The following is a 136,107-nucleotide window of genomic DNA, read 5'->3' on the forward strand; positions in this document are numbered from 1 at the left end:
TCTTAGTGCTCTACTACATGGGTTTTGCCTTTTGACTCTTGACATACTAATTTAACTATTTCAAATAACATACACATATTACAAAACCTAAATAACTAAACCCATAAGTCTTCAATGTATCTCTTGAATCGAAGCATTCTTTTAAGTCTTCAACATTTTTTTCATGCATCATCATCAAGTCTTCCATACTTCTACATAAGTCATCATCATCATCAAAACTCCTTTTTGGAGGAAGATGTTCATCTTCTTCTTTTTGTCAACATACTCCAAACTAAATATGTGGCCTACTTGTTGTGATATAGAGCAAAGACCCAATCAACCCTCTATATTTGGTTGAATCCACTGGTTGGCCAGCCTCATTTGCATCCATAAGACAATTTGTTGCAATTGGAGTGGCAGCTTCCTTGCAATCCTCCATTTTGAACTTTTTCAACAAGTCAAAATAGTATTTTGATTAATTTAAAAATGTTCCATGCTTGAGTTGCTTGACTTGCAGCCCTAGAAAGTAGGTAAGCTCACCCATCATGGACATCTCAAATTCTTCCTGCATAGCTGCAACAAACTCTTCACACAATGTGTTGTTATTTGAACCAAAGATGATATCATCAACATACACTTGAACAAGCACAACATCATTATCATATTTTCTAATGAAGAGTGTTTTATCCACTACACCTCTAGCATAACCTTTTGATAAGAGAAAATTCTTAGCCTTTCATACCATTGTCTTGGTGCTTGTTTCAAACCATATAAGGCCTTTTTCAATTTGAAAACATGGTTAGGATAGAGATGGTCCTCAAATCCAAAAGGTTGTGATACATACACTTCTTCATTTAGGAAACCATTTAAGAATGCACTTTTCACATCCATTTGATGCAATTTGAAGTTACACATGCAAGCATATGCTAAGAGTAATCTCACAACTTCTAGCATAGCTACAGGTGCATAAGTTTCATCAAATTCAATGCCTTCTTCTTGATTATAACCTTTAGCAACTAGTCTAGCTTTGTTTCTTACAATATTACCATTTTCATCCATTTGGTTTCTAAAAACCCATTTGGTTCCAATCATATTCATATCATTAGTTTTAGGCACTAGAAACCACACATCATTTCTTGTGAATTGATTGAGTTCATCTTGCATAGCAACAATCCAATTACTATCATTCAAAGCATCATTCACATTCTTAGGTTCAATTTAAGATACAAAAGCAACATGTCCACAAAATACAATCCTATGTTTAGTAGAAAATCCCTGTTTGATATCACCTATGATGTTGTCCTTTGATAAACCTCTAGGCTGGATCCAATCCTTGGGCAATTTGTTGTCTGCAGCTTTTTCAGTCGATTGTTTTTCCTTTTCAGCCGACTAATTTCCTGCGGTAATGAGCTTTTTTGCAGTAGAAATTTGCTTCTGCAGTAGATCTTCCTCATCTGCATTCTTTGCCACTTGATCTTGCAACTTTGGGTTAGTTTCATCAAATACAGCAGGCATAAACTCTTCAATAGTCATCAATCTCTTATTATGGACTTTATATGCATGACTTTGTGTAGCATAGCCTAGAAAAACACCTTCATCCGTTTTTGCATCAAATTTGCCAAGACTTTCTTTGCCATTATTTAAGATGAAGCACTTACATCCAAATACTTTTAGGTGACTTAAAACAGGCTTCCTCCCTTTGAAAAGCTCATAGGGGGTTTTCTTCAAAATTGCCCTAATCAACACTCTATTTAAAACATAGCAAGCAGTGTTGACTGCATCAAACCAAAAGTACTTAGGTAGTGAGTTTTCATTCAACATAGTTCTAGCTAGTTCCTCAAGTGACTTATTTTTCCTTTCAACAACACCATTTTGTTTTGGGGTTCTTGGTGCAGAAAAATTATGGTTAATGCCATGCTTTTCACAAAAGTGTTCAAACTTTTAATTTTGGAATTCCCCACCATGGTCACTTCGAATAGACACTATCTTGGAACTCTTTTCATTTTCAAGCATCTTGGCAAGTCTTTTGAAAGCGTGAAAAGTGTCATTTTTGGCAGCTAAGAACAAAGTCCATGTGTACCTAGAGAAATAATCAACAATGACTAATGCATAAACATTGCCATTGTACCGCACCTAGTCGGCCTAGACGAAAGACGGTGGACGCTTATCACCCTTTACTGACATAACTATATCGACAAAGGCTGGGGGACTGGTGTACCGCACCTAGTCGGCCTAAGCCGAATAATAGCAAGCACCATGTACATGCTAAGGTACCGGACTAAACCACTAAAAAGCAACATTGATAAAACAATCCGAAAACAACAATGGTGGCCTAAGCCGTTAAAGTGTAACCAGCTTAGGCCGACAACTCTATAAAAACAACCAAGGACTTAGCAAGAAACAGAACGCTCCAATAAAAGTCCCTGGTCCCCAATAATCAAACTAAGGGCTTGGGCTAAGGCTTAGGCGCACCTACGGCCCAAGCAAGGGCCCAGCCCATGACGTGGCCAGACATAATTAATGATCTATAAATATGCATGGACCCCACGAATTAAAGGTACGCATTCATTACTTCCCTAATCACCTGATTTGAATTTCTGAGAGATTTCGCTGACTTGAGCTTCGAAGTCCCTTCTGCAGGTAACCCCTCTCGGGTCCAAGAAGACATATGTCAACCGGGAAGAGGCCCACTGAGGAGATGGCGGACTATATGGGTAAGGTGATACTTGTGCCTAACTTATCTTATTTGTTCTCTGTAGGAACAATTGGCGCCCACCGTGGGACGAGATAGTACTTTACCACCCGCTTTCTCCGAAAATGGTTTCTACTCGCATCAGAGCAGGAGTTAACAAGCAAGTTGCAGCTGGCCCCTCAGGACCTGCTAACATCACTTTGGATCTGGCCGCCATCCTAAACGGTCAGGCCAAGATGCAACAGGAGCTGGCTGACTTGAAGAAGCGTAGTGCTGATGAGATGGAAGCACTACAACCGGAAAATTCTCGCCTAAGGCGAAATATCGAAGTCGATCCCACTCAAAAGGGAAAGGCCAAGGAAACATTTGAAGTTGTAGGGTCCCCGGCTTTCCAGCATACTGAAGAGGAAAGCAAGTACAATCCTACCCCCCACACCTTCACCACGACCCAACAAACTCCCATCCTCTCAGCCCATCCTACTCACTTCCACTCCACCCTCCTCACTGTGGCTCCCACTCCCGCCGCCACCCTCCTCACCACTCATGTCCCCTACAACATGCCCACCACCCTACATACTACTCATATCCCACCCTACAACCCTCACAACCTCCCTACTACCCTCATCCCGCCTCACAACTTCACCTCCACTTTTCCCACCCTCGTCCACCATCCCATACCTTCTCACCCGCTTTCGTCCCACCTACCCAGACATCGTCACCCTTTCACCGACTTCATCGCCAACACCCGCCTTCTCACCCAGTGGGAACCCTTCACACTAGAGCGTTACACTAGTGAAACCGACCCCGACGAACACCTCAAAGTCTACATCACCCACGTCGCACTTTACACTTCCCATGACGCAGTCTTTTACAAAGCCTTTCCTACCACCCTCAAAGGCCCCTCCCTCGAATGGTTCACGACCCTCCCACCATACTCGATCGACAGCTTCGACACCCTCTCACACATGTTTACCACTCACTTCGCTGGCAGCCGCCCGCACCAAACTACTACAATATCACTCCTCGGCGTCAAGCAAGAACAAGGCGAAACGCTTCTGGCATTTATCGATCACTTCAGCAAGGCTGCCCTTCGCACCTCACACCTCAATCAAGAGATGATACTCTAGTGCATGGCCATCACCCTTCAACCTGGCCCCTTCGCCAACAACGTCTACCTCCACCCACCTACCTCTATGCAATAGTTGAAGTTGTGTGCCGCCGATTACGTCCGTATGGAGGAAATGAAAACCCTCCATACAAAATTTTGCAATAATTACGCACCCTCTACCACCAACCCCACCCCACAACCCCCCCGTCCTAATCCGAGACCACGAAAACCCCAACAACCCCGCTTCACCAGATACGTTCCCCTAAATGTTCCCAGATCTCGCTTCCTTGAAGAGGCCTTACAGGCCGACCTCATCCCACCACCACGCAAGACGACCACTCCCCCCAACGCAGACATGACTAAATACTGCCGCTATCACTGCAACCATAGACATACTACAAAGGACTGTAAAGCACTCCAGGATAAAATCGAAGAACTGGTGTGTGCTGGCCACTTTCGCCACTTTGTCCGCAGAGAAGACCAGTCTGCTCGATCCCATCATCCTCCTCGTCCCGCCCACCGACGCCCCCGCCCCCGCCCCCCCCCCCCCCCCCCCCCCCCCCCCGTGACTCCCGCCACGATAAACGCCCAAACCAACCCACAAACCATGACCCCCAACTGGCTCGCACTGACGTTACCCCTGCCGACCCTCCCCTACGCGACACTATCAACACCATCTCCGGTGGTTTCGCTAGTGGAGGCTCTACCTCTTCCGCCAGAAAGAGACACCTCTGCATTATCAATCAATCAACCACATTACCCATTCCCATCACAGACGCCGCATGCCTCCCATAACCTTCACGGACGATGACTTCCACGACCTCGATCACTAGCTAGATGACCCTATGGTCATCACCGTTGAAATAGAACATTATGCAGTCAAAAAAGTCCTCGTTGACCAAGGCAGCTCAATTAAAATCCTTTACTGGGCAACATACTAGAAACTTCAACTCCCAGACACCGCTATGGTCCCATACGATGAACCAATTTATGGCTTTTCTGGGGAAAAAGTTTCCACTCGCGGCTACATTGACCTCCATACCGTCTTCCGTGACAGAGCCCAAACCAAGACCATTCTTATTCGCTTCCTCATCGTTGATGCGCCTACATCCTATAATGTCCTCCTAGGCGGCCCTTCACTCAACACCCTTGGCGCTGTTGCCTCCACACCTGATCTGGCCATGAAGTTCCCGTCCCCATCGGGCGACATCCTTACCATTCATGGGGATCAACGCCTTGCACGCAAATGCTACACGGCCAGCTTACACCCACAGCTCCCCATCCTGCAAACTAATCACATAAGGCGACCACCCGGCTCTGAGATCGCTTTGTTTGGTGACGATTTAGACCCTAGAGTGGGCCGGGATGTCCTCCTTAAACCTGTTGAAGAAACCACTCCCCTGGAGCTCCCTAATGGCCACACCATCAAACTCGGTACTAGGCTCGAATTTGAATAGCGACATCATAACACCCACCATTTTCCACAACTCGGACCTATTCGCTTGGTCAACTCCTAACTTACCTGGAGTTGACCCATAAGTTATCCATTTACAAGGAGGTCTGGTATGTCTCCCAGAAAAAATGCAAACTTGGCGAGGAGTGACGCCTAGCGGCCAAGGCCGAGCCGATAAATTGCTGAGCGCAGGGTTTATCGAAGAAGCCCACTATACCACTTGGCTCTCTAACGTGGTCCTGGTCAAGAAAGCTAATGGCAAATGGTGAATGTGTGTTGATTATACCGATCTTAACAAAGCCTGTCCTAGAGATGCCTACCCATTACCCAATATTGACCGACTCGTCGACGACGCCGCCGGTAACAAGGTCCTTAGCTTTCTTGACGCATATACAACCAAATTCCCATTGCCGCATCCAACATGAACAAAACCACTTTCATCATAGACGACGCCAATTACTTCTACAAAGTCATGTTGTTCAGTCTTAAAAGCGCAGGAGCAACCTACCAACGACTGATGGATAAAGTCTTCAGCCACTTAATGGGCAAATGTGTCGAAGTGTACGTTGACGACATGGTTTTCAAATCCCCCAGCCATCACCAGCACGCTTAGGACTTATCAGTAGTCTTCTCTGCATTAAGGCAATACAACCTCTGCCTCATTCTCGATAAATATCTTTTCGGTGTCAACCATGGCAAGTTCCTTGGATTCATGCTGACCCAGCGCGGCATAGAGGCTAACCCTGAAAAGTGCAACGCGATCATTGAGATGTGAAGCCCAACCAGCATCAAAGAAGTGCAACGCCTCATAGGTTGCCTCACAGCCATTTCCCGTTTCCTTCCCAAACTAGCCAAACAAACCCAACCCATTATACAACTGCTCAAAAAATCTGCCAAGTTCACGTGGAACGATGATTGTGAACAAATTTTCCAAAAGTTAAAAGCCACCCTCACTCACCACCTATCCTCCACAAATCGGAAACTCATCAACCCCTATTGGTCTACATCACCGCCACAGATCACACCGTCAACGCCGCGCTGGTTCAAGATATAGGCGACACCCAGCACCCTGTTTACTTCGTTAGCAGAACCTTGCAAGACCCCGAAACCATATACCAGATGGTGGAAAAATTGGCCCTATCCCTGGTACACACAACCCGCCGCTTACGCCCATACTTCCAAAATCACAACATCATCGTCAAAATTGATTACCCAATACAAAAAATACTGCAGAAACCAGACCTTGCGGGACGAATGTCGTCCAGGGTTGTTGAGTCGTCCGAGTTCAACATCCGTTACGAACCTCACGGCCCCATCAAAGCTCAATGCTTTCTAGACTTTGTCAACGATCTCCAACAAACACCCGCGAAGGACCAATGGACGCTTTATGTTGATGGTTCTTCGAATCCAAAGGGGGCAGGTGTCGGCATTGTGTTAGAAGGGCCCAATGATATCCTCATCGAAAAATCCCTCCACTTTGCCTTCAGGACATCCAACAACCAAGCCGAATACGAAGCCATCCTCTCCGGCTTATCCCTGACCCGCGAGGTTGGTGTCAAGTAGTTAACATGCAAAACCGATTCCAAGCTTATTGTAGGCCATCTAAACGACGAGTTTCAGATCAAAGACCCCACCCTTCTACAATATTACCATCTGGTCCAAACAGTCGTCCAGTCCGCCTTCAACCAAGTCCGCATCCAACAGATTCCTAGATCCGAAAACATCAGAGCCGACATATTATCCAAACTAGCCAGCACCAAGTTAAAAAGTCGCCACCGATCACTATTGCAACAAATGTTGTATGCTCCTTCCATCACAAATACTTGCCATAACCTAACCCAACACCAAGCATACAAGTGGACCATTCCTTACATCCAATACCTCCAAACTAGTAACCCCCCACCGAACGTTGACAGAACTTGGATAACTAAAGCTGCTAGGTATACGATGATAGGTGATGACTTGTACAAACGCGGATACAGCCAACCACTTCTCAAGTGCGTCACTGCAGAACAAGCCCAATACATCATTAAAGAATTACACAAAGGCATATGTGGCTATCATTCCGACGCACGCACCATGACTACCAGAATCCTTCGCGTTGGTTACTTCTAGCCGACTATGGAAGCAGATTGCAAAGACTTCGTCAAAAAATGCAAACCATGCCAGAAACATGGCAACCTCATTCACCAAAAACAAGAACAACTTCATTCTATATTATCCACGTGGCCCTTTGCAAAATGGGGAATGGACATCCTCGGCCCCTTCTCCCCCGACAAAGGCCAAGTAAAATTCTTGATAGTAGTCATCGATTACTTTACTAAATGGATAGAGGTCAAACCACTAGTCACCATTACAGCCCAGCAAGTCCAGCAATTTATTTGGAAGGATATTATATGTCGATATGGTGTCCCACATACCATCATCACCGACAATGGCCGACAGTTTATAGATAAAGAACTCGCTAAATTCTACACCGGTCTAGGCATCAAACACGTAACCAGCTCTGTTGAACACCCACAGACCAACGGACAGGCCGAGGCGGCAAACAAGGTCATACTAGTGCTACTACGCAAGCGGTTAGACAACGCCAAAGGCCGATGGCCAAAAGAACTAGTAGAAGTTGATGGACGTCCTTGGTGTAGGAGAGGAAGGAGATCCATGGAAGACACCAAAAAGAAGATGAAATGCAGTGGAAATGAAGATAAAAGCAAGAAGAGCTCTAGGCAATGGAGGTTTTTGGTGAAGATGAAGAGTAGAAGTGAAGCTATGGTATGGAAGGTGGCTAGAGGAGATGAAGGAGAAGGTTAGCCATGTGTGCTCTCAAAATAATAGAAGAGTGGAGTGATCTCAACACAAACATTCTATTAGAAATTTCAAGAGTTAAAATGTACAAATGGTCTACTTTTGGCTTTTATATGTAAGCCTAAAAGCTAGAGTAATTCTTGGCCCTTAGATTAAGCTTGGAGGAGAAGCTTTAATCATCACCCTTGGATGGTGGCTTGGAGAAGGAGGCATCTTCCTAGCCTTTGGATGAAGGCTTGGAAAAGAAGACACTCTCTTAGCCCTTGGATGAAGGAGGCACATGGGTGGAGTGTGGACTTGGCTCCATGGGATGCATGATCCATGAGGTGTAGGAAGGAATGTTGACTTCCACTTAGTCTACCTTTGACCTTTGGTAGCTCATGGCCAAATCTCCTATTGGGCTTAGTCAAGCCCAATTTTATCAATTCAACTACACATTGTTTGACTTATTATTCTAGAAAAACAAGACCTAAACAATGGCCCAATTTAAATCTATACTACTTCCTTCATGCATCATCTCATATTTTAGAGATTTCTTTAGCCCATGTGAATAATGTAAAAAGCCCATGATTAACTTGATCATCTTGTGAGAGGCCCATGTGAATCTTTTTCATCATGCTTCTAGTGATTGGGCCTTGATGTGGGCTTGGGCTTGTTGATGCACTTGAGCTTGGGCTTGTTGGGGTCACATCATCCCCTCCCCCTTGAAGAGGATTTGCCCTCAAATCTTGGTGGTCACCCTCTTCATCAAAAATACCTACAAAAGGAACCAAATCAGTAATGTTGAAAGTAGGATGCACACCATATTCCGGAGGAAGATCCAATTGATAAGCATTATTATTGATCTTCTTAATGATTTGGAATGGACCATCACCTCGGGGACTAAGTTTGGATTTTCTTATATTGGGAAATCTTTCCTTCCTTAAGTGCAACCAAACTAAATCTCCTTCATTAAAAGACCGAACTCTCTTGCCCTTGTTTTTAGAATGAGTAATCTTTTCAACTTGGGCTTGAATTTGGTGTTTAACCTTCTCATGAAAATCTTTTATGAACTTGGACTTAGAAACCCCTTCTTTATGAACAAAATCAAAAGAAGTTGGAAGAGGTAATAAGTCCAATGGTGTGAGAGGGTTAAAACCATAAACTACCTCAAAGGGTGAGAGTTTGGTGGTGCTATGGACCACTCTATTGTAAGCAAATTCAATGTGGGGAAGATACTCATCCCAAGATTTATGATTCCCCTTAAGCAAAACCCTAAGCAATGTGGAAAGGGATCTATTGACTACCTCGGTTTGCCCATCAGTTTGTGGGTGACAAGAGGTAGAGAAAGAAAGTTTTGTTCCTAGCCTAGACCACAAGGTCCTCCAAAAATGGCTTAGGAATTTAGCATCCCTATCAGACACAATTGTTTTGGGTAAACCATGGAGGCGAACCACTTCTCTAAAGAACAACCTTGCTATGTTGCTAGCATCATCTACTTTGTGGCATGGTATAAAATGTGCCATTTTAGAAAAACGGTCCACTACCACAAATATAGAGTCAACACCCCTAGAAGTCCTTGGAAGCCCTAGGATAAAATCCATACTTATATCCTCCCAAGGGGTGGAAGCGACAGGCAAAGGAGTATACATCCCTGCAGGCATTACGCTAGACTTAGCATGCAAACAATTCAAACAACTAGCGCAATAGTTTTGTATTTCCCTTTTCATATGGGGCCAAAAGAATTTCTCTTTAAGCATGGCCAAAGTTTTGGCGACCCCAAAATGACCCATAAGTCCCCCCTCATGCATTTCTTTGATCAAAAGTTTTCTATGAGAACCTAGAGGAATACATAGGCGGCCTTCTTTGAAAAGATATCCATTTGAGAGATAAAAGCCGCCTTGGGACTTAGTGAGACAATCATGATAAATGGTAGCAAAGAAGGGATCATGAATATACAATTCACATATGTTGTCAAATCCAAGAATTTGGGACCCAAGCTTGGCTAAGAGAGTATATCTCCTTGATAGTGCATCGGCCACCATATTAGCTTTCCCTTTCTTGTACTTGATAACATAAGGGAATTGTTCCAAGTACTCAACCCACTTTGCATGCCTTTTATTCAATTTGTGTTGGCTCTTCAAATACTTGAGAGTTTCATGATCACTATGGATAATAAACTCTTTTGTCACAAGATAATGTTCCCAAGTATGAAGAGCTCGCACAAGAGCATATAGCTCTTTGTCATAGGTGGGATAGTTACGAGAAGGACCATTTAGTTTTTCACTAAAACAGGCAATTGGATGGCCTTCTTGTAACAAAACCGCACCTATTCCCACCCCAGAAGCATCACATTCTAGCTCAAAAGTTTTCTCAAAATTTGGAAGAGCAAGAATGGGAGCTTGGGTGAGCCTAGTCTTGATATCATTAAAAGCCTTTTGTTGTCTTTCACCCCACTCAAAAGAAATGTCTTTCTTAACAAGTTCATTGAGGGGTGAAGCAATGGTAGAGAAGTTGGGGACAAATCTTCTATAAAAACTTGCTAATCCATGAAAACTTCTAATGTTCCCAACATTCTTTGGCACATGCCATTCTTGGATGGCCTTGATTTTTGCGGGGTCAACATGCACCCCACTCTTATTGACCACAAATCCCAAAAAGATGACACTCTCTACACAGAAAGTGCACTTGTCAATGTTAGCATAGAGTTGGTGGTCTCGGAGAAGAGATAACACAACTCTAACATGACCCACATGAAGTTTAGAGCTTGTACTATACACCAAGATGTCATCAAAATAGACAACAACAAACTTGCCTATACAATCTCGCAAGACATGATTCATTAGGTGCATGAATGTACTAGGAGCATTGGTTAGACCAAAGGGCATGACTAACCATTCATATAGACCAAATTTTGTTTTGAAAGCAGTTTTCCACTCATCACCTTTTTGAATACGAATTTGGTGATAACCACTTTTGAGGTCTATTTTTGAAAATATTTGTGCTCCATGTAATTCATCCAACATATCATCTAGTCTTGGGATTGGATGCCTATATTTTATGGTGATGTTGTTGATAGCTCTACAATCACAGCACATACGCCACTTTCCATCTTTCTTGGGCACCAACAACACAGGCACAGCACAAGGACTTAAACTTTTTTGAACCCATCCCTTGTTTAGCAACTCATTCACTTGAGTTTCTATCTCCTTGGTCTCAATTGGGTTTGTCCTATAGGCAGGTCTATTAGGAAGACTTGCCCCTGGGACAAAATCAATTTGGTGCTCAATCCCTCTAAAAGGTGGAAGACCATGAGGGCCATCCTTTGGAAAAATATCTTCAAATTCATGAAGGAGAGCACGAATGGAAGGAGGTAGATCCTTAAGAGAAGGATGTTCAAGACAAGTAAGGATTGCTTGACAAAGTAAGAGGAAGGGAGGTTGCTCATTATGAAGAGTATGCAAAAGAGTTTTATGAGTTAAAAGAACTTCATGAGCAACATCCTTAGAAGAAGAAACTTCCTCTACCTTTGTCTTGTCCTTAGAATCATTAGAAGCATTAGAGTTCTTGGAACTCTCTTCCTCTCTCCTAACTCGCATTTGAACTTGATCACTAGCAACTTGGCTAGGAGTAAGGGGATGCAACACAAAAGTTTTTGAATGATGTTGGAGGGTGATCTCATTGGTGTGGCCATTGTGTAAGGTTTTATGATCAAATTGCCAAGGCCTCCCCAAGAGAATATGGCAAGCTTCCATTGGTATTACATCACATAAAACTTTATCTTTCAATTTCCCAATGGAGAACTTGACTTTTACTTGATGTTCAACTTTGAGATCCCCATCTTCATTAAGCCAATGAAGTTTGTAAGGTTTGGGATGGGGTAACAAAGTCAAATTCAACTTCTCAACCAATCTTGTGCTACAACAATTGCAACAAGACCCACTATCAATGATCAAAGAACAAGTGTTTTTCAAAACCTCACATCTTGTGTGGAAAATATTTTCTCTTTGATCATTGAGAGGAATGTTAGGTTGGTTATTGAGAAGCCTCCTAATCATCAAAAGTTTCCCTTCATTCTGATATGAATGTTCTTGAGAATCACTAGAATGAGAAGTGTCGGAGTCACTTGAAGATGACTCCTCTTGGCTAGTGTAGAGGTCTTTGCCTTTAAGCACAATGGTGCGTTTGGTAGGGCATTGAGCGGCCACATGACCTCTACCTAGACACTTGAAACATTTAATGTCACTACCTCTTTTGTTGGTGGAGGATTCACCCTTGTCACTTACCTTTGTAAGGCTCTTATGAGTGGACTCTTTTTCTTTTGAAAAATCTTTCTTTTGAAAATCACTTTTAGAAAAAGAGGGAGAATCCTTGCGAGAAGGACGTCTCAAAAGTTGTTGCTCCACCTTGATGCTCATTTGAACAAGATCATTAAAATTGCGGTAGGGGAGCAACTCAACTTTATCTCTTATGTTGTAATTGAGTCCACTTAAGAACCTAGCAATGGTAAGTTCCTCTTCTTCTTCAATTCTGGCTCTCATGATGTAGAGCTCCATCTTTTGTCTATACTCTTCTATAGACATAGATCTTTGTTGGAGCCTTTGGAGCTTGTCCAAGAGCTCTCTTTTGTAGTAGGAGGGAACATGGCGGGCATGAAGGGCTTCCTTAAGATCATTCCAATACTCAATATCATGTAGCCCTTTTCTCCTTCTTTGGAGGACTAAGGAAGTCCACCAATTAAGAGCATGCCCTTGAAAGCTAAGAGTAGCTAGAGACACACGCCTCTCTTCCTCCACAACATGACTCTCAAACAATTGTTCTACTTTGGCAACCCAATCAAGAAAAACCTCAACATTATCCTTTCCATAGAAATGAGGCAAATCAATTTTGACTTCCTTTGGGTGAGGAGGTATGCGCCTTTGCCTTCTTACACGAGGCGATTGTCTAAGGTTAATGCGCTCATCTTCCTCCTCTTCAAAATCATACTCATGCCTTGAAGGGGCACGAGAAGGCCTAGGAGAGGCACGGGTATTGTGGTTGGGAGGGGTAAGTTGATTGGCAATTAATTGAAGATTGGCTTGTATGGAAGCCATTTGAATTTTAAGGTCCCTAACCTCTTGAGAGAGATTATTTAGGACTCTAGGATCAACCTCAACCTCCTCATCACCACTTGTGTGGAGGTTGTTTTCATCATGTTGTTGATGTTGGGTACTAGCACGAGTAGCCCTTCTAGTGCTCATGGTGATTGAAAGAACTTAGAACTTTAACAAAATAGTGAAAGAAGAAACCAAGCACAAGTAGATCTCTAGGTTAGGCGAGGTGAGTCTAAAAGACTTCTTAAGTACCAAGGCCAATCCTTGCCAAGATGTACTTGCAAAAGGTTTCAAAGATCACACAATTGTTTAAGGCTAAGTAAATAGAATCACTTGAGACACTAAGCACTAACAAACACAAACAAGACTCAAAGAAAAGAAAAGACTAACACTAAAAACGGACCCCTAAATGGCAAAAATTTTAGAGACTTTGGTCTCACAAATTTAAACCACTAAGCGTCTAACTATGCGGCCTAAAAGCAAGGTGAGAAAGCACTTAGAACTTTCAACACACTCACTTACTAAAATGTTGCACTAGAATATGAAAAAGGTTCTACTTATTAGATGGGATTGAACACCTTTGGTTCCCCAAGACACCTAAGTAGGCCATGGATACAATGAAATTTGAAATCATTTTTGGTTCACTAATTTGGTACTCAAAATGAAGCAACCTCAAGCCACTTAATATCTCAAATTTTGATGCTCAAAAGATGCAATTTCACAATCAAGGAGGCTTCAAAATGGTACCAAATAAGATGTGCCAAAAAGAAGTACAAAGTACAAAGAAATAAAGCCAAAAATAAGAAACAATGCAACTCCAAATGTGCTGCCAAAGTGCTGCCAATTTGCACAAAATCAAGAGCCAAGAGCTTGGCTTGTAGCCTTCTTTTGATTTGAACAAAGACCACCACCAAGTAAGGCACTTGTAAGCACCTTAAGCCACCAAAATGAAGTGCAAAACAGCAACTATAGCCTTGGTTTTAAGGCCAAAACAGCCATCAAACCTGCACCAAAATAACAAAACAGCAAGAAAACTATACCAAGCAATGGAGTTAGCACACACTCTCTCAAATGAATAGGTCCCAAAACTCTCAATAGGTGAGGAAAAGGATAAGCACACAAGCTAAAATTCTACTTCAATATCCACCACCTAAGATGCTACCAAATCATAGAAACCATTCTAAACTTCATAGCATCATCAATCACAACCAATAACCAAGAGTCAAGTATATGAACCCAAACAAAGGAGAAAGCAAGAAAAGCTAATTAGAAATGTTAAACCAAAAGAGAATTGGAATGAAACATGACTAGAAGGAGATTCAAGAAGTGACAAGCAAGAAATTAAAGGCTGGAAAGAAAGGCAAGCACCACAAAAAGGAACCTAGAAATGCACTAGAATAGATGAAAAAAACTGAAAATAGTGAAGAAAAAGTGCTCAAAAACAGCCACTGTACTCATTGCAATTTTGTGCCAAATTGAGGGAATAAATTCCACTTCTATTGAAGGCAAACTCAAGCCAATATAGAGTACACAATCAAGGAATCAATTAGAATAACAAAGAGCACTTAAAAGCACCACAAATCGCACAAAACAGCAGTAAAACATAAAATTCCCGAGACCACTGCGCCAGAAAACGTGAAAATTTTCCTCAACTTCGCCGATTTTTCATTTTTTTTGTACTCAACATTTTTGAATGATTCTTTTTTTGTATGTTTCGTCTGGATGTTAGCTAAATGAGGAAAAATTCAGATTAAAATTTGGACCAGGCAGTGAGTCATGAAAAATCTCAAACAGTAGGTGTGCGTGCAGTGAAATCTGGAAAAACAGACTGGAGCAGAATTGCTCACGGAAATTGTAAGATGTTCTATGAAAATTCAAGATGAATGAACTTGATTATGATCTAAAATCAAGTATGAATCATAGAAGAACATCTTAAACACTCAAAAGCACAATCCAATCGGTGAAATGGACAAAAAACAGTGAGACCATTGCCTTACACATCCACAAGCATCACTTGAAGTTCATAGCTCATTTTGTGTGATGTAGGACTTGGTTCTCATCAAGCAAGTGCAGAATTCAGCCATATGAACGAAAATTAAGATGAATTAAAGTGCTAAAACATGACTTAAGACAAAACACAATATAAGGAACTGAAAATTGAAAGATGCACCAATTAAAATGAAGAAAAACAGCAAGGAGAAAAGAACAAGTGCTGGAAAACGAAAATGGAACCTAAAAACAGATTTGCACCAATGAAGCAAGGAGTACTACAAGATGAATCAATGGAGATTCATGTAGCCGCAATGTCAAACGGTGGAGACCATAAAAAACATGAAAAAAACAGCAGCAAAAGTGAAGAAAACAGTGGAGAAGAGAGACAAAACGGAAATTGAAACAAGAGACAAGTATGGACCAAGAACCTTACCCAAACCAAGAGGATGGATGCACCAAAGGCTTGGATGACTCTAGATACCAATTGATGGACGTCCTTGGTGTAGGAGAGGAAGGAGATCCATGGAAGACACCAAAAAGAAGATGAAATGCAGCGGAAATGAAGATAAAAGCAAGAAGAGCTCTAGGCAATGGAGGTTTTTGGTGAAGATGAAGAGTAGAAGTGAAGCTATGGTATGGAAGGTGGCTAGAGGAGATGAAGGAGAAGGTTAGCCATGTGTGCTCTCAAAATAATAGAAGAGTGGAGTGATCTCAACACAAACATTCTATTAGAAATTTCAAGAGTTAAAATGTACAAATGGTCTACTTTTGGCTTTTATATGTGAGCCTAAAAGCTAGAGTAATTCTTGGCCCTTAGATTAAGCTTGGAGGAGAAGCTTTAATCATCACCCTTGGATGGTGGCTTGGAGAAGGAGGCATCTTCCTAGCCTTTGGATGAAGGCTTGGAAAAGAAGACACTCTCTTAGCCCTTGGATGAAGGAGGCACATGGGTGGAGTGTGGACTTGGCTCCATGGGATGCATGATCCATGAGGTGTAGGAAGGAATGTTGACTTCCACTTAGTCTACCTTTGACCTTTGGTAGCTCATGGCCAAATCTCCTATTGGGCTTAGTCAAGCCCAATTTTATCAATTCAACTACACATTGTTTGACTTATTATTCTAGAAAAACAAGACCTAAACAATGGCCCAATTTAAATCTATACTACTTCCTTCATGCATCATCTCATATTTTAGAGATTTCTTTAGCCCATGTGAATAATGTAAAAAGCCCATGATTAACTTGATCATCTTGTAAGAGGCCCATGTGAATCTTTCTCATCATGCTTCTAGTGATTGGGCCTTGATGTGGGCTTGGGCTTGTTGATGCACTTGAGCTTGGGCTTGTTGGGGTCACATCAGAAGTGTTGTGGGCCTACAGGTGTACCCCTCAATCAGCAACAAACGAGTCTCCATTCAGCCTAGTATACGGCACAAACGCCATGATACCTGTTGAAATTGGCGAACCATCCCTACGCCGGAAACTATATGACTCAACCCAAAATCATCAAAACATGACCACCCACCTGGACCTCCTGCCCGAGCTAAGAGAGAAAGCTCAAATACGCAACTTAGCTGCCAAACAAAGAGCGGCTAGAAAGTATAACGCGAACCTATGCCCAAGATCGTTCGCAAAAGGAGACTTAGTTTGTAGAATGGCCAGTAGTGCAAGAAAGAAGGATGGCAAGTTCTCCGCGAATTGGGAAGGCCCGTACCAAACACATGGAATGTATCCCATCTAAAGTTTTACTTTAGTTAAAGACATGCTTTGTACTAAACACTTGTATCCCTGGGTGTACTCTTTTTCCTCACCTGGTCTTTTTCCCTAAGGAGGGTTTTAACAACCAAGAGGGGGGTGAATTGGTATTAACAAATTTTGCCCAATTCTAGCACTTTTGAAATTGTTTTGGTAATAACCTTTGCTTTTGAATCAATTGAAATAGTATGGTTTGATGCTTAATGTATGGAGCATTTATACTTTGACAAGATAAAGAGAGAAAGAGATAAAGCACACATAATTTTTATACTAGTTCGATTCTTAAGAATCTACATCCAGTTCATCTAGCAAACCACAGCTAGATATATTCACTATATCACAAGAATTTCAAGATTTACAAATACACTTGATAAATCTAAATTCTAAGATAAAGGAACACAAACGCAAGGCATCCACACACTTGCACAACCACACAACAGCAAGGCTATCACACACACTTGCTTTAGACAGAAAACAACAAAAACAAACAGTTTCAAACTATATCAAAACACAAGAACAAAACCTACAAAATGGATTGAGTACACCTTTTCCAAGACTGAAATTTCTTCTTCTTGCCAAGTCAAAATTGAATGTGTCTTGATAGAATTCTTCAAGAAGACCTTCCAAGATAGCTCCAAGAACCTGTTTCACACTTCTCTTTCTTTCTTTTGATTCAACAAGTTATTCTTGAGAAAGTGCAGAATCTGTTTTTATATAACAGCTGCAATCAGGCACAAACCTAGTCGACTACATTAGTTGGCTAGTCGACTATCGGGAAGTGCAGAAACTGTTTTTATATAACAGCTGCTATCAGGCACGAACCTAGTCGACTACATTAGTTGGCTAGTCGACTATCGGGATAGCAAATTAACATTTTTAGATTATCACACACATGTCATGTTAACCATTATCATGCTATTATGGACATCATCAAAAACATTTCAAATACACTTAATCAGCAACAGGTTTTGGCCGGGGAGGTTTTAACGAGGCACCCCAGATTTTATGAATAAACAAAGGGTTCCCAAACTTCACGATTATTCCTCACTTCGCTTCTCGCGCACGTGTAAGTTCCCCACCCTTACCAAAAGTAAGCGGCCTGGGTCGAACACCCCTAATATTAATTCGCTTAAGTTCCCCACCCTTACCACAAGTAAGCGGCCTGGGTCGAACACCCCTAATATTAATTCGCTTAAGTTCCCCACCCTTACCACAAGTAAGCGGCCTGGGTCGAACACCCCTAACATTAATTCGATTAAGTTCCCCACCCTTACCACAAGTAAGCGGCCTGGGTCGAAAACCCCTAATATTAATTAGTTTAAGTTCCCCATCCTTACCACAAGTAAGCGGCCTAGGTCGAACACCCTTAATATTAATTCGCTTAAGTTCCCCACCCTTACCATAAGTAAGCGGCCTGGGTCGAACACCCCTAATATTAATTCGCTTAAGTTCCCCACCCTTACCACAAGTAAGCGGCCTGGGTCGAACACCCCTAACATTAATTTGATTAAGTTCCCCACCCTTACCACAAGTAAGCGACCTGGGTCGAACATCCCTATTATTAATTCGTTTAAGTTCCCCACCCTTACCACAAGTAAGCGACCTGAGTCAAACACCCCTAATATTAATTCGTTTAAGTTCCCCACTCTTACCACAAGTAAGCGGCCTAGGTCGAACACCCCTAATATTAAGTTCCTCACCTTTTTGACGTCCTTGCCCATACCAGGCCTAGCTGGTAACTCGGCCTTCCTCTTGGTGCTGTCGTGTACGTGCACCTCAACCAACGACTCTTGTAAGTTTGGAACGTCAGTGTTCCCAGCTGTTTTGGCCTTCACGGCTCTCTCCTTCCCAACCTGAGCCATGTGTCCTGCACAAATACACCAAGTTCCGGTTAGTTTAACTTAGAAACATCAAGACAGTTTATGTCATTAATAGATACCTTCAATATCAATAATCGGGTGAACCGAATTATAAATCCTAACTAAGTCCTTAATGGGCAGTTTATCAGAAAACTTCATCAGGACCTCCACCACCACCCATATCCTTATATCGAGAAGGGTTGCCCGTCCAACTAAACGGAAATTTTGTACTCCTATCGGCATTAAGAAAATGTGATTTGCCCTCCTCCTTCACCATAACCTTGAAATAGCCATTCTTGAAATGCTTGAAGGACTGTGAAAATGCATACAGTCTGCTAATGCTCGGTCGGCTCACCAAGGACAACCAGGTAGTCGGTTGTCGCGGTCTCGTGTCATAAAAATATAGAAACGCATGAAGAGAAGGTCGGTGATACAGTGACTGCCAAAAAACACGAAAGGCCTGCAAGTATGCCCAACTGTTCGGATGTAACTGGATAGGCGCCACGTTGAGCTGATAGAGAACCCCCATGGTGAAGTCATCTAGCGGCAACCTCACATGTAACTGAGAGAAATGACACATGTACATCTAAAAGAACTTCTCGATAGCCCCTTCTTGGCCGTGACAAACACGCTCAACAACGCTCACCCACTCTAGCGACACGATACCACGGTCCACGCCTTTGTTAACGGGGGTACAGTTCAACCAAGAATTCAGCAGATGGGACCACCGGAACAAGGACGACTAGTTACGAACATCAGCCGCTACCCAGTCATAATCGGCCTTGGCCGGCCAATTACTTTATGCTTTTTCTTGAGAAGGGTCTTCCCTCACCTCAATCACTGTCTTCATCGAAATTCTTCCCACTACAGCCACCAGACTAGTACTTTCCTCCTCAACACGTCTACCTACACCCCTCCCGGACTCCACACTCCCACTACTAGAAGAAGACAATGACACAGTATCACTACTACTAGACATACCTTATTTGAAAGATGTCGACAGAAATAAGGAACTAGTCGGACAGATGTAACGCACGCAAGTCTATGATTACGAAACTCTCACAAATGAGCTAACAAACGCAAACCCTTCGCGAAATTCGCATTTATAAGCATGAATCCCAAACGACACAACTTCTTCCCGCCAAAAGTCACAACCCATACCAATCGACACAAAGCACACCAAAGGTCATGAGTATCAGGAACGATGGCGCAAAACCCTTTTTGATTAGACCCCTGACACCCCCTTACCTGCTATAAACCTTATCCTGTCTGTAGCCTTAACACTGTTCATCATAGTTAAAGACTAGGGGACTAGTGTATCGCACCTAGTCGGCCTAGACGAAAGACGGCAGACACTTATCACCCTCTACCGACATAACTATATCGACAAAGGCTGGGGGACTGGTATACCGCACCTAGTCGGCCTAAGCCGAATAATAGTAAGCACCATGTACATGCTAAGGTACCCGGACTAAACCACTAAGAAGCAACATTGATAAAACAAGCCGAAAACAACAATAGTGGCCTAAGTCGTTAAAGAGTAACCGGCTTAGGCCGACAACTCTATAAAAACAACCAAGGACTTAGAAAGAAACAGAACGCTCCAATAAAAGTCACTGGTCCCCAATAATCAAACTAAGGGTATGGGCTAAGGCCTAGGCCCACCTACGGCCCAAGCAAGGGCCCAGCCCATGATGTGGCCAGACATAATTAATGATCTATAAATATGCATGGACCCCACGAATTAAAGGTATGCATTCATTACTTTCCTAATCACCGTATTTGACTTTCTAAGAGATTTTGCTGACTTAAGCTTTAGAGTCGCTTCTGCAGGTAACCCCTCCCGGGTCCAAGCAGACATATGTCAACCGAGAATAGGCCTATTGAGGAGATGGCGAGCTATATGGGTAAGGTGATACTTGTGCCTAACTTATCTTATTTGTTCTTTGCATGAACAGCCACCAAGGCTCATGGTTCGAGATGGACCAAATAGATCCATGTGAAGCATCTCTAAAGGTCTTTCAGTTGAAACAACATTTTTGATTTAAAAGAGACCTTGGTTTGTTTTCCTTTTTGACATGCTTCACTCACTCTATCCTTCTCAAACTTAGTTTTGGTAGTCCTTCAACCATCTGTTTTCTATCCAGCCGATTGAAATGTTGCATGTGTGTGTAACAAAGTCTTTTATGCCATAACCAAGTATCATCCTCTTTTGTAAGCAAACAATGGAGGCTAAATGATGCATGATGCAGGTCAAGTAGATATATATTATTGACTCTTTTGCCTATCAAAACAATAATACCATGTGCATCATATATCAAAAAACTATTTGGTTCAAACATGACTTTAAAGCCTTTATCACATATTTGACTTATACTTATCAAATTGTGTTTGAGTCCTTCTACCAGCAGCACATTCTTGATGTTGAAAGAGGATCCATTGCCTATGACTCCATTTCCAAGGATTTTTCCTTTGTTGTTGTCTCCATAGGTTACAAACCCCTCCTCCTTCAACTCCAACTTTGCAAATTTGGTTTTATCTCCTGTCATATGTCTCCAACAGCCACTATTAAGGTACCACAAATCTTTCTTATCACCTTTCATGACCTGAAAAACAGATTTGGATTATTTGGTACCCTTTGATAAATTGGGTCCATCATGGTTATGCCTTTCTAGATCCTTTTGGGATCCATTTCAAAATCCCTTTAGGAACATCATTTTTTCTAGCATGACAGTTCTTAATAACATGACCTTTTTGCATACAGTAGTTACATGAAATGAATGGCATATCACTTGGCATACTTTTTGAAAAGAAACTAGAGAACTTCTTGGTTTTCTTTTGAAAAGAAGGATTGTAACCAAGTCCAGCTTTGTTAAACACACGGTTTTGAGAACCAAGAACAACCTCTAAGTTTGCTTCCCCTCTTGTGAACCTTGCACATGTCTTTATAAGGTATTTCACTTTATTTTTCAAAACTATGCAGTTTTCACAGGATATTTCAGCCGGTTGATTTCTAAAACAGTCGGTTAAGTTATTGTAAATCATTTCTAAATGCTCAAAATCAAATTTTAAATCAGCTATTTATTTTTCCAATTGGCTAACTCTGTTTTCAGCCAGTTGTTTAAGCTTTTCAACCGATTGTTTAATGCAGAAATCTTGTTTACTTCATTATGCAATTCTTCAAAATCATGCAACAATTGATTATAGTCATTTATATCTAGGGAACTTACTTGGCTCGAGGAAGATGACTCATAACCAGCCATAAGATACAAATTGGTTTTTTCACTCTCATCTTGTGAGGAGCTACTTGTAGTTGAATCATCATTGTCCTCCCATGCGATATATGCACGTTTCTCCTTTGGCTTCTTCTCCTTTTTCCTATCAACACTCTTCTCCTTTTCTTTGTTAGCATTTGGACATTCAATTTTGATATGTCCTTGTTTTCCACAATTATAACATGTAAAATTAGAAGAGTTTGAATCATTGTGTTTGGAAGTATACCTCTTGGGATTACCTTTTATACCTTTCCTTTTGAGATACTTACCAAACCTCTTGACAAGGAAATTCAAGTTCTCACTTTCACTTGATTCAGCCACCTCATCCTCGAGTTTCTCATTCTTCTTGGTGCTAGTCTTCAAGGCTATGTTCTTAACCTTTTTCTCACTTGACTCAAGCTCATTAAGCCTTTGCATCTCAACCTCATGCTCCCTAAGCTTACCAAACAATGCAATTATAGTCAAAATGGATAGATCTCTTGTTTTTGAGATGGTCGTGACCTTTGGTTGCCAAGATCTATCAAGACACTTTAGCACCTTGATGTTTAACTCTTCCTTGTCAAATTCCTTACCCAAACCTATGATATGGTTGACTATGTGAGTGAATCTCTTTTGCATATCCGCTATGGTTTCTCCTTGTTTCATCTTGAATAGCTCATACTCCTGAATCAAGGCATGCTTTCTTGCTCTCTTAACATCATTGGTTCCTTCATGAGTCACTTCAAGAACCTGCCACATTTCCTTGGCACTCTTGCATTGTGAAACACAAAAAAACTCTTCCATGTTGAGAGATGAAATGAGGATATTCTTTGCATTGCAATCATATTAAGCTCTCCTCTTTTCTTCCTCAGTTCATTGAGTCCATGGCTTATTAACCTGCACATCATCAACAATATGCTTAGGAGTATATAGTCCATTTATGATTGCATCCCATATCCCTTGATCTATTGATTCAATAAAGATTTTCATCCTAATTTTCCAAAATTGGTAATTAATGCCACTAAACATAGGGGGTCTATGAATTGAGGCACCTTCACCAAAGGGTAACTTGTTTTCAGCCATTTCAAGTATTTCAAAACAGATTTAGATCCTTACTTGAGCAAATTTCAAGTACCTAGCTCTAGATACCAATTGTTAGTTTTGAAATGGTTGAAAAGCCAAGAAGGGGGGTTGAATTGGCTAGTTAAAAATTTAGGCTATCTTTGCAAGCTAAAAACCACCTTTAATTGAATCAATTAGATCACTAAGTTAGAATGCAAATAGTATTGAACTGTACACTTTCAATCGATCAAAAATATAGATAATCGATTGATTTTACTAAACAGATTCTGTTCTGGTATAATCAACCGATAGAAACAGGAAAACAGTCGACTGAAATACTGGGAAAAATTAAAAAAATGCAAATTAAAATTTTAAACGAGTAACAAAGCACAAGATTGATCAAGACAGGTTCCAAATGATTATGTAAACATGCTCAATGTTGCAAATGCTATAAAAACATGCAAGAACATGAAAAAGATGATTAAAGCACAAGTTCTTTAAACTTTAAAATGAAAATGCAAGAGAGAAAGGTTAGAGAAGAGAGGACACCACGAGATTTTTATACTAGTTCACTCAAAGATGAGCTACATCTAGTTTGTCAAGGCAACTTGAGCTTGACTTTGCACTATTTCAAAAGATTTACAAAGTATCCACCCTTACACTTCAAAATATGCAAAAACACCACAAAAGACTCTTAAATCACACAATAATCACACCATCACAGCAATAACCCTCTTGCAGACCTGGAAAACCACCAGGCACACACACAAAGCTTGAGAAAGATCAAACCTCAGTGGTAGCACAACCCATACTACCACAAACCACTTTCTCCAAGCTTCAAACCAAGCCAAAAGCTCCAAGAATTAATTCAAGATTAATCTTCAACAACTACAACACGTATGATCACGAAGGAGAGAGTTACCACACATTTCCAAAAAAAAAAATCGCGCTCTGAAATGATCAACAGGCCTCTCTTTCAAAAATCACACCTTTTATAGTCAAACTGTTACAAAATTCAACAGGTTGATTTTCAAATCAATCAGTTGATTTCACTTGACTTAAGTGAAATCAGTCGATTAAAAACTAAATCAACTGATTGAATTTGTTGCAGTTTAAGACTCATGCAGCCAACCTTTTAACCTGTTGAAAAACCATTCAACATACTAAAAGAGACATTTTAACCTGTTGAAAAATAATTCAACAGATTAAAAGTCAAACCTCAGACTAAATACATCTAATTAATGCTACAAGGTCTACAACATGAATTACAAACTTAAAATACACTTTCTAAATGATGTAACAACATGGAGAGCACACGTTCCAGCCTTGATCAACATGAGTATCATCAAATCTCCTTTCTTTCATCAATGTAGGCTTCATTCCAATGGTAATGGCTTCAAGATAGTTCAAAAGAGCTTCATACAATCTTCATCAAATCTTTAAGAAGCAAACCACCTTGGCTTCTCAATTCAACAGATAGTGCTTTAATGCTTGTAATCCTTGACAGAAGTAAATCCTTTGAGGTTTACTGTGATGCCTTTTATCAAGGGTTAGGTAGTGTGCTTATGCAAGAGAAGAAAATGTGATTTATGCTTCAAGGCAATTTAAGGTTCATGAGAAGAATTACCCTACTGTTACGAGATTGGAAAGTGTACCAAATCATACAATGAATAAAGTGGAAAGTCCAAGTATCGTTTCCTAAGAGACAACACTTGGCAACTTTTTCAATTTATAACTCAATTAGACAACAAATTTCACAACTTTTATATTTTTCTCAAACATATGGTGTTCAACAATATATGCTAATGGATTCATTGGATTGAGTTTCATGATCCAATTCAAAGCAAAAACACCAAACAATATTCTTCTAATTCCTACTCTAACATTCACACCTTATGTAACAAGCCTTAATGTCTTAGCGACAAGTCTAAACTTGAACAATAGAAACCCTAATGTCTTAGAAGTTTTTATTATAAGTTCACATTACTGATCAAAATTTTGATGTTATGAATGAACAATGATGTACTTTATGTCTAGATGCACAATCAATTAGTTGTCTACTCTAGCCTAGGTTTTAATGTCGTGTCCAATAATTAGAGACCCACAAATATGAAATCAATAATATTCATGCAATTAAAACAAGAACAAAACACAAGAGTGGTGGAAAAGAATTATATTGAATGTTGAAATTCACAAAGAGTTAAGAATACATTACACCCAACCCCTATGAATAAGGGAGTTAGCTACTTCTTAACATTTTGAATACTAGAATAATGATGAAGATGAATGCCTCCAACCTTCAAAATGTGCCTATACCTTCTTTCTCTCTCCCCCAAAGGGGATTTTCCGCAAAAAAGGGTTTCTTTTCTGCCTAAATGGTTATTTCTTTCAACTCTACTAGGCTCCTTATTTATAGATTTATCAAATTGGACTGAGCCTGCAACTCTGTACTTAATTTTGTATTGAAATATCTTGAATATATATATATATATATATATATATATATATATATATATATATATATATATATATATTTTAATCTTCTAAAGCTTAATATCTTTGAAATATTCTTCAAATATTTTGTCTGGTAATTGAAGTAAGCATCTTGGTGGATATTTTGTTGATATTCTTTTAAGATTCAGTACTCCAGTGATTATGTTGATAATCTTACTAAATCTTTAAGGAGAAAACCGTGACAGAGCTCCATGTTCCAAAGCGGACAATACCTCAGGAACATGGTATTTGTTCCTAACGATGATGCCAAACTTGTAGTAAAAAAATCGAGCCTACCGTGGGAATTGACAACTCCCATTGCCTTCGAATGGGGGGCATGTTCCGCTACACCTAATAAGAACCAAATCGCTTAGGAGTCAAGCTTAAACATAGCTTAAATAATCCTTCGTCCCTCTACCCTCTGAGGCGCCTTTTAAGGACAAAACTGTGATAGAGCTCTATGTTCCAAAGTGTACAATACCTTGGGAACGTGATGGTTGTTCCTAACGATGTTGCTGGACATACTTGGGTCAGGTCAGAATATTGGCACCGTTTGTGTGGACTGACAACTTCTTTTGCCCTCAACTAGGGGCCTTGTTCTGGAACACCCAATAAGTTCCACATCATTTAGGAGTCGAGGTCAATCATAGTTTAAATACCCTTTCCTCCCTCCACCCTTCGAGGCTCTTTTTAAGGACAAAATCGTGATGGAGCTCTTCGTTCAAAAACGGAAAATACCTTGGGAACACAGTGGTTGTTCCTAAGGATTTGTTGGAAAAACTTGGGTCAGGTCGGAATATTGGCCTTGTCTATATGGACTAACAACTCCCCTTACCCTCGACTGGGGGCCTTGTTCCGATACACCCAATAAGTTCTACATCGCTTAGGAGTCGAGGTCAAATGCAGTTTAAATACTCCTTCCTCCCTCCACCCTCTTAGGCTTCTTTTAAGGACAAAATCGTGATGAAGCTCCATGCTCCAAAGCAGACAATACTTGAGGAACATGGTGGTTGTTCCTAACGATGTTGTCAGTCGAACTTGGGCAAGCTAGAACATTTACCAAATATTATTAGAAAGATAATACTTGAGAATAAAAGTGTCAATTTTCATAACTTGGCAAATAAAAAAATAAACATCCAAATTATTCAAACATTGTTCAACATCATTTGGTATTTAAAAATATCAAATTGACAACCTACATAATTAGAAGTAGTAAATGATTATAATAAAAAATTTGTGAAGAAGTTGTAAAAGACTTATGACGGATTGAGTTAATTTACGAATTGAAATCCATTTTGATATCCATATCTATGTAATTTTAAGGGATTGGAAAAAACTGTCTAAAACTACAAAAATTGCCGTAAAATGTAAAATGACGTAATAAATTAATAAGTTTTGCTTTATTGATCTAACCATATTTTAACAATAAAGAAACACAATAACGTAGAGGGTTCAGTCAGTTGGAAGAAGTAAACCCATTTTATTTTCTGTCCTAAAATGTTGGGCCTAAGTCCAGCTCATAGGGTACCTCAAGACCGTTACAACCACTTACTCCTTTCATTCTGTTCACTCTGCACAAACAACTCCTTCCCTCACTCTCTCTTTTTCTCCAATAGAGCTCTACTAGGGTTTGGCACCATTCTTCATCAAGATGGTTAAACTCCATTCTTATTCCACGTAAGTTGGTCCTCAATCCATACCTTCTCTTCTCTAGCTTTACTTTCGTGGTTCCAACTAAGGTTCATCGTAGTAACCCGTTTTTGTTCTGGTGTTAGTATTCTTTGCTCGCAAAGCTATTCTTGGAGTTGTGGTGCTCCTCTGTAGGCTGTCTGTGCGTTAGCTACCATCGGTCTAGGTAAGGGAAACTAGGGTTTTCATTATTTTTAGTTATTTTTGCCTGTTTGGTTTGCTTTAAGTTGTGAGTGCTTGATATATGTTGTGGGTCATGTGTTAATATGTTGCTTGTACTGCTGGAGTTGGTTGAATCTGGAGAAGGCGGGATCTGCTATGCTCGTGTAAGTGAGCTGTTTTTCGCCCAAACGAGAAGCTCTCGCCTAAGCGAGAATAGTAGTAGCTCACCCTCTTTCTGTTTTGTGGACTCGCCTAAGTGAAGGCCACTTGCTTGAGTAAGAGCAATCTCGCTTGAGCGAGATGGGCTAACTTGAGCGAGATGGGCTAGCTTGAGCGAGATCTTGACGTGCCCTCTATATGCAATCTTGCCTAGGCGAGAGCTGGTGGCTTGAGCGAGGGGTTCCTCTTGCCTAAGCGAGCGCTCTTCAGTTTGAGCGAGATTGATAGAGTTGATTGGATACGTGTATGTTTCACATGATTGGATGATTTGTTGCTTTAAATAGTTCAAGTATGATGCCTTGTATGTTCTATATTATATATTGGGATTTAAATTGATGAGATTGGTATGAATAAATTCATGAATCATGAGTTGGTGGTTGGTTGGATATTGACATGAGATTGTTATGCATGATAAATCTATACTTGATTGGTGAGACATGGCTATGGTATGAGTTTGACGTAATTCCATGAAACTCTTGGTGAGACTTCATGGTGGTGTTGGATGTGATGAACATAATTCCTTGAACATCTTGGTGAGATCTCGTGTGTTGCCGTATGTGATGGACATAATTCCAAGAACCTCTTGATAAGGTTTCATGGTGGTGCCGTAGTGTATATAATTAGGTAAAGATTCAAGTAAGAATTGCATCCTGAAACTCTAAAGAGTCAGTTAGTCTCACGTAGAGCGGATTGACTCAAATGAGAGTAATAGGAGACCCTATGATAACGCTGTCGTTGACGCGATCAAATTAATACTACTTATCTATAACAACTTCAGTATTGTTAAGAAAGTAGTCAACAAAATAGTAAGGGTAAAGTAACCCAAAGTCGTCTCCTAACGAACACAGAATTGATTTTTAACAAATTAGTTCTTATAAAACTATACAAAAGAGTTAGTCAAATAAAAATATGAGAGATAAAGATAAAAAGATAAAATAAGATATAAACAATAATAAAGAAAAATAGGTCGATTCCACTGCTTTTCAAAATAGGATTCATCATTGGTTTCCTAAAGATTATTGTTATTAATTTCTTGTTTAAGACTTCAAATTAATCAATGTAACTTCTCAATTAATTTGTTGGCGTCCTTACTTTCAGCCAAAGTAACTTCTTAATCAAAAGCAAGAACTTTGTAGATTAATCTTAGTAAATTTAACCAAAGTAACTTCTCAATTAAATATTACTAATCCTAATCATGTCCATTCTTTTACCTCTTATATATAGTAAAAAGCTAATTAACCAAAGTAACTTCTTGATTAATTCTAATCTAAGTTTTCACCTTTAATCAAAGTAACTTCTTAATTATTAGCAAAAACTCATGTAATCATATGAAAGTTTCTAAAATTAATCAAAGTAACTTCTCAATTAAAATTTAAAAACCCTTGGACTCATACAATTGTAATGATACGTAGATTTAACACCGTGCTAACTTGCTACAATGTAAAAATCATTACTTTCACTAAATTAAGAACCAAAAGACATAGATGAAAATAAATCTCAACAATAATCAAAAGAACAAACAAATTAATTGATCTAACCTCAGAATCCAATTAAGAAATTACAATGGAATCAATCCAAGAAGTTCAACACTCCATGAAATACAAAATAGAAATAGAAGAAGAATAGAGAGAGAAAGGAAACGAAATTAGGCCCCCTAAGGGTTCCTAAACTCCGAAGTCCCAAGCTTGTTCTTTCTGCTTCTCCTTTGGTGTGTTTATATAGGAATTGGACTGAACTTTTCTGTTGCTAAAATCTCTCAAATATCTTTTAAAATAAAGATAAAGATAAATATTTAAATATATTTGGAGAGATATAGACTATTTGACAAATATAATTGGTTGATAATATCAATATCTAATATACTTAAATTCATTAATTAATTAAAGATATATGATAAATTATCACCAATTAGTATTTGTATTAATTTTCCAAATCAACCCTTTGCAATCTCCTTAAATTATCTTCTAAATAATTCAATATCTTCAAGATATATTTGTTTGTTGTGGAACTAAAAATATTCAAGAAGATCTTGTCATATTTAAAAAGATTTGGTAGTTATTATCTTTTAATATTTTATGATATAATTAAATAAGATAATTATTTAAAAATATCAAATAAAATATCTAAGATATATTTTTCTCAAATTATCTTCTATCATAAAGATAAAGAAAACCGCAAGGTCCAATTTTTTGTTGCTCTCTTCTTGGCTTAATCAAACTTCTTCACTTTTTCAAGCTTTTCTTGTCGTCTTCATGGAATGCTTAGCTTGGATTTTTGTGATTTTTATAATTTCCTATTCTAAGATTTATCTTTAAGGTGTCATGAAGCTTTAAGCAATTTATTTCCATACCTCCATGAGCTCAACTTAGCTGTAGCTGCACTAACACACCTCAAAATATCCAAAGAACATTTATGCAACTAAAAAGCTATTTTTAACATGTTTTTGTATCTGATGCTCAATAAACCCAATTATAGGAAATCCCAATTAAATCAATCTTTAAGCACACAAATTCAATTAAAATACCCAGAATTAAACATTAAATGAGGGCAAAAATACGCACTCATCACCCTAGTCTTTGGCAGGATAATGGCCTTAGATTTTTGAAGGCTAACCTTGTGCGTGGTAGGGTGAAATCCATTCGCAATGGCTCTGCAGAGTAGTAGAGGCCACCATGAGTGCAAGCATCTGGTGAATCTAACCGATTATATGTATCCGGATAATTGAGTCTTAGAGTCTTGCTTGTTTGCTATCACATGATTGTTTGCATATCTTGTTGCATGTTTATGATATGTTTTAAGTATTTGCGTGCCTTAACATGTTAAAATGATTTATACTCTAGCTTACCCTTTATGTTTGCTTGTGTGTTTTGGGTGTGGTTTTTCTTTTTGCAATGATCATCAATTTATTGATGTGAGTAGATGTGGAAATCCCTATTGGTCACCAGGGTGATGGAAACTCTACAGTGTAGCCAGGCTATGGTTGAATCTCATTCCTTCAAGTACTCTCTGTAGGTACTGTTGCCTATGTATGTTGGTCAACTATCAAACTATTACATTCTATTTTGTTAATGGTATCGTGGTGTGATATTTATACTCCATGGCGTTGCTCTTTATATTATATTATATGTGATGTTTCATTTATTCTCTATTAAATGGGACATTACATATTTTCTATTACATAGTCATGTTCCTAAGTATAAATATAAATGTATTGCAAAATGTTGGGGATTTAAAGTTTTTACAAGGTTAAAATACCTTTTTGGTCCCAATTTTCGTCAAGTTTTTTCAAATAAGTCCTAATTTTGGTTTTGTGTTCAAATAGGTCCCAATTTTTGTCAATTATGTTCAATTGGGTCCTTTTTTGCTAACACCGTTTAAATCATTAACGGCCATGAACAGTGACTGCCACGTGTCATTTCATGGTTTTTTTGAATTTTTATTTTATTTTTATTTTTAATTTTTAATTTTTTTTTAAATTTTTTTAAATTTTTTTAAATGTACACATGTCAACCCAGGAGTGTGCCACGTGTCAGTTTGTGGTTTTTTTGAATTTTTTATTTTATTTTTTTGAATTTTTTTGATTTATTTTTTAAATGTCCACGTGTCAATCTAGTAGTGTGCCACGTGTCAAAGTCAATATTCTATATTCAATTTGGTCCCTATATTTGTTATTTTTGTTTAATTAGGTCCTAATTTTTGTTAAGATTAACCAATTTGGTCCCTATAGAAGATGTGACCAAATTTAATTTTTATATCAAAGTTATAATGATGTGAATTTTAATATATTATATAAAGATATTTAATAAAAATATGAATTTTAATATAAAAATTAAATTTGGTTTTAATTTGGAGAGAGACCAAATTGGTTAATGTTAACAAAAATTGGGACCTAATTGAACAAAAATATCAAATATAGGGACCAAATTGAATTTAGAATATTGACTTTGACACGTGGCACGCTACTGGGTTGACACGTGGACATTTAAAAGAAATTAAAAAAAAATTTAATTTTTTTTTAAAAAAATTCAAAAAAAATTCAAAAAAACCACGAAGTGACACGTGGCACACTCCTAGGTTGACACGTGTACATTTAAAAAAAATTAACAAAATTGAAAAAAAAATTAAAAATAAAAATAAAAATAAAAAAAATTCAGAAAAACCACGAAGTGACACGTGACAGTCACTATTCATGGCCGTTAATGATTTAAACGGTGTTAGCAAAAAAGGACCTAATTGAACAAAATTGACGAAAATTAGGACCTATTTGACCATAAAACCAAAATTAGGACTTATTTAAAAAAACTTGACAAAAATTGGAACCAAAAAGATATTTTAACCTTTTTACAAATATAAGAGACGTAGTGTACGAAATAAGGTGTTATTTTATTTTATTTATATTAGAACAAAATATAATATAATATTAAATATATAATATTTCAAATTTGATTTTTTAAATCTAAATAATAATTATATATATATATATTTTTTATACAAAAGGTATTTCTAAGATTGAATTTAAAAATAAAAACTAATTTAAATAAAAAGGGTTATTGAGTAAACTAATTTTAAGTCCGTATGTACGCACATGATTTTTTTTTGTTTTTTTTGTTTTAAATTTGGATTAAAAAAATTAATATAATATACTAGGTATAGCAAGGTATTTTCCACACTACTAATTTTTCATCTAAGTAGGGTAGTCTAGGTACAATACACATGGTATAAGTCTCTTAATTGAGTAGAGTAGAGTAGGTATAATACACTTCATTGAGTCTTCTTCCTCCCAGCAACAATGAATCCAATCTCCATTAAACTGAGTGATGACAATTTCTTGGCATGAAAGATGAAAGCATTAGGATCACTTAGGAAAAAACATTGAGAAGTAAGTCGAAAATGAGCAAGATGGATCCATCCGTCCAATGCTTTGTATCAAAAGGAAGTAAATGGCAGGTTGCACACATTCTTTTTAAGTTTGGAATTTAATACACATTTATTTAGGTCAGTTCTTAAAAAATTTCTTATGTGCATGATATGTTTTTTTTTCAACCAACAAGATTGTTAGCATTCCAATCCTGCCAAAAACTTTACATCAAAGAAATTAATTATAGTGATAGACGTATTTATCATTAAAAATTATAAATAAGTCACAATTAACTTTATGTGACGATAATTAAATTGTTCCTAATATTTTTGTTCTTATTGTACTGGTAACCAATAGTTTTAAGTGTTATTAAAATAAAAAAAATTCTATTATGTCTCACCACCATTTCAATATTGGACTCAAATACTCATATTCTTAAATAATTTGGATATATGTAAAAAATCTATATATTCACACATGCACACAATATATGTTTTTTATTGAGAAAAAGCGACGAAGTGATGAAGTATAGATGATGGACCTTTTAAGACTGTTTTCCTTGATAATCTTATCTACTTTGAGGTTTTATCATTAAAAATTATATTTATTTTATGAAAACCAGCAAAACACAACTGTTGTAGCTTGTGTGTTTATGTTTTATAATTTTCATAAAAATTTGAGTTAAGATTAATAATATTTACTTTAAAAATATATAATTAATTTTAAAATAATTGTTAAATGTAAAATTGAAAAAATAAAATATATACACAAAAGAGTTTTTTAACATACAAAAGAGATTTTTAGAATAATGGTTAAAAGTAAATTATTTATAAATAATTAATTTTTAAAATAATAATTAAGGATAAAACTGGAAAAACAAAATATGGACACAAAAGAGGGAATCCTCTCCCTCATTTTATATAGTTATAGATATATATTTATTGATATAATGTGAAATGCAATATAAGAAAACATGAAATGTTGGCATTTGTTTACCAAAACATATTCACAATGAAATTATTATGAGAAAAATTTAATTATAAATACAAATTTATCACTATTTATAAATTATTTATTATTTATATATTTTTATGTCTAATTGTTTTTATGTGTAACGAATATTATTTATAATAGTGACAAAATTAAAATTTTTTCACAATAATTATATTACAAAAAATTAAAATATATATGTAACATCTCATTTAGTAGTATAAAATCATTAAATAAAACATTTCATCTTATAAGATGTGTAAGACCCGAAAAATTTAAAGAAATAATAAATAAGTAATGACCAATAATTGTGAGTTGAAAGTACCTCTAATAAATTACTTTGGCAAGTCTTGCAAAGAAATAGTACTAACTCAAGTGGTGGAGATTATTTGGTTATATTGAGAGGATTTGGGTTTGAGTCTTGTGTATGACATTAGTGTGATGTTTTAGTTGTTGCTTTATTTTGCACATATGTTTTCGTGGTGGGACGTTATTCATAATCCTTGTATTGGTTTGTTGGTAGTGCATATGCTTGATGGAATGGAGAGATGTGAGTTTGAACCTTGGCTAGCCATAAGTAATTTGTTTCTTTTTTTTTATGTTTTATTATTTTGCTAAGTGGTGGAAAGCTTAGATGACATCCTACAAAGGTAAGAAGCTTCTTGGGATTGGTCAGATACTACAGAAGATTTATAGAAGGGTTCTCCAAGATGGTGAATCCCTTGACACAACTCACTCGAAATGACCAACCCTTCTCTTGGACAAAGAAATGTGAAGCTATGAAGCGTGTTTTGAGGAAATGAAGAAGAGGTAAAGGGGTTCTCCAACATGGTGAGTCCCTTCACACAACTCACTCAAAATGACCAATCCTTCTCTTGGACAAAGAAGTTTGAAGCGTGTTTTGAGGAAATGAGGATACTACATGTATTGTGATATGTCGTATCAGGGTCTGGGGTGTGTGTTGATGCAGGAGAAGAGGCCAGTGGCGTATGCTTCTCGACATTTGAAGGTTCATGAAAAGAATTACCCCACTCACGATCTGGAGTTGGTTGTTGTAGTGTTTGCTCTTAAGACTTGGAGACATTATTTGTATGGTTCCCAATTTCAAGTATTCAACGACCACAAAAGTTTGATGTATCTATTTAATCATAAATAGATTAACATGAGACAAAGGAGGTGGATGGAATATCTCAAGGATTACGACTTCGAGCTCTTTTACTATCCATGTAAGGCTAATATTGTAGAGGATGCTTGAGTTGGAAACGGGTGCACATGTCATCGTTGATGGTGAAAGAGTTAGAGTTAATTGACAAACTATGTGATATGAACTTGGGATTGCAACTGAGTTCCAATCATATTAGGTGCAATATATTGAAGGTCACCAATGCCTTCTTAGAAGAGATGTGAAAGGAGTAAGGGAACGATACAAAATTGTAGAAAATTATTGGCTAGTTAGGCATTAAGAAAGGAAAGGAATTCAAGATAGGATCAGATGGCATCCTACATTTTCGAGATAGTATGTGTATTCCCGGGAAGCGGGATTTGCGGAGGTGGATTCTAAAGGAAGGGCATAAAAGTCATCTTAGAATACATCCGGGTATGATCTAGAAGTATAAGGATCTCAAGGAATCCTTCTGGTGGACTAGGATGAAAACAGATGTGGCAAACTTTGTAGCTTCCTGTTTGGTGTGTCAAAAGGCTAAAATTGAACACCATAGACCGGGCGAAACTCTACATCCATTAGACATTCCTTAGTGGACGTGGGATAGTATTTCTATGGATTTTGTGACCAACTTGTTGAGGTTTGTTAAGGGTCATGACTCTATGTGGGTGATTATAGACAGACTCACGAAATATGCCCATTTCTTACCAATTAATCAGAGGATGTCTATAGATAAGTTGGCAAAGTTGTATATCAAGGAGGTAGTCATATTACATGGGGTTCTAGTAAGCATAGTATCAGACCATGATCTGAGATTCACTTCTAGATTTTGGCAGTCCTTGCAAGCAACATTGGGTACCGAATTGAGGGTGAGTTTAGCCTATCATCCTCAGACGGATGGTCAGTCTAAAAGAACCATTCAGTCTTTGGAAGCTTACTAAGGGCGTGTGTGTTAGACCATTTGGGTGGTTGAAGTGAGGTACTCCCTTTGATGTAGTTCACATACAATAATAGTTATCACTCAAACATTGGGGTGACACCGTGTAACATCCCGTCAGGATATTACTGATTTATAAATAAATAAAATAAATAAATTAAAACCGTGCGCATTTAATAATACCTCACTTTCCCAAAACGCGGGAAAATTTAAAAACTTTACTAAACCATCGAATAAAGTCTATGAATACCAACACCATAACGTTATAAAATTACCCATCAGGGTTTACAACTGTTTTCAAAGGCAATAAAGAAAACATAAGCATTTCCCCAAGTATAACCCCTCTCCGCAGCTAAGCGTCACCTGAGCCACCTGCATCAACAGAATCTGCTCCCGTGTACCGCGTACACGATCATCGCCACACACACGCAGATAGGGTGAGCTTAACAATTAAATCACATATGTAAAGTTACAGAAATATAATCATATAAACACAAGCGACCATACATAACATAAATATCTCACATTGCCCTATTCTTTAATTCCTACCATCTGACCCCCAACCAGATTATTCGTGCTCTACAACGTCTAAGGATTTCTTCAAGGTGACTTGCTACCATACCTATCGACCACTACCGATAGAGCACGTGCGGGAAAACATGCTACGGATCATACACCGCAACGCCAGGTAGAGTTCCCATATACGAACAAAGCCCGTATCGTCCCAAGACTACCAAACTCGTCAGCCAACAACTGAGGAGGGCAATCTATCTGGACCCATCCGTACTGGCCACCACCAGCACACTCACACTGGCAACACTCGCCAACCCGAGCCACAACTCAAGGGTTCCTCGTGTTCATCCGCCATCCCGAGCCACAACTCAAGAGATGCTATTCCGAGTCGCAACTCGAGGAATATCACGTGCTTAACCCCTATCCCGAGCCACAACTCAAGGGATACGTTCCGAGCCACAACTCAAGGAACACCAGCAATCTCACCCTTAAAGCATCACTAGACGCACTGTAGATCACAAATTCATAATCAAAACTCAAAGCTGCAGCAGTATAAATCGCCTGGCGGGGGACACGTACCGCTAGGCGCTGCCAGCTTCCAGATCGCCTGGCGGGGGACACGTATCGCCAGGCGCCAAGCGCCCCATAAATCACAAGGTCTGTAACTGCCGCTTGGCGGAATGTAACATCCCGTCAGGATATTACTGATTTATAAATAAATAAAATAAATAAATTAAAACCGTGCGCATTTAATAATACCTCACTTTCCCAAAACGCGGGAAAATTTAAAAACTTTACTAAACCATCGAATAAAGTCTATGAATACCAACACCATAACGTTATAAAATTACCCATCAGGGTTTACAACTGTTTTCAAAGGCAATAAAGAAAACATAAGCATTTCCCCAAGTATAACCCCTCTCCGCGGCTAAGCGTCACCTGAGCCACCTGCATCAACAGAATCTGCTCCCGTGTACCGCGTACATGATCATTGCCACACACACGCAGATAGGGTGAGCTTAACAATTAAATCACATATGTAAAGTTACAGAAATATAATCATATAAACACAAGCGACCATACATAACATAAATATCTCACATTGCCCTATTCTTTAATTCCTACCATCTGACCCCCAACCAGATTATTCGTGCTCTACAACGTCTAAGGATTTCTTCAAGGTGACTTGCTGCCATACCTATCGGCCACAACCGATAGAGCACGTGCGGGAAAACATGCTACGGATCATACACCGCAACGCCAGGTAGAGTTCCCATATACGAACAAAGCCCGTATCGTCCCAAGACTACCAAACTCGTCAGCCAACAACTGAGGAGGGCAATCTATCTGGACCCATCCGTACTGGCCACCACCAGCACACTCACACCGGCAACACTCGCCAACCCGAGCCACAACTCAAGGGTTCCTCGTGTTCATCCGCCATCCCGAGCCACAACTCAAGAGATGCTATTCCGAGCCGCAATTCGAGGAATATCACGTGCTTAACCCCTATCCCGAGCCACAACTCAAGGGATACGTTCCGAGCCACAACTCAAGGAACACCAGCAATCTCACCCTTAAAGCATCACTAGACGCACTGTAGATCACAAATTCATAATCAAAACTCAAAGCTACAGCAGTATAAATCGCCTGGCGGGGAACACGTACCGCTAGGCGCTGCCAGCTTGCAGACCGCCTGGCGGGGGACACGTGCCGCCAGGCGCCAAGCGCCAAGTGCCCCATAAATCACAAGGTCTGTAACTGTCGCCTGGCGGAACCGTTTCCTTCGCCAGGCGGATGCTGTCCCAGAAGTCACAAATTTCATCGCCATCGCGTGGCAGAATCCCCCTGTCGCCAGGCGCCTCCTGTACCAGAACCCCACTGTTATCTCTCTACCGCCTGACGGACCCAACTCTGTCGCCAGGCGCCGTATCAGTACTTATGCAGTACTGGTTTTGGTCAATTACTCTTTGCATCTTGCCCTCGCACCCATCCTCAATCCATTATACTCCTAGCTCAGTGCATGGTACTGTTTACTGAGATGAAAATTTACCACTTTCCCTCTTTACTACAACTCCCTATAAAATAATTACAAGACAAGAAAATCACCAATGGTTGGTGTCACTCTTATTTTCCCCAACTCCATACTGACACGCATGTTATTAAGTCTCTGACAGTACTAGAATATCCTGTGACCTAACATACTTCCCAAGCTTCTTATTACCATTATCTCGACCAATTTATACACCCCCCAAGTTCGCTTATAAAGTAAGAGGGAAAATATCATTACCGTAGTGAAATTTCTATACTCTATTCCCTCACAGATACACTAGAAATTGATTTACCAAGGAACCGAACGCCAATTATCCTAAAACACCCTCCTAGACCAGAATAACCACAAGTATCCACGTCACTGTACTGGCGCCTGGCGGCTAGTCCCGTGCCGCCAGGCGGTGCATCAGACTTCTGGTAAAATTTCCAGAATTCCCACACCTTCGCAGTCCCACTCTCCCTTGCTTTTCATTCCAGATTAATCTCCATCATTTCTCGCGCCATCTCCCTGATGTATCGTGTTCCTCGCAGCCTACACCCACATCTATTAAAATTATTCAAGCATTCCAATCACTGACCACTCTCACGACATCAAACCCCAATTGTTCAACCCTAAACGCTTGGTCACTGTTCCATTGAATTTCCATGTCAATTACACTCGAAATCAAAACACTTCTACACCAGATCCATTCATAAGACCCACCCCTTGATTTCCCTCCAAACAATTCACGCCAAACACTCAAGAAAAGCTTAAAACGAGTATTCCACCCGCACCGCCTGGCGATCATAACCAATCCCGCCAGGCGATTCATCCAAAAACACCCAGAATGGCCCAGACTATTAGTCGCCTGGCGGTACAGGGATTCACCGCCAGGCGCTGCACCCAGAACACAACGAAATGCATAGAAATGGATGAGCCGCCTGACGGCTATGTATAGCCCGCCAGGCGGCTTCTGGAAAATTTCCAAAATTCAACAGAACCTCAGAATAAACACAGTGCATGCATATCTTAAACATTATTTTCACATAATTCATACCAAACAACAGTATAATCGCGGTAAACTCCTCTAACCTGGTTCTCCTTCGCTTAAGCTTGACAATTTGTAAGATTCCCCCTTGATCACCCACCTTCCTTGCTTCCTCACTATTCAGCAACTCAAAATCACACCAGAACCTCTCACACTCTCTCAGATTTTCGCTCTCTCTTTAGGTATAGTTTCCCAGCTTGTCAAACCTTAGCCCTTAACCTAATTTTCCTTTTTAAAGTGTGCCTAGACTAAGTGATTAATTACCAAAACGAAAATGGCATTGAATAAGACATAATGTGCCATTCAATCCTTCCCTATGGCTGCCCTTCCAGCCTCCTTTGGCTGCCCACTCACTTAGGTTTCCTTCCCACCTTTCCATATTCACGTCAAAACCAAAAATGCCAAAAATATAAAGTTTAATGTAAGTTCTCCAAGGCTTGAACCCATAACCTAAGCAATTGCCAAGTCATTATCAACCATGTAACCAAGTCATATTTCATGCTAGGAATCACAATTCAATTATCATAATATACAAGAACATGTTTTCATAAATTTAAATACAAAACCATAACATCAAAAGTTAGCATACATAGGACTCGAACCCAAGTCCTCTCGCACAATCAAAGTGCTCTCAACCACATGAGCTAGCACTTTTCCACGTCATACCAACCATAATTTAATGTCATAATTATTACCCCTCCCGTATTTATTAATTATTTATTTATTTAATTAATTAAATTCTACGGGTCTTACACACCGTATAAGGACTTGTATGGGAAGAGGTGTAGAACGCCACTATGTTGATACCATGATGGGGAGTCAGTTACTATTGCACATGAACTGTTACTAATTGACGTGAACTGTGTAACATCCTGTCAGGATATTACGAATTTAATAAAATAAAATAAAGAATTAATTACACAATAATTAATTATACCTCATTTCCCAAAAATCTAGGGAAATTTAAAACTTTTAACATCGTATAATAAACATTGTCTCATAGCTTATAACGTGAAATAATGTTTCAGAATCTCTCAAAAGTTTACATATCATTCAAAAATCCAAAACCAAGAAAACATAGTAATAAAATCCCATGATCATCCCCTCTCCGCAGCTAAGCCTCACCAGCTCCACATGCATCATCACCTGCTCACGTGTACCGCATACACGATCATCGCCAAACACAAGCAGATAGGGTGAGCTAACAGAAGAAACACATAAAAATGTACCAAACACACATATACATGTATAAAAGATAAAACATTATATCAATAACACAATTCTTCCTTTATACCGCATGGCCACAACCATATATAATATCCTTTCATTTCCCACAACGTTTGCTCCATTCCCATCACATGGCCACTACCATGTACATCGATACACCTCGTGGAAGACTCTTTACCTTCCCACCACATGGCCACCATCATATATAATAAAGTATATCAGGGAACCTCGTTCCAGTCCTTTCACATGGCCACAACCATGTTAGCAGTCTTCTACATCTCCTATTAAGTATCTCAAAGCGCCTTGCTGCCACACCTATCGGCCACAACCGATAGAGCACGTGCGGAAACCATGCTACAGATCACACACCGTAACGCCAGGTGGAGTTCCCAAATACGAACATAGTCTGCAACGTCCCAAGACTACCAAACTCGTCAATGACTCACTGAGGAGGGCAATCCATCTGGACCCATCCGTACTGGCCACAACCAACACACTCACACCGGCACACTTGCCAACTCGAGCCACAACTCAAGGTTCCTCGTTTTCATCCGCTATCCCGAGCCACAACTCAAAGGAAGTCATTCTGGGCCACAACCCATAGAATGCCACATGCTTAACCCCTATCCCGAGCCACTACTCAAGGATACGTTCCGGGCCACCACCCAAGGAACACCAGCAAGCCCACCATTGAGATATCTTAGGAGCTTTATAGACCAAACGTCACCATTCAACTCCCATCAATCCAATACCACCAAAATTTGGTTGCCCTTACGCCAACATCCATCCAACCTAGGATTAATCTCCCAGTTCTCGCCTAAGCACTCCAGTTCATCTCGCTTAGGCTAGGTTACCTCGCCTGAGCGAGCACCACGCACAAACACAGCTTTGAACACTCGCTTAGGCGAGTTACCCTCGCCTGGGCGAGATCACATTTCGCCCAAGAGTCACATCTCTCGCTTGGGCTGCAGGTTAAGCCAACATCAGAACGTGCTTCGAATCCTCGCTTAGGCGAGAGGCATTTTCGCCCAAAATAGAAAACCTCGCCTGCGCGAGAGGTGCATCCAAAACACTCAAACATACAGGGGTTCTCGCTTAGGCGAGACGCACTCGCCTAAGCGAGATGGCCAGTCACCCAAAATCAAAACACCTCGCCTGAGCGAACTGCTCGAGCAGAGAGAGGTTTATGAGTCCCTGCATGTCTCGCCTAGGCGAGCCTGGCTCGCCTGAGCGAGAATTGCAGGTTTTGGCACTGATTCACGCACACACACACTACTCTAGAGACTCAAAACACGAATCAAAAGATACCAATTCATTAAACTTATGAGCACATTTGGACTCAAAAATATGCCCCAACCACTCCACCTTGCATACTCATAATATTTACAGAACACAACCTCAATATATACATACATTTAGGGCCAATTCCAATGCAACAGTATCCAAAACCCACAACCCCCAATTTCCCTCATTTTCAACACGTAATTCACCACATAAAAACCAGTACATGCAACAAATATAACCAAAAGCATACAAATTCGGTACAGCTCCCCTAACTTGAAATTTTCGTGCTTAAACTTGAATTCGGGAGGTTCCTTTGATCTCAATTGGCTATCCTTATCACCACTTCAGTTTCTCCTCTCTAATTCACTCCCAAGTTCCCTTTTCACTCTCAATTTTCGCTCTCCCTTTGAAGCTATTAGAAAACAGACTTCCAAAACCCTATTCTCCTCTCAAATTTTGCCTTTTATAGGTCTTACTACTTGGTTAATGAAAAAAAAAAACAGGAATATGATTAAATTTGGGTTTTATTGCTTTTCAAGGGCTATGACTTGATTGTTTCTCAGCCCTTTAGCTGCCCACTTTTTGCTAGTTTTCTCCACCTTTTCATATTCTGCCCACAACTAAAGTTTAAGCAAAAAAAGTTAAATTTGACTCACCAAGGTTTGAACCCATAACCTTCCCAATGCCAAGTCAAAGCTAAAACACCAGGCCAACTTATGTTTCTTGCTAACACACGCAATTCAAGCATCATCTCATACAAAAATGTGGCCCAACATATCATTAAATCAATAATAACAAAAACACACACAATTGGCATACATAGGACTCGAACCCAAGTCCCCTCACACAATCAAAGTACTCTCAACCATTTGAGCTAGTACTTTTCCACATCATCCCCATTAAAATTTAATATCATAAATAAGCTACCTCCCCGCTTTTATTAATTAATTAATTAACTTCCGCGAATCTTACAAACTGTTACAGCAGACAACATAGAAGGTCAAACTGATTCAGGATTGGATGCGTGCGACGTAGAGCAAGCATAAGTGATATGGAGATAAAAGGAGAAGGTCATTGGAGTTTGAGACGGGGGATCATGTATTTCTCAGGGTTACCCCAACTACTGGCATTAGAATAGCAATCAAATCCAGAAAGTTGACGTTGAAGTACATACGACTATATAAGATTAACAGGAGGATCGGTTTGGTGGCATATGATATCACATTGGCACCGCATCTAGCGAACTTGCATAATGTGTTTCACATGTCCCAACTATAAAAATACATTGCAAGTCTCACTCATGTGCTAGAGGCAGATGATGTTCAGTTTACGAAGGACTTGACTTTGGACATAAGCCCGATAAGGATACTAGATTCTCAAGTCAAGAAGCTGAGAGGGAAGAAAATATGAATAGTAAAGGTTCTCTGGGACGAAGGTATGCAAGAAGTGACATGGGAAATGAAGGATCTAATGAGGACATCCTACCCACACTTGTTTTAGGGTAAGTGTAATTTTCGAGGATGAAAATTCTTTTAAGTTGGGGGGAATGTAAGACTCGAGAAATTTAAAGAAAGAATACATAATTAATGACCAATAATTGTTGGTTGAAAGAACCTCTAAGAAATTACTTTGACAAGTCATGGAAAGAAATAGTACTAGCTCAAGTGGTGGAGATTATTATTGAGAGGACTTGGGTTTGAGTGGCATGTGTATGCCATTAGTGTGATGTTTTAATTGTTGCTTTATTGTCTACATATGTTTTGGTGGTGGGACGTGATTTATAATCCTATGTGTGCAATGAATTGGCATGAAACATATATTTGTTTATTGGTTGTGCATATGCTTAATGGATTAGAGAGATGTGAGTTCGAACCTTGGCTAGCCATGAGTAGTTAATTTTTTTTTATGTTTTATTATTTTGCTAAGTGGTGGAAAGCGTAGAATCCTAGAAATTCTCTAAGCAACCAGAAGGGTAAAAGAGTGCCAATTGAGGTGTAGTAAACTCCAAGTAAAGGGCACTTGAATGGTCATTAACCATTATTTTTGCTAATTTTCGTTTTTTATTTTATTGATTTATTTTGGGCTGAAAGTGAGGGGGGAAACGAAGAGCCGATTGGGTGTGGTAGTAGGGAGAGCAAGAGAGATCAGCAAAATTCGTGTCCCAAAAGAGAGGAGTGAGTGCTGGAAAGGAATTTTTGGTGTGGAAGAAAAGGTAAAGGCTTTTAGGGGCAAAGGAGATCACTAGGATTGCAATTGGAGCTTGGAATCTAGGTAAAGGGATTTGTTCTACTTTTAATTTAAATTATACATTTTTGTGAAGTACTACTGTTTGGGTGTATGATTTTTTGTCCACTCATGCTGTTTTTCGAAGTTTTTGGGCTTTTGCCCAGAAACCGCCTGGCGGCTATGAAGGCCCGCTAGGCGACTCATCTTGTTTTCACCTAATTTTCTTGGTTCTGTGATGAACCATTCGTCGACAATGAAGAGCTGCCAAGCGATGCAAACCGGAACATTGCGTTATTGCATTTTTTTTTACGTTTTTGTGATATGTTTTGATGTTCTACAAATTCCTGGGCTCTTACTAGCTTTTTTATTTGTATAATTGACTGGAAATATTCACTTCTGATTGTAATTTGATGATTGGGGTTTTTGTGCACATGAGGGTTCAAAAAGGGCTTGGGAATGAATGTGGAATGTGGTGTGCAAATTTCAAATTTGGTTGTTTTGAGATTGTTTGGATTAATTGAATATTTATGCATGTTGGATACATGATTGAATGTGGTTTAATTGCAATTAGGTGATTGAATTGTGTTTTTGGGGGTTTTAGGGTTTTCGAACAAGTGTAAGAGTATCTGGAATTTGTAGAAATCTGATGCACTACTTGTCGTACATGTATACCGCCAGGCGATGGATGGTGGACAACAACCTAATTTTGTTGGCTATATGGGAAAATCAAATTGTGGTTGTTTGGGGACTATTCTTGCTCATAAAAAAAATAGCATGATGGCATGATGTACATCTTCATACTTGGGTGTGCTCGATGCATGAGTGAAGGATATAGACTAATCTTAAACTTGAATTGGTTTTGAGTTATGGAAATGAAAAGATTAGAATAGGTGCTTTTGATATCATTAAACCTCTTGCATGACTTATAAGTTTAGAAGGTTAATGTTTCGGAGTATTTCAATTGCATGTATGATCTGTTACCAAAATCAAATAGCTACTAAGGTGCACTTATGTATGGATATGTGATCATGTGACTTGATAAATCTTGATTTGTGTGTGGTGCATTAGGATGAAGGCGTATTGTATGTACTATGATAGTTTGTATAATTACATGCATGTTGAGACTGTTGGGTATAAATTCACATATTTAATGTATATTCTTAGTTGCACTTAAGGGATGTCTTATTCCCAAATTCTGAATGCATGAATGATTATGTTTGCTTGGTACTTAGGAACTGTGAAGATGTAATTTGAGGCATGTTGAACTGTACTAATATGTAATTGGTATCCTGGATGTGTGAATGTGATGCCTTGGTGTGTTAGAAATCATTGTACAGTACTTAAACAAGTAGAATTCGTTTTACTGGTGTAATGCCTGATAGTGAGGATGGTATCGCCAGGCGAGAGCTACAAACAGAGAGGTCCCTAGAGCACTTGGCGCTTGAGGGCGTGTATGTACCGCCAGGTGGTGTGCAACATATTTTCGCCTAGTGACGCTTAGGCTGCGTCAGGCGATAGTGCAAGGGCATAGGCTTTTTGTGAAGGATTTTGCATGGAGGGTTGTGATGGTTTGGTCTGGGATATGCTTGAATAAATTATGAGCGAGGAGGTTCGTAATGGAAGTGAAAACACATGATTAATATGTGCGGGGAGGTCTGTATTGGTTGTACTCTTGTGTGGGGATAAGAGTGAGGAGGTTCGTATGTTTCGTGCTCACGTTTGAGGCTGTTATGAGCGAAGAGGTTCATAGTAGGTGTTCACATGTGTTAGACTACGAGTGGGGAGGTTCGTAGAGTTGGACTACAAGCGGGGAGGTTCGTAGGGTTGGACAACGAGCGGGCAGGTTCGTGGAAGCACAAAATTCCCTAAGACCATTGTTGGGTGTGCATTCTTCTCATATAGGTTATGAGATTGGGGTGATATGGTACAAGGAATCTACGAATAATAAAATGGCTAAGTTACTTTGGTTAGTTGTAATTATCATTATTTATGTATGATTGTTTATTTCAACTCACCCTTTCTGTTTGTGTTTGGCGATGATCGTGTGACTTGTCACACGGGAAAAGACGTAAATCTAGGTGAGGACGATGATGCGTAGCGATGGAGCAGGACTAGTTATGGGGATTGCTTTAAGACTTATTTTCAAACTTTTTGTAATTTTCTTTTCTTTAGCTTTTGATATATGTAGTATAATAAGGCCTTTGAGGAGTATTTTTATTTTATGCGGTATAAGTCTTAAAATTTTTCCCGCGCTTGGGAACCATATAAGTTATTGGATTCCTTATTTTATATAAAATTAGCTTTATCAAGTTATATCCTCCTACGGTGTTACGAGATGTATTTATCATATTACAATCATCCAAAAGATAAACTAAAATACAAGTTTATACATGACAATCTAAAGATTTGGAGTTTTTCAAAAAGATATACATAAGGGTCCTAAAAACCATCTATACTGCTGCATCTTCTTCATCTTTAACTAGTTTAGCTAAACTTATTCATTTGTTCACACCAATCAGATGATCATTGCAAAAAGAAAACAAGACAAGACAAACAAGTCATAGAAAAAAAAGGTAAGCTAATGTATAAAACAATTTAATCATTAAAGAATACAATCAATTAAATCATACATGACCAATCATCCTATTTCATACAAAGCGCTAAAAGTATGACTCAATTATCCAGATACATGCATTGATATTGGACCCTGGTAAGTTGTGTACTTGTGGTGGAATCTAATGCTCTATAGAGCCATAGACAAAGGGTTTTACTCTACCACACACAAAGTTAGTCCGTTAATGCCTTTGGCCAAGGTAAAGCCCCTAGACTAGGACCTCATGCTCCTCCTAACACATTCCCTATCCTTCTCTACTTGAGAATTGGATAGTTATTAGAGTGTCAGGATAACTTCCAACGGAATTCCTACAACAATGCAACACTACTATAAGTCACTACTAATCTTCCTTGAATTAGCATTAACCAATCTAAACTCAACCTCATATAAACAATATCAATTACATCTCATATATCAATAATTTCCTAGGCAATAATCCACATTTACCACAAAGCACCAAAGTTTTTGCATAGAAAATGACTTCTAGATTCTGATGTATTCGGTCAGTGAAATCATTCACTCGCTAGGAGAAAAGTGCCCAAATGTCCACTCGCTCAGTGACAAAATGGCTCGTTGAGTGAATAAATCACTATAACTCATAGTGTAATTAGCTTCCCTTACTTGTTAGATAACTTAGATAGCTAAAAGAGTAGCAAAACTCCTTCAATCTAACAGGATGCACAAACTTAACCTAGGAACAACACAAACATGATCAGAGCATACTATTAAAACCATTGATCAGTAGAGACTCACAAAGACGACTCTGATGTGATCCCAACAAGGCTTATAGCTTAGGTCAACGCCTAGGCCCAAATCATGCTTAAGGCCCAATACATGGCCCACATGCACCTTCAAGCCCAAGCCCATCAAGATGCCCAATAACAAGGAGCATGCTCAAAAAGATCCAATTAGGCTTCATTCAAGATGGCCCAAACCCACATGGGCTTCTCATACTCTTCACATGGGCCAAAGAAGATGTGAAGATTTGAAGAGGTGTCTCAAAGAGTAATAGAATAGCAATAATATTGGCCCATTGTTTAGGCTTTGCTTTCTAGAATAATAAGTCAAACAATGAGTAGTTCAATTGATAAAATTGAGCTTGACTAAGCCCGATAGAAGATTTGGCCATGAGCTATCAAAAGAGCCAAGATGGACTAAGTGGAAGTCAACACTTCTTCCTACACCTCATGGATCCAAAGCATCCAAGGGTTAGGAATGCTTCCTCATTTTCCAAAGCATCATCCAATGGCCAAGATCAAGCCTCCTTCTCCAAGCTTAATCTAAGGGCCAAGATCAAGGCCCACTCCATCCAATGGCTCTCCTTTCTCATGTGTAAATGGCTTCATATAAAAGCCAAAATTTCACTCATTTGTAGACAGTCTTGAATTTTGCAATAGAAGCATAGTGTTGAGAGTACTCCACCCTATTGCATTTGAGAGTCTCCTTTGCTAGAGGATTGAATCATCTCCTCTAGCCACCTTCCCTTAGCTTTGTCTTAAGCTAAACCTTCAAACACCTCAGTCCAAACCAATGCTTAGCAAGAGCCTTAAAAACTTGCTTCCACTCCCTTCCATGGATCACGTCTACTTCATGGAGCTTTCATCCATTTCGCACTAAGAGCTCCACCAGACTCAGAAATTACTTGCGAGCTGGAATGAATCACATACAACGGGAAGAATATTTGACCATTAGAAAAAGGTAGGAAAGCAACTTACTCAATTGGAGAAGTTGATTGGACAAAAGTGGAGAGCTAGCAACAAGGATCACCCTTAAGTGGGTTAACCCACTGACTCAATAACCACCTATGGTAGGTAAAATCGGGTTACAAAATCTATGGCTCATCAAAAAGTGAGTCAAGTTGAGTTAACTTATTTTTACCTGTGGTGAGCCAGCTTGTTGAGTTAAATTGACTCACTTTGACATCCCCTATATAGATTTGTTCTATATAAACATACTTATATTATTTTATCTTTAATATTTATAAAAATCACAATTAAGTAATAATATGTTGGTGGGGTGGCACGGGTTTGCTTTTAGGACTAACCACCTTTTACTCTTATCATAGGACTTTAATCTTCCTACACCCCCTAAATTAAAATGCCCATTTTATCCTTATAGATTTGTTAATAAAATATTATATGCCTTCACTTCCTATTCTTTCCTCTTAGTCTACCCTTAAACCTTTCTTCATCTCCATTCATTCTCAACCTTCTTTGACTTTTTCTTCACTCCCTTGGTTCACCATTGAAACTTTTTAAGTGGTAGAACATCCACAGAAGCTTCTTCATTGATTGAAAAGAGGTATGGGTTATGCTTTCATTTTTGTGTCGTTTGTGGTGTCGCTGGTATGGGGTGGGTGCAAGTTTATTTAGGGTTTCCAATAAGTTTCAGATTGATCAATCTGGAATGTGTTACCGGATCCGGAAAGATATTTCAAAATAAGCATTTTAGAATATGTTTGTTACAAATCATTCCGGAAATACTATCTGAAATATACTCTTGGATCCAAAGATAATTTCCCGATTGTATATTCCAAAATATAAAAATGTATTTCGAAATATCCAACCTGAAATGCATTATTACAATTCTCACTAATAATTTTACTACTACTAATAATATTAATAAATTTAATAATAACAATAATTGTAATAATATTAATAGTAATTTTTCTAGCTATTTATTTTAATATTAATAATTTTATTAGCATTTTCACTTGAAGGAAAAGCAGAACTAGAATCATCACAAATAACATTACCACCAGAAGGCAAACAAAAATTAGAGGTATCATAAACAATTTTACTCAATTTATCTTTTAAAGGAAAAACATTTTCAAAGAAAATGCATCTTTAGATTCCATAATAGTATTATTAGAGATTTCATTCACTTCAGAATTAATAACCAAAAATCTATAAGTAGTATTATGCAAATAGTAACCAATAAAAACACAATAAACTGTTTTAACTCCTATTTTTATTTTCTTATTAGGTTGTATATTAACCTTTGCAACACACCTCCACACTTTAAAATAGTTTAAAAAAATGTTCTCTTTTCTTCCTTAACTCAAATCTTTATAAAGAATTCTATTAAGAGTATAACAATCAAAATATAAATCTTCACTCCACATAGTTTTAGGCAAACCCAAACTTGTAAGAATAACATTCACCATATGAAGCAAAGTTCTCTTTTTCCTTCAGCAACACCATTAGATTGAGGACTATATGGAGGTGTTATTTCGTGAATAATTCCATGAGTTTCACAAAAAACACTCATTTCTAAAGACATATATTCACCCACTCTATCAGAATGAACGATCTTAATTTTTCTTTCTAATTGATTTTCTACCTCAGATTTATATATTTTGAATTTTTCAAAAAAATCATGTTTGTGGTTTATTAAATGCACATAAAAATATTTAGATAAATCATCAATAAAAGTAATAAAATATCTTTTACCACCACGTGTCAAAACATCATTACTACCACATACATCACTATGTATCAATTCAAGTAAATTAATTTCCTTTTTCATGCATTTATGTAAAGGTTTTCTTGGTTGTTTGATTGAACACATATTTCACATTTTTTTCTTCAAATCAAAAGAAGATTTAGGAATAAGATTAAAAAGCATTATTCTTCTAATAGAATTTAAATTTGTATGACCTAGTCTAGCATGTCACATATTACAACTTTAGTAAGCTTCCTTAGATAATTTCATTTCTTTATCGATCATGGATCTTTTCATATTTCATTAGTAAGAATGCCGAACTCAACAGAAAAAAAAAAAGAATACAACAAGCATGTTGTAAGACTAGTGTGCAAACTCTAAACACTCCTTATGTGGTTTGAACCAAACTCTCAAAACATGGTTTGAAAAGTTTTATTCCACTATCGGTGAATTCTTCTTTATTTGAGTGAATATGACTCTTCTTTGTTCATTGATCACTCAGTTATAGATAATTCTCTTCAATGTTTTATTGAAGAGACTTTAATCAAGCAAGCGTCCATCCAAAAACTTCAATAAAAATTACAAGTAATTTGATGGACACTTATCAACTTATCTTGAAGTAAATGTTAAATATCAGAAAGGGTGATCTTTTGTCCGATCATTTATTATATCAACAACTTGTTGTAGGTAGCATTAAGTATTTGACCATTGGATGGTGATAAACAAACCTCATATTTTATTGTAGTAAACACTCATCTAACACTAATTATATCATATTTTTATTTTAAAATATAAAACTATTTGAGAAGAATAACAAAAAAATTAAAAATATGTTTTTTATTAAGTGTCTCATAGGTGTAGGAAAAACTTTGTAGTGTTTGTGTATACGACCTGGCATATCATTTTTTGTTCAGCAAGTGATAAATTTATGCATTATCTTCGTCATTTAGGATTGACAACAATTCATCAAATAATTTATTATTCGAAAGGAATCTCTCAATGAAGTTTGTTCTTTCCTACCAAGACAAATCTTAAATTGATTGCTTATAGTGACACTAATTCTGTCACCTGTCCTTATACCAAGTGATTGGTCACTAGACACATGCTTCTTAGCTCCTTCTTAATCTATCGGAAAAGTAATAAGTAAGCGCAAATATCTAAATCACCTACTAAATCATAGTATTTTCATGCCTTGTAAAATAATTTGGCTATGTTGTATTTTCATTTTCATTGAACTTAAATTTTCTCAAACAAATCCAACACTTCGTATGTTGACAATACCGTATTATTAAAATTATTGCAAATTCAATATTCCAAAAACAAATCAAACACACTAAAATAGATTGTCATTATTTTATTTTGAGACATGAAAATCATAACATGTCAATCTCTTACATCAATACTTAATTTCAGATAAGTTAAGAATATTCTTATCAAAATTATTCCTTGTTTTATTGCTTGTTCACAAGTTAATGTTTTGGCCAACTTTATCAATCTAAGGTGAATGTAAATCAAAAATCATATTTTCTTAATGATATTAATTTATACTCCTAATATCTTTGTTCCCCATTCTCCTCAATAATTTTGAGAATTAATTGCCCGTAAATATTTCTATCATTATTTATAAAATGGATAATGTTCCTGCATAGAACAAATAAGATCAATTAGACACAAGTGCCACCTTACCCATATAGTCCGCTATCTCCTTGGTTGGCCTCTTCCCATTTGGCATATATCGACTTGGACCCAAGAGGGGTTACCTGCAGAAGGAACTCCGAAGCTTATGTCAGTGAAGGCTCTCAAAATTCGTGGGGTCCATGTATTATTAATTATGTTTGCCCATTCCATGGGTTGGGCCCTGGTTTGGGCCATAGGTGGGCCTAGGCCTTAGCCAGGCCCTTAGTCTCGACTGTTGTGGGCTTACTGAATTTCAGGAGTGCTTTGATTTCGTCAAGTATCTTAGGGTGGACGATGTAAGCCGATTACCCCTTTAGCAGCTTATGCTGCCATTGCTCATATGTCATCCTAGGCTGGTTGTTCCTTTTAGCGTCTTAGGTTATTGATTCAGGCCGGTTAGGCTTAGGCCAGCCTAGGCCGATTACCTGAACTACTTCGCGTGTAGATATGGTGATCGTTTATTATTATTATTTGGTTGAATTGGTTAGGTGTGATACAAATAACAACAGACATGCTTCAGTTACATACACCTCTTTCAAGAGAGAATTCAAACTTTAGTTTGTCATATTCTTTAAGATCATTGTCATCCACTAAACTCATACTCCTTGGTTTTAGTTGTTTTAGGTAATAAGCATTACTTTAATCAGAGCCTCAGAGGTTTATATGCTAAAATTAAGAAATAAACTACGTAGCATACTATTACCAATTGCCAAAATTTACTTTAATTTCAATTATTTGACTAGGTGGCTAATGTAGGTTGGAGTAAAGAAAAAAAAAATTGAAGGTGAACGAGTTGTGAGAATGAAACGCCTCCAACTTTATAGAATTGTTTAAATATGAAAATCAAATTTACAGACATTTCACTCATGACTCAAGTTAACATGACAGCAGGAGTAAACATGTAACGTTTGCATCTATAGTATTCAATTATGAAAAACAAAATAAAATGTACTATAGGCGTAGAAATTGGTGACGATACAAACCAAATCAGTCAATGTATAAAGATTGATTTAAAAAAAATGTATAAAGACCAACTTAAAAATGTGTGACACAAAACCTAAAATATACATTAAATAAAAAGCAAAATTAAATAGTTAGGGTGGTTTAGCTTATTTAACAACAAATTTAGACGAAGTTAATTCAAGAATTTTGATACCTTATTCCACCTTAAATGTGTTGTTATTATAGAAATCCCTATTTTTCGCATACTTACTTCCTTAAGCCAAGTAGAAAGGCAGGGTCACAACTCAAAACTTGCCCTAATAAAAAAAATAAAACAATATACTTTGATCAATTGTAATGATCCTTAACCAGTAACAGAGTCAGCGTGGCTTCATGGCCAACAGATATGATATTGATTCTGTTCCATACATTTTAACCAGCTCTTCCTGTTTCACCATATCACAAACAAATTAGTAATCTTGGAAAAAAAATGCATAATAATAATAATAATAATAATATACCAACATGATCATCAATTCAAGACTCATAATTAACTTGTAAATCATCATCAAATGCTGGTGATTAAATAATTATTATCTAAGAAACCAACTGAATGAGGGCATCATCACGAGGGCAAATTCAGCCAGAGTCACGAGAAAGAGCACGACCATAATGCAAGAAAACTGGCCTTTTAAAATTGCAGAGGTTAGGTGAAGACCCTGTGAGTAAGATAAAAATACAGACTTATCATCATACAAGGCTTTTAGACAAGATATATCTTGGTTTCTCTCTTAGCCCCTTGATGGACATCTTTTTGGCTTTTGGGTTTATAAATGATATTAGAGATAATGGTTTAGCTAGATAGAGATTTGGAGACATTGCTTGGTGCTTAACCATATTGAGAAAGCATTAGACAAGACTTAATTCTTGGTTTGTAATCTTGGGAATAATCAAATAGCTCCCGCTGGACTGGGAGCATACTAATGGTAAGTCAAACGGTGGGAAAAGAATATTGGAAATTCACAAGTCATAAAGTCCCGCATTCATAATAACGAAACGAGTTTTGAAAGAACCAAATAAGTGAAAATTACTCAGATTCATTGCCTTTAAATGAGTTAGGAATGTAATGTTAGGCCTATCTCATTGGCTTTGGATATTATAACTAAACAAGGACCACTGTCTTTTAAAGGACCTAAATACTACATTTGAATGAACGGTAAATAATTCAACAAATAGGCGATGAAGTTTAAGTGATGGACCTCTATCGCATCATTTTCATTGCAGATTTCCAGACATTCCTCAGAAAGACTCTTGAGCCTTTGTGTGAGCACGGAGTTTTCATCCTTAAGAATTTCCATTTTTTTATGTAACTCTTCACATTCCCTCTGCCAAAATGGAAAAGATGAAATTGAATACAAACTTCAAGAAAACAGTAAGGGTTTCCAGAAAGAAACCACTACTATTTCACAAAAAAGTAATAAAAGTCAGTTAAAAGCACAAGTAAAAAATTGCTACTTCTGTATTAAAGATATGATTTTGCTTTTAGAAAGCTCAGAAATATTGTTTGGAAGAGTTCTGTCCCACGTTTTAACAAGTGGGTGGTTGTAAAAATACAAAATAATCTATGAATCTTGTATAGGCATGTGGGTTCTTTTTTTGTAATTTTGTCAAGAGTTTACATAAACTTGTAAGCTTCCATAAACTACATCCGTAGAGTTGACTCAAACTCGGAAGAGTTAACATAATAGAAGAAATAATTCAACAAAATACTGTTATTAACATTACTAATAATTTAACATTTCAATTTCAAGATAAAAGAAAATATAAAATCATAATAATAAAGTGTAATAGTTTATCAGTAATAAATATGATCAAACTACATAAAACACCTAGTTATATATAAATTCAGAAAAGCATAAGTTATTAAAGTTTTTTTAGAAGGGCTCATTTTCTTTCAGTCATGATAAGCAGAAATTACAATTGATTTGAAATTTATTGACTCACTTCTTGACTCGGGAGCTTATACAAATTTTCAATGAGTTTGCAAAATTTACAGGCTTTATCCCAAAGAGTTTGATAGAAAGTTAACTTGTTTTATTCTACGTGGAATCATAAAAGTACACGAATTTATTAGTTCACACAAATTTGACAACTATGCACAAGTAAAATAACAAAACAAAAAAGAAACTAGATGAAGACGTGAAGTAGGAATAAAGATTAGGAGAAATTGATTAAATTAAACAATTATTGTATTTAATTTCGATTATTTAATCATGCTTAGATCATTACAAAATATACTAATTTATTTAGGGAATGTAAAAGAAAAGGGCACAAAGAGATTAGACGAAAAACTTCCCAGCAATCCTTAAGTTACTAACATAGGAAATGAACCAGAAACTTCATTTTACCTTTTCAATTATTGTTGAATTCACAGAACAATTTCATACTTTTCTGTAATTCTAGAGATATAGCAACAATAGATCCACAAATTCTGTAATTAAATATTCTCTTATTTAATTGATCCCAACAACAAAAGATACAACTTGTAATTAAGCAGATCAAATCTGCTACAAATAAGAAAAATAAAACACACATTAACCGGAAACAAATCTCCTACAAATTACAAAAAGAAAATAGTAGAGATATTGCTAAACAATAAATATGATCTGATTCATATTTGTTACCCTTACCTTGATCCAACAAATCAGGACAGATATAAAATTTCTAATTTATCCATGTCTCCATAATTTATTTTGAATCATAAAAATCCACAATACTTTAGTAGTATGTATGTACCTCTTTCCGCATCCTTGATCTCCTAGCCGATTCCCTATTCGACTGTCTTTTTCTTTCTCTTCTTATTTCATCCTTTTCCTGTCAAAAGAAAGCCACCTCTGTATGAAATAGTAGACACAGTAACATGGCCAAGAATTAAACACATACACATTTGCAGCTAGAATGCTAATAATAATACGGAAATAGTATTTCACGTGAAAGGCTCAACTGACAGGAATGAAGTGTGGAATATCAATCTTAGAGGGAAAAATCATTCATGTGGCTTTGTCTAAAAGCTTGAGTTTTATCCTAGACATGATGATATCTTCCGATCAAGTAGCCAAGAGTTGAACCCTTTCACCCACATTCCTCTAAAAAAATTAGTATTTCATCACATGGTAGAATCAGCCTACGAATTGTCTATGCTTCACGCTGAAAGGGCACTTGTTTAGGGGGCTGTTAAAGATAATATCATTTTGTGTTTACTGACAATCAACATTACGTTTCCATTTTAACTCTACAGTCATGTTTGGTACTTTGTTAATTATAAATAGCTTATACAGAAGAGAAAAATAGAAGGAGTTGATCCGTATAACCTTTTCTTTCTTTTGGTTTTGCTTATAATATATTTCAACATTGAATATGTAGTTTAAGATACAAAAAGCACAATTACATCAACAAAACCTTTTTATATATGCATATATCTTCAGCATAATAATTTAAAAGGGATCTTTCAATTTATATTAGTAAATTGATTGTTCTTGCTTTTTGCTAATCTAACAAATAAAAGTTAATCAAACAGACTGTAAAATCAATATAACTTTGGCATACCAACTTCACAAGTTCAGTGTTAGTGCCAATTGCATCTAGGCCCGTCTCCAAACCCTGATTTGGTTGCGTTGAACTTGCTGCAGAGTAATGGGAAGAAGGACTGTTAGTATTGGAAAACTGCCTTAGTTACAATTTCTTTGGGCTTCCTTCATTGCAATCTCCTCCAGCACCTTTATTGTGCTGGGTATGGAATGTGTTTAGTCCCACATCACCTAATGATATGATCAAAGCATTATTTATAATAGGGATTAAGCCGTCCTCACCTTACAAGTTAATTGTGAAGTCGTGTTGGGTCAAAAAGCCAGATTCTAAGAATTAATATGAATTTCATTAAGAAAATATACTGATCACCTTCTATGCATTTTCCTTGTTTTGAAATATCAGATAATAAAGCATTAATTTCCATTGTTCAAATAACCAAGAGAAAAAATTATGGTCTTAAAATATACCATTTTCAAGCATCAAATTACAGTATTGCTCCTTAGTTGAAGGAAAATCCTGCAACATAAAGGATGTCATCAGTCCTTCTCAGCCAAAGATTCTAAGCATCTTGAACTACACACAATAAAAAAGTTCATCTTTAAGCTTTACTAAGTTACCAGTTTTCAAGTGCTCTATAAAGTAGCAGTAATAGAACACATATTGCATTCCTCAGACATATAAATATACCTCAATAAAAAAAAAAATTTAAAAAATAGGACGTCATACATTAGCAGTGTCATGGTCTTCATGTAGTGATCCCTTGTTTCCATATGCTTCACTGTGGCACAAATAATATTTTATATTTTATTTAGGTTTGGACAAATATAATAAAAATAGTCCCAGAACAAAATGTACCTGCACAACACTCTATCCTTGTTTTTCAGTATCGAAGAATTGCTTCCATCTCCTCTTGATTCCTTAGGTATTAAACTTTTAGGTTGTAAGTTTCTAGCACATTTTTTTATTGAATTTAGGTTTTGCTCGCCAAAAGTCCTGTGTACTATTTCTGAAAAGGCCAGTACAGCATCCTGACCGAAATGAAAAAGAAGTTGTACTGTATGCATCAGCAAATATATGAACAGATACACTTGATCAACATGGAAATTGCTGTAAGAGGGAAAAAAATTAAGTTTAACCCTACAAGAATGTGAGTACACATTCTATTAAACCTACACCCACTGCAAACTAGAATTTCATAGAAATTATGGTCGGATAAAATATTTTATGTACTCTGTAAAAATTTATTGAAGATTTAAGATTACCTCAGATACTTTAGGTTTACTGGAGAGCTTCATTGGATCCTGTAAAACATCAGATTGAAGTAGTGTGCAGTTTGCCTGGGCCAAACATAAAAGAATGTGAAAATGAAACGTGAAACTGATAGAACACCATTCATAAACTGATAAAATATTGTATTGAACACTGAAATAACACAAACAATACAGTAAAACACTTGCTATCCCAGAGACTACGGTCTCCTACAGAGACTTTTCTATAGCTACCAACCGCAAATAACTACACCTTTCCTAATTACACAACCTACTATCAAATATACACACACATATATACACTCCTAACACATAGCTGCCAACAATTATTTTCTATGCGCAACTGCCATCATGCAATTTCTAATACAGAACTGCTCTAGTACAAAAACAATAATTTTCCTGATAATTAGCTACGCCAATTCATAAATGGCCCCTTTCCTAACTAACTAGGATCTCAGTTCCTATGAGAAACGTGTCCCTTTATCATAGGCAAAGAAAGAAACCTGACATAATTGGCAAATGTTATGTATATCACTACCTGGTTTGGCCACATATAGAGAGGCATGTAACCAGCTGCGTGTTGATATAAAAAGGGAATCGGGGTAGACGCAGAATTGTTATATGCCTATTTAAAAGAGATGTACACAGTCAGCTTTTTTATACGTGACAAACACCAAGTGTGCATGATCTAAATACCAACACAAATTGGTTCCAACCGGAAAATATTTTTCACCTGCATAGAAGGAGCCCAGTGTGTTGGCAAAGGTTTGTCAAGAATTTCCTGCTACAAATAGAAAATAAAATAAAATAAATTAGGATGTTAGTTAAAATCAGATTGCAGAAAAGGAAAATTGGTTAAGATGGCATTGGCATGATTACTGACATCTTCAGGCACCAAATAATTGTAAGCTGTATCAAACATATTAGATTTTTGTGTTCCCATCACGCTTGAGAAGCTTGTAACTCAGTACCTTTCAAGATGAACAACCGCTTTTAAATTAAAAAAAATAAAAATAAATACCAAGTGAATGAGAATCAGCAATGAACATGGATGGGTTCGTTTAAACATGTGAGCCAGCTGTGCTAAAGGAAAGTACAAACAATATAAGACCACGATCCTTTTTCTTCTAATGCATTTTCTACAGAAGGACAATTGTCAAGAAATATTTGGTAAACTAAATTGAAAATTGAATTTCATCAGTTAATTGTACACACCCACTGAAATTGCCATTGGCAGATAATGGATGATCAAATTTCATCTATTCAAACTTTCAAGAAACAAAGAGAATAACTGTTTCATTAGTACTTATTCGAAAAATCTTCTAGGCTAGTTTGAACGAACTTCTCAATAAGCTCTCTAAAGATAAAAAGAATGAAAAGAAAAATTAGCTTATACATGTACAAATTTGAGTTTTTCTCATATATATGTGTGTTTGTAGTTTCTCTATTTATTTTTTTTTAAACATGTGCATAAGCTAATTTAGCTTATGCAGAAGTCAAATTGATCATTTTCTTCTTAATTTTTTTCCCTAAAAGGATCTACAGAGAAGCTAATCCTAACATAACTTTTATAAAACAACTATAAGCTTAACTATGAAGCTTCCTGTAACAAATTAAGGATCTTAACTTTTGAAATAAGCTTAAACAAATTTACAAGGTAATAACACTATTTCCAATAGGCCCAATGAACTCTTCAAAACGCTTTCCAAATAATATCAAAACAAATAATAAAGGTAACTTATTTCCATTTAAAAAATATAAAATTGAAAATGTTCTCTCCCTCTCCCCAAATTTTTATTCCTTCCAATTCAACACGGATATGCATAATAAGGGAACCCTCCTACAAAAAATGAACACTGCATTGCCAAAAAAAAATCCAATAACATAAATACAAACACATATTCCCAATTTTTTGTAATGTAAAGATGCACACCGAATGAAAATTGCACTGTCGGAAATTCTCCAATAAAATAAATTCTACAAACTAAAAGACGAAAAAGAGTAAAAAGGTAGGATAGAAAAGACGAGAGGATAAAGCACATAACTAACACGTTTGAATCAGTGAACAATAACAATAAGGGGAAACAAACAAAACCAAATTAAAAAATGGAACCAATTAAAATCTAAAAAGGTGAAATGAAAGCTTCAAATCTAGCAGAACTGAAAGAGTAGCGTATAAGAGAAAGAGAGAGAAGGAGAAGAAGAAGAAAGGGAAAGACGAAGACCTGTGTGGCGCGAAACACAAACTAGTGTGTTGTGTGTGAGTGTATAATATTGTATAAATTAATAAATAAATAAAAAATAGAACGGAAACACTGTTTTATTATTTTGAATTGTAGAGAAAATTAGTTTGTTCTTTATTAATTGGTAATTAACTGGATTAAAATTTGTTTCATAATGAAATAATTTTATTTTTCTTTCCTCCATAAAATATTTATTCTACATTTGAAAGAAAATCAAACCGTCATTTTCAATAATATCAACGGCCACTTGTTTTTAGGTTATAAATAAATTCATATATAAGATATTACTTTTCATTTGTTCACATAGCGTAACTTTATTATTTATTATATACTTATCTTATATAAGGTAAAAACTTTATTTTTAATCTTTTATAAGTAAAATATTGACCATTGTACAAATGCATTTACTAATATTATTATTTAAATAAATTTTATTTTATATAATTTATTTTGTCTATCTATACATAATACAGGTACAAAATGCAAGTTTTTTCATATCAAACACAAAAAGTAGAATACACAAAATTAACCAAAAGTGAGAAGTATAAACACTCTTAACAGGTGGCAAAGTGTGGTTTTTACACGTGTGATCTCCTTGTTATGCTTTAAATTCAACAAGAAACATTCATCTCCTTTGCTAAAACCCTAAATTTTTCACTCCCAGCTTTTCTCTCATACTCTGCCGTCTCAAATCCTAATTTTTTCACTCTCAACTTTTTTCTTATCCTCTGCCGCCTCAAACCCTAATGTACTACACCTAGCCGGCCTAACAAAACACACCAACATTTCTCATCCTTTGCCGCTATAGATACACCGGCAAAGGCTGGGGACTGGTGTACTACACCTAGGCGGCTTAGCCTGACTATAGCCATAAAATCTGTCTACATAACCTCCAAGGACGCAAATAATCACCATATATGCTGAGCGAATAAGAGTAACTGGCCTAAGCCGCTAAAGAGTAATCGGCTCAAGCCACTAACTTAAGAAAATTAAGTGAGAACTTGACAGACTCATAGCATTACCAGCAAAGCCCCTACGATAATCGAGCTAAGGGGCCTGGGCTAGCCCAGGCCCACCTACGACCCAAACAAGGGCCCAACCCATGACGTGGCTAGACATAATTAATAATCTATAAATATGCATGGACCCCAGCAGTTAAAGGTACGCATTCATTAATCCCTTAATCACGAGATTTGACTTTTTAAGACTTCTTTGCTGACTTGAGCGTCGGAGTCTTCTCCGCAGGTAACCCCTCTCGGGTCCAAACCGGTCCAAGCCGAGACACCAACAGATAGCATATGCCAGCCAGAAGTAAGCCTACTGAGGAGATTGTGGATTGAGGTAAGGTAACGTTTGTGTTTGACATCTCTTATTTGTTCTCCGTAGGAACACCTATTTTTTTCACTCCCAACTTTTCTCTCATCTTTTGCCGCCTCAAACCTTAATTTTTTTACTCCCAACTTTTCTCTCATCCTCTGTGTCACCTTACTCTTCCTCTACAAGCAAAATCCTATTTTTTCTTTCTTCACTATCAATGTCTCATTGGTTCTGGCTTTGTCATTTTATTGGGTCTCGAAGGTTTGATCATCCTCTTCCCACCACATTATTGGATCTTGAAGGTTTAATAATCTTCTCTCAACCACTGATTGTTTTAATTTTTTACACGTGTCACTCCATAGTTGTGCCACGTGTCAAAATGATTCAATTTGGTCCCTATATTTGTTTTTAGTTTCAATTTAGTCCTATTTTTTGTAAATATAAAACAAATATTGTCCCTCCTTAAATTGACACTTAATTTAGTTTTTTGTATAAATCTTATGATGATATTCTTACTAAAATTGACATTTTTATTAAATATTTTTAAACAAGCTTTTTTTAGTTTTATTATTAAACAAAGTTAAACCCCAAACTTAATTTCAACAATTAATAATTTTGTCATCATATATAAAGACATCAATTGTATCATATTATACAAATTTAGTGAAGATTAAAAATCAAATAACTTGTCACACATAAGTTTAGGAATTAAATTTCAAGTTTAAAACAAAACCAAAGTTTAATGTTTTGTATAGAATTTAAAGTTAATTTAATAAAAACATTAATTTTAGTAAGAATATCACCATAAGATTTATAAAAAAAGTAAATTGGGTGTTAATTTAAGGAGGGACAATATTGTTTAATTTTTACAAAAAATGGGACTAAATTGAAATTAAAAACAAATATAGGGACCAAATTCAATCATTTTTACATTTGACACAATTGTGAAGTGACACGTGTAAGAAAAAAAGAAAAAAAATTCAAAAAGTTCAAAAAAACCAAAATTTGACATGTGACGTTGACTTTAACATCGTCTGGTCAAACTAACGATAATGACTAAATTGAATAATTTTTAAGAAAATGAGAACCAAATTGAGACAAATAAAACTTGAGGACCAAACTAATATTACTTGACAAATAGAATGACCAAAAGAGTAATTTAACCTATATATATTTTCTATCTTTTATTTTTTCTGATTATTTGGTTTGTCATGAAACTCATTCGTATCTCCAATGTATTTTTCAATTTATCATAACCTTTATGTAATTATGTTAAAATGATGTATGTAAATTAATTTTTGTTATGTCTCACATTTGAATATTTCTATTATTTTTTAATATTTTTATGATTTAATTACTCCGATGGTACCCACTTTGGTACAAGTGTGTCAATTTGGTATCCGATTTTAAAAAAGTGTCAATTGCATCCTAACTTTTGAAAAGTACTTCAATTAGGTCCATTTCAGATAGAGTTGACTAACGTTGTTAACGACATGCCATATGTTAGTCTATGGTTTTTTTAATTTTTTTTTTAATTTTATTTGATTTTTTAATTTTTTTTAATTTTTTGAAAAAAAATTAAAAATGCCACGTGTCAGGTCATTGTGTGTGCCACGTGACATTGTTAGTGCCATGTGACATTGTAGTGCCCATATATGTCTTTTTGTCCCCATATATGTCTTTTTGTTTCAATTTAGTACCTACTTATGTGTATCTGATTCAATTTTGACCTAATTTTTTTAATAATTAAAATTCATTTTTTATAAAGTTAAAAGTAATTAAGTATAAATTTTTTACAAAAATTAAGTATTTGATATTTATATTATAATTTAGTGGTAAAAGTCATTTTATTAAGTCATTTTTAATAAAAAAAACAGTAGTATAACATTCATACAAATAGAAATTTTGGTTTAAAATTAGTAAGAGACAATATTGTTCTATTTTGGAAAAATAATAATAATTAACAAAACATAAGTACTTAATAAAAAAGAAATTTATAAAGTAATATGTTAAAAAGTCAATTTTAATAAAAAAATATTAGTAAATTATTTATATAAATAATAAATTTGGTTTGAAATTGAGAGAAACAATATAAAGATTAGTAGTTAATTTTGTAAAAATATTTACACTTATTTAGTTTTAATCTTATAAAAAATGGATTACAAAAATATTTTAATTATTAAAAAAATTGGGACAAAATTGAATCAGATATACATAAGTAGGTACTAAATTGAAACAAAAAGACATATATGGGGACTAAATCGAAATCAACACAATGACATGTAATAGTGACACTGACACGTGGCACTGACAATGCCACGTGTCACATGTAGGGACCTGACACGTGGCATTTATTATTATTTTTTAAAAATTTAAAAAAAATTTAAAAAAACACATATTGACACGTGACACGTTGTTAACGACGTTAATCAACTTCGTCTGAAAGAAACCTAATTGAGCAATCTCTCTAATAGGCTTCCTCCCGGCTTGGACTGGCCTGGACCCAAGAGGGGTTACGTGCGGAGAAGACTCTGACGCTCAAGTCAGCAAAGGATTCTCAAAAAGTCAAATCTCGTGATTAAGGGATTAATGAATGCGAATTTGGATTCTCTGCTATGTTTTTATTTTGCTGTGTCTCTACTGTGCCTTCATAATACACATGATTACCACTAATTTTGACGTTTTAAAACATATTAAAAAGATATTTAAAATACTAACACAATGTATTTTTAATGCTCAGCAGAGGACAACACCAAAAAACCAGTAGAGAATCTAGACTCAATGAATGCGTACCTTTAATTGTTGGGGTCCATGCGTATTTATAGATCATTAATTATGTTTGACCACGTCATGGACTTGGCCATCGTTTGGGGTTGCAGGTGGACATGGGCTTGGGCCAGGCCCATTGGTTCGATCACTATTGGCTCTAAGGGACTTGCTTGTAGTACCTTAAGTCTGTAATAGTTCTCGTTTTATCTTCTGATGTAGGCGGCTTGGGCCGCTTACGCCTACTTGATTGATTCATCTGATATTTAATATTTGTATGGATATTCTGCGGGAATTCATATCGACAGATTTTATCAATGGGACCGCCTAGGTGCAGTACAATAACTTTTATTAGTGTATAAAAAAAGATTCATTAGAATTTAAAAAATTGAAGTAAACAAACATTTAAAATATATTTTAATTTGAATATTTGTTTTCCTTTTATATTTTAAAAAAAATATTTTTGCAAATTTAATAAATGTTTTTGTTCTCATGATTTTTTTTTTGTATTCTAATATAAAATTAAACAATTATGATTTATTTCGAAGCATTTGATATCAAAGAAACAATCATCCTCCTAATATTGAATATTTGATAATATTATGTTTATTTTACCGTAATTTTTTATTATTTTATGAGAATTAATTAAAATTAATATTGAAGTAGTAAGAAAACGAGTACGGACATCGGTGCGAGATTATACCCGTTACCCGATGAGGATGTGATGAGACAAAAGTTTGAAACCTATTAGGTTTGAGTATGGGGATGAAGATGAATTTTTTTACAAAGATGAGTTTTGGATAACAAACCCGTCCCCGCTCCGCCATCCCTACCCTTGAGGGGAGATTTTTGGAAATAATTTAAGTGTGAGTCAAAAAGTCTCATATTGAATAAAATAGACAAAATTAAACACTATATACTAATAAAAATTCATAACACGATTGTCTTAAGGTCTTGGGGTGAAAGTGGTATCAAATGTCTTGTATGTATAAGACCAATGTCATATATATATATATATATATATATATATATATATATATATATATATATATATATATATATATATATATATATATATATATATATATATATATATATATATATATATATATATATATATATATATATATATATATATATATATATATATATATATATATATATATATATATATATATATATATCAGAACTATAACCAAATCATATGAAAAAAATAACTCAACATATCTTAACTTAACTTGGTAAGAACAAAAATAAAATTAAAAATGTTTAAAAATTTGACAAAATTAAAAAGGAAAAACATGATAATGAAATAAAAAAAAAAGTATCTATCTTAGTTTACGTAGTAAAATATGATAAAAGAATGTTATATCTCAACAATCTCTATATCTCTTTTGCAGTAGTAAAGTAAACAGGACAACATGTTCACATCGTGTTTCTGGACATGATAAAAATAAAATTTGGTCTATCTGAGTACTGATAAATTATAATAATGAAAAATTATATTAACTAAAACTAAAAAAACATAAATCAATAACCCTATCCTATTTTTTTAATTTGTGTCGGTTACAATAAAATATCACAAACACATGAAAAAAGTAATAGAAATACTATGCATCTGAATGGTGAATTATTGAAAACCCAATTGTATTTAAATTGGTGAGGTTGTTAGCATTTGAAGATTCAAAATTTCATTTATGAAAGAGTGGGTTTTCTCATCATAGGATTCCCTGCAACATGTGGAGGATAGAAGAATAAGATATTATTAAAAGGACGATTGCATATATTTTATAAATTAATCATATTCCAGCTGTTTCTTCAAATACTTTTTATTACAACTTGTAAATACAGACAAAAAGCACCAATTATGTGTATTATACACAAAAAGTATTATTATTTTAATGTACCAGATATTTGGACTAATAAGTCACTAGTCCTTCTGAATTATATTTTTTAAATTTTATAACATATGTATATCTTATTATAAAGATACTTATGTTAGTTAAGAGGATTTGTGTTTCATTTTGACCTTTTATTTTTAATGAAATATTTTCTAATTTTTCTTTGGACTGTTTTAAATAACATATTTTTTATTTCAATTTGTTTTCTTATTCATTTTCCTTTTACCTATGCAAACAAAAAATACAATATTGATAAGATTTAAAAACCGCTGTAAATAACTATTTTAAAAACATTTTTGTGTTACCAATGAAGTTATTGAAAAAGGAAATGAATAAGGAGAGAGAAAGATTGCAATCTATCATTCCATTGTTCAAAGCAATGCCATGATTCGGTCAATATCAAAGTGTCAAGTCTGCTCACAATTTCTTTCACATTCTCACTTTTTGGTTGCAAAATTCCCTGTGTCTTACTTTTTTTTTTAATCTTTTACTTTGCTTATTCATCTCCATTTTAATTTAACTTATATTTATTGAGTAATTATATATTATGTTTTAATTTTAATTGATTATTTTAAAAAATAAAATATAATGTGCACATTAAATAATAAAGAATTCATTTATGAATTTCTAAACTATTTTTTATAAATACTAGATTTTCATGACATATTTAAAACATCTATCCACTTCTTGTTCTAATAATAAATTTACTACAAGCTTAATATTTATATACAAAAGAAAATAAGTTTTTTTTTTTTACTTCTTAAAAGGAAAACACTTCTTGTGTAACATAAAACTCTACCAACAAACACAATTAAAAACATCTCAGTACACACTGAAATTAGAATGTCAGATGAAGGCGTTTTTACGTCTTATCATCTTAGCCTCAATTTTTGAAATTTAAAATTTGATTTGATTTGTTTAAAAGTACATTTCATAAAAATATAAATATAATATATAAATAGTTGAAACTTATCAAAATGAAATAACAAAAGAAACAAGAATTTTTAAATTTTAAAACAATTTTATTTTATTTTGTGTGTATCAATTATTCAATATATAATCCAACCCACTCCTAATTGTATTGGAAAATGGGTTTGATGAACCCAAAGCCAACCCCACCATGAACTTCCTACCATTTTCCAAAAGAAATGGCTTACTTATGAATGATTACATTTCCTCATTAGGCACCAAAACCAGACAAACCAGTTTTTGTGTCTGCACTCTCACTTTACTACAATACATACACACCCTTCACTTCTGTCAGAGCCAAGACAATGTGTGAGTTTCAGGCACAACCATTGTTCCATTCTCTCCCCCTTTCTCTTTTTCTGTCTCAGACAACCAATGGCTCTTTCAAACTTTCAACTTGAACCACTCTTTCACTTCACCCTCTCTTCTTTCAGCTACCCTTTGCTGCACAAAAGGTTTGTTTCTGCCTCTCTTCTTTCCATGTTTCCTGCATTGCTCCACTTTCTTCACTCACTCCTTCCTTCTTTAAAGCTGAATTCTTTTATTTTTCCCTTTTGTTTTTGTGGAAGATCAGCAACTTCATACCTCATACCCTTGTCTATTTTTTCTTTTTGTTCTTTTTACTTGGTTTTGGAATCTGATCTGAGGCCTGCTGTTTTTCTTCTCCCTTAAATTTTGCTAAATTTTTCTCCCACCACTTTCATGTAACTGAAGTTGACCTCATATGCCAGTTAGATCTTCAGTTATGTTATTATTATTCAAAGATGTAAACTTTACTCATCATTTTGCTCCTATTTTTTCTGCATGAAAGTTGGAACTTTAACATGTTATGATTTATGAATCCATCATTTGGCTTCATTTAAAAGGAAAAGATGGTTATTGGCATTTCTTTTTGTGGAATCTGGGATGGCTTAACGAGGTTGTTTATCTGTATTTGTTACATTACTATTAGTTGTCTGATTGGAGCTGATTTCAAAATTACTTTTTGTTTTCCATGTAGTATTTGCTCCAAAATCACTTTATATCCTATGAAAACGCTCAAATTGAACCATTGACTTGTTTGTATTCTATAATGTCAAGATTCTAGATGCTACATACATAAGTTTTGTTGTTGTTCCAAAAGCTCTTAGATAAGTTCAAATGTTATGGTCTTAGTTGAGGCAAGGAAAAGCCTGGAGAACCTATAGCTTCAGTTTAAAACATGGTATGTTGCCTCGAGTAAATTTAGTTGCTTAAGGTGTTTGGATTCGATCTCTAGCAACACGCTCTCCCCGTTTTTCATTTTCTTATCCCTCTGCAATCTTCCCTTGTAAAGTGGAGTTTGTTGTTGTTACTGATGGACAAGTAGTGAAGCTTGTTGTTAAGATTAAACAGGGTTCATAGTCGTTAGTAGCTAAACCTATTGTATCGTGGGCAATGCATAATCTCTGGATTATGATGGTCTTCCCATTAAGAATATTTCTCAAACTTAATGCACTGGTGTTTTTCTAATACTATTATTATGATTTTTAAAGAGAGTCTTGTGGAGGCTTTCAGAGATGAGTGGAAGTTGTTATGGTGTTTCAGTATGGAAGATCTCTCTTGCTGATAACTCTTCCGAATTGGTTATGTTGCTGCATTTTATGCTGTTCTTAGTAGAAGTACATTAAATGTCCATGTAATGTTCATAAAACGCACAAGACAAGACAAGCCAGATCTATACAATAGGCCTTGCAGATTCAGACACACTTGTTACTGTTAACCCGTAGATTTCCATTTATTCTATTTTAAATTGGTTAGAATGAGTTGTGGTTTATGTATTCCTCAACTTCATTTTAGTTTATTGACCAGTATGTTGAAATTGATCACTTTGAGTGTCTTGTCCTTCAATGTTGGTCAGATTCACCACACTCATACTTGTTCCTTTACATTTATCTATACCTCACAGATCGTCTTTTCTTCCATTCCAACTAAACTTTATTGTTCGTGTTATTAACTCATCAATATCATTTGTTTAAAGCGTGTGAATTTGACGACTTTCTAAATGAAAGTAGGAAGAAGATTCACCACCTAGTAAAGCCTCGTATTAACAAGCTAGAAGACATCTCCAATTTTTCCTTTAAGCCAGAAATATACCTTTTAGGCATTAACATTCTCATAAAGGGAGCCAACAAGAGAATAAGCTCAATGTGGCAGAAGAGAATATTGTGTTGGATGAGTGAACATATTAGACAAGATAGGATTGAGAATCAATGCATTGGAGAAAAAGTTGGGCAGTACCTGTTATAGAGAAAATGAGAGAATCTCCTCTTAGGTGGGTTGGGCATGTGTGGAGATGACTTATAAAACGTTTGTTTGGGCATACTTCTCCATAAACACTTTTAGTAGAGAAATTTAAGAAAAATAGGATGAGTTTCTTGGTGAGCTAAGATTAGTTTATGTATTAGCCATTGTGGTGCATGTCTCAATGTTTGAATGTTATATTTTCTCTCTTTAACTGCCATCTCCTCCTTGCTGCATAGCTTAAAAGTGACTTATGCAGAACAGGAGAACAAACCTTAAACTAGATAATGTGATGAAAATGATTATTTTCTTGTTTCATGTCTAATGCAAACACCATAAATGAACTAAAATAAAGAAAATGTTGTACCTTCTTTTATGTTGAGTAAGTAGAAGGTAGTACTCTAATGTTTACTGATGTCAGTTTGATTAAAAGATGTTAAACATGGAAAAAGGGCAATTGATTACTAATGCATTTTTTCAAAGCTATATGGTTGAAGAGATCCATTTTCTTTCAGTTAATGTGTTCAAGAAAAAACAAGTGTCATCCATTTTTTTACTGTAACACATAATCATCAGTTGAATACCTTGTTCAATGGTAAAAACATTTTGTCTAGAGTATAATGATGTGCTTTCAGTTTTGATGTTTTTTCAATAACATGTTCTTTGTGAAAATGAATTTTTGTTGGTATTTATGTTTATGCAGGTAGGATATAGACATTGACTGCTTTCTGGGTTCTCTCATACAATGAAATCAGGTTTTAAAAATGGTTGGCCTTCTGTTGTGCGTCTTCGTCTTAGAGACAAATCGGTGACCCCCTTCTGCATATTCTCTAAAGTGAAATCAGCCGGCAACATACCTGGGAATACACCTGTCTATCTCAATGTCTATGACTTGACAACAGTAAATGGCTATATGTATTGGGCTGGCCTTGGTATTTTCCACTCTGGTGTTGAAGGTTAGCTGACAGTTAAAACCTTTTCAAATGAATCCAAAATTGTTTCTTTATTTTAGAAAAGAATAAGTGCCTAGAGTTTTGCTAGATGATAATAAATTGATACTTCTTCATATTTTGGAGAAGAGGATTATGTATGTGTTAGCTTTTTCATGAGGGAAGACACTGGGAAATTCAGTACCAATAAGTTGTGAAAAAGCCTGTATAAGAAACTAGGACACCACTTTCAACCCAAAACTTTAAGACGATAGGTTTATGGGTCCTTGTATTTATATATTAGTCATCTTACTCATTTTTATCCAATGTGAGCTTCCAACTCATCTTGAACTCTTAATAGTATCTGTGCATGTACATATCACTTTAATCTGTGAATATTTGTGGCTTAAGCTGTATTTGGAGAAAGAAAGAATATAATCATGGATTCCCTGAATGTTTTCTAAAATGGAGTTATTATGCTGACAGTTTATGGAGTAGAATATGCATTTGGAGCACATGACTATCCAACAAGTGGTGTCTTTGAGGTTGAACCTCGGCAGTGTCCTGGTTTTAAGTTTAGGAAGTCCATATTCATGGGAACTACTAGCTTAGATCCTTTCCAGATTAGAGAGTTCATGGAACGTCAGTCTGCAAATTACAATGGTGATACTTATCATTTGATTGTCAAGAATTGCAACCATTTCTGTGAGGATATTTGTTACAAACTAACTGGCAATTCTATACCAAAATGGGTCAATCGTCTCGCAAGAATAGGTATGTGGCATATTTTTATACTGCAGATATCAGTTTTTGTTCTGCAAAGCATATGCATTAGATCCGAGTTTTTGTCCTCCTTGCAGGTTCCTTCTGCAACTGCATACTCCCTGATGCTCTTAAAACTTCAACTGTTCAGCATGATCCAAACTTTCAAGGGTGTGATAGTGAGAAAAGAAGACTGAGAACTGCTTTCAGTTGCTTGTCATCAATCTCAATGCCTCAGAAGGAAGTTTCAATGTCTTCATTATTTATGCACTCTCACTATAAAGGGTGTCTGCCACCATGGGAGTTAAAGAAGTCTAAAAAGGGAAGACTAAAGCAAAAGTTAGAAGACAAGTTCACTTCTCAGTAACTCATCTCTGTGCTGTAGAGTATCCGTAGTCTTTCTGGTAACTGAATCACTGGAAAGAAATTATTGTTACTGCTTTCAGTTATCTGTGCAAGTGCACTTCCTCAAGTGCAAAATTTCTGTCCATATTCATTTTGAATGTTCAAGTTCATGCCTCCTTGTTGCTTCTTCTTTCTTTATGTGTCTAGTTTTTGCTTGTAATCTTTGTTTGATTCGGAATCTAATCTGTGTCAGATATATTGCTGTGTCAGCTCAATTTATCATCACTGGAGAAAATTCTGTTATGTCTAATAAACACCAATGACAAGATATTAAGGGTAAGTTTTTATTTAAACTTTAAATAAGTACTTTTGGAATATGCAATTTTTAAAATAATATTAACTTAAGAAGGACATAGGAATTATTTATTGGAATAAACTGAAAATTACTTAATTTTGAAATATGTAGGTTGAGCAAGCACTTAAACAAAAATAAAAATTTAACTTATTTTATTAGAAAAATAATTTCAAAAAGAACAACAAATTGGCTCTAAATTTTGAGATAATGTGTCTTAGACAAATAACACAAGAACAACAATGTATGGTCCTTATCATCAATCTGAATGTCAATGCTCTTCAAATCAAGATTCAACTTATTCAATTCATCCAGTTGATCACTAATTGCTTTTTCACAATTCTTCTTGTGTGAGCACAATACTTGCTTCAAATACATTCGGTTCACTGAAGACTTAGTCATGTATAAGCTTTCAATCTTTTTTCATTGTTCCATTCTGATATTTTCCTTTGATACTTGTCTTAACACCTTGTCACAAGGACTCAGAATAATTGTATGATGAGTCTTCGCCAACAACACTTTCCTATCATCCTCAATCATGGTCTTGGATTCATCTTCCCAAGCTTTAAGAGGCCTTGTTGAACCAGAAAAACATGCATCTTCAACGAAAACAATCCAAAATCATTCAAACTAATGAATTTGTCAACCTCATACATACTTTTAAGAAGTTCTTGTTGCATGTGACATCAATTGTCCCGTAACAGAGGTCAAGTGGGTTGTGTCTCAAGTGGCGTTTGGACTATTGCACTCTTAAGTAAAGAGTTGCGTCCTAACTATAGGCTATAATTTTTAGTCTAATAGTAAGCGTTCGACTATAACAATTAGTATCAAATAGTCTATGAATTTGACTCTCTCATCTCTATTTTTAAAGTCAAAATTTATTTCTTTTCTCATTCTTACAATTAATAGATATAAAATTTTATCTCATCTCATTTCATTTTCATGAAGAATTTCCCATATTTTGTAAATATAAATGTCTTCTTTAAATATTAATTAAATAATTTTATTAAAAAAATAAAAATAAAGTAAAGAAATATAATGTTGTCACATATTCAATGTCTATATAATATATATTTTCTTCTGTGATGTTAAATATTACGAAATAAAAATTATAATTTTATAAATATTAAATAAAAATAATAATTATATAAAGATCAAATAGTTATAAAAAATCAGTAAAAATAGCCAAATATATACATTTAAGTTACAATGTAAAAGATGATAAAGATTATCCTATATCTAACTTAAAGAAATGAATATTACCTAACCAGACTAAGTAAATTTAAGATTTTTCTATTAATAGAGACGATTTCATTTAAGATTTTTAGTGTCTTTTATTCATATAAGAAATTGATATTTTTAATACATAAATATATACATTTAAAATAATAATAATGATAATAATAATAATAAATTTAATTAAATATTTTTCTAATGAGATTATTTAAAGCCAAATCTTTTCATTAGGTACAAGAATAAGGATGCCAATAATTTGTACCTACAACTATCCGCAAATAAAATTCGTAACAGGTAGAAAATTAATATTTTAAATGAATATCCGCATATAATGGGTACAAATATTTTTTATATTCGCTTGTTAACATGGTGGATACGGTATTACAATATTGTGTATTCGTGGATACATGTATCCGCTATACTCTACTTTGCATTACGAAAACTAAAAATAAATGATTAAAATATTAACACAATGATTTTAAATAGGTTATTTTTTATCACTTAGTTTTAAAAAATCTCCATTTTTTTTAAACTGTCATTCAATATTATTTAAATTATATTTGGACTTCGCTTAAAATTTTAAAATTTATGAATGTTATGTATTTATTTTATTTGAATTTATGTTTAAAAAAAGTTGTTAAATATTTTAAATTTTTTTATAAATACATTTTTTTAAAAAAATATTGTTAAATATTTTAATATTTGTGGATATAAAAAAAATGCAGGTATCCCCTTAACAGATACCTACGTAGATACAAAAACAGGTACGGGTTGATCAAAACGGGTTGATCACTTAGTGAGCCAACCCAACTCGGCAGACTAATTAGTGAGCTAAAAAAATTTCAACCCGACCCGGTCCACCGCGGGTTGGTGGGTTAAACAGATTGGCTCACGGGCTCACTTAATTAAAAAAAAACTACAATTTTTTTAACATTTTTTAGTCAAAACTATATTATAATTCTAATTAAAATCTAAATAAACTTTAATACAATCCAAAATTACAAAAATATGTGTTGCCTAAAATAAACCTAACATGACTCAAATACAAAGCCCAACTTAATAAAAAATACTTGTGTGACCCTTTATTTGCGGATTGGTGAGCTAATCCGGCTCACCACGGGTTCAATCTGTGTGAGCCGAGTTCTAGGTGAGTCGGGTCAAAAATCAACTCGTAATGAAATGTAAAAAAAAAATTTCAACCTAACTCGGCGTGAACCTGTGGTGAGCTAGGTTGGCTCGCAGATTTCAACCCATTTTGATAACTCTAATTTATACAACAGATGGAATATAAAGAAGCTATTACCCGAACTTTATCCACTAATATTCGTAAATATATTCATACGTATGTACATTGAACTCTGAATATTATAAGTCATACTTTAATATTTATTCTTTTATTTTACTTCTAATTTTAGTGTTCAGTGCAATTTGAAATATATCTTGGCTATCAAGTAACTAAATTGAGATGCTTTAAAAGTTCAACTTCCAGGTGTCTTAGCTTTATGAACCACCAATTTGGAATGTTTTCTTTTCCACCTTTTTATCTTGTATTTTTTTTTTTCTAATATCATCTTAATATAACAGATTTTGATGTATAACTTAGAATGTTCCATTTGTTTAATATGATCCGGAATTAAATGAACAATTTAATGATTTTGTTTGTTTCCACACAATGGAGATGAATTATTATTTAGATAAAGCTAACATTATACCTTTTTCATGAAATAATACATAACAATCTCATCAAACTTTAAACTTTATTGACAAACATGATGTCTTTTTCTTGACATTTGATATAAAGGAAATAAATTTAATCATATATGTTGATAATATAAATATTTTGTTATTATCTAATTAAATTATTATTATATATGTGTCTAAAGTTCCTTACATTTATAATAATTTGTTTATAATTATTTCACTAGTATAGTATAAAATATCTATCATAATAAAGTATTTTAGTCTGGTTGAGTTTTGAGGGGTCTTTTAATGTAAAAACTTGTCTCAACAGATAATCTAAGAATATAAGATTCCATGTGTAGTTTCACTTCCTATGATGTTCAAGAAGTCCTATGTTCAGACTTGTGCCACTCACTTTGTTTCTTGAACCCTTGTCACTGTTTTTCTTCTACGCTTTTTGCGCGTTAAAAGGAAAATCTTACGTGCATTCCTTTGGTTTGCTTCACGCGTTTTTGCAGAAATCTTCTTATGCGTGCAAGTTATTGTTTCGCTCACATCTCAAAGCTCCCAAATTTGTGGTAAATAAGTAACAGGTGTTCAGCTGTCTTCAAGGTCTTAAATTCCTCACATTGAGCCTCTCAATTTTTTTCCCTTTTTAGAAATAGATCAACAGGGTGACGCCATAATCTATCATTGGATCAAAAGTAATCACTCTCTGCAAATTCTTATCTTCTTCAATTGCTCTCAAAGGTTTGTACTTTGCAAAATTCGCCATCTGGGTCTGCTTGTTTTGTTCTAATTGTTCACTATTCTTCATAATATGGAGTACTGTGTTTTGTGTGTTAAAGGTTCTTTTTTCGTATGCAAATGAATGAGAAAGAAATATCCTTTTTAATCGGGGGTTTGTTTGATGCTGATGATAATGTTGTGAAGTTTGTAATGTGTGAAAAGAATTCTACGAGTATTTGTTTGTTTGAAGTTGATTGTGATGTGGTAATGTTTCTAATGGGTGCAAATATCTGAAATAGCATTTGTATCCACTGGTTGGTTAGTTTGAAATTGATTGTGATATGATAGGGTTTCTCATGTGTAGAAATCTATGTAGCAATGGTCTCTATTAGCCTGTTTGAAATATATTATATTTGCCCTCAAATTGTTTGTGATTAGGCCAAGATTATTTGTGCACCCTTAATCACAAACTGGACACCTTTGAATTTTACCTAATCAGTTAAGGAATTTCTTGGTGGGGCTAATTTCTTCTTCTTCTGATGATAATCAGGTACTGAGTTTGAAATTGGTTATTCCTTGTTCTTTATTAGATCATTTCAGTTGAAAGAATGGGGTCACATATGAGCAAGAAGACCCATGCAACATCATCCGGAATTAACTTCAATACTGATATGGCAACTGAACTGAGGTCATATGAGACTGCATGGAAACTTGACTCTGATTTGCAGTCCTTTGATACCACAGTTCAAGCTCGAGCGAATCAAGTCATGAATACTTTGGCAGTTGGAGTCGAGGTTCGGTCCCTTTCTTTTGAGTCTCTGAAACAAGTCACAGAGTGCCTTCTGGAAATGAATCAGGAAGTTGTGAAGGTGATCTTAGACTGCAAGAAAGATATATGGAAGAATCAAGAACTGTTTGAGCTTGTTGAGGAGTACTTTGATAACAGCTTGCAGACTCTAGATTTCTGCACTGCATTGGAGAAGTGCCTGAAACGAGCCAGGGATAGCCAATTGCTTATTCTTGTGGCCCTTCAACAGTTTGAAGAGGAAATCGGGTTGGGAGAGAAGCGCTACACCAGAACATTACAGGAACTGAAGAATTTCAAGGCAGCTGGTGACCCTTTCACTGAAGAATTCTTCCAAATGTATCAGTCTATTTACAATCAGCAGATACTCATGCTTGAGAAGTTGCAAGTGAGACAAAGCAAACTTGATAAGAAAGTGAAACAAATCCACACCTGGAGGAAGGTATCAAGCATGATATTTGTGGCTACAGTTGCTGCTGTGTTGATATGTTCAGTTGTGGCTGCAGCAATTGCTACGCCACATGTTGCAGCTGTTCTAGCTGCTGTTACTGCAATCCCAATTGGTTCAATGGGAAAGTGGATTGACTCATTGTTGAAGAACTATGAAACTGTCATGAGAGGACAGAAGGAAGTAACTGTCGCGATGCAAGTTGGAACCTATGTTGCTATAAAGGACTTGGACAACATTCGGGTCCTCATTGATCGGTTGGAAATTGAGATTGAATCTCTTTTGCAGAATGTGGAATTTGCCATTGAAGAGGATGCCGTGAAGGTTGCAATAGAGGAGATCAAGAAGAAGTTAGAAGTTTTTATGAAGAATGTTGAAGATTTAGGAGGGCAAGCTGATACTTGTAGCAGAGACATTATAAGAGCTAGAACTTTGGTTCTACAAAAAATCATAAAGCTTCCCCACACTTGAAGTAATTGTTGCTTTAGGACAGTTCATTTATTCTATTTCTGGTGAAATTTCATGATTTCCGGTTATCATTGATTCATGAAAAGTTGGATTTATGTTGTAAATATTGGGAAAATGCTGACATTTAGTACTTTGATTTGTGTAGGAAGCTAAAAGTTATTCTTTTGAGACAATATTACACCAATTCATGTATTTATTATTATTATTTTGTGAGATAGATACATTTGTATTTGTGTTTAGCACATCGTTTGATCAAGTTTTGTTATCCCAATGTATGTGTTTTACTTCTTAATCGGTAATAGAAAAAAAAAATAAAAATAAAAAATAGAATAGCACGGCTAATTGTTTACTTCTCAATTGGTTATTTTTACACACTCAACATGATATAAAATAAGATGATGATAATCATATGTATTTCTTATGTTTTATGAAAAAAAATATAAAATAACATATTGAATTAGGATGATTCAAAATGTATCTAAAATTTATTTTCAAAATTTAATTGATAGATGTACAAAAATTTTATGATATTAAATGAAATCTGACCTAATTACAATTAATATAGTTTTATTTTGTTTAAAAAATAAGAATATTTATAAATATTGTATACTTGTTATAATATTTTATTTAATATTTATTGTTAAAAGTTAAAAAATAATTAAATAATTATATTTTAATGTTATTAAAAATTAAAATATAATTAAACATTAAAATTTTAAATTAAAAAAAAATCAACAAAAAATAGTATTAAATATATAAAAAATTTACAAAAAAAATAATTAAAGTATTAATTTAAGATTTAATTAAATTTTCAAAAGGCTTATTTTTATTGTTTACAGATTTTAAAGTATATTTTTGTCTTTATAAAATTAGTTATATACATTTATATTATTTTAATTAATAGAATTAATTATTCCAGCTTTTAATGTAAAAATGATAAATCCAACGTACATTAGTTATTTCTTAATCAATTTCCTAAGGACACTAGTTAGTATTCTCCATATCTTTCACTTTCTTTTTCCAATAAAGAAGCCGAAAATATTTACATTAAAGGGTGAAAATGATATGTTTTAGTCATACAATAATGTATCATTTAAACATTTTTTCTTTTAAATATTTAAAAAAATTAATTGATATTTATGTTATTGTTTATGATTTTACTAGACTGAAGAAACAATTTGTATGTCCAAATGAAAAGTGTGACATCCCATTTAAATAGATTAAATCTACTAAATTTAAACATTGCATAATTATAGAAATCAACGAGTAATCAGAGCAACTGGACGCATAAAGATTCACTATTACAGTCATCCCAAGAAGAGTACTGGAAATTACTAGGGCATACAAAACATCATGCCATGAGCTAAATGTAAAACCGAAAGGTACTGTTTTGCAAAAGAAGCTGTTCATAGAACAGGGGATTACAATGACTTTAGAGCCTTAAAACTGCTCTTGCAAGTCACACACACGAACTTACTAAGCTGCACCGCTGCTACCATCAGACCTATTTCCAAGAATTCCCCCATCTGCTCCCACTAGAGGTGATCATCGCAAAAGAGAAAACAAAACAGGACATACACAAAAAAGAAGGGTAAGCTAGTGTAAATTATATTTAACATGTTACAGCACACAAGTAATTGAAACAATCCCAGCATGCAACGTAGTATGCGCAAGGAATCATGTTATAACAATCAAGCAAGACACTACGACTCAATTATCCGGATACATATACTAAGATCGAATTCACTGGACGCTTGCACTTGTGGTGGCCTTTACTGCTCTACAGAGCCATTGCCAATGGGTTTCACCCTACCACACACAAGGTTAGCCTTTAAGCGTCTAAGGCCATTATCCTGCCAGAGACTAGGGCCTCCCGCCACTCTCACCACTTGGGTCAATTTGCTCTACTTGAGACTCAGTGACCTTTTAGAGTTTTGGGATATGATCCTTACTTGAATCCTTATCTTAATATATACACTACACACCACCATGAGATCTCCCCACAAGACTCATGGAATTACGCCCATTTCACATCAATTTCATGTTTCGTATATCATAACCACCACTTTCATCTCATACATCCAATTCTCATTTCACCAACCATCATTCAACAATTCCATGCCATAACTCATACCAAAAGCACCCATCCCAAAGCATATAGATAAAAAAACCATGCGTTTTCAAGACATACAGCCAAGCCATGGATAAATTCAAGAAAACAAAATCAATTATGCCGTATTCTCGCTCAGGATAAACGCCTTCGCTTAAGCTGCCGCTACTGTCTCGCTTAAGCTAGGCGTTGTCGCCTGGGCGAGTCCTGCAATAGTAGCCCTCTACGAGCTCTCGGTTGGGCGAGACCAGCTCACTTGAGCGAAACCACCACTCACCCAAAACTAAAGTTCCTCGCCTGGACGAGGACGCGAGCAGAGAGCACATCTGGATTCCTCGAGTACTTGCTTGGGCGAGCCATTCCCGCTTGAGCGAGATAATGCGTCGCTCAAAACCAGAATTGGTCGCCTGAGCGAGATGCTCGAGCAGATCCAGGGTGAGCTTCTGCTATTCTCGCCTAGGCGAGACGAGCTCGCTCGGGCGAGAATACAAGCTCTCACCATTGTTCCACGCATGCAGCACCAAAAGCAGCCAACACAAACCACACAGTTCATTCATATACGAGCACAAGCATTCTTTAAATCATTTCAAGCATGAAACAGAACAGAAACACACCACATACTTCTAAAACACGAAAAAGAACCTAACTTCCCTTACCTTTTTAAGCACAAGAGAAGGGAGCAACAACTTAGAGAAGGCAACCCAGGCACCACAGCTCCACGAACTAAGAAAGTGAGTTGAAACAGAAACCCCATGCCCAAAACGAAGTTAAGAGCTGGAAACCTAACCCGACCAACATGCTCAACCAGAGGAAAGGAGAAGAAACAGACCAGAAATCTCTAAGATTCAACTTACTTGGATGTAGGAAGAGGTGTCGTTGCCTTGGAGACGGACGAACTTTGTGTCCTAGCAGAGCTCTTACTAGAGAAAAGATGAGAGAAGGGAAAGTTGGTTTCTTTGAAAATGAAACAGAATGAAGGGGTTAGGGGCTGGAGAGGGGTATTGGGTCTCCTTACTAGGCCGACCTTAGGCCCATGAATGGCTAGGCCCAAACACTTATAAAGCTGAAAGGAAATGGGGCTTACAATATTTCCTCAACAACAAAAATTTTTCGTCCTCGAAAAATTAAGACTTACCAGAAAAGATGTGGATATGAACTCCTCATGTCCTCCTCTAGCTCCCAGGTAGAGTCACTTGTCCTTCAGTCCCAGATGACCTTTACAAGACTGGTGGCTCTTCCCTTTCGCTCCTTAACTTGGCGATCATCTATAGCCACTGGTTGTACCACTACCCGGAGATCCTCCTTGACTTGCACATCCTCCGCATCCAACACATGTGACGGGTCAAACACGTACTTCTGTAGCTGTGAGACATGGAATACTGGGTAGAGATTAGCCAACTGGGGTGGTAATGCAATCTCATAAGCTACAGGCCCTATCCTCCTCAAGATCTAATATGGACCCAAGAACTTAGGGGACAACTTCCTTGAGCGGATAACCCTCCCCACACCAGTGGTTCGGGTCACCCTCAAGAACACATGTTCACCAGCCTCAAACTCTAGGGGTCTTCTCCTCCGGTTTGTATATGCTTTCTGCCGACTCTGAGATGCTTGCAACCTATCTCTCACTAACTGCACATACTCTGTGGTCTGTTGCAACAACTCAGGTCCTACCAAAACTAACTCGCCATCTTGATATCAGCATAAAGGAGTCCTACACCTCCTCCCATATAAAGCCTCATAAGGCGCAATCCCTATACTCTCCTGGTAACTGTTGTTATAGGTGAACTCCACTAGCGGTAACACCTCATCCCAACTGCCAAGGTGGTCCAAGATACAGGTCCTCAACAAGTCCTCCAAGGACTGAATCACCCTCTCCGACTGGCCATCTGTCTGAGGATGATAGGCATAACTCATCCTCAGCCTGCTACCTATAGCCTTCTGCAGCGTCTGCCAGAACCTTGAAGTGAACCGGGGGTCTCTGTCAGACACTATGCTACTAGGCAACCCATGAAGTCTCACTATCTCCCGGATGTAGAGCTAGGCCAACTTGGCCATAGACATTCTAAGATTCACTGCCAAGAAGTGAGCACTCTTTGTCAATCGATCTACCACCACCCATATAGCATCATGTCCTCTCACGGTGCGAGGCAAGTGGGTAACAAAATTCATAGCTATGCTATCCTACTTCCACACCAGAATATCCAAGGGCTGGAGCATTCCACCAGGTTTCTGATGCTCCACCTTCGCCTTTTGACAAGTCAAATAGGCGGATACGAACTGTGCAACCTCTTTCTTCATGCCTTGCCACCAAAATTTATCCTTGAGGTCTTGGTACATCTTAGTCATGCCAAGATGCAGACTAAAACGACTCTTGTGTCCCTCCTCAAGAACCAGTCTCCTCAACTTAGCATCATCTGGCACACAGACCTTACCTCTGAACCTCAACACACCATCACCACCCAAGGCAAACTCCTTGGCCTGATCCGATCCCAGTAGCTCTTTCACCTTCTGTAGACTAGCATCTGTTGCTTGCCTTTCCTTAATCAAGCTCAGGAAGTCACTAGATATAACCAAGGTGCTACACCTAATGAATTCTGGTTCCAACTCAACCTGTATCTTCATATCTCTGAAGCTCTCAAGCAACTCCATCTCTTTTATCATCAAGTGTGCCACATGCATCGTCTTCCTACTCAGTGCATCCGCCACCACGTTCGCCTTCCCCGGGTGATAAAGGAGTTCAAAGTCGTAGTCCTTCAAAAACTCTATCCACTACCTCTGCCTTATATTCAACTCTTTTTGATCAAAGAGGTACTTCAAGCACTTGTGGTCACTAAACACACGGAACTGCGCACCATACAAGTAGTGCCTCTAGATTTTCAAACCAAAGACCACTGCTGCTAACTCGAGATCATGAGTGGGGTAGTTCTTCTCATGAACCTTTAGTTGCCTTGAGGCATAGGCCACCACCTTCCTCTCTTGCATCAAGACACAACCAAGGCCATGATGAGAGGCATCACAGTAAACCTCAAAGGGTTTACTCACATCCGGAATGATCAAAACTGGAGCACTCGTCAACCTTTGCTTAAGCTCCCTGAAGCTCTCCTCACACCTATCAGTCCATGCATAAGGTTGATCCTTCCTGGTTAGCTCCGTACTAAAACTGGAGAACCCCTCTATGAACCTCCTATAGTAGCCCTCTAGACCCACGAAACTCCGAATCTCCGTCACGGACTTGGGACATTCCCACTCTATCACAGCCTCCAGCTTAGCTGGATCCACAGCTATACCTTGGACCGATATCACGTGCCCCAAGAACTGCACCTCCCTCATCCAAAAGTCACACTTTGACAACTTAGCGAATAGTTGCTTCTCCCTCAGGATACCAAGCACTATCCTCAGATGCTCGGGATGCTCCTCATGTGTCCTGGAGTAGATGAGAATGTCGTCTATGAAGACCACGATAAACTTATCTAAAAATGGCCGGAAGATCCGGTTCATGTAGTCCATGAACAAGGCTGGAGCATTGGTCACACCAAACGACATAACCACATACTCGTAGTGCCCATACTTGGATCTAAAAGCAATTTTCTCCACATCCTCTGCCTTCACCAGAATATGATGATAACCCGATCGCAGATCAATCTTAGAGAACACCGATGCCCCATGTAGCTGATCCATCAAATCATCTATTCTTGGCAAGGGGTACTTGTTTTTGATAGTCAACTTGTTCAGTTGCCTGTAGTTCACACACAACCTTGAGCTACCATCTTTCTTCTTTAGTAGCAAAACAAGCACTCCCCACGGTGAAGCACTCGGCCGTATAAACTGCTTCTCAAGCAATTCCTCTATCTGCTTCTTTAACTCCACCAACTCCGCTGGGGCCATGCGGTAAGGAGCTATCGACACAGGACCAGCTCCTGGTACCAAGTATATGGAGAACTCGACTTCTCTCCTCGGGGGAAAGCCTGGTACCTCTTCAGGGAACACATCCTCAAATTCCCTGACCACATGTATCACTGTTATTCTTTCCTCCTTCTCAACCTCCATCCTGGCAAAGATCATATAGCACTGTGCGCCGTCCTGGATTTCCTTCATAACCCCATGGGAAGACAACAACTTAGGCTCCTCTAAGTTAGAGAACATCGGCTTCTTCTCCTGGCAGTCGATGAGAATGCGATTAGCGGAGAGCCAATCCATTCCCAAGATCATATCTAGCCCTTGCAGAGGGAGGCATATGAGATTGACTTTATACATGCGTCCCTCCACCTTCACCGGACACCTAGCACACACCGTAGATGTCCTAACCAACCCAGATGCCGGAGTAGATACCACGAGATCAAACTATAGTTCACACACCGGCAACCCCAACTCCCACACACAAGACTCTGACACAAAAGAATGTGTCGCTCCAGAATCAAAAAGCACACAACAGGTCTTGCCAGAAATCACACAACAACTAATCACAAGGTTACCTGAACCTGCTGCCTCTGACCTGGTCATCGCATACACTCTGCCTGCAGCTTGAGGCCTGCTGCCTCCCTTCCTCTACTAAGTCTGACTCTGAGTCTGTGATGAAGGTCGTGCCACGGTCCTCCTCAGGGTAGGACAATCCCTACCAAAATGGCCCTCCCTACCACAATGGATGCACCTGCGAAAACCGGATAGCTGCGGGCAAAAACTGTTCACATGCGGTCCTCCGTAATGATGGCACTGGATCCTGCTAGGCGGGGAAGAAAAGCCTCTAGACCCCTGAGGATGTGGATGAGGCCTAGCATACGGCTTCTTCTTCTTAAGACCATTATCCTGCCAGAGACTAGGGCCTCCCGCCACTCTCACCACTTGGGTCAGTTTGCTCTACTTAAGACTCACTGACCCTTTAGAGTTTTGGGATGTGATCCTTACTTGAATCCTTATCTTAATATATACACTACACACCATCATGAGATCTCCCCACAAGACTCATGGAATTACGCCTATCTCACATCAATTTCATGTTTCATATATCATAACCACCACTTTCATCTCATACATCCAATTCTCATTTCACCAACCATCATTCAACAATTCCATGCCATAACTCATACCAAAAGCACCCATCCCAAAGCATATAGATAAAACAACCATGCATTTTCAAGACATACAGCCAAGCCATGGATAAATTCAAGAAAACAAAATCAATTATGCCGTATTCTTGCTCAGGATAAACGCCTTCCCTTAAGCTGCCACTACTGTCTCGCTTAAGCTAGGCGTTGTCGCCTGGGTGAGTCCTGCAATAGTAGCCCCCTACGAGCTCTCACTTGGGCGAGACCAGCTCGCTTGAGCGAGACCACCACTCGCCCAAAACTAAAGTTCCTCGCCAGGACGAGGACACGAGCAGAGAGCACATCTGGTTTGCTCGAGTACTCGCTTGGGCGAGCCATTCTCGCTTGAGCGAAACAATGCGTCGCTCAAAACCAGAATTGGTCGCCTGAGCAAGATGCTGGAGCAGAACCAGGGTGAGCTTTTGCTATTCTCCCCTAGGCGAGACGAGCTCGCTCGGGCGAGAATACAAGCTCTCACCACTGTTCCACGCATGCAGCACCAAAAGCAGCCAACACAAACCACACAGTTCATTCATATACGAGCACAAGCATTCTTTAAATCATTTCAAGCATGAAACAGAACAAAAACACACCACATACTTCTAAAACATGAAAAAGAACCTAGCTTCCCTTACCTTTTTAAGCGCAAGAGAAGGGAGCAACAACTTAGAGAAGGCAACCCAGGCACCACAGCTCCACGAACTAAGAAAGTGAGCTGAAACAAAAACCCCATGCCCAAAACAAAGTTAAGAGCTGGAACCCTAACCCGACCAACATGCTTAACCAGAGTAAAGGAGAAGAAACAAACCAGAAATCTCTAAGATTCAACTTACTTGGAGGTAGGAAGAGGTGTTGTTGCCTTGGAGACGAACGAACTTTGTGCCCTAGCAGAGCTCTTACTAAGAAAAGATGAGAGAAGGGAAAGTTGGTTTCTCTGAAAATGGAACAAAATTAAGGGGTTAGGGGCTGAAAAGCGGTATTGGGTCTCCGGCCTTAGGCCCACGAATGGCTAGGCCCAAACACTTATAAAGCTGAAAGGAAATGGGGCTTACAAAAAGTGTATCATAGTAGATTTAATTAAGTCATAATTTTTTTTCCTACATTTAGAAAATTTTAATTGAGCATTTTTAAATTATTTTGTGAATAATTATTATTATTACTATTTAATTAAATTTTGTTTAATTTTTTCGCTAATTGAATAATCTGATTGTTCTCTTATCTTTGTTTCCATTCCATGTGCTAAAAAATATGAAAATTTATGTATAATATAAAATAATATTAAAATAATAAAATTTATTTAGCATTTTATATTAACTATAATATTGTGTTATTTTAATTACAAAACCTCGTAATTCTAAATGTGGATGCAATACAAAAGATGACCACACAAAACAATAGTTCCGTCTCAATATGACGAAAATAACTAAATTAAAAAATATAAATTCTTTAGCAATCAATAAATTGAAAATTTTTAATAAAAATTCAATCGAAAAATATCCAAATTTATAAGATACTTAAGTCTAAAAAGAAATAAAATAGTTAATTTCAGAAAGAAAAATAACCCACCTTTTAAATTGGTTGAAACTTTGTTACTTTTAATGAAATTATATAATTTTCCAAAGGGCATTGTACCAAAGGTCATTGGGTTTTTTCCTATAACTCCAATATTTTTTCTACGTCTCAAGTATTTTTTAAATTCCACAACTAACCTTTGATCATTTGACCGCTGCATTAAATGTTTCAGAATTTGAACCTACCTCTTTTCTTATTTAATGAAAACAAACCCACCCCTACATTTTACCCTAGCGTCGTCCTGACCCCAAATCCCACCAAGCCTCACTCCATTCTCGCCTAACTCCTTCCTCCGTCTCTTGTGTTGTGGTTGTGTTATGGTTAGCGTTGATTCTTCTTGTTGTGGTCTCATTCTTGTTGCTCTCTCCTCTCTTCTTTTTCTCGTCTCCCATATTCCTCAAGACAACAAATTTAACAAAGTGAGTTCATCTATCTCTATGTTTGTGTTTTGCCCGCCATGCTTGCCATGTTTACGAATCATTTAGTTTTACTGAGATTTGTCAAAACTAGGATCGGAAGTCGACTTCCATAAGCCAATCAATACCAGAAGTTGATTTCCGTAAGTCAATCATTACCGGAAGTGGACTTCTGTAAGAGAAAAATATCGGAAGTGGACTTTCGTAAGTACAAAAATGCATTTAAAACCATCACCAGAAGTCGACTTCTGTAAGGTTAGTATACGCACCGAATGTCGACTTCCGGTGAAGCAAATGGCGAATGTGGATAGTATTCCGGAAGTGGGCTTTGTTCACCGGATGTCGACTTTCGGTGAAGGATGCTTCTGAATGTCGACATCTGATGAATTGCATTTACGGATGTGGAGGTTTGATTTCCGGATGTAGACTTTTAGTTATGTTTGTTTCAGATGTGGCTTTGTTATTCTAGATATCAATTTCCAATTTATTTAATTAATTTTTTTTGGTTTATTATTTATGTACCGTACCTGGCCAACTTAACTATACCATACCTGGTCAACTTAACCATATAAATGACGACCCTTACGTATATGCCGGAAACAACCCAAGTACACGACTCGGGCCAGCATAGACTTAAACTCATAACCGAACGAAGCCTAAACTAATAACAAAACGGCCAATCTAGGATAGTGCACGGGCAAAGACGACATCCGTCAACTGGAGAAGTAACCGGATCAGACCGTTTCTAAAGACTTAGCGAAATGAAAGCCCTCCTGCCATCTAATAAGCCCACGATAGTCGAACTAAGGGCCTGGGCCAAGGCCCAGGCCCACCTGCAGCCCGAACTAGGGCCAGCTCATGTCGTAACCAAACATAATTAATACTCTATAAATACGTGTGGACCCCAGTAATTAAAGGTACGCATTCATTACTCCATTAATCACCTGATTTGACCTTTTGAAAGCTTTGACTCACTTGAGCTTCGGAGTCCCTTCTGTTGGTAACCCCTCTTGGGTCCAAGCCGACATGTATCAACCGGGAAGAGGCCAACTGAGGAGATAGCAGATTACGTGGGTAAGGTGACGCTTGTGCCTAACTTATCTTGTTTGTTCTCTATAGGAACAATTGGCGCCCACCGTGGGGCACGAGACGAACACCTTAGTACCTGCTTTTCTCTGAAGATGGTTTCAACCCGTAGCAGAGCTGGAGCTAACAAGCAGGCTGACGCTGGTCCCCCAGGACCCGCTAACATCACTCCTGACCTGGCCGCCATCCTGGACGGCCAGGCTAAAATGCAACAAGAATTGGCAGATCTGAAGAAACATAGCGCTGATGAGATGGAGGCGCTACGGCATGAGAATTCTCGCCTCAAGCGAAAGATCGAAGCTGATACCACTCTGAAAGGAAAGGCCAAGGAGGCATCTGAGGCTGCAAGGTCCCCGGCCTTCCAGCCCACAGAAGAAGAGAGCGAATACAACCCTACCCATCACACCTTCACCACCACCCAACAAACACCCATTCCCTCCACCCATCCCACTCACTTCCCATCCACCCAACCAGGGCACACTGCAGCCCTTACCCCTGCTACTACCCTCCCCACCACCCAGATCCCCTACAATATACCCACCACCCTACACACTACACATGTTCCACCTTATAACCCACAATACCTCCCGACAACCCACATCCCCCCTCACAAATTTACCTCCACCTTCCCCACTATGATCAACCATCCTATCCCTCCCCATCCGCTCCCACACTACCAGCCCAGACGTCGTCACCCCTTCACCGACTTTATCGCCAACACTCCCCTTCCTGCCTAGTGGGAACCCTTCACACTGGACCGCTATACCGGTGAAACCGACCCTGATGAACACCTCAAAGTCTACATCACCCATGTCGCCCTGTACACGTCCCAAGACGCGGTCTTCTGCAAAGCCTTCCCCACTACCCTCAAGGGCCCTGCTCTAGAATGGTTCATAACTCTTCCACCCTACTCCATTGACAACTTCGACGCTCTCTCCCATATGTTCTCCACCCATTTCGCTGGCAGCCGCCCACATCAAACTACCACAATCTCCCTCCTGGGCATTAGACAAGAACAAGGCGAACCACTCAGAGCGTTATAGATCATTTCAGTAAGGCAGCTCTTCGCACCCCACACCTCAACCAAGAAATGATCCTCCAATGCATGACACTCACCCTACAACCCGGCCCTTTCGCCAACAACGTCTACCTCCATCCACCTGCCTCTATGCACGAACTTAAATTGCGTGCGGCCGACTATGTCTGCATGGAGGAAATGCAGACCCTCCATACCAAATTCTGCAATGACTATGCAGCCACCACCGCCAACCCTACCCCACAATCTCCCCGCCCTGATACCCACCCACGCGAGCCCCGCCAACCCCGCTTCACCAGATATGCCCCTCTTACTGTAGCCCGATCCTGCATCCTTGATGAGGCCCTACAAGCTGACCTCATCCCTCCACCATGCAAGACAACCACTCCTCCTAATGCTGATATGACCAAGTATTGCCGCTACCACCACAATCATGGCCACACCACAGAAGACTACAAAGCACTCCAGGATAAAATCGAAGAACTGGTCTGTGCTGGTCACTTTCGCCGTTTCATCCGTAGAGATGATCATTCCTCTCGATCCCGCCACCCCCTCGATCCGACCACAAACGCCCTACACACGACTCTCGCCACGATAGACGCCCAGCCCAACCCGCTAACCAGGAACCCCAACCGGCCCGCACCGACATCACCCCCGCCGATCCTCCCCTACGTGGCACTATCAACACCATCTCTGGTGACTTCGCTAGTGGAGGATCCACCTCTTTTGCCAGAAAGAAACACCTCCGCCATATTCAATCCATTAATCATATCACCCATTCCCACCACAGACGCTGCATGCCTCCCATCATCTTCACAGACGACGACTTTCACGGCCTCGACCATCAACAAGACGACCCCATGGTCATCACCGTTGAAATTGAAAACTATGCCGTTAAGAAAGTTCTTGTCGACCAGGGTAGCTCTGTTGACATTCTCTACTGGGCCACCTATCAAAAACTCCAGCTCCCGGACACTGCCATGGCCCCATATGACGAACCAATCTATGGCTTTTCTAGCGAACAAGTATCCACCCGCGGCTACATTGACCTTCACACCGTGTTTCATGACGGAACCCAAACCAAAAGCATTCCCATCCGCTTCCTTATCGTCGACGCGCCAACATCCTACAATGTCCTCCTAGTCCGTCCTTCCCTCAACACTCTCGACACTATCGTCTCCACCCCCCATTTGGCCATGAAGTTCCCTTCTCCTTCCGGTGACATCTTCACTGTCCACTGCGACCAACGCCTGGCATGCGAAGGCTACATGGCCAGCCTGCTCCCACAACTTCCAATTCAACAAACCAACCACATTGAGCGACCACCTGCTCCGGCATCGCCCTATCAAGCGAAGATCTAGACCCCAGAGTAGGCCGAGATGTTCGTCTCGAATCAATTGATGAGACCTCCCCTCTAGAGCTTCCCAATGGCCACTCCATCAACTTAGGCACCAGTTTGAACTCTGACGAGCGTGCCATCATCACACCTATCTTTGTCAGCAACACAGACCTTTTCGCCTAGTCAGTCGTTGACTTACCTGGGGTGGACCCTCTAGTCGCCTCCCACAAGCTATCCATTTACAAAGAAGCCCAATACATCTCCCAGAAAAAGTGCAAACTTGGCGAAGAACGCCGCCTAGCGGCTAAGGTTGAGGCCGACAAGTTACTGAGCGCATGATTCATCGAAGAAGTTCAATACACCACTTGGCTTTCTAATGTAGTCTTGGTGAAGAAAACCAATGGCAAATGGAGGATGTGCATAGACTACACGAATCTAAACAAGGCCTGTCCTCGTAATGCCTACCCCTTACCCAATATCGACCGACTTGTTGACGACGCGACAGGGAATAAAGTGCTTAGTTTTTTGGATGCATATTCTGGATACAACCAAATCCCCATGGCCGCATCTGACATGAACAAGACCGCCTTCATCACGGATGACGCCAACTACTTTTACAAAGTTATGCCCTTTGGTCTTAAGAACGCTGGAGCAACCTACCAACGACTGATGGACAAAGTTTTCAGCCATCTAATGGGACAAGGTGTCGAAGTGTATGTTGACGACATGGTTGTTAAGTCTCCAAGCCACCACCAACATGCCGAGGACCTCTCGGCGGTCTTCTCCGCGTTACGCCAATATAACCTCCGCCTCAACCCTGACAAGTGTGTATTCGGCGTCGACCGTGGTAAATTTCTCGGATTTATGTTGACCCAACACGACATAAAGGCCAATCCCAAAAAATGTAAGGCAATTATCGAGATGCGTAGTCCCACTACCATCAAAGAGGTCCAACGCCTCATAGGCTGCCTTACAGCCATTTCTTGCTTCCTACCCAAACTGGCTGAACAGACGACTGCGAACAAATATTTCAGAAACTCAAAACCACTCTCACCTCACCACCCATCCTCCACAAGCCGGACACTCGCCAACCCTTGTTAGTATACATCACCGCTACCGACCACACCATCAGTGTCTACAACCCTACAACCCGGCCCCTTCACACACTCGCCAACCTCTGCTAGTATCCAAGACTTAGAAGGCACGCAACATCCTGTGTACTTTGTTAGCAGGACGCTGTAGGATCCTGAAACCAGGTACCAAATGGTGGAGAAGTTAGCCTTGTCCTTGGTCCACGCAGCTCGCCGCCTACGCCCATACTTCCAAAACCACAACATCACAGTCAAAACCAACTACCCAATCCAAAAAATACTACAAAAACCAGACCTAGCAAGACGGATGTCATCCTAGGCCGTCGAGCTATCAGAATTCAACATTCGATACGAACCCTGTCACAACCGGGATCGCGACGGGACGACGAACCAAAAAGAAAACGAGTTTGAAAAGATTTGGAGTCGCCACAAGGGCGGTACCTTTAATTAAAAATGCAAAGTTGATGTGATTTTTAAAATGTTTATTTTCCCAAAAAAACAAAGACAAAAGAAACAAAAATATTTTTTTAATTTTTTGGGCCCGACAAGGGTTGACCTTGGTCCTACGTATTCTCATTAAAAATGAGAAATCAGGGTTACGTAGTTCTTTAGAAGATATGTTTGTTTTTTTTATATTTTGAAATTTATATTTTTAGTATTTTTGAATTACTTGAAAGTATGTGCCACACGACGCGAGCGGTCGGACAGACGCGAAAAGAGAAAGAAAAACTATTTTTGGTATTTTTGAAAATGAGTGTCACACGGTGCGAGCGACCGGACAGACACGATAAAGTGAAAGAAAACTATTTTTTTGGTTTTTTTTTTTAGATTTTTTCTATTTTTGTAATTTTTAACAATTTTCAAATATTTGATTTTTTTTAGAAATAATAAAAATAAAATAAAATAAATAAAAAATAAAAAAATAAAAAATAAATAATAATAATGAAAAAGTAAATAAATAAAAAAAACAAATTAATTAAGAAGGATGAAAATGAAAAATAAAACATGGGATACATGAGTAATTAGTGAGAGGTACATAAAGTAAATGAGGTGTCTACAATAAAAATGATAGTGTAACAAGTAAATATAAAACAAGCCCAAAAATACTATAAAGCATGCAAGGGGAGTGGGGTCAGTAAACATGGTGGTGCCGTCAGCAAATACTGGGAGGTGTGTGCATAGTGAAGCAAGGGCTGCAATTAAAAAAACAGGGGGAGTGCGCAAGGATAAAGAGAATGGAGGTGCGGGAAGGAAGCAAACATGATCAGACTCAAAATGCAAGAGAGTGAGAATATTAAAAGAAGAGAAGAAATGATGAACATGGGGTGCAGAGATAAAAAGGGGGGGTGTGCTGTGTGAAAAAAAAAAAAAAACGTGTGGCATATGCAACAAATCACCTAAACCTAACTGCTCAAAGAAACAAGAGGCAAGCCTCCTTTCTCCCTCGACACCAAGACCGTCACCATTCACCTACCACCAACACACCACTTCCATCTCTGCCTCGCCGCACCAGGGACATCGGTGACGACGCCGGTGACGACGCGTCCCCTCCTTCTTTCTTCTCCAACGCGCGCGAGACAAGGGCTGCACTCATCCTCTTCATGGCCTCGAGGACTCGCCTGCCAGAGACCGTCGTCAACGGGTTCAGCCACCTCAAGGTCGTCACCGGTCCCGCCGTCACCGTCGAGGGAATCGTGACGCCGTTGGCGCGCGAGAACTCCGCGGCTCGTCACCACGCGACCATCCCTCCTCCGTTCTCGCGACCGCACGCGACCAGGCTCGAGAACGCCACGTGGCCACACTCCACCGTCGACGAGCTTCGATTCGCCGGCGACCTCACCGCCGGCGAGAGTTTATCTTCTCTTGGTTCTCTGTTTCGATTGGATGTTGGGTCACTGGATTTTGAGACGCGAGTGTTTGGTGTATTGTGCGAGATTGGTTGATTTGTGATGGACAGTTAGGGTTGCGGCGTGAAGAAGATGATTGAGACGATGTGAATCTGTTGTTTTGAGCATGTGGGTTCTGTTCTCTCTGGTTTTTGTGCAGGTGAAGGAAAAAGATCAAGAACGAGAGGTTGACTAATGGTTGAAGAGTTCGTGTCAATGATGATGATTTTTGTAACCTAGGGGCATACAGGATATATGAAGAGCGTATGGTTATTTGCGTGATGGTTCTGGATGGTGGAGATGGAAGCCTAATGGTGATGATAGTGGTCTGGAGGGACGGTAGTTAGCGGAGGAAGAGTCAATGTGGACTTTGTGAAGAATGGTGAATTTGGGACAGGAAAATGAACGTTGGGTTTTGGGTTGATCATGGTGAAGTGGTGAATGAAATTGGTTTTTGAGGTTGAAGGATTGGAGTTGAGCGATGGAATGCGTGAGGAGTTTGATAAGCAAATAATAACGAGGACGACAACATCACACTAGCAAATCATAACAAATACAGTAGAACCAACCAACATCATATTCATTCAATAATTGAACGGTGAAACTTACCTCTTAGTAGTCTCTCTGTGTTACAGGGGTGTGATCAATGGCCTCTCCCCTGCTCCAGTTCTCCCTTTTTTTTCGTCCCCCCGGGTGCTACTGTGATATCTGAATATCTATCTTCAAAATTTTGTTCATTCCCCCCTTTTAGCTTCTGTGTGTCCAGAGAGGTAAAAGGGTGGGAAGTGGCGGTTGCTTCCCCTTGCCCCGTCTGCAGAGTCTTCCGTCAATCCATGCATACAGCTGCTTTAATTTCCTTTTTTGTGCATGAGTAGCAGCAGTTCCACTGCACACGTCTCCAAGGGTACCAAATGAAGAAAATACTAGTCTGATGCGCGCAGAAAAAAATAAATGCCCGCGCCTCTATGCTTTTTTTTTTCAAATCTCTCTTCACCTGTTTTTTTTTCGTTTTTTTTTGCTTCTTTTTTTTTTTTTAAAAAAGTTTTTTCTTTTTACCTTTTTTTTTCGTTTTCTTTTTTTTTCACTCTTTTTTTCCGTTTTTTTTATAATAATAAAAAGTAATAAAATAAAATGAATATGAAGAAGATTAAAAAAAAAAAAGAAAAAAAAAGAAGAAAGAAAAATAAAATAAAATAAAATAAAATAAAATAAAAAAAGAAATAAAAATAAGATAAAAAGACATAATAAAATTAAAGTAAAATAAGATAAGGAAGAAATAAAAATAAAAATAATAATAAAAATCAGTAAAAATAATAAGGTAGTAAAAAGAAAAAAAAACAATCCGGACGAAATTGGGTGTTGACAGCTGCCCCTCTTTACTTAGATTTTACCGATAATACGAAAATTGACTTTTCGTATTATAATAAAAGATAAGTAAAGACAAAAACACTAATTTCGTTCGAGTTTTTACAAAAATAGGTGAATAAAAACTAATTTAAAGGGATGTGGTGACCAATTATATGAAGAGGGTCAGGATCCAAAAGGTGAAGATGGATTCCACTAGGTCTTATCCAGAAAGGGAGAAAGAAATTACTGACCATTCTATTAGAGAGAGTCGTGATGCCAAAACAAACTTTTAAATTTTTGTTTTCAATTTTTGAAATTATTTTGTTTTTCTTGGAATTTTATTTTTTGAAAGTTTGACTCTTTTTTTTTCTTTTTTCTTTTGCATTTTTATGTGTGGATTTGACCATTCCTATGGAGAGTGTCTCTATGTAAAGAAATCGATAACCATTGCCTTGTAGAGGATCTTGATGTAAATCAAGAAATCAATGATCCTTTCTTTACAAAGGGCCCTATGTAAAGTAAAGGAATTGATGACCATTCCCATGGAGAGGGTCTCAATGCAATAAAGAGAATCAATGACCATTCCAAAGGAGAGGACCTTTATGTATGAAATCGATGACCATTGCCTTGCAGAGGGTCTCAATACGACAAATGGATTTGACCATTCCCAAGGAGAGGGTCATAACTTGGACCTGACCATTCCTAAGGAGAGGGTCGTTGTCCGAAAAGAGAACACAAGGACCTGACCGTTCCTAAGGAGAGGGTCGTGAGGATCTGAGGATCTGTAGTTGACCAATTCCAAGGAGAGGGTCATTATCCGAAAGGAGAACACAAGAGTTGACCATTCCTAAGGAGAGGGTCGTGAGGATCTGAGGATCTGTACTTGACCAATCCCAAGGAGGGGGTCGTTATTTGAAAGGATAACCTGCAGATGATTTCCATGTGCCGGCAAACATTCCGTGAATGCCTATCATTGGTGAAGCTTGTGCAAAGCATTTGTCCTGACTGAACTTTTGAATCCACTTTTTGAATGATGACGTAACATGATGAACGCATGGATGCATGGATAAAAATTCATGTGAAGGTCTTTCTTCTTTTTTTTTTTTTTACGTGATGATGATGTAATATGGTGAGATGGATGCATGGATAAAATTCATGTGAAGGTCTTTCTTCTTTTTATTTGTTTGTTTGTTTTTTTTTTTGTTCAAAGATGCTCTTGTTTTGGAATTAATTGTCAACGTCGTCGTCAAATCCAAGGCATGTTCAAGTCACGTCCCTGATATTATGTTCAAGCAAAAATAGTGGGGATTGGTGAAAGATCCTGGTGCACATTGCAAAACTATGAGTTTAATACCTTCTCTTTCTTTCTTTCTCTTTTTTTTTTTCTTTTTTTTTTTTGTTTTTGCACATCATGCAAAACATGCTAGCTCGAACTCACGAATGAATGAGGGATAGGAACAAGTTTTGTAAGAGGCTGAACAATTGTTCATGGGCAACATTACCGGTGGCAAGGTTAATACTAAAGAGGAAACATGCAAGGTTTTAAAAAAACTGCCCCAGTTTTATTGCGTTGGACAAGAGCGTAGTTTGATGAGACGGAAAGGATTGCCCCAATTTGAATCTTTTGCTTAACTCACAGGCTGATGGGAAATTTTTCCTCCATTTTCTATCTTTATTACTTTATTTTTTTTTTACTCACTCTCCCTCCCTTTTTTTTTATTGCCGATTTGTGTTGTCAACCGCTTACTTTTGTCCACGAGTTAAGCTCATGAGAAGATCAAGACAAACATTCTTCAATCAATGTGGACTTTTCTTGGCTTGTAGCGTGGCTAGGGGTTAGAGGTTTATGAAAGAAATGGTTAATAAGGCCCAAGTATGAGTTTGCAGGTATTAATTTTGGAACAAGAATCATTTGCGTGACACCCTGTAAGCCTTTCACTTGAAATTTCGTGGTGTTCTATCATCGTTATTTTCATTTTTCTTCCCCTTTTTCACATCCTTCATGTCCTTTGCATTGTTATCACTGTGATTTTCTAACATGCATTTCTAGATTTCTTCTTCATTGATCTGTTTGAACACCTCTTTTGTGTTTCGGGTAACTTGACATGCTGATGATTCTTGTCCAGGGATACTGAAAGAAGCTTTTTTTATTTTGGCTCAAAGGGGGTGCAAATGGATATATGATTTTTCTTTTACATTCTGGTAGGGGAAGGAGGCCACACGTCATTCCAAAGTTTGTTCGCCTTATTTTCACATGAACTTAGCTCTAAGCCAAAATTCGGCAGCATCTAACCCATTCTACTTTCATCTTCTTTTCTTCTCCCATATCGCCTTTGTAGGTTTTTCGTTCTAACAAACAATCCTTTTTGTTCTTCCCAACTTGTGGCTTTGGCCTATTGTCAGACAAGGTCAACTAAAAAACCTGCCATAGTACACTCTTCTTTATTTCCTAGGGCAATCCTTTATTTTAGAGGGGAATGAACGAATTGGAGGTTCGAGCAATATGAATGCAGATGCTTCAACAAGGGATGAACACAAGTTATGCTTAGAGTGACAAACCATGGAAAAAACTTTCCCTTCTCCCCACTTTTTGTATTTTTATTCCCTTTTTCTCCTCATTTTTTGAAAATGCAATGCACTTGACAACTTTATTAACAACAAATTCCAAAGATGATTTCCTTCTCTATTTTATTTTATTTTATTTATTTATTTATTTATTTATTTTATTATTTTACTTCCACGACACCCTTTAGAAGCGGGCCTGCTCTTAGAGATCATACCTGTGATGCCTCATTGGTATGTATATGGCTTTATTCTTCTTTTCCCTTTTTTTTAGACTATCTGTTACTTGTTCTCTTTACGAGCTCAGCGTGACATCAATTGTTTCAAATTTATGGAAAAAAACCAAATTGTATTAATTGAACGAAATACAAAGCAGAGTACCACAAACTTTGGATACAATGTCGGTATCCCCTAGTAGCGTATCCTATCAAGGAATCATCATGCATAAAATTTCTTGACCGCGTCAGAATTGACCGGTAACGGTAACTCCTCCCCATCCATCCTTGTGAGAATTAGTGCCCCACCAGAAAATGCCCTCTTCACCACATATGGGTCTTCATAATTTGGAGTCCACTTGCCCCTATGATCCTTCTGTATAGGCAAGATCTTCTTCAAGACTAGCTCGCCTTCATGGAGCTCTCTAGGGCGCACCCTCTTGTCGAACGCTTTTTCATTCTTCTTTGGTATAACTGCCCGTGACACACTGCTGTTAGCCTCTTCTCCTCAATGAGGTTGAGCTGGTCAAACCGAGCTTGAATCCATTCAGCCTCTTCCAATTGGGTCTCCATTAACACTCGTAGGGATGGAATTTCTACTTCGAAAGGTAGCACTGCCTCCATTCCGTATACCAGAGAGAAAGGCGTTGCCCCAGTCGATGTACGTACTGAAGTGCGATACCCATGCAAAGCGAAAGGAAGCATCTCGTGCCAATCTTTATACGTAACCACCATTTTCTGTACAATTTTCTTGATGTTCTTATTAGCAGCCTCGATTGCCCCATTCATCTTTGGACGATAGGGAGAAGAATTGTGATGTTGGATTTTAAATTCTTCACACAATTCAGTCATCATTTGATTGTTCAAGTTGGTGGCGTTATCAGTGATTATCTTGTTGGGCAATCCGTATCTGCAAATCAGCTCTCTTTTTATGAATTTGGTCACAACTTTTCTTGTCACATTGGCGTAAGAAGCAGCTTCCACCCATTTAGTGAAGTAATCAATTGCAACCAGTATGAAGCGATGTCCGTTTGAGGCTTTTGGCTCTATGGCCCCAATAACATCTATCCCCCACATTGAAAACGGCCATGGTGCAGACATTACGTTTAAAGTGGTGGGCGCCATATTGATATTATCTGCATACTTCTGACATTTCTCGCACTTCCTCACGTGCATGCAACAATCACTCTCCATGGTCAACCAAAAGTAACCAGCCCTCAAGATCTTCCTGGCCATTGAGTGCCCATTCATGTGTGTGCCGAAGGTACCTCCATGTACTTCCTCTAGTATCGACTCGGCCTCTTTTGCATCCACACATCGAAGGAGAACCATGTCATGATTTCTCTTGTACAACACATCCCCACTTAAGATAAAACTTGCAGCCAACCTTCTTAGTGTCCTTTTATCATTCTCAGATGCTTTTTCGGGGTATTCCCTGTTTTTTAAGTAGCGTTTGATATCAAAATACCAAGGCTTACCATCTGATTCTTCTTCAATGAAGTGACAATACGCTGGTTCTTCGTGGCTCTTCATTTGGATCATTGGCAATACCTCATCTTGATTAACCTCGAACATCGATGACAAAGTAGCTAAGGCATCTACCAACTGGTTATCTTCTCGCGGAATGTGTTGAAATTCAATGGAATCAAAATACTCCACCAACTCCATGATATAAGCTCTGTAGGGAATCAACTTCGGATCCCTAGTCTCCCATTCCCCTTTTAATTGATGGATAACCAATGCCGAATCCCCATACACATTCAAAATTTTCGCCTTCGATTCAATTGCGGCTTGGATGCCCATAGCGCAAGCTTCATATTCAGCGATATTGTTCGTGCAATTAAAACACAACCTTGCAGTCATTGGAATGTACTGATTCTCTGGAGATATCAGTATTGCCCCTATTCCATGTCCCATGGTGTTAGAAGCTCCATCGAATAATAACGTCCATGTCTTTCCATTTTGCTCTTCCTGATCACCTTCAAACAAGGCCATGATGTCTTCATCGGGGAATTCAGGCTGCATTGACTGGTAATCGTTAATGGGTTGTTGAGCCAGATATTCAGCCAGAGCACTACCCTTGATAGATTTCTATGTGACATATATAATGTCGTACTCTGACAATAGCATCTGCCACCGGGCTATCCTTCCAGTCAAAGCGGGTTTTTCAAAAATATACTTGATGGGGTCCATCTTGGATATCAACCACGTAGAATGACTCAACATATATTGTCTTAGACGATGGGCGGCCCATGCCAATGCGCAACAAGTTCGCTCTAAAAACGAGTATCGTCGTTCGCATTCTGTGAACTTCTTGCTCAAGTAGTATATGGCGTACTCTCTTTTTCCAGTTTCATCATGCTGACCTAACACGCAACCCATTGACTCGTCCAGTACAATCAAATACAGAATTAACGGTCTCCCTGGTTCAGGTGGCCGTAAGACTGGAGGATCTCGTAGATATTGTTTAATTTTGTCGAAAGCAGCCTGACAGTCTTCATTCCACTTGACAGCCTGATTTTTACGCAATAGCTTGAATATTGGTTCACAGGTGGAAGTCAACTGGGAGATGAACCTAGCAATGTAGTTCAGTCTGCCCAAGAAACCTCGCACCTCCTTCTCCGTGTTAGGAGTAGGCATTTCGATTATCGCGCGCATCTTGTCAGGATCAGCCTCAATCCCCTTTTGACTGACAATGAAACCCAACAACTTTCCAGATTTCACACCGAATGTGCATTTAGTCGGGTTTAGTTTAAGCTTGAACTTCCTCAATCTGTCGAACAATTTCTTCAGGTTGAGGATGTGCTCTGCTTCTGACTCGGACTTGGCGATCATATCATCTACATAGACCTCAATTTCTTTGTGCATCATATCATGAAAAAGCGCCACCATGGCCCTTTGATAGGTTGCTTCGGCATTCTTGAGTCCGAAAGACATCACCTTATAGCAAAATGTCCCCCATAATGTGATAAATGTGGTCTTTTCCATGTCTTCAGGTGCCATCTTGATCTGATTATATCCTGAGAAGCCGTCCATAAATGAAAATAGTGAGAATCTGGCTGTATTATCCACTAATGTGTCGATATGAGGTAATGGGAAATTGTCTTTTGGACTCGCACGGTTCAAATCTCGATAATCAACGCACATCCGAACTTTGCCATCCTTCTTAGGCACTGGTACAATATTTGCCACCCATTGAGGATATTTTGCCACAGCTAAAAATCCAGCGTCAAATTGCTTTTGCACTTCTTCTTTGATCTTTAATAACATTTCTGGTTTCATTCTCCTTAGCTTTTGTCTAACTGGAGGACATTCCGGCTTGAGTGGAAGTTTATGTTGCACTATATCAGTATCTAAACCAGGCATGTCATTGTACGACCAAGCAAACACATCCCTAAATTCTTTTAGTAAAGCGCATAATTCTTGTTTCACTTCTCTCTTCATACTAGTGCCAATCTTCACTTCTTTCTTCTCATCCTCCTCTCCTAGGTTAAGTGTTTCAACATCCTCTTGATGGGGTTTTATTTCCTTAGATTCTAGTTCCACTAACCTCATTAGTTCAGGGGAGGGTTCCGGATCATCTTCATAATCATCTTCCATATTATCGACAGGGTGCTCAAAATTGGGGATATCGACATTGTTATTTTCAAAACATTCATTGTCATATCTGCATTATTTGAGTTTATAAAAACGATAAACAAACAACAATGAAAAAAGCAAAACAAAAGAACGAAGGTAGCAAACACAAATTGATTATCACGCTGAGCATAAAGAAAAAGGTGTCAACCCGTTAAGTCATGAGTCCTAGAGCTCCGGGTAAAGCAGTAGGATTAATTAAAAAATATTACATTTTAACCAAATTAAACATCACAGGTAGATCCAAAGTCTCCCAATTGTTGAGTGGTGCATCTGAAGTGCATGGCTGCACAAAAGTTGAGCTTTCCCGTTCATCTTCATCGTTGACAGCTGCTATTTGGCTAGTGTTGATCCATCCGGCACTGTGGAAGCTCTCTTTGATATCGCAGATGCAAATCCTTTTTAACTCGTGCTCTTTTCCGTGCATGCGAGCCAGATCACGTTCTCTTCTTTCTTCCATCAGCCTCCTCTTGTCTTCTCGAGTAGGTTTGTATCCCAGGCCGTATCTATTCCTTTTCTCAGTGACCTCCAGGGGAAATATCATTCCTTGCTTGTCCTTGCCTAGCCCTTTCCCGTATTCGTATCCCTCTTTTAGCATGATTCTGGCGGTCATAAGGGAGGCACGAGACAATTGTGGGTTCATCGGATATGGCTCCACATAGGTACTGCCCACAATTTCCAAAGACTGGAAAGCTGTCTCAAGGGCTTCTTCTGCTACCTCAATATATCGAGAAGACGAATGTCCACTCACCAAAATATCTTCCTCTCCTGAAACTATCACTAGTTTATCGCCCATGACATATTTCAACTTTTGGTGCAAGGTTGAAGGCACCACACCCGCCGAGTGAATCCAAGGGCGACCCAACAAGCAACTGTATGCTGGGAGGATATCCATCACTTTAAAGGTTACTTGAAAAACACACGGCCCAAATTGGATCGGCAGTTCTACCTCTCCCATCACCTCTCTTTTGCTCCCATCAAAAGCCCTCACGATCATTGCACTTGGTTTCATGTGGATACCCTCACACGGAAGCTTTCCTAATGTTGCTTTTGGCATTACATTCAAGGAAGAACCATTGTCGATTAATACTCGTGCTATGACATGATCCAAGCATTTTACAGAGACATGGAGGGCCTTGTTGTGTCCTCTCCCTTCAGTAGGTATCTCCTCGTCAGTGAAAGTGAGGTAATTGTTAGCAGTGATGTTGCTAACAATTCCCTCAAAACTGTCCAGAGAGATATTCTTCTCCACATGCGCCCCACTGAGTATCTTCATTAGTAGCTTTCTATGTGAGGTTGAATGCATGAGTAAATCCAAAAGAGAGATCCGAGCAGGCATGCGGTTCAACTGCTCGACCACTTTATACTCACTCTGTTGTATGAACTTCAAAAACTCACTAGCCTCTTCATTAGATATTTCTTTCTTGTCGTCTTTTCTCAGTCCTTCATCGGTCTGTATCTCCTTCCCCTTCAAGAATTCATTAGCATTTTTGTTCATCACCGGTTCACTACTACCTGTTCCCTCTTTCATCAAGATCGGAGGCGTGAATATTCGACCACTCCTAGTCATTCCACCGATGCCCGAAATATTTTCAACTACTGGCTCACCACTGGTAGGCTGGCCTTCTATTCGTTGTTCCCCACCCGACACACATACACCATATTTCCACGGAACAGCTTCCTCACTCTTGTAAGGAAAAGTGGAGGGTGCTTGGATAGTAATAGGTTGCCTTTGTTGCATTGCTAGTGTAGGGGTGGATCTGGTGAAATGAATCACCAATGGCTCTGGCAAGGTCACATCGGGTTTCCCGCCATCTTGTGCAAATACTTCCTCCTCTATACCCTCGCGACATACTTGCACAAAATTTCTGTCGAGCAGATTTTGTAAAACATCCTCGAACTTGGTGCACTCGTCGATAGAATGCTTAGCACCCGGATGGAATCCGCATTTTTCACTCAAGTTATATCCCCCTTTTAACAGACCCGATTTCAGCAATGTCTCAAAAATAAATCGCTTGGAGCTCCGGATTTCATTCACATTCCTTACTAGCTTGTGTTCCCTATCCTCGACGGCATTCGTTGAAGGATTCCCATGTCCTGAAAGAGGATTCGTTTCAACACTAGGTTTGTCTTCGTGAAACTTTACCCACCCTGAGTTGATTAAAGCTTCAACTTTGTGTTTGAGGGCTACACACTTCTCAGTAGAGTGTCCAACCCCCCCTCCGTGATAGTCACATTTAGCATTTGGATCATAATTCTTTGGGAACGGGGGTTGCATAGGCTTCATCGGACAAATTGCAACCAAGCGCTTTTGAAGAAGATGCGGTAACAATTCCGTATACGTCATGGGAATGGGAGTGAACTGAACAAAGTTCCTATCTTGATTCCTCCTCATATTGGTGCTTTGACCTACATTTCGGTTGAAACCTGAGTTAGGCTCGGTTTTCCAAGCATTATTTGGGGCATGTTGCGGTTGATAAAGATTTGACGCTTGATAAAACCCTTGCTGCTGAGGTGGTGTTTGATGAACAGACACCGCATTAGCCACATAAGGAGGTTGGTTTGGGTGTGGTCGATAATTGTGAGTAGGAGCCCGACTTTCCCACACTGGCATCACTAAGGCTGTGTGTGCTTCCACTTCTTTCTTCTTTCCTGGATGGAAACCTGGTTTTTTAGAAGTTGCAGCCGCGAACGGGCCATATGCAATTTTTCCACTCTTTAACCCGATTTCTATCCTTTCACCAATAATAATGATATCAGTGAAATTGGAAGACACATTCCCCAACACGTGCTCATAAAATGGTGATTGTAGTGTGTTTACAAACGTCGCCACCATCTCTTTATCAAGTAGTGGTGGCTCAACCTGAGCAGCCAACTCTCTCCACCGTTGTGCATATTCCTTGAAGGACTCAGTATCCTTCTTGGCCATATTTTGCAATTGCAATCTATCCGGCGCGCTATCCGTGTTGTACTTATACTGCTTCACAAAGGCGTCTGCTAAATCCATCCAGGAATGAATTCGAGATGGCTCCAAGTGTGTATACCAATTCAGCGCAACACCAGCCAAACTATCTTGGAAGCAATGTATCAACAACTTGTCATCATAGGCATAAGCAGCCATCTTTCTACCATACATTGTCAAATGGCTCTTAGGGCACGTGGTGCCCTGATACTTTTCAAATTCTGGGACCTTGAACTTATGTGGTATCATCACACCAGGAACCAAGCTTAACCTTGCAACATCACCGAACCCATAGCTTCCACCACCTTCAATGGCTCGAACCCTCTCTTCAAAAATCTCAAGCTTACTTTTAGCCCTATCAATACAGGCGGACACTACTTGGGTTGTGGCGTGCGGCATGACCTTAGCCAAAGCATCTTCATCAACAGTTATGTTTGGAGTATTTTGTGCCACAGTCACCCTTGGTTCTGCGAATGTGATTGTCTCCTTCATTCCCACTCCTGTCGTGGGTGTCGAGGCTAATATCGGCCCTTGAGTATTGATTGGTAGTGTGTTGTTAGTCACAGGAAAAGAAAAGGAAGTCTGCTCTACCTCCGAATATTCCCCAACAGGTGGGGTGTATCCCGGAGGCAGACCGTACATTGGGAACGGGATTGACATGCCCTGAGTGTTCTGGACTTCATATCGAGGAACTTAAGGGTGAATGTTTTCCTCGATCCTTGCAGAGGAGGCTTCTCCCGAAGTTTTCAGCGATTTTAAGGCCTCTAGGATCTGGCTCACTTGATCCTTCAACTGGTTGATGTCGGCCTTCACAGCTTCATGAGCTTCTTCCCAATCTTCCATGATTCTATGGTTAGCTCGTGTGCGGTAAGGGTGTCGTGGAAATTTTGCCGTTGTATTTGCTTTTGCTCTATTATTTTTATTAAATGAAATGAATTATGAAAAATGAAAAAAATGAAAATGAATGCAAATATTTATCTTAGCCAGAAATTTTAAAGCCGTGAGAACCTTGAGGTAACATATCACAGAAATCAACATGAAACTTAGTCCATCACATATTGTCAAGACAACCCGATCACCCACAAGTCTTTTACATTCATTAGACGAGAAAAGAAAGAAAAACTATTCTCTAGCCCTGGCTATCATGTTCTTCATCTCCCTTATCAATTCCTTACAATGACTAAAGAACGCCTCAATTTCCCTAGGCGGATTGAATATCGGTAGTGCAGCCTCTGCTTCAGCCAATAATCGCGGAACATCTTCGATTGCTCCATTTGCAAGGGAAGCCAGCTGTGAGAAACATCTCCTCCAATGTTCCACGGCCATCTCCTGCTCGACTGAGTATTCATTCATTCGACTTATCACCTCTTCATGTTGCTTTTCCAATTCAGCTCTATGCCAACGTTCTTCATCCATCTTCACCTCATAGGTCGACACCATTTCCCTCATCTGTTGTTCGACCTCACTGATCCTAACTTGAGCGTTGTGCAGCCGCTTTAGTGCTTCAGTCTTCTCTCTCTTAAATTCTTCACACACTTGATCTCTTTGGCGCTTAGATGTTGCTGCTGCATCTCTCTCTCGGTCCCTTAATTTTAACGCGGTGTTGGCTGCAGCCAAATCCTGTTTAACTCTGAAAGCATGATCTCGTTCTTCTCTTTGTTTTCTAAGAATTCCTTCATACGCTTTTGTCACTTCCTCCTTATCACGCCTTAGATCCACATACTCGTGTCGGAGACTTTGGAGCTCAGTAACTAATTTGGCATTTTTGAGTTTCATCTTCTCCATCTCCTCTTTCAACCCCCTCATTTCGTCGGACTCTACAGGTTCTGACCGCTCAGGAGCAGGAGAGTCTGATTTGAAAGGTAACTTGATCGCGTTAACCCTTTCCAGAATCCATCGTCGGTAGGATATCTTCTCGTCAATCACCCATGGCCTTAGGTCTTTTTCTACACGCAGGACCTCACCCCAAGCACTCCTGACTCGGTGAATTAGATCAAGGGAAATTCCTTCTTTATAATAAGTCCAAACGGCAACCAAGGATTCTGGAGTTGGGGAGCTCTTGATCGGACACCCAAATTGTCGCTGAGCCAAGACAGGGTTATAACTCACGCAGCTTCTAGTGCATATTAGGGGGACGTTAGGGAAAGTCCCACAAGAAATGACACGTGACTTCGGCAATCCCGGGACACACCATCTAATTCTTCCCCCGTTCAAACTCGCACAGAACTGGGCCCATTCCTTCGCCCCCCGAATTTCGATGCCGCTAGGTGGCAACTCTCCAATAAGACATTCAGCATTCAATGTACCTAGACGGATTCGGGATATAAACCACACATACAACATAGGTACACAGCATAACATCTTCTTCCTCTTAAGTGTGTGGCATAGGTTCAAACTCCCATACACATCAGCTAGAATCGCAGTGACTGGACTTTCTGAATGAATCTTGTAGGCAACAAACACATCGAGGGCGGTTTGATCAACAAAATTTTCCATGTTAGGGAAGAGTATGACTCCATAAAGTGTGAGAGCCAACACATCCATGAACGTCTCCCCCACTTCTTTTTCCGCCAAACGACACAGATGCCCTTCTAAATACCCTTGAGGGATCCCCTTCGAGTTGCCCTTGGAGGCCATCTTACCCTCCAGCTCGGCAGGGTGTACCTTCAAGATTCCAGCCAATGTAGAGATAGATGCATGTTGCTCAGAATGTCTGTAAGGGACTTTATCTCCCACTGACAAGCCCATAATTTGTTCAAACTCTTCTATTGTTGGTGCCAATTGAAAATCCTGGAAGGTGAAACATCTGAATGGCGGATCATAATACTGAGCCAGAGCAGTGACGGCCGATGCTTGGACTTCCACATTCAGCAACCTCAATAAGTTCCCATGCCGCTTCTTGAAAGCATTCTTCTGTATAGTCTTCATTTGTTGCACTATTTCCCTTAGACCACTCAAATTACTGTCTATAACTCTGATAGGTAGCTTCTTCTTCAAGGCATCTGACCCTAAATTTCCCCCGACTCGAAATTCCATGTTAATTTCTCTTGTTTCTCACAAATTTAATCACGACCTTAAAATCTCTGACCTAGAATCAAAAAATGTTATGACATGTTATGACAGGGTACATGTTATGCATGAACAAATAATCAAAATGCATGTACAATGATGCCATAAAAGAATGTACAACTGCATGACTTTATCGCAAATCGAAATAAAAGGAAAAAGGCGAGATGAGAATTAAGGTAATGCATGTGCCTCCCTTTGTGCCTTAATAGAGGTCTGGCGCCTAATGGTTCTACGCTAAAGTACATGCCTCACTAGGATTATTTCTTAACGCTTAAAGATCAAGGTCACTAGAGCTATGGCCCACTTCCTGGCATTTCCCACAACAGTTGGTAAACAACAAGATGCGGGAGTACCAACGAAGCAAACAAACTCTAGCTGGGGTTCTCACAACGACCACTTGGGAAGTACATCCACTGTGGCATTGCTACACAATCCCCTCTAATTCTAAGCTAGACAGACCCGGGTGTAGGGCCCCACTCATGTAATGCGCAATGTGTGTGTGAAGGGAGAATGATGCATACCCAAATCCCCACCTGCAAAACAGCCAGAAGACTTCCCAGGCAAATATAGAGCACTTCCAAAATATATATATCAAAATAAACAAAGTAATTCACACACAATAAGAAGCAAATATATACAAGCACATGTAAAGACAAGAATACACAAATGAAAGAAAGGGGGAAAGAAAACATTAGGAAAATCACATCAAGTTTGCACATCTAATTAAATGGTTTGACTCTCTAGCGTCCCCAGTGGAGTCGCCATCTGTCGCAACCGGGATCGCGACGGGACGACGAACCAAAAAGAAAACGAGTTTGAAAAGATTTGGAGTCGCCACCATAGTTATTATGGAAAACTATGGAAAACCATAAAGAATAAGACAAGTCTGCGAAAAACCAGATTTTGGATCCGGGAGTCGGTTACGCGTAGGGTAGGTGTTAGCACCCTACAGCGCCCGCCCAAGGGTAGGTGTTAGTACCTTTAATTAAAAATGCAAAGTTGATGTGATTTTCAAAATGTTTATTTTCCCAAAAAAAACAAAGACAAAAGAAACAAAAATATTTTTTTAATTTTTTGGGCCCGACAAGGGTTGACCTTGGTCTTACGTATTCTCATTAAAAATGAGAAATCAGGGTTACGTAGTTCTTTAGAAGATATGTTTGTTTTTTTTATATTTTGAAATTTATATTTTTTAGTATTTTTGAATTACTTGAAAGTATGTGCCACACGACGCGAGCGGTCGGACAGTCGCGAAAAGAGAAAGAAAAACTATTTTTGGTATTTTTGAAAATGAGTGTCACACAGTGCGAGCGACCGGACAGACACGATAAAGTGAAAGAAAACTATTTTTTTGGTTTTTTTTAGATTTTTTCTATTTTTGTAATTTTTAACAATTTTCAAATATTTGATTTTTTTTAGAAATAATAAAAATAAAATAAAATAAATAAAAAATAAAAAAATAAAAAATAAATAATAATAATGAAAAAGTAAATAAATAAAAAAAACAAATTAATTAAGAAGGATGAAAATGAAAAATAAAACATGGGATACATGAGTAATTAGTGAGAGGTACATAAAGTAAATGAGGTGTCTACAATAAAAATGATAGTGTAACAAGTAAATATAAAACAAGCCCAAAAATACTATAAAGCATGCAAGGGGAGTGGGGTCAGTAAACATGGTGGTGCCGTCAGCAAATACTGGGAGGTGTGTGCATAGTGAAGCAAGGGCTGCAATTAAAAAAACAGGGGGAGTGCGCAAGGATAAAGAGAATGGAGGTGCGGGAAGGAAGCAAACATGATCAGACTCAAAATGCAAGAGAGTGAGAATATTAAAAGAAGAGAAGAAATGATGAACATGGGGTGCAGAGATAAAAAGGGGGGGTGTGCTGTGTGAAAAAAAAAAAAAAAAGAACGTGTGGCATATGGAACAAATCACCTAAACCTAACTGCTCAAAGAAACAAGAGGCAAGCCTCCTTTCTCCCTCGACACCAAGACCCGTCACCATTCACCTACCACCAACACACCACTTCCATCTCTGCCTCGCCGCACCAGGGACATCGGTGACGACGCCGGTGACGACGCGTCCCCTCCTTCTTTCTTCTCCAACGCGCGCGAGACAAGGGCTGCACTCATCCTCTTCATGGCCTCGAGGACTCGCCTGCCAGAGACCGTCGTCAACGGGTTCAGCCACCTCAAGGTCGTCGCCGGTCCCGCCGTCACCGTCGAGGGAATCGTGACGCCGTTGGCGCGCGAGAACTCCGCGGCTCGTCACCACGCGACCATCCCTCCTCCGTTCTCGCGACCGCACGCGACCAGGCTCGAGAACGCCACGTGGCCACACTCCACCGTCGACGAGCTTCGATTCGCCGGCGAGAGTTTATCTTCTCTTGGTTCTCTGTTTCGATTGGATGTTGGGTCACTGGATTTTGAGACGCGAGTGTTTGGTGTATTGTGCGAGATTGGTTGATTTGTGATGGACAGTTAGGGTTGCGGCGTGAAGAAGACGATTGAGACGATGTGAATCTGTTGTTTTGAGCATGTGGGTTCTGTTCTCTCTGGTTTTTGTGCAGGTGAAGGAAAAAGATCAAGAACGAGAGGTTGACTAATGGTTGAAGAGTTCGTGTCAATGATGATGATTTTTGTAACCTAGGGGCATACAGGATATATGAAGAGCGTATGGTTATTTGCGTGATGGTTCTGGATGGTGGAGATGGAAGCCTAATGGTGATGATAGTGGTCTGGAGGGACGGTAGTTAGCGGAGGGAGAGTCAATGTGGACTTTGTGAAGAATGGTGAATTTGGGACAAGAAAATGAACGTTGGGTTTTGGGTTGATCATGGTGAAGTGGTGAATGAAATTGGTTTTTGAGGTTGAAGGATTGGGGTTGAGCGATGGAATGCGTGAGGAGTTTGATAAGCAAATAATAACGAGGACGACAACATCACACTAGCAAATCATAACAAATACAGTAGAACCAACCAACATCATATTCATTCAATAATTGAACGGTGAAACTTACCTCTTGTAGTCTCTCTGTGTTACAGGGGTGTGATCAATGGCCTCTCCCCTGCTCCAGTTCTCCCTTTTTTTTCGTCCCCCCGGGTGCTACTGTGATATCTGAATATCTATCTTCAAAATTTTGTTCATTCCCCCCTTTTAGCTTCTGTGTGTCCAGAGAGGTAAAAGGGTAGGAAGTGGCGGTTGCTTCCCCTTGCCCCCTCTGCAGAGTCTTCCGTCAATCCATGCATACAGCTGCTTTAATTTCCTTTTTGTGCATGAGTAGCAGTAGTTCCACTGCACACGTCTCCAAGGGTACCAAATGAAGAAAATACTAGTCTGATGCGCGCAGAAAAAAATAAATGCCCGCGCCTCTATGCTTTTTTTTTTCAAATCTCTCTTCACCTGTTTTTTTTCGTTTTTTTTTGCTTCTTTTTTTTTTTTAAAGTTTTTTCTTTTTACCTTTTTTTTTTCGTTTTCTTTTTTTTTCACTCTTTTTTTCCGTTTTTTTTATAATAATAAAAAGTAATAAAATAAAATGAATATGAAGAAGATTAAAAAAAAAAGAAAAAAAAAGAAGAAAGAAAAATAAAATAAAATAAAATAAAATAAAATAAAATAAAAAAAGAAATAAAAATAAGATAAAAAGACATAATAAAATTAAAGTAAAATAAGATAAGGAAGAAATAAAAATAAAAATAATAATAAAAATCAGTAAAAATAATAAGGTAGTAAAAAGAAAAAAAAACAATCCGGACGAAATTGGGTGTTGACAAACCCCATGGCCCCATCAAAGGTCAGTGCCTCCTAGATTTTGTCAATGACCTCCAGCAAACACCCATAGAGGACCAGTGGACACTTCATGTAGATGGTTCCTCAAATCCGAAAGGTGCCAGTGCGGACATCGTGTTAGAAGGGCCTAACGATATCCTCATTGAGAAATCCCTCCATTTTGCCTTCAAAACATCCAACAATCAGGCCGAATACGATGCCATCCTCGCCGGCCTCTCCCTAGCCCGAGAAGTTGGTGTCAAAATGTTAACATGTAAAACCGACTCCAAGCTTACTATAGGACACCTCAATGACGAATACCAGATTAAACACCCAATCCTTCTACAATATTACCATCTGGTTCGCGCAGTCATTCAATTCGCCTTTGAAGGAGTCTGCATCGAACAGATCCCCATGACCGACAACATCAGAGCCGACATCCTCTCCAAATTAGCCAGCACTAAATCAAAAAGCCGCAACCGATCCCTATTACAACAAACATTATCTACACCCTTCGTTACACATACCTGTCAAAACCTAACCCACTCCCCAGCCGACAATACCACCCCTCCCCCAAGCCACAACTGGACCACCCCCTATATCCAATATCTAAAAACCGGCAACCCCCCATAAGATGCGGACAAAACTTGGCTGGCTAAGGCCGCCAGGTATACCATGATAGGCGATGACCTCTACAAACGCGGATACGGCCAACCGCTCCTCAAATGTGTCGCTATAGAACAAGCGCATTATATCAATAAGGAGTTACACGAAGGCATTTGCGGCTACCATTTTTGCGCACACACTATGGCTACTAGAATCCTTCGACCTGGCTACTTCTGGTCGACTATAGAAGCAGACTGCCAAGACTACGTTAGAAAGTGCAAACCATGCCAAAAACATGGCAACCTTATCCACCAGAAACAAGAACAACTCCATTCCATACTATCCCCATGGCCCTTTTCTAAATGGGGAATGGATATCCTCGGCCCCTTCTCCCCCGGCAAGGGGCAGGTGAAATTCCTGATTGTAGCCGTTGACTATTTCACCAAATGGATAGAAGCCAAGCCGCTGACCACTATCACGGCCCAACAAGTTCAACAATTTGTTTGGAAAGATGTTATATGTAGATATGGTGTTCCACATACTATCATCACAGACAACGACCGACAATTTATAGATAAGGAACTAGCCAAGTTCTACACTGGTCTGGGCATCAAACACATTACAATTTTTGTAGAACACCTACAAACAAATGGACAAGCAGAGGCGACCAACAAAGTTATCCTAGTAGAACTTCGCAAAAGATTAGATATTACCAAAGGTCGATGGCCCGAAGAGCAGGTAGAAGTGCTATGGGCTTACAGGTGTACCCCTCAATCATCAACAAACGAGTCCCCATTTAGCCTAGTTTACAGTGTAGATGCCATGATATCAGTCGAAATTGGCGAACCATCCTTGCGCCGAGAACTGTACGACCCAACCTGCAACCACCAAAACATGGCCACTCATCTCGACCTTCTACCCGAAATCAGAGAAAAAGCTCAGATACGCAACTTAGCTGCCAAACGAAGAGCTGCCAAAAAGTATAACGCAAACCTATGTCCACGACCGTTCGTAAGCGGGGACTTAGTATGCAGAATGGCCAGCAGTGCTAGAAAGAAGGATGGCAAGTTCTCCGCCAACTGGGACGACCCACACCACATACGTGAAGACGCAGGAGGAAGAGCTTATCGCTTGGAACACTTATCTGGGGAAGAGATTCCCAACACTTGGAATGTGTCCCACCTCAAATTCTACTTTAGTTAAATGTATACTATATTGAACCGAATACTTGTAACCCTGGGTGTACTCTTTTTCCTCACCTGGTCTTTTTTCCCTAAGGAGGGTTTTGGCCAGGGAGGTTTTAGCGAGGCACCCCAGATTCAATGAATAAAACGAAGGGTTCTCAACTGTACGACTTTTCTCTATTTCACTTTCACATTCGTTTTAGTTCCCCACCCTTACCACAAGTAAGCGGCCTGGGTCGAACACCATCAACTCGTTGGTTAATTCGTTTTAGTTCCCCACCCTTACCACAAGTAAGCGGCCTAGGTCGAACACCCTCAACTCGTTGGTTAATTCATTTTAGTTCCCCACCCCTACCACAAGTAAGCGGCCTGGGTCAAACACCCTTAAATCGTTAGTTAATTCGTTTTAGTTCCCCACCCTTACCACAAGTAAGTGGCCTGGGTCAAACACCCTCAACTCGTTGGTTAATTCGTTTTAGTTCCCCACCCTTACCACAAGTAAGCGACCTGGGTCGAACACCCTTAACTCGTTGGTTAATTCGTTTTAGTTCCCCACCCTTACCACACGTAAGCGGCCTGGGTCGAACACCCTTAACTCGTTGCTTAATTTGTTTAAGTTCCCCACCCTTACCACAAGTAAGCGGCCTGGGTCGGACACCCTTAACTTAATGTTAATTTGTTTAAGTTTCCCACCCTTACCACAATTAAGCGGCCTGGGTCGAACACCCTTAGCACACAATAGCGCACATAAACATCCCATACATACACAAATATAAGGAGCAATTAACCCTGAAGTAACCGGCATTCATAGCAAACATCAAAATAAAGCAATGTACGAGTTATTACAGACTTACAATCATTAAACGAGATTGGAAATATTAAAGTAAAAATCCTAAGCTGCTTTCTGTTCAACGTCCTCCGCCACCACCTTGTTACCACCAGCATTGGCGTCGACCGCCTCCTTCTCCCCATCCCCTTCTGGGATAGATTCTGCCTCATCTATAAGCACACTGTCGACAACATCTTTATTCACATCAAACCTAACATCATTAGCATCAACATTCTCATAAAAAAATGACGCTTTCCGAACACCCTTCTGGAAGCCATTGATATGTTCTTGAATTATGCAACTCTTTAGGTCCTCTAGTTCACCCTCCAGCCCGTCATGTTTTTCCTTGATATCACCGTAGTCGGCTTCGAGATCTGCAATTCGACCCTTTAGCTTTTCCTCAGAGTCAAGACAGCGCACCCTCCAAGTAGCAAGTCTCTTCCTCTTCGCTTCCCACTCCTCCTTTTCCTTCTTCCAAGCCTATTTTTCTTCAGCATGCTTGTCCACTTTATCCTGCAACTCCTCCACCTTAGTCCCATTACCTTCCTTCAACTCCCTCTCATATAAAGATCCCACACGTCGACTAAGTAGCAAGGTCTTAGTACTAAACTCCACCATAGCCTTCACTAGAGCTTTCAGCTCCATATTATCAATAGAGTCCATCAGCGACTCTAACACATTAATCTTGATGTCTTTCCGAACGGTGGTCTCCGGAAGCTCAATCAACCCAGCTTCCGGCCCCTTCACCCCACTTGCCGAGCCCGCTCCCATCACAACAGCTCACACTTTCTTCACATCTTTACCTTTGCCTTGCTTAACAGGCAACTCCGCTTTCCTTTTTGTACCACCATGCACGTGGACGTCTACTAGTGAATCTTGCATATTTGGGACCACAGTGTTCCCGACAGCTTTAGCGTTCACTGCCTTTTCCTTACGCAAGGTTTGGAAAAGTGTCAAGTTTTTCTTGCCAAGCTGTGCCATATGCCCTAAAGTACACAACACACAAATTGTCAAAATACTCGAACAAATAACAATGTTCAAAGTTACAAAAAAATACCTTCAATATCTATAATGGGTCGAATTGAATTATACACCCTAACTAAGCCCTTAGTGGGCATTTTATCGCTAAATTGCATCAAAGTATCCACCACATCCTTCTCAACCACCAACAGATCCTCCCTCGATATCACCTTATATTTCCAAGGGTTGCCGGTCCAGAAGAACGGGAATTTAGTATTACCATTAGTAGTATAGAAGTGTGACCGACCAGCCGATTTCACCATGACCTTGAAGAAACCATCTTTAAAATGCTTGAACGATTGAGTGAAAGCGTCCAACTTGTTGAGACCAGGCCGACTGATTAGCGATAACCATGTTATCGGACTCTTCGGCCTCGTGACAAAATATATAGGAATGCTCGAGGAGACGGTTCCAAGTACAGCGCCATGCACAATAATCTGAAAGCTTGTAAGTACGCCCAGCTGTTCGGATGAAGCTGAGTAGGGGCAACATTCAATAATCGCAGCACTTCCATGGTGAATTCGTCGAACGGTAGTCGGATGTGCAGCTGCGAGAAATGGCATATGTACATATAGAAGAATTCTTCGGCTGCTCCTTCTCGACCATGGCACGCACATTCCACAGCGGTAACTCGCTCCAGAGCAATTATGTCCCTTTGCACCCCCTTCTCGAAAATAGGTGTGCAGTTCAACCACGATCTTAACAAACGCGACCACCGAAACAATGATCGCTCTGTCTGCACGTCTGCCGCCACCCATTCGTATCCGGCCTTCATCGGCCAATTGCTCTCCGCCAACTCCTCGGGCGGATCTTCCCTAATTTCAACCACCCTCTCCACTGAAATTCTCCCTACACTACCCGTCTCTTCCCTATCACTGGTATAATCTCGATTACTTCCACTATCCCTAGACAGCTCACTACCCGAATCTGACAACGAAACCCTATCGCTACTACTAGACATACTTGATTTCTTTAGAAAAGATGACGGAGGAGGAAGGAAAGATATCAGACAGCTTTAAAACGCACGCGAACAGATTTTTTGCAAATGAGACAAAGTGAATGCACTGCCAACATTATCTTCATTTATACATACGAATTTCAAACGTCATAACCCTTTCCCGCCAAAAACATAACTCTTTTCAATCATCACAAAGTATCAAAATGGTGGCGCCAAACCTCCCTAAGTCAGCCTTCTGACACCCTTTCACCTGCTAGAAACCCTTTCACCTGCCACAAACCTTTTCACCTGCCACAAACCTCTTCGCCTACTCGATACCCCTTCACATCTTCTAGCCTTAACACTGTTCATCACACTTAAAGGCTGGGGGATTGGTGTATCACACCTAGCCGATCACTACTAGTACATCATCACATATCATCCTTCACCGACACACTATATCAGCAAAGGTTGGGAGACTGGTGTACCGTACCTGGCCAACTTAACTATACCATACCTGGTCAACTTAACCATATAAATGACGACCCTTACGTATATGCCGGAAATAACCCAAGTACACAACTCGGACCGGCATAGACTTAAACTGATAATCGAACGAAGCCTAAACTAATAACAAAACGGCCAACCTAGGACAGTGCACGGGCAAAGACGACATCCATCAACTGGAGAAGTAACCAGATCAGACCGTTCCTAAAGACTTAGCGAAATGAAAGCCCCCCTGCCATCCAATAAGCCCACGATAGTTGAACTAAGGGCCTGCGCCAAGGCCCAGGCCCACCTACAACCCAAACTAGGGCCCAACCCATGTTGTAACCAAACATAATTAATACTCCATAAATATGCGTGGACCCCAGTAATTAAAGGTATGCATTCATTACTCCATTAATCACCTGATTTGACCTTTTGAGAGCTTTGACTCACTTGAGCTTCGGAGTCCCTTCTGCAGGTAACCCCTCCTGGGTCCAAGCCGATATGTATCAACCGGGAATAGGCCAACTGAGGAGATAGCAGATTACGTGGGTAAGGTGACGCTTGTGCCTAACTTATCTTGTTTGTTCTCTGCAGGAACAATTTAAAATTTTATTATTTTTAATATTTGTGAAATATTTTAGTTATGTTAGGGTTTTCATATTGTAATTTTTAATTGTAATTAATTTTAATTTTAATATGAATTTGTTTATTATAGACATGATTAAGACAAGATGAGCATTTGTACCTCGTGGCAGCGAAACTTCTTCACATGCTGAGGCTTCTCCAAGTGAGAGCCTAAACATAGACCTATGATATTTGCTCGCAGAAGAGGTAAGGGTCGTCATGGAGAAGTTGGTCCATCAACAACTCATGGAGAAGCTGGTTCATCAGTAGCTCATGGAGTAGCTGGTCCATCATCAACAACTCCTATTGATATTAATGAGGAGCAAGAGAATGTAATCTAGCATGAAGAGGTTGTTGTAGAGCAGGACCACTATGATTTAGGAGGATTTCCCAGAGGACCCGAGGATACTTTTCTGTTGATTAGCTATGGTGATCATGTCACATGTGCTATTTGGGGTGGCCATGTTAGTATACTGCTTTAATAATTTTGTTGTTGAAATTGATGGATTTAAAATATTTGTATAATGGTTTTTATTAGGACCGAGTGGACATAAAGTCAGTGTCACATGACAAAAGATTAAAAAGATTCGGAGTTTATCATCAAGTTGTTGAGCCAATTGTTCAAAATCTTGGGTTGATGCCACTATGTGATATATGTTATGAATACCCTAATAAGGGTCTCATATTGGCTTTTGTTAAGACGTGGCATAGAGAGACTAACAACTTTCATCTTCCTTTTGGGAGATGAGCATGACACTAAATGACATCTTTGTCCTCCTCCATTTTCCTTTGTTTAAATGAAGCACTAGACTTCAATGCTACTTTGGAGAGTGTGATGGATCTTTTAGGCGTTGAACGGACGAGGGTGACATCTGAGCTCAAGCAATGTCGTGGTCCCCATGTAAGACTGAATTGGTTGAGAGACCTTTACACTAAGTGTTGTGCGAATCAATAGTGGGAGTTTGTGGCATGAACGTATTTGCTGCATCTTGTTAACTACCCCATTTTTATGGATAAGAACGTTACCTACATCAGCATCTTGTACCTGAATATATTTGTAGATCTGTAGTCATGTGGAAGGTTTTCGTGGGGAGCTATTGCACTTGCAAATCTTTATGAGCAACTTGGTGATGCGAGCCTTGCACATACGAGACAATTAGCCAGATATCTTATACTTTTATAGGTACAAAAATGTTTTTTATTTTTTTCATGTTTATTGCTTGATAGTTGAAATACATTTGCATTTGTTTGTAAAGTTGGATATATGAGCATTTATCGAGATTGGGAAGGAAGCAATTATTGGACAGTTATGATGAGAAGAGACCTCAAGGGACACGTTTTTTGACTCCTCAGGGCATAATTGGATGTATTGACATGTGATGGGGTCGTGTGGAACCCGTATGCATCACATTGGGTTACACGTCCCCTTATCACCATCTCTCTATTCTCTAGCATCATCCGGGTGGGTGAAATTGCTTACGTCATTTGCGAAAAAGTATGTTGCCAATTCGGGTTTCTGCAGCCCATCATGAGGTCTCCATTAGTTGTTCCTGGTGTTGATTTAACAAACATTGATGATCGATGGATACGCTTCTTGGATCATGTGTTGGTAGGTGTGATTCCAACATTGTCTCCTAATGCATGTATGGACGAATACCTGTAGTGGTTTAGATAGATATTCCACTAATCTTACATATTGATCACACCATTGACTAAGTTCTTTAAGAAGATCATTCAGATTAAGGGCCACAATTACTTACCGATCCCTAACAAGGTGTAAGGCCCACTTATATTCTGATCCTTTATTTTAAGGGCTGCCCCAATATAATAGGCCTAAGGGCTTGTCTATAGGGTGTACAAGGCCCCTAAGGCAGCCAAACCCCTTCCACTCTTGTCATTCTTTCAAAACAGCTCACAGCTTACTCTCCTTTTTCCTTCCCAAAGCTTTGCTAGGGTTTTGAATTTCAGTCAGATCCAAGTTTGGTTCGACCTCGTTTCTGCTCATGTAAGTTGTTTGCGAACCCATACTCTTCATCTCTGGTTTAGGTTTTCATGTTTTCAGTTAGGGTTTCGTAGTGAGCTCATCTTAAGATCTGTTTCGCTATTTTTCCAGCTTCTAAACCTATTCCTAGAGCTGTTGTGCTCCGTAGTTGGTGTCGAGGTCCTGTACTAGCTCATTCCAAGTAAGGGAAGCTAGGGATTTTTGGTTTAAAGTCGATTCTTGCTTATTTGCCACTATTTCCATGAGTGTATGGTTGCCATGCTACTAAAAATGTTGAATGGATGTTTATTGCTATTTAGGGTATGATTGTATGGGTGTTGTAGGAGAACAGTGGCGAGACCTGACGTTCTCGCCCAAGCGATCCAGTCTCGCCGAGGCGAGACTTTGCAGAAACGGGTCCAAGCTCGCGCTCGAGCTCTCGGTCAGGCGAAGAGCTTTCGTTTTGAGCGAGGTATCATCTCGCTCAAGCGAGAGAGGCTCGACTAAGTGAGGACGCGTGGGAGCTTAAGGCATGTTGCTGCAGTTGTAGCCCAGGCAAGGAACCTCACCTTTGGGCGACGAGTGGCTTCGCTCAAGCGAGGAGTGGCTCGCTTAAGCGAGAACTCGTGAGTCTCGCAGGGTCCTTTGTTGACAGTCTCGCCTAAGCGAGAACCTGTAGCTTGAGCGAAAGATCCCTTTCGCTTGAGCGATGGTCCTCAGCTTGAGCGAGACTGGCACGAGATCTCACTCCATGAGTGTTCCTTCCATGCTTTTGAGTTGTTAATTGTATGCTTAGCTTAAAATATTCTATCTTGAGTATGAAATGTATGAATATGCATCTGAGACCTGATTGTATGGACTGAAATATTGAATTAATTGAGTATGGCATGGTTAGTGATAAAAGTGACATGGGATTTGATATGGGGTATAAATGAAGGTTGGTTATAAAGTATGGGAATGAGATTGGCATCCATGATGAATACCTATTTAGTTGGTTAAACATGATTTGTATGTGGTTAGGACATAATTCCTTGAATCTCTAGGTGAGATTTCAGGGTGGTGCCTCAGTTGGTCGGGACGTAATTCCATGACCCCTGTTAGTGGGAGTTCATGGTGGTGCCGCATCTATATAATTTGGTAAGGATTCAAGGTACGGTTGCATCCTGACACTCTAAGGAGTTAGTTAGTCTCACATAGAGCGGACTAACTCTTGTGGTGAGAGTAGTAGGAGGCTTGAAATTCATTAAGGGCTAACCTTGTGTGTGGGGGTTGAGACATTTTAGCTCGGGGGTTGAGACATTGTAACACTAACTATGCTTGCATCCTATCTCTCACCATTCTTACTTTCTCAGTAGTTTGTTCCAACAACTCTGGTCCAACAAGTACTACTTCCCCATCCTGATACCAACATAGAGGAGTCCTACACTTCCTACCATAAAGAGCCTCATATGGCGCCATGCCAATGCTCGCATGGAAACTGTTGTTGTAGGTGAACTCTATCAAAGGTAAAACTTCATCCCAAGCACCCAAGTGATCCAGCACACACGTCCTTAATAAATCCTCAAGCGACTGAATCGTCCTCTCGGACTGACCATCGATTTGGGATGATAGGCTGAACTCATAGTCAACTTGCTTCCCAAAGCACTCTATAGTGTCTACCAAAACAGGGAAGTGAACTGCGGGTCTCTATCGGAGACTATACTCGAGGGTACTCCATGCAACCTCACAATTTCCTTAATGTACAATTGGGCCAACTTGGCCATAGACATCCTCAAGTTCATCGCCAAAAAGTGAACACTCTTGGTCAGTCAGTCTACTATGACCCAGATGGTATCATGTCCTCTAAAAGTTGGTGGCAAATGGGTCACAAAATCCATAACGATGTTATCCCATTTCCACATCGGTATCTCCAAAGGATGTAGAATCCCATCGGGTCTCTGATGCTCCACCTTTGCCTTCTGACATGTTAGATAGGCTGATACAAACTAAGCTACATCTTTCTTCATTCCCTGCCACCAGAAGGTCTCCTTGAGATCTTGGTACATCTTAGTCATGACTCTTGTGCCCTTCCTCAAGGATTAACCTTTTCACCTTAGCATCGTTTGGTATGCACACCCTGCCCTGGAATCTCAGTATAACATCGTTACCCAAAGCAATTCCTTTGCCTCTTCCGACCCAAGTTGCTCTAACTCTGTTCAGGTGGGCATCCAACAACTGTCTCTCTCTCTGACTGAGTCTAGGAAGTCACTAGATATAGTCAGGTTACTACATCTAATGAATTCGAATTCCAACTCCACTTGTAGCTTCATATCCCTAAATTTCTCTAGTAACTCCACCTCTTTGATCATAAGGTATCTTCTACCACTATCTTCCTACTCAAGGCATCTATTGCCACGTTTGCCTTCCTTGGATGGTATAATAGCTCGAAATAATAGTCCTTCAGGAATTCCATCCACCTCCTTTATCTCATCTTCAGCTCCTTCTGATCAAATAGATACTTGAGGCTCTTGTGATCACTAAACACACGAAATTGAGCACCATAGAGGTAATGCCTCCATATTTTCAAGGCAAATACTATAGTTGCCAACTCCAAGTCATGATTGGGATAGTTTCTCTCATGTACCTTAAGTTGCCTTGAAGCATAGGCCACTGCCTTCTTTCCTTGCATGAATACACAATCTAGCCCTAAGTGAGAGGCATCACAATAGACCTCGAAAGGTTTCCAACATCCGGGATGACCAACATGGGAGCACTCGACAACCTCTATTTTAGCTCTTGAAAACTTTCTTCACATTTGTTTGTCCAAGTGAAAGGTTGGTCCTTCTAGGTAAGTTGTGTCAAAGGCGCCACTATCTCGGAGAATCCTTCTACGAATCTCCTGTAGTAGCCAGCTAAACCCACGAAGCTCCTTATCTTTGTCGTTGACTTGGGACTTTCCCACTTTACCACTACCTCTACCTTTGTTTGGTCCACCGTTATCCCCTCGGCGGATATCACATACCCCAAGAATTGCACTTCGTCCATCCAGAATTCACACTTGGATAACTTAGCGTATAACTGCTTCTCTCTCAGAACACTAAGTACCAACCTCAGGTGTTCTGCGTGCTCCTCCTGAGTCCTGGAATAGATAAGTATGTCGTCTATGAAGACTACGACAAACTTATCCAAGAATGGTTTGAAAATCCTATTCATGTAGTCCATGAACACAGCCAGAGCATTGGTCACCCCAAAAGGCATGACCACGTACTCGTAGTGTCCATATCGAGACCTGAAGGTCGTCTTCTGCACATCATCTGCCTTCACTAGAATTTGATGGTATCCCGACTGCAAATCAATCTTCAAGAACATCGACGACCTATGCAACTGATCCATCAAGTCGTCCATTCTCGGGAGAAGATACTTATTCTTGATCGTCATCTTATTCAGTTGCTTGTAGTCCACACATAGGCGCGAACTTCCATCCTTTTTCTTCACCAACAATATTGGTGCTCCCCACGGCGAAGTACTGGGTCAGATAAACTGCTTCCTCAACAACTCCTCTATCTGTTTCTTGAGTTCCACTAACTCCGCCGGAGCCATACGGTACGAAGCCATCAACACTGGACTGGTTCCAGGCACCGGGTCAATTGAGAAATCCACCTCTCTATTAGGAAGCAGCCTTGGTACTTCATTTGGGAACACGTCTTCAAATTCATGTACTACTGGTATGACCGATGTCCCTTCCTTCTCCTCTACCTCCATATGAGTGAAAATTATGAAGCACTGTGTGCCACTCTGAATCTCCTTCATAACTCCCTGAGAAGATACCAACTCAGGCTTCTTTAAGTCGGGAAACAACAGCCTTTTCTCTCGGCAATCTATAAGAATGCGATTAGCAGAGAGTCAATCCATTCCCAAGATCACCTCCAACTCTTGTAGAGGTAGGCATATTAGGTTCACTTTATACTTGCGTCCCTCTACCTCCACTGGACACCTAGCACATAAGGACGATATCCTAACTAAACCCGACGTCGGAGTAGACACCATAAGCTCACACTAAAGCTCACACACTGGCAGACCCAAACGTTTCACACATGCATCTGACACAAAGGAGTGTGTCGCTCCAAAATCATACAACACACAACAATTCACTGCAGCAATCACACAATACCCTATAACCAGGTTACCTAAGCCTGCAGCCTCTACTCCTGACATCGCATACACTCTGCCCATTGCCTGAGGCCTGTTGCCCCTATTCCTCTATTGATTCTGTGCAGGAGTCTGAATTGGAGCACGTGTCACTGCTTTAGTAAGGGAGGGACAGTCCTTGCCAAAGTGGCCTTCCTTGCCACAATTATTGGACATGCGATCACCCTCCATGCATGGGCAAACGCTCCTCAGATGGGGGCCTCCACATAAGAAACACTAGACTTGGCCTTGTTGGGGAGGAAAACCCCTAGACGCCTAAGATTAATGATGAGGTATGTCATAAGGCTTCCTTCTCTCCTCGTGTCTCGGCTTAGACCCAGATGGTCCACCGATCCTCTGATGTTATGGTAGGCGCTGACCTTCTACCTCATTCTTCATTTTCTCCATTACTCTGGCCTTCTCCACCAAAGATGCAAAGTCTTTGATTGACAGAGGGCAACCATCAAACCAACGTCTCCACGGAGACCATTTTCAATATATCAGCAAAGGCTGGGGGACTAGTGTACCACATCGAGCCAATTTAACCAAATAATAATAATAAACGATCACCATACCTACACGCAAAATCATTCAAGTAACCGGTCTGGGCTGAACTAAGCCTAACCGGCCTGAACTGGCAACATAAGACTTTAAGAGGAATAACCCGCTTAGGACAGCATATAAGCAACACAAACCGCCAAAAGGGAGTAGTCGATTTATGCCGATAACCTTAAGACACTCAATGAAACCAAAGCCCCCTAATATCTAGTGAGCCCCCAATATTCGAGACTAAGGGCCTAGGCCAAGGCCTAGGCCCACCTATGGCCCAAACCAGGGCCCAGCCCACGCAATGGGCAAACATAATTAATAATCTATAAATACACATGGACCCTACGAATTAAAGGTACACATTCATTACTCTATTAATCACCTGATTTGACATTGAGAGCTTTAGCTGACTTAAGCTTTGGAGTCCCTTCTGTAGGTAACCCCTCCTAGGTCCAAGCCGATATATACAAGAAGGGGAGAAGCCAACCGAGGAGATAACAGATATGGGTAAGGTGATACTTGTGCCTAATTGATCTTATTTGTTCTCTGCAAGAACAGAAACAAAATGGATGAAGATGGTAATATTGTAAGAAACAAAGCTAGACTAGTTGTTAAAGGTTATAATCAAGAAGAAGGCATTGATTTTGATGAAACTTATGCACCTGTAGCTAGGCTAGAAGCTGTGAGACTACTCTTAGCATATGCTTGCATTTGTAACTTTAAATTGCATCAAATGGATGTGAAAAGTGCATTCTTGAATGGTTTCCTAAATGAAGAAGTGTATATATCACAATCTCCTGGATTTGAGGATCATCTTTGTCCTAACCATGTTTCCAAATTGAAAAAGGCCTTATATGGTTTGAAACAAGCACCACGACAGTGGTATGAAAGGGTAAGCAATTTTCTCTTATCAAAAGGTTATGCTAGAGGTGTAGTGGATAAAATACTCTTAATTAGAAAACATGAAAGTGATGTTATACTTGTTCAAGTGTATGTTGATGATATCATCTTTGGTTCAAATAACAACATATTGTGTGAAGAGTTTGTTATAGCTATGCAGGGAGAATTTAAGATGTCCATGATGGGTGAGCTTACCTACTTTCTAGGGCTGCAAGTCAAGCAACTCAAGCATGGAACATTTTTAAACCAATCAAAATACTATTTTGACCTGTCAAAAAAGTTCAAAATGGAGGATTGTAAGGAAGCTGCCACTCCAGTCACTACAAACTACCTTATGGATGTAGATGAGGCTGGCCAACCAGTCGATTCAACCAAATATAGAGGGTTGATTGGGTCTTTGCTCTATCTTACAGTAAGTAGGTCATATATTCAGTTTGGAGTATGATTATGTGTTAGGTTCCAAGCAAATCCAAAAGAATCACACTTTAAGGCAACAAAAAGGATTCTAAAGTACCTTAAAGGAACAACCAATGTTGGTTTATGGTATCCATGTGATTCTAACATAACTCTTAGTGGCTTTTTAGATTCTAACTATGCAGGGTGCAAAGTGGATAGGAAAAGCACAAGTGGCACTTGCCATCTACTTGGATCAAGTCTAATCTCATGGAATAGTAAAAAGCAAGCATGTGTGGCACTCTCCACTACTGAGGCTGAGTATATTGCTGTTGGACATGGCTGTGCACAAATCATATGGTTGAAGCATCAACTTTAGGACTATGGTGTAAGGCTAAGAAAGGTACCTTTGTATTGTGATAATACTGGTGCCATCAACTTAACCAAGAATCCAATACAACATTCTAAAACCAAGCATATAGAGATTAGGCATCATTTCATTTGTGATCATGTTCAAAAGGGAGATTGTGAAATTCAATTTGTTAAAACTGGACATCAATTGGCTGTTTTGTTTACCAAACCATTGGCTAGAGATAGGTTTAACAAGTTAAGAACTGAACTAGGCATATGATGGAGCTTCGTCGAGACATGGAGCTCCAAGTGTAGTGGAATGATGGAGGAAGCATGCAAGAGTGGAAGGCAAGTTTGTATGCTCTTGCTTGCAATGGATAGGTGAAAGGGTGAATGATTTAGAAGTAGCTTTATCTTAGGAAGGGGGCTATAGGCAAAGAGAGTAAGCTCTCTAAAAGATGACTCTCAAGTGGCAATAGTGAGGAGTGTTCTCAACTCATTGGCTTCTATTGCACAAAAATTCAAGAGTGATACAAATGAGTGAATTTTTTTCTTTTATATGAAGCCATTTACACATGAGAAAGGAGAGTCATTAGATGGAGTGGGCCTTGATCTTGGACGTTTTGAAGAAGGAGGCAATGTCACACCCCTTGGATCTTGGCTTGAAGAACAATAAGGGTTCTTGGCCTTTGGATGTGATGACCAACCTTAGTCAATCCATGAAGCAAAAGAGCCTCCTTGCCTTGCCTTGATAGTCTCAGTCATGCATGAAGAGGAATGGGCCAAGCCCAATTTGCACCCCATCCTATGTTCCTTTCATGTCTTATGTATTAATGGAAAGCAAGGTCTAAACATTGGCTTAAAATAAATTCTATTTTAGTGCAATTAGATGTAATCCTTCATATCTTGGTGATTTCCTTAGCCCATGTGAATAATGTGTGGAAGCTTTGGTCTTGATGGTCATTTAGAGGAATACCCATTTGAATCTCATCATAGACCTTATTGTTGGGCCTCTCAATGGGCTTCCACTGGATGTTGGGCTTGAAGGATCATGTATGCTTGGTGGGATCACATCAGCATATTAGACATCAAGAATGTGGTCTGATGTGTTTTTAGCATCTTAATCTTATGTATTCATGTATTGGTTTCATAAAAATCAGCTATTGTATGCAAAAATTGAAAACTGTCATATTTAACCTGTTGATTTTTAATTTCAACGTGTTTATTTCATTTAAATCTGCCTATATTTGCACAAATCATGATTTATCAACCTGTTGATTCTGCTTTTCAACATGTTTATTTCACTTAAACTGCCATTGAATGATGAAAAATTGATCTGCTGTGGTTTTTAATCTGCTGATTTCACAATTCAATATGTTGATTTCATTAAAACTGAATTTGGAAAAATGAAGTTCAATTTTACGATTTTCAATCGATTGATTTTCAAAATCAGTCAGCTGATTTTACTTAACCAGATTCTGGTTTTAATCTCTAATACTCTGATGCTGTTTTGATCGACTGATTCTACTTTTCAACGTGTTGATTTTACTTAAATTGTGCATTTACTCACGAATTGAATTGTAAAGTTGACCCAATTAAAGAAAGCATCTTTTTGTCAGGTACTATCTGCTCCTAACAGTTATTTCACCATCCATGTGTTGCTTTTACTAATTTGTTTGACCAAAAAGCATGTGTAGTGTACAATTTCAATGTGCATGCAACTCACATGATCTGAAATGATTGATTCACTCATAAAAACACATTGAAAACACCATGAATGCGTGAGATACTGTTTTGGACTACACTAATCTGGTTTGGGTAACCTAAAACGAATTAATTAGGAAAATCTGCACCATTTAATCGATTGTTTCTGAAAACCAGCCTATTCAATTATAAATACTGCACTTGTATTGTTTAATTTGCATCACACTTCCCTTAGAAACAGCCATACCCACACTCATCATGCCTCATCGTCAACAAAGAGCTACTCAATCTGATGATGAACTCTCCACTCCTTCTACCCCAAGGTCTCCAAATCACTCACGAAAATCATGGGAGAATTGAGGCATGGCTTGAGGATCATGAGGACAACATTCAAGTGTTCTTCATTGAGATGAACAGAAAGCAAATCAGCATTCCTAAAGTGTTGAGATTCTCGTGGCCGAGGGCTGAAGGCTTTGAAAGCCTATTTCAAAAACTTAAGCATCAAAGGTTGAAGTCCTTCTTTCAACTTTGAGGGAAATCTATCCAGACTTGGTAAAGGTGTTTTTCACCAACTTGGAGTTCAAAAAAGACATGCTACTGTCAAGTATCAAGGGGATTCGAATGGAGATCAACAAAAAGGCTTGGAAAGATATGGCTGGATTCAAATTAAGGGGTGTGCAAGTGAGGAAAGGTGAAACTGGGATTGTTCCAGAATTCAACAAGGTCCAATACTATGTGTAAGACCCAAGAAATTTAAATAATTAGTTAAATAATTATTTAATGAATGCGAGTCGTAGAAGCCATTAAGGCATTTTAATGCGGAAGGTTATGACGTGGAAAAGTACTAGCTCAAATGGTTGAGAGTACTTCGGTTGTGTGAGAGGAGTTGGGTTCAAGTCCTAAGTGTGCTACTTGCATGTTATTTTCTTATTTTCAAATTTAAAGGTGATTTTCGATGTGGAATGCAGTTTATAATTAAAATATATGCATTATTTGACAAGAAACATTAAATGGTTGAATAGTGTATGTATGGTTTGGTAATAGAAAGGTATTGCATTCAAATCTTAGCTAAGGCAAAATATATGCTTCTTTTTACTTATATTATTTTTTATACCTTAGGAACCCTAGCAGATTAGAGAGAATTGGAATAGGCATAGGCAACACCTTTGAGTGGCTGAAACGTAAGAGTTGAGCAAAGTTAAGAATATAATTAAATTCCTTTTTAGTATAGTAATTAAGTCTCATTAAATTGAGGGTGGTAGGTGTGGTAAGAGAAAAGGGGGGGGGGGGGTAATGGTGTGCAAGGGTGTCATTTCGTGGACTGTAAGGGGAGAAAATTCTGAACACAAATCTGCATTAGGGAGGGAATCATCACGAGAATTGGGTAGAGACACGGTGTGAATCATTTTGGAAGCAAAGGAAAAAGGATTAATCACAAAATCACTCAAGGGAAGCTTTAATCCAGGTTAGAGGAGTTACCTTGCATGCTAATTAAAATTGTATCATATATATATAGACATGAATTGTTAATTGATGGACTGTGTTATCTACATTTGCTTGTGTTTCGCGTAATTCTGGGAACGCAGGGAAGAACCGCCTAGCGGCAGTTCTTGTGCTGCCAGGCGATGTATGGGATTTTAGCCTATTTTCTGGGCATAACTATGAGCCGCCTGATGGCTAGAATGGTCTCGCTAGGCGATGTAAGTGTTGCCCGCGTGGTACTTCGTGATTCTTGTAATTTTGTGTGAACTATGGGTTTTTGGAACTGTGAATCATTGAATCAGGGTATTGGAGTTCTTAATACATTTTTGGGGATGAATAACTAGTGGGTGAATAGATGTATTCCCGTTTTGGGAAAATCCAAAGTAGTTCGCAACTCATAATTTATGTTTGAGTTTAAATTGGAGGAACCTAGTAAGCATGGGATTGTAACGGGGAAGGTTCACATTGAGTAATGCAGTGGGTATAAATATTTGGATTCACCGTGGTAGGTTTTAATACTGGAATAAGATTGGTTCCATTGAGGAAAAGGCTATAAGGGTGATTGGTCAATGGTGGGAGAAAAATTAATCGAATTAGAGGTAGTCTGTGATGAAACTAAGAGATCACAAATGAGTAAAGCAATTAAATTGTAAATTCTATGTTTAACTAATGGAGAAAATGAGAGTATAGAGGTTTAAATCATTGTGGAATAACCAGGAGAGTGAGGATGGAGGAATTAAGGGGAAATGATGATTTAGGGTTGTGTATTTTGGCATAAATGGTAAAGCCTAGGGGATATAAACCAGTAGTAAATTGAATCAGAACGAGTCATGGAATGGACGTGTATCTAAGCCATAAACATGAAATTGTTCATTATGTGGGAAGGTATAGAAAAAAATATAGGTATACTTATAGGCACTTGTAGATACTATAGAATGTTGCGGGTATTGCTTGCCATTGTGTATAAATTGACTATTTTGTGTGTATTGAAAATGAAAAGTATAGGACTTGTGCTGCTGTTGGCAGATTTGAGATGTGGCGCCTGGAGGTGGGGTTATGGACCGCCAGGCGATATTCGTGAGTTTGTGCCAAGGCCTAAGTCCATTGGGCCAGCGCCTGACGGTCAGGATGAGCTTGCTAGGCGGAATTTTGGTGTGAACTGTACCAAGAGCTTGGTGCCTGGCGACCTGAGGAGTGGCGTCAGGCGGAAATTGTTTGAAATTCCGGGTTCTGTTTGCTGGCGTTTGGCGACGTGAAATGTAGCACCAGGTGGTGACGGGTGCCTGCGCCTGGCGGAGCTTAGGCAATGCCAGGCGATTTAGTTGTTGTGTAATTTGGTGTTGTTGTGATCAGTGGACTTGGAGGACTAAGTTCACTCATCCTTGTGTTTGGGCTTGAAGGACTAAGTCCGATAGGGGTCTGGGATGTGCTTGGTGGTGGGACGCATGATGGGCATGGAACTGGTTAGTTCTCATCGACTACTAAGAGACGAGGAGTCCTTAGTATGGTGATTACATGCGTCGGACGCACGATGGGCAAGGAATATTTTTGTTTTTGTTGGCTGCTATTGGGCGAGGAGTCCATAGTATGGTGATTGCGTGCGAGCCAAGGTCTGAGCGGGGAAAGCTTGGATGTTTTAATATAGACGAGGAGTCTGTGGAGCAGGACTATGAGCGGGACAGTAAAGTCCCAAGACCTATATTCATGCATATGACCCATGAAGGACTATGAAATCAGGGTTGGGTAATTTGAAAGAATAAAATGTTTATGTACGATTTATTATCTTTGCGATGGGTGTCATAATTGTTTTATATATATATATGTGCATAGCTCACCCTATCTATTTGTGTGTGGCGATGATCAGATAACATGTTATTTGGGAGCAGATGATTTGATAGGTGAGCCAGGAGATGTTTGAGTTCAGAGATCGGGTTTATATGGGGATTTGAAGACTTATATTTGGATATTTTCTTGTTTTCAAACAGTTCATATTTTAGTTATTTTATGGGTTGTAATAAATGTTATCTCCAAATTTTTTAAGGTATACTATTTCATGGTTTTAATTTTTCCCGTGTTTTGTTTTTGGGAAAGTACGATTATAAATGAGATTTGACAGTTGATAATTGTTTGTTTATTTATTTTTCTATATATTTTTTTAAAAGTAATATTCCATAGGGATGTTACACTATGGCCAATGCTTGAGGAATCTAGCTGGTGAGATCAAGCACTTCCATGTTGGTGGTCTCAAGGTGGATCAAAGTTGCTTGGTATGATTGTCACAAAAATCCTTGTTCCACGTGGTAGCAACCATTCAACATTGAATGAGGGAGATTTGATTCTCATGTACTGCATCCAACACAACATTCAAGTGGATTGGATCTATGTGTTTCATGATCACATGCTCAAGGCCAAGAGGCTCACGGATTTTAGGATGCCATATGTGGTTTTGGTGTCAAAATTCATTGAATACTTTGGAATTGATGTAGAGGATGAGCTGGAAGATTCAACTGGACTGTTAAACCATACCTCCAACCATAATCTGCACAAAATGAACTTTCTCAAGGTGGGAAATGCATGGATAACTGCTGGTGCTGTAGTTGGTGGTACACATGACCATGAAGCTGGCCCAAGTGGTGCAAATCAAGAGGAAAAACCAACTGTTGGACTCATGGACTTAATTCCCTACAACCATCTAGAGGATAGAGGCCCTGTGTACTCACATTTTGAGAGGATATGTTCCAGTATTAATGAAAGGATATGCAATGTTTGTTTTCTTTATGCATTTGTTCTATTTGATGAATCCAAAGGGGGAGCAAAATTAAAAAATGGAAAATTGATCACATTGAACTAAGTAGAAGCATTAAAATTGGAATCAATAATCAAATCTGAACTTGAACCAATATTATTGATAAGGGGAGTTGTGCATATTTGTATGCTTGCTAGCTTGTGTGTATTGCTATTGTAAATGTTTTTCAGGTTCACAAGTTTAAGGATTAGATGTCACTTCATCAACTTAATAGTATCAAACCAATGGAAGCATTATGCAATGGAAGATAAAAGAAGATAGATGGAAGAAGATAAAGGTTGGCTTCATCAAATCAAGGAGAGAATGTTGACACATGAAGCCAAGGTGGTATGACTCTTAAAGATTTGATGAAGATTTGATGAAGCCCTTTTGAACTACCTTGAAGCCATTACCATTGGAATGAAGACTACATTGATGAAGGAAAGGAAATTTGATGGTATTCTTGTTGATAAAGGCTGGAACATATGCTCTCCACATGGTTACATCATTAAGAAAGTGTATTTGATGTTTGTAATTCATATTGTAGACCTTGTAGCATTAACTTCATGTATTTGGTCTTTTTTGTGTCTTTTAATCTGTTGAATGGTTTTTCAACAGGTTAAAAGGTTGGCTGTAATAGTCTTAAACTGCAACTAATTTAATCAATTGATTTATTTTTTATTCGACTGATTTCACTTAAGTCAAGTGAAATCAAACGATTGATTTAGAAATCAACATGTTGAATTTCAAAATAGATTGACTATAATAGCTGTGATTTTCGAAAGAGAGTTATTCTGATATTTTTTTAGCACGAAATTATTCTGGAACCTTGTGGAAAGTCTCTCTTTCATGATCATTCAGACTGCAGCAGTTGAAGATTGATCTTGGATCATTTTTTGGAGCCTCTGACTTGTGTTTGAAGCTTGCAGAAAGTGGTTTGTGGTAGGCTGGGCTGTGCTACAACTGAGGTTTGATCTTTCTCAAGCTTCATGTGTGTGCCTGGTAGTTTTCCAGGTACGCAAGAGGGTTCTTGCTGTGCTGGTGTGACTCTTGTGTGATTCAAGAGTCTGTTGTGTGGTTTTTGCATATTTTTAAAGTGTAAGGGTGGATACTTTATAAATCTTTTGAAATAGTGCAAAGTCAAGCCCAGGTTCTTTTGACAAACTGGATGTAGCTTAGGTTTGAGTGAACCGGTATAAAAATCTTGTGATCTCATCTCTTCTCTAACCTTTCTCTCTTTCATATTCATTTAAAGTTTAAAGAACTTGTGTTTTAATCATCTTTTTCGTGTTCTTGCATGTTTTCATGACATCTGCAACATTGAACATGTTTGCATAATCATTTAGAACATGTCTTGATCATTCTTGTGCACTGTTCTTGGTTTAAAACTCGAATATGCATTTCTGTATTTTTCTCAGTTTTTGAGTCGACTGTTTTTTGTTTCAATCGGTTGATTATACCAGAACAAAATCTATTTAGTAAAATCAACCGATTAACTCTATTTTTGACCGATTGAAAGTATATAGTTCAGTAACTTTTTCATCCTAACTTGGTGATCAAATTGATTCAATTATAGGTGATTTTTGCTTTCAAAGATAACCTAATTTTTTAACTAGCCAATTCAACCCCCCTTCTTGGCATTTCAACCATTTCAAAACTAACAATTATTTTCTTTGAGAGTGAGCAAAATATTTGTAGGTTTGAGTTGACTCTTAGACATATCAACAAACAAGGAATGTTCAGAAGATTTTAACCTCCCAACGAATGGGTGACCAACTAAAGTCTAAGACAAATCATGGTTATTATATCTGCAGATTACCTTCGTCATTCAACCATCTCCATTACTAATAAGTTTGCCTCTCAGTTTATATGGACAATCACATTTTCTTGTGCCATAAACACTAGGTTGAACATCAAATTTGTACTTCCTATACTTACCACCCATTTCACAACCTAACAATACATATGTTTTTCTCCCTAGTTGACTAGTAACTTTGCTAGATCTTATAGTGACAACAACAAAACCAAGATCAAATGCTATCCCTCGAACCCACTGAATCAACTCATCTCGTGTGGGAAATATCTGCTCAGTCGTAAAATTATTTGTATAGTCTCCCTCACACATTCCATTTATAAAAGAAGAGAATCTGAGATGAAACTTGACTTTACTTGTGATTCCATGAAAGTTAAAGGGAGATCATCCATCCTAGATAACTTTCACCACCTATAACCTAACATCAGTATTCAATACTGGTTTCTTCAATAATAAAAAATATAAAAAGAAAATAAAAATATTCATGCAACAATAAAAAAATATAAAACATAAAAAAATAAAAATATATTAAACATAAAAAATAATAAAAATATTAAACACAAATAAAAAGTAACTGTAAAAAAAATATCAATTAAAACAATAAAAAGAAAATAAAAATTGAAGGACAACAATTTCAAAATTAATCCATGGAGGTCTTAATTAACTGGAATTGGACTTTTGGAAACAACACAATTCCACTTTCGTAAGCAAATCCACGACATCTGGAAACATATTAAATAGAAGTTGACATCCTATTAATTATATTTCCAAATATCCACTTTCGAAAGAGTGTGGATATGGGTGAAGGAGAGTTAAATACCAAAAGTCGACATCTGGTTAACTGCATTTCTGGATGTCCACTTTCGGAAGAGTGCGAATATGGACACCAATTACTTCTAGAAGAGTTAATTACCGAAAGTCGACACCCGATTGAGGAGAATTTCATATGTCGACTTCCTGAAGTGTGGGGATTTGTTTTCTTATTTTTCGGAAATCTACTTCTATGTACGGGTTTTGCTTTCCGAAAATCACTTCTGTGAATGGGACAAACCAGAAGTCAACGTCTAGTAATTTTGCAAATTGGATGTTGACCTTCAAAGAAGGTTAAAAACCCATCAGCTCATTATTTTATTCTAACATTCTACCACCTCAAATATATACTTATCACACGAAATAAATCACAAAATGAATGCATACCATTTTGCTCAAATGAAATGAATGATTTCAGATGGTGAAATAGGAAGAAACTGACCTAACAATACACAACCACACTAATGAACTAGAATGAAAATCCTCTTTAGAAACAACACAAGAAGAAAAAAACTTTAAACTTCTTCGGGTGAAAGTGAAAGTAAAAGTGAAAGGCAAGAGACAATTTAGGGGTGCAACGCATCAGTCATATAGTAATTACCATCACTTATTATGTTTGTTTAGGCAGCCACTAACTCTACAACTTTATAATTGCTTAATTATTGCTTTTACCTAATCTACTTTTTTATTTTGATTTAATTTTTGAAGGGTATAAATGGAACAATAGAAAAATATTGGGATGTAGAAGAAATATTGGGGTGCAGGAAGAAAACCCCTTACATATTGAGACAAACTTGCATGTTGTAAAACTAAGGCTCTTTCCTCCTACACCCCCACAATTTTCAATATCTCATTTTATTCGAGCAAAATTTTTAATAAAATCACCTTGCACCTCTCTTCTTTCTTTTCATGCACCTCAATTCTCTCATTTCTCCCTCTGCACCTCAAACCCCCTCACCTGTTAAAGAAATTGATATTCCTTCATCTTCTCCATGAATATCCAACATAGGAGCACTACACATGCGATCTAGAGAATCTGCCCAAATAGTACAACGATGGAGAAAAAGGTTCAGGGTATGAAAATTCATGGAGAAAAGTAAATGAAGAAAATTTTATCTATTATTCTATCTTAGCAAAAAAGTTTTTGTAAAACAAGGCATAACCTATATCATATAAACTCTGGTAAGTAGAAAAGAAAAAAGGGAAAAGGAACCTAAAACACCGAGGAACAATAAAAAAATGATCTTGTTAAGTTTTTCTCCACGTGCGTTGGTATTAATTTGTTACGCTGAGTTTTTTTGGGCTTACGAAGTTTCTTTCTATCACACCTCTCTATCACAACTCCTTGTGTGTGTAGCGCTAGGCGACCTAGAGCTCGAGTGCACCTACCGATGTGGAGGGTAGCGCTAGGCGATTTTGATTGTGAAGTTGGACTGTGTGGATGATTTTACACAACTTTGGATGGAGGTCGTAAGGCGATGATTTTTTGGGGACCCAGTTACGAGTGGATGGTGGATGAGGAAAATAGGCGGAGGAGGAATAACGCTAGGGTAAATGAGATCGCACATGCGATACACCGGATGGTGGATGCGATGTAGCCCATTGTAGTGCAACCTAGAGCCGTGGTAACACCAATTTACCCAGTGACGATGGAGGACTTTATGAGGCATAAGCCCTCAAAATTCACGGGCAAATCCACTCCTGATGAAGTAGACGCATGGGTCAGAGAGTGTGAGAAAATTTGTAGCGTCATAGAGTGCACTGATGCACAAATGCTGACTTTCGTCACTTTCTTGCTGATGGCGGATGCTGAGTACTGGTGGGTGAGGATGCAGTAGCTGATGCAGACCCAGGCAGAAGAGGTTACCTGGACTTCCTTCAAGACGAGATTCCTGGAGAAGTATTTCCCGGATAGTGCAAAACATGAGAGGGAGGCTGAATTCCTCACGTTCCAGCTGGGGAACCTGACTGTGCAGGCATACACAGACAAGTTTGAGTACCTGGCGAGGTTCTATTCGCCCGCTGTCACCAAGGAGTAGAGGTGTAGAAAATACGAGGGCGGACTAAAGCATGAGCTACGCTGATTCATATTACCACTACGGATCAAAGAGTTTTCTGTCTTGGTCGAGCAGGCTAAGGCAGTTGAGCTGTTGGAGATGGGGCTCGACCTCAGAAGAACACCACTGACTCTCAGCAGCAGAAGAAGCAATATGATAGACCACAGTCTTTGGCCAGGAAACTACAGTGCTATAACTATGGTGGGGAGCATCAAGGATTGTCCAAAACCCTCTGGCAGCTCGGGTGGCGGTAGTAACATAGGCAAGTGCCATGTTTGTGATCAAATAGAGCATTTTGCACGCCACTTCCTTAACAAGAATCTAGCTGGAAGTGTGCCAACAAAGAAACCAGTTAGGGAGCGGCCTAGAGCACCGGGTCGTATGTTTGCATTGACGACTAGCGAGGTGACTCAGTCAGGTAATGTGGTGCAGCAAACTTGTATGCTTTTGGTAACAATGTGGTGGTGTTGTTTGATTCAGGAGCCACCCATTCATTTGTGTCTAGTGAATGTGTGAGGAGGCTCGGACTTGAGTTGCGAGAACTAGGGTGCTAGCTGATTGTTGCGACACCAGCGTCTAGAGAGGTATCCACCACTTTTGTTTGTGTGGGATGCCTATGGAAGTGGCAAGCCACAAGTTCAAGGTGAATCTCATCTGCTTACCGATGGAGGGTCTGGACGTGATTTTGGGGATGGACTAGCTGTTAGTCAACCATATTGTTATTGATTGCGGACGATGCAATGTAGTATTCCCAGAGACAGTAGGAGTGGAGTTGATCTCAGCTCAGATGGCGATGAAGGAAGTAGAAGATGCAGCTATTTGCTTCATGATAGTGGCTCAAGGGGAGAAGAGGAGTACAACTAAGCAGATTAGAAGCATACTTATGGTGGATGAGTATGCAGATGTCTTATCGGATGAAATACCAAAACTCTCGTCTAGTAGGGATGTTGATTTCACTATTGATCTCATTCCTGGAGCCGGCCCAGTTTTGATGGAACCATACAGGATGGCGTTGGTAGAATTAGCTGAGTTGAGGAAGCAGATTGAAGACCTGCTTGAGAAGAAGTTCATCCGACCAAGTGCATCACCATGGGGAGCACCGATGCTACTAGTGAAAAAGAAGGACATCATCTCCCGATTGTGTGTTCATTATCGTCAGTTGAACAAGCTGACTATAAAGAATAAGTACTCGTTGCCCATAATCGACGACTTGCTGGATCAACTGAGGGGAGTAGCTGTGTTCTCTAAGATTGACTTGTGGTCTGGATATCATCAGATCTTAGTCAAACCAGAGGATATGCAAAAGACAACATTCAGGTCACGCTATAGGCACTATGAGTATGTGGTGATTTCATTTGGAGTGACAAATGCCCCAACAATTTTCATGGACTACATGAACAAAATATTCCAATCATATCTGGATCAGTTTGTCATTGTATTCATTGACGACATACTAATATATTCTGAGTGTCGGGAAGAGCATGTAGAGCATCTGAGAGTGGTATTGGAGATCCTCATAGAACATCAACTATATGGGAAGCTTTCGAAATGTGAATTATGGTTGGATGAGGTGCAATTCTTGAGCCATGTAATCTCAACCCAAGGAATAGCAGTTGACCCAACAAAGAT

At 38.7% G+C, this 136,107-nt stretch overlaps 4 protein-coding genes and 2 pseudogenes across 12 annotated transcripts; 2 read left to right on the top strand and 4 right to left on the bottom strand.

Annotated features, from left to right (window-relative positions):
* Window positions 1-52,699: 52,699 nt before the first annotated feature.
* LOC114173207 (G-box-binding factor 1-like) lies at window positions 52,700-59,660 on the bottom strand. Of its 5 annotated transcripts, none has more exons than XM_028057465.2 (12): window positions 59,629-59,660; window positions 58,287-58,374; window positions 58,137-58,187; window positions 57,942-58,028; window positions 57,398-57,472; window positions 56,991-57,163; window positions 56,862-56,913; window positions 56,603-56,651; window positions 56,154-56,230; window positions 55,344-55,421; window positions 53,807-53,932; window positions 52,700-52,993 (listed from the first exon to the last, which is right to left on the bottom strand). In XM_028057465.2, exons 2-12 carry the CDS (start codon window positions 58,344-58,346, stop codon window positions 52,928-52,930), a joined length of 894 nt encoding a protein of 297 aa, XP_027913266.1. In that variant the 5' UTR covers window positions 58,347-58,374; window positions 59,629-59,660; the 3' UTR covers window positions 52,700-52,927. The 5 variants fall into 5 exon arrangements, with proteins under 5 accessions (XP_027913266.1, XP_085525799.1, XP_027913269.1 ...); XM_085669673.1 differs by having other exon boundaries at window positions 58,137-58,184; window positions 59,629-59,658; XM_028057468.2 differs by lacking the exon at window positions 57,942-58,028.
* A 7,082-nt stretch (window positions 59,661-66,742) lies between these two features.
* Window positions 66,743-71,153, top strand: LOC114170271 (deSI-like protein At4g17486). 2 transcript variants are annotated; one of them, XM_028055756.2, is made up of 4 exons: window positions 66,743-67,054; window positions 69,565-69,817; window positions 70,277-70,564; window positions 70,651-71,153. In XM_028055756.2, exons 2-4 carry the CDS (start codon window positions 69,607-69,609, stop codon window positions 70,917-70,919), a joined length of 768 nt encoding a protein of 255 aa, XP_027911557.1. In that variant the 5' UTR covers window positions 66,743-67,054; window positions 69,565-69,606; the 3' UTR covers window positions 70,920-71,153. The 2 variants fall into 2 exon arrangements, with proteins under 2 accessions (XP_027911557.1, XP_085526316.1); XM_085670190.1 differs by having other exon boundaries at window positions 69,617-69,817.
* A 3,366-nt stretch (window positions 71,154-74,519) lies between these two features.
* Window positions 74,520-76,854, top strand: LOC114174223 (UPF0496 protein At4g34320 pseudogene; annotated as a pseudogene). 2 transcript variants are annotated; one of them, XR_014986706.1, is made up of 2 exons: window positions 74,520-74,915; window positions 75,485-76,854. The product of XR_014986706.1 is annotated as a UPF0496 protein At4g34320 pseudogene, transcript variant X2 (transcript). The 2 variants fall into 2 exon arrangements; XR_014986700.1 differs by having other exon boundaries at window positions 74,522-74,915; window positions 75,445-76,854.
* Window positions 76,855-77,882: 1,028 nt separating this feature from the next.
* On the bottom strand, window positions 77,883-103,754 carry LOC114173538 (uncharacterized; annotated as a pseudogene). Its single transcript, XR_014992954.1, has 5 exons — window positions 100,205-103,754; window positions 92,842-100,023; window positions 84,640-84,740; window positions 84,442-84,521; window positions 77,883-78,150 (listed from the first exon to the last, which is right to left on the bottom strand). The product of XR_014992954.1 is annotated as an uncharacterized LOC114173538 (transcript).
* A 46-nt stretch (window positions 103,755-103,800) lies between these two features.
* Window positions 103,801-109,182, bottom strand: LOC114173688 (uncharacterized). The gene is made up of 2 exons (XM_028058216.2): window positions 109,046-109,182; window positions 103,801-106,042 (listed from the first exon to the last, which is right to left on the bottom strand). Exon 2 carries the CDS (start codon window positions 105,988-105,990, stop codon window positions 104,077-104,079), a length of 1,914 nt encoding a protein of 637 aa, XP_027914017.2. The 5' UTR covers window positions 105,991-106,042; window positions 109,046-109,182; the 3' UTR covers window positions 103,801-104,076.
* Window positions 109,183-120,977: 11,795 nt separating this feature from the next.
* LOC114173534 (uncharacterized) lies at window positions 120,978-121,679 on the bottom strand. The gene is made up of 2 exons (XM_028058000.1): window positions 121,514-121,679; window positions 120,978-121,324 (listed from the first exon to the last, which is right to left on the bottom strand). Exons 1-2 carry the CDS (start codon window positions 121,677-121,679, stop codon window positions 120,978-120,980), a joined length of 513 nt encoding a protein of 170 aa, XP_027913801.1.
* Window positions 121,680-136,107: the final 14,428 nt, after the last annotated feature.

The sequence above is a fragment of the Vigna unguiculata genome, chromosome 2 (assembly GCF_037176805.1).
Source record: "Vigna unguiculata cultivar grain cowpea cultivar isolate G323 ecotype 2 chromosome 2, ASM3717680v1, whole genome shotgun sequence".
NCBI classification, from domain to species: domain Eukaryota; kingdom Viridiplantae; phylum Streptophyta; class Magnoliopsida; order Fabales; family Fabaceae; genus Vigna; species Vigna unguiculata.

Coding starts and splice junctions, on each gene's coding strand:
- LOC114170271 (XM_028055756.2), top strand. CDS start 69,607: ATGAAATCAGGTTTTAAAAATGGTTGGCCTTCTGTTGTGCGTCTTCGT. Junction 69,818..70,276: donor TTTCCACTCTGGTGTTGAAG/GTTAGCTGACAG, acceptor TTATGCTGACAG/TTTATGGAGTAGAATATGCA. Junction 70,565..70,650: donor CAATCGTCTCGCAAGAATAG/GTATGTGGCATA, acceptor TCCTCCTTGCAG/GTTCCTTCTGCAACTGCATA.
- LOC114173534 (XM_028058000.1), bottom strand. CDS start 121,679: ATGGGCAGAGTGTATGCGATGTCAGGAGTAGAGGCTGCAGGCTTAGGT. Junction 121,325..121,513: donor ACGTTTGGGTCTGCCAGTGT/GTGAGCTTTAGT, acceptor GCATTCTTATAG/ATTGCCGAGAGAAAAGGCTG.
- LOC114173207 (XM_028057465.2), bottom strand. CDS start 58,346: ATGGGAACACAAAAATCTAATATGTTTGATACAGCTTACAATTATTTG. Junction 57,164..57,397: donor GTAAACCTAAAGTATCTGAG/GTAATCTTAAAT, acceptor CATTTCGGTCAG/GATGCTGTACTGGCCTTTTC. Junction 56,914..56,990: donor AAGGATAGAGTGTTGTGCAG/GTACATTTTGTT, acceptor TTTGTGCCACAG/TGAAGCATATGGAAACAAGG.
- LOC114173688 (XM_028058216.2), bottom strand. CDS start 105,990: ATGGAATTTCGAGTCGGGGGAAATTTAGGGTCAGATGCCTTGAAGAAG.